This window comes from Sebastes fasciatus, chromosome 6, assembly GCF_043250625.1.
Source record: "Sebastes fasciatus isolate fSebFas1 chromosome 6, fSebFas1.pri, whole genome shotgun sequence".
NCBI classification, from domain to species: domain Eukaryota; kingdom Metazoa; phylum Chordata; class Actinopteri; order Perciformes; family Sebastidae; genus Sebastes; species Sebastes fasciatus.
The window spans coordinates 18287037-18430838 of record NC_133800.1 but is presented as its reverse complement, the minus strand read 5'-3'; the positions used below and the strand labels follow the sequence as shown (position 1 = coordinate 18430838).

The 143802-nt window shown below is 41.7% G+C and overlaps 7 protein-coding genes across 11 annotated transcripts; 2 read left to right on the top strand and 5 right to left on the bottom strand.

Moving 5' to 3' along the window:
• The first annotated feature begins 12889 nt into the window (after positions 1-12889).
• LOC141769297 (hyaluronan and proteoglycan link protein 1-like) lies at positions 12890-21258 on the top strand. The gene is made up of 4 exons (XM_074638224.1): positions 12890-13126; positions 17828-18172; positions 19015-19314; positions 19652-21258. The coding sequence occupies exons 1-4, from the start codon at positions 13036-13038 to the stop codon at positions 19939-19941; spliced, it is 1026 nt and encodes a 341-aa protein (XP_074494325.1). The 5' UTR covers positions 12890-13035; the 3' UTR covers positions 19942-21258.
• Positions 21259-24909: 3651 nt separating this feature from the next.
• On the bottom strand, positions 24910-42206 carry LOC141769296 (uncharacterized). The gene is made up of 8 exons (XM_074638223.1): positions 32317-42206; positions 32102-32215; positions 31850-31963; positions 30258-30416; positions 29959-30041; positions 27372-27516; positions 27069-27251; positions 24910-26979 (listed from the first exon to the last, which is right to left on the bottom strand). The coding sequence occupies exons 1-8, from the start codon at positions 42068-42070 to the stop codon at positions 26822-26824; spliced, it is 10710 nt and encodes a 3569-aa protein (XP_074494324.1). The 5' UTR covers positions 42071-42206; the 3' UTR covers positions 24910-26821.
• Positions 42207-42536: 330 nt separating this feature from the next.
• On the bottom strand, positions 42537-44788 carry LOC141770144 (uncharacterized). Its single transcript, XM_074639804.1, has 4 exons — positions 44761-44788; positions 43330-44415; positions 42897-42984; positions 42537-42570 (listed from the first exon to the last, which is right to left on the bottom strand). Exons 1-4 carry the CDS (start codon positions 44786-44788, stop codon positions 42537-42539), a joined length of 1236 nt encoding a protein of 411 aa, XP_074495905.1.
• A 4660-nt stretch (positions 44789-49448) lies between these two features.
• On the bottom strand, positions 49449-56563 carry LOC141770143 (uncharacterized). The gene is made up of 7 exons (XM_074639803.1): positions 55723-56563; positions 55114-55503; positions 54531-54894; positions 54145-54314; positions 50242-53940; positions 49593-50022; positions 49449-49482 (listed from the first exon to the last, which is right to left on the bottom strand). The coding sequence occupies exons 1-7, from the start codon at positions 56504-56506 to the stop codon at positions 49449-49451; spliced, it is 5871 nt and encodes a 1956-aa protein (XP_074495904.1). The 5' UTR covers positions 56507-56563.
• A 4669-nt stretch (positions 56564-61232) lies between these two features.
• LOC141770142 (uncharacterized) lies at positions 61233-94949 on the bottom strand. Its single transcript, XM_074639802.1, has 31 exons — positions 94735-94949; positions 93157-93220; positions 90653-91036; positions 89351-89525; positions 89101-89228; positions 86589-86882; positions 82015-83211; positions 71983-75504; positions 70578-70941; positions 70192-70361; positions 69334-69987; positions 68974-69114; positions 68725-68769; positions 68116-68505; positions 67756-67896; positions 67507-67551; positions 66898-67287; positions 66538-66678; positions 66289-66333; positions 65680-66069; positions 65320-65460; positions 65071-65115; positions 64462-64851; positions 64102-64242; positions 63853-63897; positions 63244-63633; positions 62635-63024; positions 62275-62415; positions 62026-62070; positions 61536-61806; positions 61233-61266 (listed from the first exon to the last, which is right to left on the bottom strand). The coding sequence occupies exons 2-31, from the start codon at positions 93218-93220 to the stop codon at positions 61233-61235; spliced, it is 10713 nt and encodes a 3570-aa protein (XP_074495903.1). The 5' UTR covers positions 94735-94949.
• Positions 94950-97395: 2446 nt separating this feature from the next.
• Positions 97396-130677, bottom strand: LOC141769293 (DNA repair protein XRCC4-like). Of its 5 annotated transcripts, XR_012594279.1 has the most exons (9): positions 130551-130677; positions 125026-125167; positions 124012-124211; positions 113275-113441; positions 112562-112726; positions 111117-111217; positions 108037-108172; positions 106194-106300; positions 104896-105328 (listed from the first exon to the last, which is right to left on the bottom strand). XR_012594279.1 is itself a non-coding variant. In XM_074638220.1 (8 exons), exons 2-7 carry the CDS (start codon positions 125162-125164, stop codon positions 108054-108056), a joined length of 891 nt encoding a protein of 296 aa, XP_074494321.1. In that variant the 5' UTR covers positions 125165-125167; positions 130551-130677; the 3' UTR covers positions 97396-97414; positions 108037-108053. The 5 variants fall into 5 exon arrangements, 4 of the variants coding, with proteins under 4 accessions (XP_074494321.1, XP_074494318.1, XP_074494319.1 ...); XM_074638220.1 differs by lacking the exons at positions 104896-105328; positions 106194-106300 and adding an exon at positions 97396-97414; XM_074638217.1 differs by having other exon boundaries at positions 104896-106300.
• A 9-nt stretch (positions 130678-130686) lies between these two features.
• On the top strand, positions 130687-136105 carry tmem167a (transmembrane protein 167A). The gene is made up of 4 exons (XM_074638222.1): positions 130687-130826; positions 133348-133457; positions 135131-135165; positions 135286-136105. Exons 1-4 carry the CDS (start codon positions 130824-130826, stop codon positions 135354-135356), a joined length of 219 nt encoding a protein of 72 aa, XP_074494323.1. The 5' UTR covers positions 130687-130823; the 3' UTR covers positions 135357-136105.
• The last annotated feature ends 7697 nt before the right edge of the window (positions 136106-143802 follow it).

Below are 143802 nucleotides of genomic sequence, written 5' to 3'. Positions count from 1 at the left end.
GGCAGAGAAGAAAGGAGGTGTAAGGGGGCAAGGGTGAATGGGAAACAGACTGTGAGGAGCATAAAAGGGAATGGGCATGGAGAGAGCATTACACAGTCCTGCTATAAAAGAGAGCTGTTACTTTGCCCAGAACACACCAGTGTTGGGCAGCTATGGGCGGAAATCTGAACTTGCTTGGATCTGATTTGCAGAACAAATTTCTGTGCTTTATTTTTCATTGCACTTTGGGGAACATATCTTTTGTCAGAGGCTATCCTCAGCTTTGCACTGAATGATGCATCTGTTTATTTAAATTGGCAACATATACAGTTAATTCCAGTAGATGCATCATTTTAATTCGTTGCATTTTGTGGGGAAACAATGGGACATTATGCAGTAGGTTATGTCACTGCTGCAGAACACAGGAGAACACATAACAGTGACCCAAAACGTCTCTATTAAACCCACATGTTTCTTCAGTTGCAAATCTATGGGATCTCAGTGGAAAATAAGAACAGCTGGGCACTGTACTACAACACTGTCCCTGAACCCATCTGAGGATTGGGGGGGGTGGCCTTCCTGTCTATACAGAATTGTAGGGTGGTCCCGAAACCTCGACCCCCCTAACTCACCCCTGGTCCCTGCACTGGGACTGCTTAAAGGCACTTCTATTGTGTTTACATAGCAGCATGAACAGAAAAAAGGAGTGAGACATATCTCGTTCTGTAAGTGCGGAGATGGAAGGTTTATGGATACACCCGCACACTAAGGAAATTCAGGGGTTGATACCCACAAAAGATACTCCTTTCCGCTTCCTGTTTAGTCATTCGTTTGGGTGGGTGGGGTGCGTTAAGGCACCCTCGTAAAAGTCCAATAAATCTTTTGCTTCAAAACTGTTTATGAACATTTATAGTCTGTCGCGTTGTGTGAAATACGTCAAAGCATCTATGACTCATTGACCTTAAACCATCACACTTAACCTTGGAGAGTGATCACAGCTACACAAATACAACACTGCAGGCCATGTGTCTCCTAAGATGCTGGGAAGAGCTCCAGCATAAAACCAGTAATGAGAGAAAGATGGAGTACAAGATCAGTATGGAGTGGTTTTATTGTAATAATCTTTGGTGTTGAGCCTTTTCTTCTCTTTCTCATTAACGTGTTTTTTTTCCTGTGGTTTTGGATAATTGTTTAGCATGTTTCTTTCTGCCTTGTTCATGGAGAAAAGCACAGAGGTGCTAAATGATTTTGAGTAAAGAGGCCACAGCATGTGAAGCAGGTTGCCCTGCATGGGATTGTAAATCAATGTCTGACTGAAGGTGGAAAAAGAACAAGAGAGACAGAAAGAGACATGAGCTGTAATAACTACTCCAGCAACATTGAGGGATTAATAATAAGTTTACAAGCATCCCTCCATCCAAGGATGATTTACTGTCAGACAGGGGTCTGTTCAGCAGGATCAACAAGGGGAGAGGATGGAACAAACTCATCCCTCTCCCATTTCCTCTCCCTTTTCACACTGCTTCCTGTTACACAAAGGATCCTCTGTGAGAAGAGATGTTGGGTGGCAGGGGAGGGGGTGAGCAGGGAGTTGGGTCAGGGGAAATGGGGGGAACTGCGCTGGATGGTGTTGCTCTGTTGGCTAAAATACTCCCAGACAGATCTAACTCCAAGGATCAAAGTAGGAAACTCTGTGAGGCTGAACAGGGACTGCAGGCACACTGTTTTGGCTGTAATGTGTTTATTAAAAAACAAAATGGAGATACTGCAATTTGGGATTCATCGCAAATTAATCACACATTTTTTTATTTGTTCAAAATGTACCTTAAAGGGAGATTTATCAAGTATATCATACTCTTATCAACATGAGAGAGGGCAAATATGCATTCTTTATGCAAATGTAAGATATGTTATTATTGTAAATCAATTAACAACACAAAACAATGACAAATATTGTCCAGAAACCCTCACAGGTACTGCATTTAGCATAAAAAATATGCTCAAATCATAACATGGCAAACTGAAGCCCAACAGGCAACAACAGCTGTCAGTGTGTCAGTGTGCTGACTTGACTATGACATGCCCCAAAACTGCATGTGATTATCATAAAGTGGGCATGTCTGTAAAGGGGAGACTCGTGGGTACCCTTAGAACCTATTTCCATTCACATCTCTTGAGGTCAGAGGTCAAGGGACCCCTTTGAAAATGGCCATGCCAGTTTTTCCTTGCCAGTTTGGAGCGTTACTTAGCCACTTTTGTGACAAGTTAGTATGACATGGTTGGTACCAATGGATTTCTTAGGTTTCATATGATGCCAGTATCTTCACTTTAAAACTGAGCCCACTACAACCTCAGAAAGATCGATTACGTTAATGCGTTAATGAGATTAGTGGTGCTAAAACAAATTTTAGCATTAACTTTGACATTGTTTAATACTATGTTGTATATGATTAAATATTTGTGTATTTCTGGCAAGTCATTGCTGGCATGTGTATTTTGGCATTTATTTTGTTTGATATGACCTTTATGAGTGCTAATAAGTGAGAGACTTTTTAAAACATCTGCAGAAGCACTCTTCATCTGAACCGGGGCCTGTACTCATCAGTTTTTCCTTTGTGTTTGGCTCACTAAATGGCTTTTTTATAACTAATCATTTACAAATGAAGGAACTGCTCTCTGTTAAACATATGTCTTGAAAAAAATCATACAGTTTATCTTGAAGCCATTTTTTCTTCAAGTCCTCACCTTCAGCCTTCAACAACATATGGTATCTATGAGTTCACTGTACTACCGGCTTGGGGGAGATCTACACTGCTTTACTTGACTTGTCTCACATGCTTGTCCAGCTGTTCTGGGAAATGATTTCTCCATTGCTAGAGATTTTCTCGTTATCTGACAGTTTTCAGCTCCTTATATGTTAAGTGTGTCTGATTCCCTTAAGTTGGAATGGCTGTTTTGACATTTTTTTTTTAAGCATCTTATAGTTTTGATCGTGCTGCTCTTGTTTGGACACCATCTGTTTCCAATCTGCAAATGGATGCTAAAATCCCTCTTTCTTAGTTTGAAGTGAAATGTCAACAGTGTGCCGGAAAACTGACTGAAGCTGATGTCTGTCTTTTATTCACAATGCCAGGTGGCTGAGTGACCCCGCCCCTGTCCTTGGCCGGAGTTCCAGTTGAGACCCTGAAGTCTGCAAGGATTGTATGATTTTTTACTGCTCCTTAAATCAATCAGGAATGAAAAGCACATGTGGCTCTAGTGCTGCCACCTGTGTTATTCATTAAATTGGTCCGGGTGTAATAATTTATCATCAATCCACCTATCTATCTTCCTACACTCCAGCCCTTAATATCTCAATTGTCATTTGATGCTGAATTTTCCTCTCAACTAAAGCTGTTTTCATCCCCATTCTGGCGTCCAGCCTCACTGTGGCTCAACAACACATTTCAAAATTCAACGTTTCTGTTTTATTTCAACTCCAACCGTAGATCTTTTTAAATACAATAAATTGGGTGATAATGATTCCACAGTGATGAGAGGAAATTGAGTTAAGACAGAAGTTTTTCATTCATTCCTGCATGCATGATAAGATATTCTTCTTTTTAACCGCACAACTTTTACAGTATTTTTACAGTAATTCCAGACGTTACAACAGGTCTAACTTATAGTACAGGAAGGGTAGTTAAATGTACAGATGAGTAATATTGAAGAAAATAGCCTGCAGGAGCCAGTAAAGAGAGGGGAAGCCAGTAATCATTTAGACGGTGACACATTATAGGTCACACCCCTTACATGTTTGTTTTTTTCACTTTTACCAGAAGAAAACTGAATGCAGATTGCTTCCCATAAATGATGTATGTACACATTTCCCGGGGTAACTGTAAATTCTTGAACTGTGCCAATGTGGTCTGCAAATGCATCCCAGAAAACCTAAGAAGAAACGTGTGTGCTTTGACAACATACTGTAATTACATCTAGGTTTCCATGGCGCCTTTTTGTTTATCTTCACACAGCTCCATCAGTATGGAATTTACAGCTTTCCACTCAGAATATTTAAAGAGTAGCACTGTTATGGCTCTAAAGGACCATGCCAGTGGTTTTGCATCTTCCAACTTATTTTACTACAGATCATGTTACTGCTCAACTTTTGTTGTACTTTATAGATACATTAAAGCTGCAGTCGGTAACTTTGAGCAAAAAGTTATTCTTATAAAATGGTCACTATATCCTGGCAGTAGTGCACGAGACAGATAATATGTAAAAAAAAAAAATGTTCCTCTATGTCCTCCTGTGCTCCTAATGGCATTTGCAGGACTTCATTGTTCCCAAGGGAAAACAACCATTCAGAGCTGAGGAGTATCTAAAGTTATGAAACGCCAATCAAACTGTCAAACTAGGCAGCGTTGATCAAATATGAAACAGTATTCTGTTACTGTAATGCCTATTTCTTGCCTCAAATTTTTTTCAGAAACATATTTTGTGAAATTTTTAGCTGTAAAATGAGAAAGTTTGCTCCGACTGGTGGGCGGTGCTTGGTTTTGGCTCAACTGTTTTCAACATTACAACGTGTCACTTTCATGATTTTTTTCACAGATTATCTGTCTCTGAAATAGAGACAGTTTTATAAAAATAACTTTTTTATCACATTTGCTCAAAGTTACCAACTGCAGCTTTAATTTGAGTACAGTATCAAAATCTACTTAAACAGCCTTGAACTTGCTTGAGATAGCTACTACTACTCCCAGTCACAACCATGTTTTGACAACATTATGTGTAGGTTAATTGTCAGTTTGCTGAAAAGAATAACTCTTAAATTATTAATAGTGTGGTTTTGATGGATACCATTGTCCCACAATGCTCTGCACAATGGTTGTGGTGAATCCATATGACTGGAAGAAATGTGAAAAATCGCAAATGGTGATGCAAAAAATAAAAAATACATACAGCACAAAAATTAATCCGTGTGTCTTTTGTGGTAATATGTTTCCACTTGGTAAGTTTGTGTATGAGCTGATGGATTTTAAATGTCTGCACTATGATACCACAGAACAATATTGCAAGTTTGCGGATAAAAGCAGACATAATTTTCAAAGTGATGTAGTAGCTGTCTCAAGCAAGTTTCACTGTTGGAAACCACTGTCTGGGATGTTGAAAAAATAGAATTACCGCCTTGCGGTTGTATGCCTCTGTCAATCAGTCAATGTCTGACCAAAATGTCATCACTTCATTATTTCATCCTATTAAACATTTGTGTGAAATTGTAATAATTCTAATAATAATTAGCATATAAATTATTGAGTTATGGTCAAAAATGTGTTGTGTGAGGTCACAGTGACCTTTGACCTTTGACCACCAAACTAGAATCAGTTCATCCTTGAGTCCAAGTAGACCTTTGTGCCAAATTTGAAGAAATTCCCTCCAGGCGTTCCTTATGCCTCTGGCCACGGCTCTCGCTGGCATGGAGGCGTAAAAATCTAATTTAAAAATCAAAACCATTTATGGTTTGGAACCAGTAGTGATCCAGGGAACTAGTAGATCGAGGGTTTAAGGATAAAGGATGTCATATATGCTGTATTGTGAAGCCCTTTGAGGAAAATTGGTAATTCCGGGCTATATAAATAGATAGATAACATTGACTGTCAGTCAAATCTTGAGGAACACACATTATCACACTGAGGCATCTCTTATGTGCACTTTTGATGACTACCTTCTCAACTTTTCCTCTTTCCTGAATCTTGTTAATGATGGAGACTGTGTGCCAATATTAGACTCGGTCTGACTGGAGCATGGCAATCACCATGTTTTACTCGCTGTGTTATGGCTACCCAGACTCCATTAGCTCACCTCAAACAGGTCAAATGAATCCAGTTGCAGCTCCCAGTTGATCCTCACTATGCGTAAAGACCATGGGCCATTTGTTTTGAGGTGTGACTCAGATATACGCATGCTGCTCTGAGTCATGTGTGTGTGTGTGTGTGTGCGTGTGTGTGTGTGTGTGTGTGTGTGTGTGTGTGTGTGTGTGTGTGTGTGTGTGTGTGTTTGTGTGTTCCAATCACACTGCTGCAAACTCTCACTTGTTAAGTTTATACAACAGATGACGTTTTAAGAAAAGCTCAAACTAATTATTTCCATTACAAGCTATCTGCATCTTCACCGATAAGTTACAGGTTTTCAAATGTCAGTGGTTTCATGATGGAAATCATCACATTGTGGTTTCCATAGTGATCATATTGATACAATAGATTTAATTTATCAACTCTGTCAAAAACTTGAGGTTGCTGACAGTAAACCCCCCTGCCAATATCCTGGCACCCAATGGTGAACAACCACTGTGGACTACATGATTTAATATTGAGAGCTGACATAACTGGCGTTACATTGTGTAACTGCATTGACTCTCCCACAGTACTCTGCAGCTGCGGCTAACATGGAGCCGTACACCCACATGCCCTCCCGGGGAGAGCTTGGCAGCCAAGTGAAAGAAGAAGGCAACCATCTGATGGAAAGAGGAGGAAAAGGAAACAGAGAGAGAAGCAGAAACAAATGGCTACTCGTGACACAGCAGTATTTAAATACTGAAACAATTACCTTGTGATCTAAACAAATCCAATATGTGTCCTACTGTACATGTTTATATAAATCACACAGGTTTTATGTGATTCATCAATCTGATTGACGCTTGGCTTGTTCTCATGACAGATATGAGACAGATATAACACTCTTTGGAAAAAGTTTTTTATCGGTTCCGAGTGAGGAGTGATTCAGAGTTGGCCTCCTTTCTATCATTTAGAAGCCAAAAAAGAGACAATGCTCAGTCTGAATGTTTTTGCAAGTTGAATATCAAGTGAAAAGCCATCTGAAAAATAATTGGATAAAGACCATATTGCAAGAGGTATTAAGATATCTTACTTTTGCTTATATTTACTACTATATAGCAAATAGCTGGTGAACATATAGTGGAGCTTTCAGCAGCCACAGAGCCAGATATTTCCTTCAGGAGTTGGTGGAGACGAAAAACTGAGCTAAAAGAAAATGCATATTTGATTCTTCAGATATTTTTCAGAGACTTCAGATGCAAAACTCCAATTAATGCTATGTTACTCCATAACTGGATGTGTAGATAAGCAGCTGTTTGCCATATCAACCTACAATACTATGTCAATGTTGCATTCACAACTTGTTTCCACTGCCCCAAAGTGGCCAAACAAATCTGTTATTGCAGATTTAGGTAAAAGATCATTTAATACTTGTAAAAACACTCCATTGCAAGTAAAAGATCCATATTCATACTTTTACTTAAGTAGACATACAGAATTATTAGCAGCAAAATGTGTCTGCAGTATCAAAAGTAAAAGTACTTTTACTTTTGATACTTTTGATGGCTCCTTTCAGAGTGTTATCTTTATTGGATTACACTACTGCACGACCGTGTAAGCAGCATTGTAATGCTGTAGGTGGAAGAAGTGAAACTCATTTTAACTACTTATATTGCTTTATAGTTTCATCTGTAACAGTCAGTGGACAACATCCGCTTCTGAAAAATGAAGCCATTGCAGAAGTGCCTTAAACTTGCATTATTTCTAATATCCAGCAGGGGGCGACTCCTCTGGTTGCAAAAAGAAGTCTGATTGTATAGAAGTCTATGAGAAAATGACCCTACTTCTCACTTGATTTATTACCTCAGTAAACATTGTAAACATGAGTTTATGGTCTCAATCGCTAGATTCAAGTCTGCTTCAATACAGCATGATGTTCATTTATTAAATTATGGTCTGATATACAGTAAAATAGACGATAAAGCAAGGTATGCTTTGAGGCGTGGCTACTTTGTGACTGACAGGTCACTACCACGACGTTGTCCAGTCTGGTTATCTGTTATCCTTGTTTTCGTCTTACAACTTTAACCCTTTCACAGTGTGTTTTTAGTTTATGAAAGGGAAATGCCGAACTCGAGGCTTCAAAACGGCAGTCCACAAACCAATGGTCAACTTCTTATATACAGTCGATGATAATGATAAAGTCTAAAAAATCTAATGATAACAGTGGATCATTTTTATTAGATGATCTTGTGCTTTATGAATGTAAAATCTCCAGCTGGGAAAAAGTATATTACTACGGAAATGTAATGGATTAGAAGTACAAAGTAGCGGGTGCACTCAAGTAAAGTGTAAGTACCTCAAATTACTACAGTGGTACAGTACTAAAGCAAATGTATATAATTACGTTCCACCACTGGCAGTGATATGTGCGATGGTAGGACACCAGAGACAAAAGAGAAACAAAATCAAAGATAACCAATATCAGACATCCATCACAAGTTAGATCAAATAAATGTCAATGTGCATTTCAGTGGTTTTTGATCATTTGATCCACTTGGCTGTGAAGAATCATTTGAACCTCTTGGGTTTCTTAACCGCTGTATTGTGACTTGTATGTTTCTGCCAGCAGATTGATGACATGTCCTAACAACACTCAAGCACAGTTCTACTACGCTGCCGACCCTGGCCACCATTCAGTCACTGCACACAGATGGCACACAGAACGGCCAGAGAAGCCAAGTGAAGGGCGGCCACCATGTGTGGAACCATCCCTGCTCAGGACCTGATGACAGAGAATATCCATTACAGAACCAAACATGCTCTTTTTGTTCCTCCCTGATCAGATATGGAGGAGATGAGGCTGTGACACACCGGCTTTGTGGCGTCAGAACTGCTCTGCTCACGTACATACCCGTTAAGCTTTCTGATCCCACCCAGACCTTTTAGAGCCCCAGTCGCTCACGTCATTGTTTCATCGTTGCCTTACCAGAAGCGAACAGCGTATTGTCTCAGAAATGTTTCCAAGTCTAATCACGTGTTGTACTAGTGCAGATAATGAGGACCACATGTTTGCCGATGGCTAATGTGAATGACGCTAACATGGGACAACCCATGCTTGTTCAGCTTTCACCTTTTCCTGTCCGGCCTTATGGAAAGTTTTATATAAGAGACTCCCAAAAGTGCTGATTGTCACTTTTTCGGACGCCATCCTGTTCTCATGCCTCTGATGGCCGGGGCCCCGGAGAGCTGCTATATGTTAACAGAAATCATACCACCCATCCAAGCGCTGGGAGCTCAGGCTGCAGAGAACCAGCTGTGAATGCGCTCATGGCCCTGAGACTTGGCTCGGACACAGCAGAAGGAGTCTCTGGGTGGGACTCCTCTCAGCCACAAGACATCCAATATACGTCTATACAGGCCAGTACATTCTGTACTCCCAAATGTGCACATATGCAGACGCATAGAATTATACAGTATTAAGAAATATGCATCTTACTAATGTGAGATGATAGACTTACTAGCTCAACACTATTGCCAATACTGGAAAAATACTATTCATGAAGATGCCAATACTAATCTCCAGGGCTGCTTTTTATGCAACAGAGACTTTCAAGTATACTGCATGTTTGAGGTTCGGCCTAGGTCTACGTATTGATAAATGTCTTTTGAAATTTTGAAACACTCAGTTCTTAAATGCAGGGATTCAAATATGTTCCCTGTTGGACTTTTTAGTTTCAGTAGCTGCGTTTCCATCCACCAGCTTCTTATGCACATTTTCAATTTGCACGTTTTACATTTGGCTGAGGTGGAAAAGTTGGTGTATCAATGAAAACTAAATAAGAGAAAATGCAATGAAACAGACTTGGTGAGGTAATCATGACATACATAAAGCATGTGACTTCAACATCCACTGAAGTTTCCACTCCATGCCGTCAAAATGCCGGCAGACAAAAACATCAGACTCCTCAAATTAATACATGGAACAAACCTAAATGCCATATTTCCATCACATTGTCTACATTTTAGGTTTGAGTGCCGCTCTTTCAATTACATCATCTTGTTACGCCCCCGTTTTCTGCAATGGTATGATAGCCAAGCCCCCAGAAAGTGTGCCAGGCTTTAAAGCAAATTTTACATAGTGGCCAAGCGGTGGTACTACAACTTCCATGTCTGTCACTTGATGCCATTGGGCCCAAAAATACTTTTTCCCATAGACTTACATTGGGAAAGAGACGTCTGTAACTCAGCGGAAAATTAGTTTTTAGGTATATCAACTTCCCAGTATGAACACTTGAACAGCCCTTATTTAAATCATTAGGCCCTAAAAGTTGTAAAATGCACTAACAGCCAAATCCAGAGTTATTTCCTTCCTCCATTCATGTGAATGAGACCCAGACCGAGGCTCAACCAAGGGTTTGGAATCGGGGTTAAAGAAAACACTACTGCGCTTGCTCTATGGATGAGGAAGATCGCCAGAAGATACGGGTATTTTATCACTCGGCAGTTGAGCCGTTTTGGCTTCACGCGCCACTGAGCAGCTTTCATAGGAATGAACGGGTGCCCGCCTCCAACGCTGTATCCAGTTCTCTTTATACATCCATGGTAATAGCACCTGACTGGAGAGTTAGCGCCACCCTTATCGATAAACCAAATCCTAATATTCGCAAAACAGTAGTGGATGGAAACGTGCATGAATTTGCATTTTTCTTTTGCAGATTATCTTGAAATTCTGTTAAAATTTGCATTGTATTTGGAGGGAATCATGGCTATAGGATATAGGTCTCCGTCTGGACAAGTCATCAGAAATGAAGTTCTACAGACATAAAGATCTACTACCATTACATGTTTCAAGACATGTCATGGTCATCAATCATCAATCTTTTACTTGGTTCCTGTAGATGAGCATGACATGCAGATGGAAGAACAGTAAATTAAAACAGAATCTATTTATCTATCTATTTATCTATCTATCTATCTATCTATCTATCTATCTATCTATCTATCTATCTATCTATCTATCTATCTATCTATCTATCTATCTATCTATCTATCATTACCTCTTATGAATCAGTCATATCATTGTTAGTACTGTAAGTGCTTCCCTTTATGCAACTGGTAATTACAGCAATTATGTAACATCTCATAAGTCACGTTCCATCAGCAGAGAACAGAAAACCCACAACGAGAACAAACCTTGCAGTTTCTCCAAACCCAGAGTTGCACTATGAACTGCCAAGCTCTTTCAAAAACAATTATTTTGACCTACCAAATATTTACAGTTTCACAATATGGCTTAGATATATGTTGATGGAAAGGCAACACGTGTTAAGCCACGTAACTATTTTTGCTGATTGTACTGCTTTCTTTTATGCATGCACACGGTATCTATCCTGCGCGAGCACTGCCAACTCTGCTGCAACCTATTCTTCTGTGAATTCTTTTGTCAAGCAGGACTGAATGGGAATATTGGAACACAAAAAAAGTAATTTTTTTCCAACCACATGTTCACACATTATGTTCTCACAAATGATTGGTTGCCGTGGGGGAAGGAAGTGCTCGCTTTTAAGCAGTAATCTTGCCGTTAACAGTAAAATTGCGATAATTGGGGACTTACATTGGCTTTGATATTCTCAACAGATGCTGCCATAGGTGATTGCAGCTCTGGTTCAAACTCGCAGCCTGTGTCAGGAGCCTCTGTGCCCTCACACTGGGGCCATATATGTTTATAATTTCACTCTGTGTGCTGGGGCCTATAGCCGTCTTATGTAACAGTTCCTCAGATCTCCAGAGGATTGGAGGCAGGGGCAGAGAGGATGTGCCCAGGGTAAGCCGGGACTTTAGAGTATACAACAGAGGCCCACCATGTTCTCTGTTGACATCTCTGCAGGGTTTGAAGGATTGGCAGACAGGGCAGAGGAGACAAAGAGAAAGAAAACAGCTTGAGTTGTCCCAGCTGTAATAACTCCAGTGATGGAGAGGTCCAGAACAGCATCTGCAGCGCGTCGCTCCACTCCCAGCCTTGCCATCTTTCAAAGACACTCCGGACGGCTGAGAAAACGTTTAGGAGGAGACCACACAGCCTCCCTGTGCTCATGGCTGGTCGCAAATGTATGTCCTATCTCCCAAGAGCTGCTCTGCTGACTCTGCTCCGCTACAGCAGCAGAAGAAACTGAGAGAAACATGCTCAGACAATTTACAGCAACCGCGGAAGTGTCCAACTGTGGGGAGGGTGCCAGCTGACTTAGTTACAGATGTTTGTAACACGACTTTAAACACTTTCAAAAAATATAGCCATGAATGTGTACAGAATAAATGCTATAGGGAAAAGAAAGAAAGCGAAGAGGAGAGTAATAAATAAAAGAAGCGAAGGCGAATAAGGTAAAGTATGACTTATAGGCAGGCCTCATTTTTATGGCCCTTTTACATTTAATGGTCTTGCATCAATTGTACATTTAAGCCAACAAGGCTGTAAAGTGACTAGACATCGCTTTTTGGACAGAGGAAAGAGCACAGGCCATTTGCACAGTTGTGCATGTCGACAATATTTAACTTATGAACATTAACTTGGATTTGTGTAATTGAAGCCTGATAAAGAGACCATAAAACAGGCATAATTAAATGGGGTGTAAGCCAGAACGAATGAGAGCTAATAGAGCGAAATCATAGTAAGGCTGCAAGCCATGAGACAAAGGATGTGGTGCAAAAATATTTTCATATTTTAAGAATGAGAACAAATATCTGATCAGTTTTAAAGGGTTTTACCTAAGTTGTGTAATCTTTACTGTATTGCATTCCTCATATAGGAGTCATTATAGTTCCCCTTCTATTTAATATACAGTTATTCTGGATAATAATCTGCAGGTTAATTGTCTGGAGCTTTGCTGCATCCCTCATGCTCCCAAGGGAGAGGAGGGAGTTTTTCCTAAATGATGTGGTGAAGGGGAGCCAGTATAGAGCTGTGCATGGTAATGGGCTGAGGGGTGGGGGAGTGGTCTCGACCATGTAAGGCTACAATAAAAGGCACTTGTCTAGACCTCTGAGGAGCCCAAACTTTCCAGTAGCACCACCGGCGGCTGCTGCACAAAGACAGACAGGAAGAGGGACAGCTAGATGAATCAAAATTAAAACAGAAGAAAAGTTGTTAATTTGGCTCTAAAGCTTTCCTCAACATTACTATTGAGTTTTATATTCATATTTTTATTGGACAGGGCCCTTTGTGTGAAAAAAAAGAGAGAAAATGACGAGTCTGCTGTTCATCACCATAATCTCCCTGACCCTGGCTGGCAGTGGGTTCAGTCAGCCGACGGACTTTCCCCTACAAGTAACAGGTAAGATAAAAAAAAATCACATAAAAAAGTTTGATATATAAGTGTAGGTGATTATCTGTTACCACCTTTTGTGAATGCATGTGTGTGTTTTGTGTGTGTGTGCGTGTGTGCGTGTGTGTGTGCGTGTGTGTGTGTGTGTGTGTGTGCAAAAATGTTACTGTGCATGAAAAAAAAAGAAGAACTTGAGGATGAGCTGTGGGAGCAAAGTGGTACCACAGCTCAGGCTTTATGTAACAACAGGGTCTTTGTAGCAGTAGGTAAAAGAGGCGTCTCCGGGGTAAATCACACACACACATACACACACGCACACACGCACACACACACACACACAGTGTGACTCACCATTGACTTGCTGCATACAGGCCACCACAGCATGAACTGGCTGGTGAAAACTGTAAATCAGCCTTCCATTGACACAGAGGCTCACTGCCCGGGCTACTGAATGAAAACCACACCACTAATACTATTGGTTGCACTCTTAAAATGGGTCACATGCCTCAGTGGCTGAAACTGGGCTAGTAGTGCAGGTCCCCTTTTGGATGTAAATTCTCACTAGAGTGCAAAAATAGTCAGGAATTTCCCACAGTAAAAGTCTTGACCTTTTGTCATGTTGTCTGTCTTCTTCTTCCTGTAGCAGACAGAAAATGAAAACTCATAGAAAGACGTCTTATCAGAGAGCACCTGCACTCCATCGTGAGGCTGTTATAATTCAAATTCACACTGGATGACAGACTGCAATACCACAAATAGATCTACCACTCTGTGTGAAAGAAAAAGCAGCAGAAGCTCTCATGTTATATGAGTGATATTTAATGCACTTTCAGCAGCTGTGCACGCTGACTCAGGAGATGTCAGATTATGAGTGTCTCAGCTCTCTCTCGTCCAAGACGGGAGGAAATGGTTTGTCTGCGGGGAGAATAGTTTCACTCTGGGAGGAGATGATGCTGTTTTATCCAAACATTGGGATTGCTCCCACTAGCCGGTGATGTCACAGGAGAGTGTCTTTACAGTGTATGTTTATAAATGACCTCACTGTCTGCATGACGTAAAAGCATTGGCTAGGCTCAGGCCAGCATAATCATCGTTCCATACAGCATAGCTTTTATTGGCCATATGAGACGTGTATTCTCTGTGTGTTCACGGGGCGTTGCCCGTCCTTATACCTACTGACTCACTCTGGCACTGGGAGCTTTTGGAAATCCGCCACTGTAACAGGCAGCCTGACAGAAGCCAAGTTAAGATTAATGACCCGCAGCTAAACGTATAGAGCCCCGTGCTGAGCAGCAGCCAAATGACTCTGTCTTTCCCTGTGAGGTAATAGTCTGTTAAGTCTAATGCTCACTGTAGTTGTTGGTTACTGAGGCTTGGCCCCGTTGCTAGGGCTGGGTGGGAAAAAAGGAGCTAGGCTGGAAATGGGGCTGGAGCTGGGGGCTGCGTTGAAAATGCACTTATAGATGAGATGATGGAGCCATGTTTGGTGCTTTTGCATTTGTGTTAATACAAAATGGCATATGTGTGATACCCATGTGAGCGATGCACACCCACACTGTTTTTTTTGCTTGTTTCTGCATGACAGAGAGCAGTTTATTGGAATTAGTGTGTAGGAGTTGGCCCTGCTGCGTTTGTCCCAGCTGTGCTTGTTAATTCTTTCTCCATATTGACACTAGCGAGCCAGAAGAGAATAAAGCCGTGGGATATTGCGAAGCATCTCATATCTATCTGCTCTGTCAGAGGGTGTGGCACATTGTGGCACACACTGATAGAAACATGCAGTGACCGCCTTCATAGAGGAGAAGGGGATTTGAGCCTATTAAACATTTTGTTCTCCCAATAATGGAAATTACGCTTAGGGGTTTAACAGCATAATTACACTGTTGTACTTTCAGAATATATAGGTCACTGAGCAGACTTGGACCACTGTAACATTGTTGTTAATTTACAGCTCGGTGTTAAGACGAAGCAGATGGCTCCAATCACTTGCTATTACAACCTTTAACAGAGTCGGGGAGAATTGTGCTCGGTAATAAATTGGCAGTGGGTCTTGGCTGCAGCTGTGGGGCTTTTTTATTGTCATGCACACATATTCGTTTACTTACTTTGCTGTCTTTTAATTCCCAGCAGCAATCCACAAAGATTTCAGATACCGTTTAGAATTATTTGACGAGCCATTTCGATGTTAAATGTGACAATTTGGCGCCACCTTTGACCTCAGAGAGCCTTATATAAATAGGATGTGGGTGAGGTGCGACAAAAAGCAGAAAGGCTTCCTTCTCTTCCTGAAAGGCTAAGAACACACAACAGGCTGTTGCTTTATGAGCGTAGTGTGCCCCACATGGTCGGGGCCACATTCTCCCGTGGGAGAATGTCTGCTGGTAACTGCAGGAGCAGGAAAGACTGTGGAATTACTTTAAACATGCCTGCCTCTCTGTCGGCTGCTACTGTCTCGCAGGGACCATTACTTTCAAGGTTGCTCCAGAATATATGATACGTCTAAGAGACAGAGTTCTATACTGTGCTTTCATTTAGTGATCTATCAGGTTAGTATGCATACAGTCATTCATTCCAAGCTTTTCTCTGCATTATGTTGGCACTGTGATGTTCAATCAACCCCCTCCTTCGATCTCACATTTCGGGATTACAAACCACATCCAGCAGTTGGTTTTTGTCTCAACAATGTTTCCATAAGACAGCACAATGAACCCCTTTATTCGATCTACTCTAATTTCCTTAGTAAGATTTAGAAATTTGGGAATTTTTTAGGGTATACATGTTAGCTGGCATCACATCTGGGGAGCTGGTGCTGACGACACTAGCGGCTTCACCTTGGCCGCGGCTTTCGATGAGCACCACAGGTTTCAATTGCACTTCATGCAACTAATACCCATGCAGAGAGTTTATGAGGCACGGCGAAGCTGTGAGTCATTCCTCGCTGACAGAACGGGCAAAGAGGACTCTTGTCCAGACTGCTTTTAAACTTCCAAAGAATATGAGTAATTAGCAGCGGTGAAAAGGGTGTTTCCCAGCTTGTAAAATACCTGGCATCTCGTTGACCAGTCGAGAGGCAAGTGAGGCTCCTGGGTGTGGTGAGTCTCTGACATACTGTATATATGAGAAGGTTTGCAGACTAATGAAACAAATTTAAAAAATGTAGGGAAAAGTGGCACAAGGATGGACTGAAAGGTAGATTAGGTCTGTCAGCAGTGATTCTGCTAATAAAATCCTTCTGCAGGAGAGCTCAATACTAATGATCTGAGCACCACTGAACAGAGTCCAGACACGCGTCTACTGTGTGGTTAGAATGGAGGATTGGGGCAGTTTGGCATGATGTTGATTAGAAATCGTTTCAGTGTCACTGCTTTGTGTGTGTGTGTGTGTGTGTGTGTGTGTGTGTGTGTGTGTGTGTGTGTGTGTGTGTGTGTTGGGGGGGATGGGTTTATCCGTGCAGAAGGCAGCAAAGCCAGTAGCTCCTATTATTTCCCGTATTGCCCATGTGGGAAACGTTTTCCTTTTTTGGGGATCCAGTGACACAGAGAGTCATGGCTCTAGTGTTGCTGCTCAAAGTGAGGCCACTCAATATCCCCAAATCTGAAAGTAGAGACAGACTGGTTTATACACAGTTCTTTCATATTGAGTTAAGTGGGAAGGAAATAAATCAGAAACAGAGCAAGGATTTTTTTTAGTGAATACTAGACATGGCAATGGCATTGAACCAGGATCCAGCCTGCAGACTACTTAAAGCTAAAACTACAGTTGATTTACTCAGTTATAATTACCATATTATCTTACAGGTTCTGTGCATTGCAGAGTTTGACTCCACTTACAAGGCTGATTGTTCCAAGGCTGTACCTGTGGTGGGGGTCAAAGGTCGTGCACATCCATCCATCTGGTGCTTATTATTGCCTGGCACAGGCCGCCCCCTTGCTGGTTCGGGTCCTCTTAACTAAGCAAGCCCTGTGAGGTCTAAACATGGAGGTCAGGGAGATTGTGGGAACCCATGGTGAGACACAAATGACCTGCCATTGGGGGTTAAAGGGTGGCCTAGTTTGGACAGGAGTGAACAGAGGAAATGCACGTAAGAAAAAATAATGATGACAGCTGGATTTTGTATAGCATAAACTATATTATCTGCTTACTTCTCTTGTAATTCATTTGGTGCCTGATAAACTTTACACAAATCAGATGGAACGGATGAAAGATAAGTACTTCATTTTGAGGATTTAATGCTGCCAAAGGTTTATAAGTGCCAGGACTGACAGGAACAGGAAGGAGACTGAAGGAGGACGATTGGCTCCAGGGGCTGAAGACTGGCTGCTGTCCAACACTGTATCTAATAAACCAAATAGGATACACCCAGACTCTTTGATAGTTTTGTGTGAGAGAAAGCTTTTGTGTGTGTGCCCGTGTTGTACAATACAGTACACACATGCCAAAACATGCCGTTGAACAATTATGTTCAAAAAGAAAGACCAATAAAAAGGGGGAAAAGCAGTTTTGGTGATATTTTTTTCCCTTTTTTGGTGTTTTCACAAACAGACTGCAACAGTTTGATTCCAAGCACGAACATTTCTGCAATCAATGTGTAAATTTATAGTTCTAATGTATGTAAACATTACATCATATTTTCCAGTATAAATCCAAGTATCATAAACCTAATCCCCACCACCAAACCCAAATAAGGTTATATTATGTTCTCTTTTCCAGTTATGGTTATTGCTGAAATGGGCGTTAACGTCACCCTGCCCTGCCGGCTGCTGTCCAAAGACGCCATGTCCTTTGGTAGCGTCGGCATCCGAGTCAAATGGACCAAGGTGGCAGATGATGAGGCGCTGAATGAGGATGTGCTGCTCTCAATGGGGTTCCACAAGAAGACCTACGGAAGCTTCGAGGAGCGTGTCTTCTTGGAGGAACACGACAATGAAGACGCCTCCTTAGTAATAACTGACGTCTCCATGGACGACGCGGGAAAATACCGCTGTGAGATCATCAACGGGGTTGAAGACACCGTTCAAGAGATTCACTTGGATGTGCAAGGTGTTGTCCTTGATGGTAAATCCTGTTTTTTTAATATCTTTTTAGAAATTTAGCTTAGGGATGGGCCGTTAATATACCAGCTGTGATAACATTGGGAGCTCTTTCGCCAGTCATTTGATGTGTCCTTTCCTCAATTAATCATATTTCTCAACAATGTTTTTGTTTCTAGTTATTGAAAACATCCACATTTCGTCAGATTTTATAATCACTAAATTGTCTTCTTTTTAAAAATGTGCCATACAGAGACTGCTTTTCATGCAAGTTATGGTTATCAACATATTAATACATGGATCCCTAAGCTAAATCATTGCAGTGTGTTAGAGCTCCTCCGCACCAAAGGGCGGCTCCCACCCACCGTTTGTTGATAGTTTCTCACATGTGTGAGGGATTAATCTGGGTGGAGGCTGGACACGCACATGCAATTTGAGAAAAAATATTAACACTTTGCTTCTTTGATACAGCTGTTCAAATCTGCAAAAATCTTTTGGTAATCACGAAATACTTTTGATAATGTATTGAGGTAAAACTTGGCATAAGGAAGGCAACATGATGAGTCACTGTCAGAGCATTTCTGCAATTAAGTCAGCCTTCATATTTCTTTTGAATTGGATTGCACTGATGCGTAGATTCACTTTTGAATCATTATTTTACTACTTCTTGTTGGATCCATGCGGTTAAAGCAGTTTAGAGTACTTTGCTTTGATGTTTAATGCAGCAGAACTGAGTTAGCAAAGTCTGGCCTCTGGAGACAACTGCCGACATTTTACGAGCTGTTGGACATTCACTAACATAACACTAAACACAGACTGATGGCTGACCTATTATCATATTCATTTCATCTTTTCTACCTCGCCCAGGTGTTGTGTTCCCATACTTCTCCCCTGTGGGCCGCTACAACCTGAACTTCGACGACGCTGTGCAGGCCTGTCTGGAACAGAACGCTTCTGTCGCCACCGTGGATCAACTGACTCAGGCCTGGAGGGGCGGCCTGGACTGGTGCAATGCTGGTTGGCTGAGTGACGGCACAGTGCATTATCCCGTCGTCAGACCCAGAGGGCCTTGCGGTGGCAACAACGGGCCTGGCCTCATAAGCTATGGTAGCCGTGACAAACTGAACAGCCGCTATGACGTCTTCTGCTTTGCTTCTGCACTCAAGGGTGAGTTTCTTTCATTTGTTTATCCATTTTCTTGAATATTTTTTTCCCTGTGTTTGTTGGACCCATCCACCTCCCCTCATGCACACCATAAGCAGTCTTTCTCACTTTGTAGTCTACATCACTAGCTCTGAGCGTAACATATCTACGCAGATGCGTTTGCATTGCACTCAGTACAGACTACATGGCGTATACATGACACGCCAAAAGCAACAAAGGCATTGTTATTGCACACAAAATGACTTACAAATTACCGTGTCATTCATACGCCACTTGGTGCGACTGGGCTGAGAAAAGAGTTCCTCCCCCTGACCATCTGTTTTGCTCTCTCTGCTGTCAGGACGTTTCTATTGGCTGGTCCAGCCCGACAGGCTGACCTTTGACGAGGCTGTGGAGGCATGCTTAGACGACGGTGCAGAGATTGCCAAGGTCGGCCACATGTACTCCGCCTGGAAGCTTGAAGGCTACGACCGCTGCGATGCCGGCTGGTTGGCTGACGGAAGTGTCCGCTACCCCATCTCCAGGCCCCGCAAGAACTGCAGTCCCAACGAAGCTGCGGTGCGCTTTATGGGATACCTAGACAAGCTGCAAAAGTCGTACGGCGTCTACTGCTTCAAGGATGAGCAGTGATGCGGTACTTAGGAGTAGGGAAGCCATAACCACCAAAGAGCAGCAACAACCACAACCAATAAAAACCAACAATAATGCAGATAAGCTTTGGATCTTAACTAGCATGAGCTCAATACCTTTCTGAAACTGTGATAATCCTCTTTAACTCCTAAAAAAATACTGTACTGCCATATGCAACGAATGACAACATACTTTGTAGCCATTCAGTTTTGTTTTTCTCAAACTGTGCATCCATTAATATTACAGACTGTTGGGGAAGAGGCAACAGTGTTAATATATGAGTGATGTGACAGAGACAAGAACTTGATGGTTGTGAAACGTGATCTAAGTTTAGTTTGTCTTCCACAGAATGATTAGACGTGATGATTTAGAGCACATACGCTCACGTGCAGATGATATTTGCTACTTTAAAATGTATGTAAAGAATGGAACAATGTAATAGGTTATGCATTCATCAAGTATCACATCAGTGAAAGACCTTAGACTGATTACAGAGTCATGAACATAACTACCACTGTCGCGCCATATACGTACATGTTATATTGCAGTAAGTATTCAACTGGACCCCTCTCTAATCTCTAATAAGAGTTGAAGCTCTTTTTTCCACATCTTGAACTGCAGGAGTTGTGATCAAATTAACTGTTTAACAAGAAAATGAATGTAAATGATGGACTGTGACCTATTCTGCATTGATAGCTCCCATTAGATCTCCCAATTACAATTTGAAAGACAGTTTTGTTATTGTAACCTTATGCGGTATTTTTGTTTTAAGTACAGATCTTCCCCTTTTGCCCCGAACACAACCTTTACCAAAACATACTACAAGTACGACTAACAAATGTGTTGCTGAAATCCACAATCTCACTGAGGTTATGAGCTGTAAAAGGTAAATTTCCTCTAGCACTCTATTGTTTTAAAAACCTGGGTAATACTGACGACCACTCTTTAATAAGGATTAATTGATAGTCATGCTGTAGTGACTGGATCTGGATAAATGTTTGGGAATAAAGAATCAAAACCAACAAAAACCACCACAGTGAGCATGTTTTGGACATACAGAGCTGGTAGTCTACAGGTGGGCCACACCCAGATGATAGCACCCTTACAGTTACAAAATTATTTGATATTTTGTGTTTTACTTTTTCTAACCCTGGGCACTGACATATGGTACTTACTGCAGGCTACATGTGCTGAAATGGTGATGCATTGTGAAAGCAAAACTTTAAAATGTCTCACACTTGTGCATGAAAAAAGTTCCTATCGCCATGTACCTTTTTCAACAAAGCAGTTTGAAATAAAGAATACGTCTTTTAAATATTTTTTTGAAACTGTCCCTTTTTCAACAATGAACATTTCATTTCCACTGGAACCAAATCAACATGCATTACGTGAACATACAGAGGTTTCAGCAGAGATTTAAACAGTATTGTTTAAGCTGCCAAATTAGGGGCCATGTATCTGGCATGAACCCATGTCGTTGAGAAGACTTAAGATTAGACTCCCCTCACATTTATTTATTCTTTGGCATTTATTTTATTCAGTGTCAGGCTGCCAGCTCACCACTTAGTTAGACAAAGGGAACAGTAACACAGTGCTTAAGAGTGCTTGTGGGAATGCATGGGAATGGGGTCAGATTTAGGTTGATACAGAAGGGAAATGTAAATGTGTGTGATGGTAAAAAAAAAACTAAAAAAAAACACTAAACCAAGCTTTTTGTTCTGTGGACGCTGCAGCAGATAGCAACAGAAGAAACAGAGATTTTGCAGAACTTTTCACACTTTTTTTAGCATAGAAAAGTCTAATAATGATGCTGAAATACAATCTGAGTAAACTATACTATTACACACTTGAAGTAAATGCACAGAACATTTGTTTCTGCACTCTGGCATAAAGTGAGCTTTACTTTGTCTTTGGGTTTGTTTATGCTGGAAGCAGACAGTTAAATTGATGAGCAATTGTGAATTGCGGCTCTTGTGGACAACCACCGTCTGATTGCTGATGATTTTGCAGGAGTAACGCCGAGCATTTCATTTTGTTCGCTTCTGTGGTTTCAACCAATGAAATGTTGCAAGTCTAATAATGCTACATCACAAACCGTATCCAGATTAAGCAACAGGAAAAGACCATTCAACATCATTTACAGTATGATGGACACTCTGTATCGGACTCGGACTGAAACGCCAGACAAACCCAAGGAATCAGGAGGAGCTAGGGTGGGTTTTCTTTCCAAAACAAACCAAGAAAGCTTGTTAAATCCCAGAGAGAACTGGGCTGAGAGGGCCAGGTTTCTTTCTGCTGATCACCCATGAGACATCTGTATTTCATGAAGCAACCATATAAGTTTTACTCTTGCTGGGGCACCCAGGAGCAGCCTTTAATCACGAGTCAAGTCTACTCTAATGACAGAGTGGGCAGTCACAGCGAAAACCACAGCAGCCCAAACTTACACAAAGATTACATCGACCAGCTTGATGTTATTACCCTGGTAACGGTGCTTTGTGCTATTCGGCAGTGTCAATGTCGACTTCAAGTCACCGCTGTGTTAGGAGGCGCTCTGGGAATAGTGGTGCATTGTAATGTACTCAAAAAGCTTCTGTTGTTACACCAAGGGAATTCATCTGCTTTCTTTATGCACCGCAATGTAGACAGAAGAAATATTTGACATTCAAGAGGAGCCACCTACAGCCATGCTGTTGACTAAAAAAAGCTGTAGTGTGATATACTTATGCAGGTCCACAGTTCTGCAGTATCAGCCATTTCAGAGTAAGTGTTCACTTTTCCCTAATCCAGTTCTTCCTCCATATGTTTGCTATAATTCACATTGCCACTTCCTATCTGCTCCCCCTGAATGCACCGTCTGTCTACCGAGAGGCTTGTAGAGCATGTCTGATGGGGTTTTCAAAAGTGTTTGATGTATGTGCAAGACACTGCAACACTTTGGAAATGGGACACTGGTATGATGATGTCCTACAGAGCGTGATTGTGGTTCACAGAATTCAGTGTAAATTCCTTATATTATGTTTAGAGTTGAGTTGTGTGGGTGCTTTACAGAAGGAAAGGAAATATCTACCCTTTTCCATGGTATTGGGCTGACAAAAGCTCAGGTTTATGGCTTAGTCTGATAGCACTACCTGCTGGTGAAACCGCTGCACTGCTTACTCCATACAAAATTTACCTCATTCCCCCCTTTGGAGGAAGAAAAAAATCATAATAATGGGAAGAAAATGCCTCTTCAATAATAAACAAATGCCTCTTTGATAGGGAAATTTGTATAAAGGAAGATTCAATGAAAATAAACCAATAAACACAATAAACCCTGTGGGTGTTAGGGGTTAGGCAAGCACAAACTCTTGCACAAATAGCACTAAGCTGTGCCCTGATGTAGGTAATCTAGTGGAAAGGTGTTCTCAACGGCGGGAGACACATCATTTTTTGATACCGTTTGAATTGTGCAATGAATCACACGTTTGTCAATGTAAAAGATAATTTTGCAAGTCAAGAAAGCCGCAGTTTGTCGTAAAACTGTTGAAGTATCAGACTGTGAAAATAAGTAATTAGAAAGACTACACATACAAAGTGACGTATCTCTCTTGTTGAAACTACGATGCCTGTGTGTTTCGTACTGGGATGTACTCACAGGAGCAACAGGTCTTGCTCGTTCTTTTGCTTCCCGGCTGATAAAAAGACCAGGAGTCGCTGGATAAAACACATTAGGTAAGACAATGTTACATTTGTGCATAAGTTAATCAGCTAGCCAGTGTTGGTGACGTATATTGTGCGAAACGAGAGACTTCAACGACAAACCTATGATAAATTGTGACTTTCTTGACTTGCAAAATTATATTTTAAATTGACAAATATCATATGTGTAATTCCTGCCACAATTCAAACATTATCACTGTTTTTTTGTCCCTCACCGTTGACTATTTTTTTCTAAAATAAGATCCCATGGGGGACACCGGAAGGGGAGGGACTTCTGCTTTCTATTGTGAAAGCATGAGTTGTTTACTGTTCCGCCATGAAAAAGATTCCGACGTCAAAATATTAGTTCCGTCAAAACACTTTCCAGCCCGTTCTCATTGCAGGCCGTAAAATACAGACGCTTTGTCACACCCCTCAGCATGTGATACTAATGCACAAGGCACCCTTTAGCGCCTGTATGAGACACACCGGGCTTTCAAATAACTACAACGTAAACCCATCCGTTGCAATATTAAACGCTCAGAGAAAGAGCTCCGGGAGTGTGGTGACGTATTATAAAGAGTGAAAAGACGCACACTGGGCCGGTGGGAGGGGAGGTGGATTTGTCCAACAAACACAAGGCTTTCATCCACGAGACCGCTGTTCAGGTCCCGTGCATCACATTACAATCAACTGTTCGTTCATCCACGTAGTTTTTTCCTAACCCTACCTAAGTGTTTTTTGTTGCCTAAAACTAAAGTGACGCCCAGGGGTGTGACAAATCAGCCGTATGTGACGAGTTGAGATGAGATAACTACCGTACATATTTTTTCCGAAATAAGGTCCCATGGTGGTCCACTGGAAGGGGAGGAACTTTGCCTCTCTTTTGTGAAAGCACAAGTTGTTTACTGTTCCACCGAGAAAAAGATTCATATGTCAAAACATACGTCAAACACTATTCCGCGTCACATTTCCCCCCCCCGGTCACGCACGCCCCACCTGTCATGCCGCTCCACACACTTTGAGAACTACTGGTGTGAGGGGACCCAACATTTCCATTCAATCATCCTGCCTATTCCAATACTGAATTCAGACAGTGTTAAAAGGTCGCTACTCCATAACGGTGCTACAAATCAGAAAGACTATTTGGACAATTTAGACTCTCTATTCCACCAAATCTGCATGTCTTTGGAAACCATAACATCTGGAGAAAAGCTACACAAACACAAGATCACTTTAACAACATACAGTGTTCCTAATAAATATCCTTAAAAAGTCCAAATTAAATGTGATTAGTATATAATATTCATATATATTTTATTTCTTTGGTGATTTAAAGCAGGAAAAAAACAGTTTGATCTCTTAAAAAAAATCCACAAACATCCCGGACATTCACATTGTAAAATAAAAACAAACAGTTATAAATATAAAATGATATTATATGCACATTAAGGCACATTCACAGGCAGACAAAACAAACATATTTTTCCATTGAAAAATGTGGAGACACATTTACAATATTTTGTTAACGTTACAGAACATTATTGCAGCCGATGGGGCCCTCCATATTCTTTGGTCCACTGCTGGCATTAAAGATGTAAAAAGTGAATAAATCCATTGTATTGTTAAGTAACTTTTCATCTTCACTGCATTTCCATTTAGACAGTCTGTGATTGTGGCTGGTCTCCTGTTGAACATACAATGCAAATACATGAAGAGCACTGCTGGGACAGGTCACAGCATCGTATTTTACCTGTGATTATAGAACAAGTAAGGAGATCAAGAGCAGCTTGGAAATAAATTATATGCATCTGTGCCTAAACAGCCGTTATGTTCAAGTCTTTTTGAGTGTTTCACAAAATACATTCTCTCAAAGGCTGGTTTCAGTTGACCACAATAACAGAAAAGTTAAGTGTCAGGAAGAAAAGCATTACCTAGAAAACCATCACAGGCTACAGCACAACAGCAACAGATGAGAGCAAGACTCTTTGGTGTGTAATTATGAACAGCATTGCAATTATTGTAAACATGCTGTAGCAACTAATTGTAAGTTATGCACTGAACACACATGAGCAGAAAATACAGGCTACGTGAGCCACACCTCCCTTCTTTCATTTGAAAATAGGTGATGGACATCGATTTCCATCAGTGGGCAAAGGCTTTGTCGGTAAGTACTTAGAGAGCAATCTCTCATATTAAATTGCAAAAAAATCACACAAAAAAATATCAATACGCTTTTAAAAATCCTCTGTATAGAAATCCATAAACATTCATCTTGACAAGACATCGATGACATCCAATGACGGCTGTAGCTAATGAAAGGTGGTAATTTGGTACTTTGAAAGCTGCCACCACAAAGAAGGTCTCCAGTACTTAACTGAATTTGGTGAAATTCCCCCAGACATGGGTAAATTGTAAATCTGAAACCTAAATAACTACTACTAGCAAAGCTAAGAAACTTTGCCGATTAGGTTTGAAGACTGGAGAAAGATTCTTTACAAAGGTTCAACAGTTCTTTAACTATTTGATATAATATTCTGCTAATGTAAACTATGAATCCTTTGCATGATCAATCATTGCCACTGATGCTTCCATTCATGTTCTGAGAACTTGGATGTCTTGACACAGAATAGTTAAGAATTTGAGGACTTCAATGTATATGCTTTATGCATGCATGCTCATTAAAATGAAGTCCAGCTTAAAACAGCACGACAACATAATGGATTCCTTTACATAACATAAGCGCTATAATTTCACAACAGCTTTTTTTTTTTTCTATGAATAAGGAACACTTGTGGTGATTTTAAATAGCACAGTCGGTGTGTACAAAGGTATTAGACAACAGTCATGAATGTAATATTTGATAAGGAGAAAGGAAAAACTTCCGCAGTTTAAAAAAAAGAATGGTGAGTGTTCTTTTTGCTTTTCCAGTAGCCAGCTGAAAGTATTTTATCCACATCGACATTGTTATAAAACAGTGCCCCTTGATGAGAAAAGTCATGTATCGACATCTTTTTTAAAAGGCACTTCGTTGGATTCCATCGTCATCCAAAATGCAAGAAAACTGCAGATTATCCTCTTGGTTTCTTTGATGAGTTTTCTCTTGTGCTTTTCCTCAGAGAATCCTTTTTCCTCTTTCCACACAAGCGATCAGCCATGTGTTCTCGTCTCAGGGAAGCTGTGCCATGTTACATGGCGATTACTTTCTCTTCCGCTTATGTTCAGTTCTGTCTCTCCTCCCCCGGTAGAGCTGATGGTGAAAGCGGTAGGCCTCGTCCGGCCGTCTCTGGAAGTTATTAATGCTGTAAAGGTGATTGTGCTGATGTCTTCTGATAGAAGTCCTCTGATAGTTTGATGCTGTTTGAGAAAAATGACATTTTATTATAATCCTATACAGTGAGAGACACCCAGAACAATCTGTTGAGCGCAATACTTGTTGTACTTACGGTTCATGCAGCTGATTTTAGGGCTATCCCAATGTCCATCCCCACGACAACGGATAGTTGGGACGTGCCTCTGAATGAAGCCAGTCCTGCACTGGTACCTCACCAGCGAGTTGATCTCATACCTCTCACGCTGCTTACCAAAGGTACGAGCATTCTCCACCAGAGGGGGCTGGTTACAGGCCACTGAGAAGCAGAGGTGACGACAGAGTTAAAGTGAGGAAGTTTACAGTAACTGAAGACTCTCTAAACCCGTGCATTCAGTAAAGTAAGAGATGATGTGTGCAAATACATAAGTCTTTTTACCTGTGCCCTTTTTGCAAGTGAAGGTGAGGTGGTAGTTGCAAGGAACATCGTTCCACTGGCCGTCCTCGTGCCATATCATCACAACACAGTCCTCGCCAGAAGAGAAGAAGCTGTCGGGCTGGTTGGGCCTCCAGTTTTCATATTGCTGAAATTAGAGCAGAGAATAAAGAGTTATGATGATTATGATGGTTTTGTGTCCTTTAGATTAATGTTTCCCAAACTTCTTTTCTGGGGACCCACTTTTTAGAAATGACAAACCATCAAGACACAATAGGCCGTATCTATAAATCGTGAGCACTTTGCATACATGAGCGTTTATTTTTACTCCCATTTCTGCATCACCTCATATTATCTTGAATAGGTAAACCAGACATTTTAAAGACATATATGTTTGATAAATCTAAACTTTTTTTTATGCATGACATATACACATGTCAAATACTTTATAAATGAGACCAAATAATTGCATTTAGGCAAAGTTAACAGCCTCTTGTTTTTTTCCTCTCATCAGTAAAACAAACAATGTACGCTAGCCTTTCATATTAGATTCAATGTTATATGTAGGCTACACTTATCAGAACAATATCGAAGCTTTCAGGCTCCCTCATGTGGCAAAAAGGTATTCTGCAGATATAAATCTTACTCAAACTTAAACAAGCAAACAAAAAACACAAAGATGCTTTAGATGATTTTAGTATTTTATACATCATTAAACCTATCTTAGGAGCAGCCGTTATCTATTATACTGTATATTTATATTGAGTCCACTTGATAAAGAGCATGACATCCCACTGAAGACACCAGTAGTGGGGGAAAGGTTACTGAATCAGCATATGTATTGTTACAACCACTTAACTCCTTTTAAAGAAGTGATCCAAAAAACTAGAGATCCAGCGCTGTTTTTGGCAGCAGTTTTAATTCATGGCCACAAGAGAGAATAACTGTAGTTTCTAGGAACCTCAACTCAGTAAACTAGTGACCTCATCATAGTTCAGCTCTGCAAGCAACGCTTGCAAAGTCTGTATAACTAACACAAGGTACAGAAACAAACACATTTATAAAATGGGCTTGTAAACTATGTTCGATCAATCTCACACTAAACCACAGAACGATCAGCCATAATAGTGTTTTGTTTTTTTAAACATGTTTCTAAAAGTCAGTGTCCCTTGCACTTTTACGAGAATTATGAATGAGCAACAACACACTAACATGTCACTTCATATCCGAGACATGATCGATATCCAGTAGACGCTACAGGTAGTGGACTACAGAGGGCTCCATCATCAGGGAAAACTAGAAGTGTTATGTCATTATATCACACCGGCTGCATGCCTAGCATTGCATCCACACAAACACGGATATACATTTACACATTAGTACAGTATACACACAGCTGTAGTGCTGTGGGGCATTCAACCAGGAGTGGATGCTACCTGCAGTCTTTCAGCACATTCTAGTTTCAAACAGCCTCTTCAAAGCCCCTCCAATCATGTCCCGAGGCTCTGCTACTCTGTCATTATGGCTAAAAAACACACACAGACTTCCTGCTCCGCTCACTTCAACTTAACAAATGGGTGACCCATCAACTGCACAGCAGGCCTGTGTCCTCCTCGAAATAATCAAATAAACTTTGATCACCAACACACACACACACACAACCAAAGATACACCAACGTTAGTGTTTCAGGGCCCTGATATTAATCAATTTTCTTGAAATGTTTCCAAATATAGATATATTACAGTTATTTAACTGTAGTCTTATGTATTATACTTAAATCCACTGGAGGTGACCACCCACCCAGACCCCCTGGATTGCTTTTATCCACCGTTTCTCTTTCTGCAGCTGAGCACAGGTGCTATCCATCTGTGTGTCTGCCTGCCTGGTGGCCCTTCCCCCGGGTGGCTGGCCGGACTTTCTGATGCGTGTGGGGGTTGAAGTGGGACCATACCTGTCTATGCCTGCCAAACTCCCCTCTACACAGTGTCACTCACACCCTCATCAGCCCTCAATCTCTCAGCTGAGCAAGGGTCTCCATAGGCGGCCTGTGCTTATATTTGTATCCCCAGGGCCCTATCTCTGGTCCTGGAGGATTATCTTTGAAGTGAGGACATCTATCTGTACGACACCGATACACATAGTAATTAGCCACTTTTCCTGTCTAGTGAGGGGGATCTTCAGCAGCTACAGTCACTACACCAAAACACGCTCCCACTTGTGTGCTGTTTTATAAACACTGACTTTATGAACAATGTTTATTTAACCCCCTTACCTACTCTGTTACATTGGATTGTCATCTTCTTGCATTGTTGCAGCTATTAGGTTTTATTGCATTGGACTCACACTGACTAAAAGGTGGTGGCCTGACAGGATGTGCTACATCAGATTTATTACCAGAGCTGTCACCCGCCAGGGTGTAGCGATGTGAGACAGAGGAGAGTACGTCATGAGAAAATCACCGCAGCCCCTGAAGAGAAACGACTCCCCCTAGATGACTGTGTCTGTCACCGGCGTCTTTTCCAAATATTTACACTGTCTGTGTGCTACGTTTGTTGAGACAAAAATATGTGAGAAAGCAACCTATCTTACCACATGGCGGCCGTCAGTCCAGCGGAAGTCACTGTCAAACATCTTATCATTCAGGCCAATCCACTGGTAGTCCTGTCCAAGACCTGCCATACAGGGTAGAGGGAAACACAGCAGATTACGTTTCTCTGTTGCCATTTTCAATACTTTTCCTGCATTTAGTGTACAGCTACATATGTGTATTTGATGTGGCTTTGCAGGAGATGTATTGTTTCACTCTTATCATGTAGGATTCATAAATTAGGACTTGAACTGAGATTGCTGTATTTATCGATTATCTACAACTGTGATCTTTTACTTACGGTTGACAAACTGTTGTTCCTCGTGTGTGATGATGCTGGTGAGATGAGCACCCTGTATGCGACACTCTCTCTCTGCTGTGTCCCAGTTTCTTCTGTGGGGGAAGTACTTGTAGCAGTGGCCCTGGAATTTATGCCAACCGGACTCACATGTTTCTGTATCTGATGGGAAAGAGAGCGAGAGAGAATGAGGTATGCAGGAAAACAGATTTGCAATAGATCCATGCATCTATACTCATATTCAGACCTGGTGTTATCTCTGACTACTGTCTGTAATCAAGATGAAAGAGGAACAACATGATGAATTAGTTGCTACACTCCCTAACATCAGCACTATAACGACGTAGAAACAAAACAAGAATTAAGTGCCAATTACTGCTAAAAGGTGTGATAATGATGGTAAAGCAGATGGTTCTTTTCAGAGTACTTCACACATATTCATAGATGCAAAACCAAATCAGATAATTAAGATTCCAAATTACAGTGAGGTAAATCAATGGAGCAAGAGCTATGCAGTTGCAAACAGGTCAAATTTATGTCAAAACCAGAAACTTGATGAGAGGGAAGATTTTAAATGGGTTTGGGATAAGGCGAGGGTTTTAAAATAGGTAGAGATTTTCATATTATTTTACCAAAGATTAGATATTTTCTCCGTCACACCTTGATATCACCCTCATTTTGACCCTACCGATGGTATGTGTCCCAACATATACAACTGCTGTCCCTCCCTGCCCTCCTCAATCCAGCTTCCAAACATTAACAGACGGAGGCAGAATCTTTCTCTGGGTTGTTCCTCTTTCTAAGTTACTTTTCTCTCTTTCTCCTGCCAAAACTTTTTAACAGCAGCTGTGTTTGAGTACAGTGACTGGGTGTGATTCACCGATGAGTGATCCCGACAAAATTTAGGGTGTAGACTTTCTAGACTTGGGATGAAAGTGGGGCGCAACTGGGAAACTAAAGAGATATGGGAATTTGGGAATAAATTAATCTACTATTTTCCATAAATGTATTGTGTAGCTTGGTTACCCAGAGTGTAGGCCTACCCTACCCTCTAGTCATCTTGGCCTAGATGGAAATATCAAGAAGTGACTTGATGTCTAGCATACCTGCAGTGTAGTGTACACTGAAAATATTTCAACTGTCTGTGTGTCTGAAACTTGTTATCAGACATTACAGACCTTCAGGCAATACTAAAAACACACTGTAAAAAGTGATTAAGATGATGAGATAAATATGGTGTCTATGACTCAGATAATGCCCTGGAGAAACCTAAGACAATAATATTTAATTGTATTTCTGTGGTGTAGCTGAAATTTGAATGACTCATAATTTGTTATGGTTTATTTCCCAGAGACTCAGGTGAGTGATTGCGCTAATGTCTAAACACATTACCAAATGCTAGACCTGCCTTTGAGGTTACAATTGTTTATTCTATCATGTCATTTGAAAATAGTTTTTAAGCTGAGTCTAGACAGTTTAGATGGATGGTTGGGACCATTTACAACACTAATGAAGTGAAAAGCTTTTGTTCATCTGAAACAGAATACTTAGAAAGAAGTCACAGAGAGAATCCATCACATTAACCCCAAACTTACCCTCCTCACAATACAGTCCAGAGTAGCTTGGGAGGCACACACATGTGAAGCAAGCCAGCCCGTCAACACATGTACCTCCGTTGCGGCAAGGGTTTGACTGGCACTCGTCAAAATCTACATAAGAAACAAACATAATGAATAACAAAAAACAGCCAAAACAACTCCTAGCCAGTTTTAGGATTAAATTGATGCTTCCTGAGTGAAAGTTAGGGCAGTGAGATATTGTGAGAGGAATTCTTGATAGTATCCTACCTGTTTCACAGCGATCACCACTGTAACCTGGAACACAGCTACATGTATAAATGCTGCCACGCTTGAAGCAAGTTCCTCCATTTAGACAAATATTTTCCGTACATGAGTAAACTTCTGTTAAGAGATAAAAAAAAAAGCAAGAGTATTAAAATGAAATTTACTGTGAGTTTACGCATTTTGTTGTACTCCAATGAAAGTCTTTTGAAGAAACATACCTGGAATTTCAACAGTCTCGCCCTCAACAGTGTGCCCCAAATCGAGTCCTGTGTCAGCTGTCGCAGTTGTTTCTCCTCCAATGAGTGGTATTTCACTGTCCTCCTCAGAGAAAGATGATGGAGTGGTGGCTACAGATGCCACTAAATCTGGCTGGCTTTGTGCATGAGTTGGTGTAATTGTTGTGAAATCTGTATGGGTCTTCGTGGGTATTTCAGTGTGAGGAGTGACAACTTCCTCCTCCCCAGAGGTGCTATCAACACTAGCGGACTCCATCTTTGAAGCTGTGGTAGCATCTACCTTGAATACAGTCTGGATTTCATCTGGGGACAGAGACTGTTGCTCCATACCGGTGATCTTTGGTTTCTTTGTAGTCGTCATCTCACCAGACACACTTTCAGAACTGACAGATGCACTCTCTGACGAACTGACGGACCCACTTTCTGCCCCAGTGCTAACGGTGAAGGGTGACTTGGTTGAGGACATGCTTTCTTCTGAGCTGCTGGTGCTTTCTGAACCACTCTCAGAACTAGAGGAGGAGGAGGAGGAGGATGCACTGACGGGAGCTGAGGCAGAAGGCAAGAGAGTAACATCTGCTACTTCTTTTGGTACTTTAGCTTCATTGTCTCCTGGAACTGCATGAACAGAGCTGTAGTTTGGTCCATCATAATCTGGGGCCTTATCCTCATAGTCCTCTGAAAGAGTTGTTATTTCGACATCTGTATCTGGATCAATCTTTGCACCACTTGAAACCCGATCAACAGCTGGTTCAACTGTCCCATCTTCCACCGAAGCAGATACAGCTTCAGACACTGAGGAGGAGGCAGCAGGCACTGTTATTGATTCTATAATCGTTCTTGCTTCATGACTTGTGACATATTGGACAGTAACATCAGGCTGTGATGGTGCTGATGCTGCAGTAGGTTCAAAGGAAATGCGTTCAAAGGAAATGCGTTCAGCTGGCGTTGTGGTGACCGCTACTTTAGTCTCTGAGCTTGTAGAGATTTCTGAAACACGTGTAACACCAGTGGATTGATGTGTACTTCTTAGGTCTGCATCTTGTGTAACCTCGCTTTCAGAGCCCATTGATCTTGACTCAAGAGAAGTTGATGTCTTTGGTGACTCTGCAGTGCTGGTCACAGCGGGGTATTGTGTTGTGTAAGCTTCAGTGATGAAGGTCTTGGGTGACTTCTGGCCTGAGGTTTGTTCATATGTAGATGATTCTGGCTTATCTGTTTGGGTGTTTGTCATCTCAGATGATGAAGTGCTGGTGATAATATCTGACTCAACAGTACTAGACAGGGATGAAACAGCTGGAGTGATGATACTGATTGTCTCATCACCTGAACCTTCCGCTTCAGTTGAAATCCTGATGCTTGTTTCTGTTGATTCGGGGATCTCCTCACTCTCTGATGATGTTGTTTCATAACTTGAACCTTCTTTATCTGTTGAAGTGTCTGTCTCAAGTGACACTTCAGTTGATTTCTCAGTGGCAGAGGGGGAAGTGGTAGGCTGCTCACTCTCTCCCATTTTGGGCGATGTCATTGATGACTCTTCAGAGGCCACTTCATCAGTAACATCTGAAATGGAAGCGACCAATGGAGTCTCAGTGCTGAACAGTGAAGACACACTTGGAGACGGCATCTTTTCTGTTTGCATTGAAAGTGAAGAAGCTGTTGCCTCTGGAGTTTGTTCACTTGAACTCTCTGCAGATGTCTCCGCTGAGCTTGAGTCTGTAGAAGATGCAGTCTCAACAGCTGTAGTTTCTTCTTCAGGTTTTGCAGATCTGTCAGTTGCAAGTTTAGGAGTTGTGTATTCAACCCCAGTAGACTCTGTCCCTGTAGAATCTACTGTTTCATCTGTAGGACGTGAAGTTATTGCAGCATCAGTAGATGTTTCCTGGATTTCACTACCTTGTGTGCTACCTTCGGCATTAGTTGAAACTTCTTTGGTTGTAGGTGCTCGGCTTGGTGCTTCAGCTGTCTTATCTTCTAGTGACACGGCTGTCTGATCACTCACTCCTGTCACCATTTTGGGCGATGTTGTTGATGACTCTTCGGAGGCCAATTGATCAGTAACATCTGAAATGGAAGCCACCAATGGAGTCTCAGTGCTGAACAGTGAAGACACACTTGGAGACGGCATCTTTTCTGTTTGCATTGAAAGTGAAGAAGCTGTTGCCTCCAGAGTTTGTTCACTTGAACTCTCTGCAGATGTTTCCGCTGAGCTTGAGTCTGTAGAAGATGCAGTTTCAACAGCTGTAGTTTCTTCTTCGGGTTTCGCAGATCTGTCAGTTGAAAGTTTTGGTGTTGTATATTGAACACTAGCAGGCTCTGTCCCTTTAGAATCTGCTGTTTCATCTGTAGGACGTGAAGTTATTGCAGCATCAGTAGATGTTTCCTGGATTTCACTACCTTGTGTGCTACCTTCAGCATCAGTTGAAACTTCTTTGGTTGTAGTTGCTCGGCTTGATGCTTCAGCTGTCTTATCTTCTAGTGACACGGCTGACTGTTCACTCGCTCCTGTCACCATTTTGGGCGATGTTGTTGATGACTCTTCGGAGGCCACTTGATCAGTAACATCTGAAATGGAAGCCACCAATGGAGTCTCAGTGCTGAACAGTGAAGACACAGTTCGAGACGGCATATTTTCTGTTTGCATTGAAAGTGAAGAAGCTGTTGCCTCTGGAGTTTGTTCACTTGAACTCTCTGCAGATGTTTCCGCTGAGCTTGAGTCTGTAGAAGATGCAGTCTCAACAGCTGTAGTTTCTTCTTCGGGTTTCGCAGATCTGTCAGTTGAAAGTTTTGGTGTTGTATATTGAACACTAGCAGGCTCTGTCCCTTTAGAATCTGCTGTTTCATCTGTAGTACGTGAAGTTATTGCAGCATCAGCAGATGTTTCCTGGATTTCACTACCTTGTGTGTTACAGGCATGAGTTGAAACTTCTTTGGTTGTAAGTGCTCGGCTTGATGCTTCAGCTGTCTTATCTTCTAGTGACACGGGTGTCTGTTCACTCGCTCCTGTCACCATTTTGGGCGATGTTATTGATGACTCTTCGGAGGCCACTTGATCAGTAACATCTGAAGTGCTGAACAGTGAAGACACACTTGGAGACGGCATCTTTTCTGTTTGCATTGAAAGCGAAGAAGCTGTTGCCTCTGGAGTTTGTTCACTTGAACTCTCTGCAGATGTTTCCGCTGAGCTTGAGTCTGTAGAAGATGCAGTCTCAACAGCTGTAGTTTCTTCTGCAGGTTTTGCAGAGCTGTCAGTTGAAAGTTTTGGTGTTGTATATTGAACACTAGCAGGCTCTGTCCCTTTAGAATCTGCTGTTTTATCTGTAGTATCTGAAGTTATTGCAGCATCAGTAGATGTTTCCTGGATTTCACTACCTTGTGTGCTACCTTCGGCATTAGTTGAAACTTCTTTGGTTGTAGGTGCTTCAGCTGTCTTATCTTCTAGTGACACGGCTATCTGATCACTCGCTCCTGTCACCATTTTGGGCGACGTTGTTGATGACTCTTCGGAGGCCACTTCATCAGTAACATCTGAAATGGAAGCGACCAATGGAGTCTCAGTGCTGAACAGTGAAGACACACTTGGAGACGGCATCTTTTCTGTTTGAATTGAAAGTGAAGAAGCTGTTGCCTCTGGAGTTTGTTCACTTGAACTCTCTGCCGATGTCTCCGCTGAGCTTGAGTCTGTAGAAGATGCAGTCTCAACAGCTGTAGTTTCTTCTTCAGGTTTTGCAGATCTGTCAGTTGCAAGTTTAGGAGTTGTGTATTCAACCCCAGTAGACTCTGTCCCTGTAGAATCTACTGTTTCATCTGTAGGACGTGAAGTTATTGCAGCATCAGTAGATGTTTCCTGGATTTCACTACCTTGTGTGCTACCTTCGGCATTAGTTGAAACTTCTTTGGTTGTAGGTGCTCGGCTTGGTGCTTCAGCTGTCTTATCTTCTAGTGACACGGCTGTCTGATCACTCACTCCTGTCACCATTTTGGGCGATGTTGTTGATGACTCTTCGGAGGCCAATTGATCAGTAACATCTGAAATGGAAGCCACCAATGGAGTCTCAGTGCTGAACAGTGAAGACACACTTGGAGACGGCATCTTTTCTGTTTGCATTGAAAGTGAAGAAGCTGTTGCCTCCAGAGTTTGTTCACTTGAACTCTCTGCAGATGTTTCCGCTGAGCTTGAGTCTGTAGAAGATGCAGTTTCAACAGCTGTAGTTTCTTCTTCGGGTTTCGCAGATCTGTCAGTTGAAAGTTTTGGTGTTGTATATTGAACACTAGCAGGCTCTGTCCCTTTAGAATCTGCTGTTTCATCTGTAGGACGTGAAGTTATTGCAGCATCAGTAGATGTTTCCTGGATTTCACTACCTTGTGTGCTACCTTCAGCATCAGTTGAAACTTCTTTGGTTGTAGTTGCTCGGCTTGATGCTTCAGCTGTCTTATCTTCTAGTGACACGGCTGACTGTTCACTCGCTCCTGTCACCATTTTGGGCGATGTTGTTGATGACTCTTCGGAGGCCACTTGATCAGTAACATCTGAAATGGAAGCCACCAATGGAGTCTCAGTGCTGAACAGTGAAGACACAGTTCGAGACGGCATATTTTCTGTTTGCATTGAAAGTGAAGAAGCTGTTGCCTCTGGAGTTTGTTCACTTGAACTCTCTGCAGATGTTTCCGCTGAGCTTGAGTCTGTAGAAGATGCAGTCTCAACAGCTGTAGTTTCTTCTTCGGGTTTCGCAGATCTGTCAGTTGAAAGTTTTGGTGTTGTATATTGAACACTAGCAGGCTCTGTCCCTTTAGAATCTGCTGTTTCATCTGTAGTACGTGAAGTTATTGCAGCATCAGTAGATGTTTCCTGGATTTCACTACCTTGTGTGTTACAGGCATGAGTTGAAACTTCTTTGGTTGTAAGTGCTCGGCTTGATGCTTCAGCTGTCTTATCTTCTAGTGACACGGGTGTCTGTTCACTCGCTCCTGTCACCATTTTGGGCGATGTTATTGATGACTCTTCGGAGGCCACTTGATCAGTAACATCTGAAGTGCTGAACAGTGAAGACACACTTGGAGACGGCATCTTTTCTGTTTGCATTGAAAGCGAAGAAGCTGTTGCCTCTGGAGTTTGTTCACTTGAACTCTCTGCAGATGTTTCCGCTGAGCTTGAGTCTGTAGAAGATGCAGTCTCAACAGCTGTAGTTTCTTCTGCAGGTTTTGCAGAGCTGTCAGTTGAAAGTTTTGGTGTTGTATATTGAACACTAGCAGGCTCTGTCCCTTTAGAATCTGCTGTTTTATCTGTAGTATCTGAAGTTATTGCAGCATCAGTAGATGTTTCCTGGATTTCACTACCTTGTGTGCTACCTTCGGCATTAGTTGAAACTTCTTTGGTTGTAGGTGCTTCAGCTGTCTTATCTTCTAGTGACACGGCTATCTGATCACTCGCTCCTGTCACCATTTTGGGCGACGTTGTTGATGACTCTTCGGAGGCCACTTCATCAGTAACATCTGAAATGGAAGCGACCAATGGAGTCTCAGTGCTGAACAGTGAAGACACACTTGGAGACGGCATCTTTTCTGTTTGAATTGAAAGTGAAGAAGCTGTTGCCTCTGGAGTTTGTTCACTTGAACTCTCTGCCGATGTCTCCGCTGAGCTTGAGTCTGTAGAAGATGCAGTCTCAACAGCTGTAGTTTCTTCTTCAGGTTTTGCAGATCTGTCAGTTGCAAGTCTAGGAGTTGTGTATTCAACCCCAGTAGACTCTGTCCCTGTAGAATCTACTGTTTCATCTGTAGGACGTGAAGTTATTGCAGCATCAGTAGACGTTTCCTGGATTTCACTACCTTGTGTGCTACCTTCGGCATCAGTTGAAACTTCTTTGGTTGTAGGTGCTTGGCTTGGTGCTTCAGCTGTCTTATCTTCTAGTGACACGGCTGTCTGATCACTCACTCCTGTCACCATTTTGGGCGATGTTGTTGATGATTCTTCGGAGGCCACTTGATCAGTAACATCTGAAATGGAAGCCACCAATGGAGTCTCAGTGCTGAACAGTGAAGACACAGTTGGAGACGGCATCTTTTCTGTTTGCATTGAAAGTGAAGAAGCTGTTGCCTCCAGAGTTTGTTCACTTGAACTCTCTGCAGATGTTTCCGCTGAGCTTGAGTCTGTAGAAGATGCAGTTTCAACAGCTGTAGTTTCTTCTTCGGGTTTCGCAGATCTGTCAGTTGAAAGTTTTGGTGTTGTATATTGAACACTTGCAGGCTCTGTCCCTTTAGAATCTGCTGTTTTATCTGTAGGACGTGGAGATATTGCAGTATCAGTAGATGTTTCCTGGATTTCACTACCTTGTGTGCTACCTTCAGCATCAGTTGAAACTTCTTTGGTTGTAGGTGCTCGGCTTGATGCTTCAGCTGTCTTATCTTCTAGTGACACGGCTGTCTGTTCACTCGCTCCTGTCACCATTTTGGGCGATGTTGTTGATGACTCTTCGGAGGCCATTTGATCAGTAACATCTGAAGTGCTGAACAGTGAAGACACACTTGGAGACGGCATCTTTTCTGTTTGCATTGAAAGGGAAGAAGCTGTTGCCTCCAGAGTTTGTTCACTTGAACTCTCTGCCGATGTCTCCGCTGAGCTTGAGTCTGTAGAAGATGCAGTCTCAACAGCTGTAGTTTCTTCTTCAGGTTTTGCAGATCTGTCATTTGCAAGTTTAGGAGTTGTGTATTCAACCCCAGTAGACTCTGTCCCTGTAGAATCTACTGTTTCATCTGTAGGACGTGAAGTTATTGCAGCATCAGTAGATGTTTCCTGGATTTCACTACCTTGTGTGCTACCTTCAGCAACAGTTGAAACTTCTTTGGTTGTAGGTGCTTCAGCTGTCTTATCTTCCAGTGACATGGCTGTAACTCCAGTAAGGGGAGTCACATCACTAGGTTCAACGTGGTGGCTTGTCTCACTTGGCAACATTGGTCTGGTTGTGGCTAACACAGAGTTCTCAGAGGAGACGTCAATGTGGGGATGATGAGTGAACGTGATCTCAGACCTGGCCTGTTGAAAGGTCACCTCAGGTGGTGTCACATGTGGATCTGGTACAAAAGTGGAGCCAAACTGAACCATCACAACAGGCTTTGATGTGCTTTGTAGAGAAGTTGTAGAGTCTGTTGTAGATATAGAGGTCATGTGGTCCCTTGTGCTCTCTTCATGTGCTGGGGTTGATGTTGCACCACCGGTAGGGGGTGAAACTGTTTCTGACAATGATGCTTTCTCTACTTCTGTGGTACTTCTTTGAGTTTCATCCTCTGGGGTCATTGTGGTGGGTTTCTCTGTGCTGAACTGAGGGGAGACTGGAGTGGCTACGGTCTTTTCACTCTCAGATGTCTTAGGTGATGCAGTTGTGGCTGTGGGTGAGGAAGCCATGGGTTTTTCTTTTTCAACTGTGCTGATCATATACTCCTCACTGGACACCTGAGTGACCGAGCTTGTGTCTGTTGTTTCAGTTGTAGTTTGAGAAGGCAAAGATGAGGAAGCTGCGATCTCAGTGATAGACACTGTGACATTATCCTTGCCTGATAAATCCTCCTCTACCAACTCTGTAACTGGTTTGGTATGAGTCTCAATAGGGACAACTGTATGTGGCGTAGTTAAAGCATATGTTTCTTCAGAGCTTGACTGTGTGGACAGAGTAGTAGCTGGGGTGGCCTGTGGTGCGAATGTAACCGTCTCTTCACTGGATGTCTCCATACTAAGCACACCTTCCACAGTTGGTAATTTTGAAGTGGGCGGTAAATATTCAGAAGATGTCGAGGCTACTGACGATTCAGTGGATGAGGTTGCATGTAAAGTTACTGGTTCAGGAGTAAAGAAGGTGATACTACTATCAGTCCCTGAACCCTCTGATTCTTTTGTTACCTCCAACATTTGTGTGATTGTAACTGGTGTGACACCTCCAGCTTCCTCTGTCTGGATGGTTGGGTAAAATGAAGAAAAGGGAACTATGGAGATAGTATCTGCATCAATGATATTATTGTCTTTGGTGATAAGCTCAGGAGTGGGTGTGCTTATACTATCTGTGACCGCAGAGAACAGGTCATCTTCATCTGTTGCATCCTCTGTGAATATGATGGTTGTGCTGGCTGATGGTTTAGACACATGCAGGACCATGGTAGGTGTTTGTTCAGTTAGGTCAGTCTGGGCTTGGCTGCTACTGGGAGTAATGATCAGGACCTGTTGATCTGTAATACTATGATATGTAATGGAGGGGATAGGGGTTGACAGCGGTGTGAATCCGTCATGTTCACTGCTAGAGCTCACTGTGTTGAAGTCAACTGTAGCCTGATCACTAACTGAAGCTCCAGTTGTAAGGGGGGACATAGTTGTATAGGAGGATTGTGTTATTTGCTCAGCTACAGTAACTTCATTTTTCCCAGTGCTCGAAACAGGAGGCTCTGTCGCTTCAGAAGAGATGGAGCTTTCTGTATCTGGAGTAATTTCACCCTCCTGTGAGGAAACCTGCTCATCACAGGTTGGTGTGACCGACACAAAGGCTTCGGTTTCACCTGTTGCTTCTCCAAATGTGACACTCTCTATCTCTGATGGCTTCAAAGTGAACACTGTTGTTATGTTTGGCTTCTCAGAGCTGTAGAGAGAAGAAGTGGCAGTTACAGCAGATTTTGGAATATCAGATGGTCCACTTTCATCTGACGTAGTTGTTGTTTTAGGTTTCTCTGTGCTGAACAGGGAAGAGGTTGTACTCTTTATCTCTTTATCTTCAATATCCAATGAAACTGAAGATGTAACCGAAGAGACAGCAGGAGACTCTGTGTTATAAATATTTGAGGATGGTGTCTGAGATGGTGTCATATCTTCTGAGCTTTCCTGAACTGTTGAAGTGTGCATTTCAGGAGAGATTGCTGTTGGATTCTCAGTGCTGTAAGGAGAAAAAGCGGCGGTGCCAGTAGGTTTTTGTGTAATAACATCGTCAGTGGAACCATCTGGTGTTTGGTCAGTTGAGCTCTCCTCAGTGACATCAACAGCACTAGATGACAATGTGATTCCTTTTATAGCTGCTATGGCAGTGGACATCATAGGAGAATTTGTGACTGGTACAAATGTAGTTGATCCGCTGAAAGGGTCAGCACCTGAACTCTCAGAATCATCTGTGAAGCCCCCACTGCTCTGCTCAGTGATGTAAATCTCAGTGCTTGTCATGTGTGGTGATTGGGTTGATGATATAAATTCCCTGGTAATCTGTGTACTGGAGTGAGTCGAGGATGCAGCACTCAACGTGTCAGATGTGATCTTAATGTCATCTAATTCTGTCTCATCTGTGGTCACAGTAAATTCATCCTTGGGTTTTCTGGTAGTCTCAATGGGTACCTCTGCACCTGATCCGTCTGGACCTGACTCCGAATCATCCTCGACAGTTGAGCGACCAGAGCTCTCCATGTCAATGAAAGTAGAACTTTCCTTTGAGGTATACCCAGTGACACTGGGGATTGCCATTGGTTGAGAGATTTCAAATGTATAGGGACTTGTTGTGACTGTTGTAAATTCTCTACCGCTAGAACTTTCTTCCTCAACAAATGTGGAATTAATTGATGGTCTAAATGAGGTTATTGCTAAGGTTGTTTGTTCCACTGAGGATCGATCGGATGCTGTTGGTGGTTGTAAGGGAGTTTTATCTGTAGATGTGTCATCTCCTGAGCCGTCTACTTCAGTAAAATCACCACTTTCTGAATCAGACACTGACGCTGTCATTGCTTCAATTGTGGTAGAGAAATGGGTAGCATCTGTAGACTTTTCTGTCAGGAACTGTGGTGAGGTTTGGGTTGATGATTCAACACCAGGCTGTGCTTCATCTGCTGGAGTGACAATGGTACTTTGCTCTGTCTTATCAGTAACAGCAGATACTGAGGACTTCTCTGTCTGAGATGTCACAGCACTGTCTTGGTCTTCAACTGGAAGTACTGTTGACTTTTCAGTGCTAAACAGCGAAGAAGCTGTAGGACCTGTAGTGTCTTTGCTGGAAATCTCGGTAGTCTGCTCACCTGAGCTCTCTTCATCTGTTGTTGACAAAAAAGAACTTGACTCTGGTGTTACTGATGCTTTCTCAGTCTGACTTGTGGTTACAGTCTCTTTTGTTCCAGGTGACACTGATGTGGGTTTCTCAGTACTGTAGAGTGATGAAGCTGCAGTAACAGCTGTTTTTGAAGTATCACTTGTTTCAGTTCCACGCGATGCTGCGACTGATGGTGACTCTGTACTCAACATTGAAGAGACATCAGAGATTGGAGAAACCGATGGTTCTCCTGTAAGTGATGGCAGTTTTGTCTTATCTGTTTCAAGACTTTCTGATGTTCCAAGTGACATTGCTGTTGGTGTTTCAGTACTGTGGAGAGATGATGTACCTGTGACAGAAGAGGTCGTAGTGAACATGTTTGTGGTTTGGTCACCTGAGCCATCTTCATCTGCTAGAGTGCCAATGGTACTTTGCTCTGTCTTATCAGTAACAGCAGATACTGAGGACTTCTCTGTCTGAGATGTCACAGCACTGTCTTGGTCTTCAACTGGAAGTACTGTTGACTTTTCAGTGCTAAACAGCGAAGAAGCTGTAGGACCTGTAGTGTCTTTGCTGGAAATCTCGGTAGTCTGCTCACCTGAGCTCTCTTCATCTGTTGTTGACAAAAAAGAACTTGACTCTGGTGTTACTGATGCTTTCTCAGTCTGACTTGTGGTTACAGTCTCTTTTGTTCCAGGTGACACTGATGTGGGTTTCTCAGTACTGTAGAGTGATGAAGCTGCAGTAACAGCTGTTTTTGAAGTATCACTTGTTTCAGTTCCACGCGATGCTGCGACTGATGGTGACTCTGTACTCAACATTGAAGAGACATCAGAGATTGGAGAAACCGATGGTTCTCCTGTAAGTGATGGCAGTTTTGTCTTATCTGTTTCAAGACTTTCTGATGTTCCAAGTGACATTGTTGTTGGTGTTTCAGTACTGTGGAGAGATGATGTACCTGTGACAGAAGATGTCGGAGTGAACATGTTCGTGGTTTGGTCACCTGAGCCAACGAGATCTGCTGGATTGAGAATGACCGGAGGAGTAGAGGTGGCCACAGGTGAGGATTTTGGATCTACTGAAGTCTCCTCATCTGTGACACTAATGGCAGTTTCCTCAGGTAATTCAGTCTTCAATGATGTACTCTGTGTAGAGTACTGACTGAAATATTCATTGAAAGAGGCCATTGTTGTCTTGATCATTTCAATAGCACTATATAAGGGGGAAGCAGTGGTTGAAATGGATTCATGAGAGGGAGGAGTTTTTGTCTCATCATGCATAGTTGTGGGTGTTGACATTTGAACTGTGACAGCACTGTCTTGGTCTTCAACTGGAAGTACTGTTGACTTCTCAGTGCTAAAAAGCAAAGAAGCTGTAGGACCTGTAGTGTCTTTGCTGGACATCTCAGCAGTCTGCTCACTTGAGCTCTCTTCATCTGTTGTTTGCAAAGTAGAACTTGAATCTGCTGTTACTGATGCTTTCTCAGTCTGACTTGTGGTTACAGTCTCTTTTGTTCCAGGTGACACTGATGTGGGTTTCTCAGTACTGTAGAGTGATGAAGCTGCAGTAACAGCTGTTTTTGAAGTATCACTTGTTTCAGTTCCACGCGATGCTGCGACTGATGGTGACTCTGTACTCAACATTGAAGAGACATCAGAGATTGGAGAAACCGATGGTTCTCCTGTAAGTGATGGCAGTTTTGTCTTATCTGTTTCAAGACTTTCTGATGTTCCAAGTGACATTGCTGTTGGTGTTTCAGTACTGTGGAGAGATGATGTACCTGTGACAGAAGAGGTCGTAGTGAACATGTTTGTGGTTTGGTCACCTGAGCCATCTTCATCTGCTAGAGTGCCAATGGTACTTTGCTCTGTCTTATCAGTAACAGCAGATACTGAGGACTTCTCTGTCTGAGATGTCACAGCACTGTCTTGGTCTTCAACTGGAAGTACTGTTGACTTTTCAGTGCTAAACAGCGAAGAAGCTGTAGGACCTGTAGTGTCTTTGCTGGAAATCTCGGTAGTCTGCTCACCTGAGCTCTCTTCATCTGTTGTTGACAAAAAAGAACTTGACTCTGGTGTTACTGATGCTTTCTCAGTCTGACTTGTGGTTACAGTCTCTTTTGTTCCAGGTGACACTGATGTGGGTTTCTCAGTACTGTAGAGTGATGAAGCTGCAGTAACAGCTGTTTTTGAAGTATCACTTGTTTCAGTTCCACGCGATGCTGCGACTGATGGTGACTCTGTACTCAACATTGAAGAGACATCAGAGATTGGAGAAACCGATGGTTCTCCTGTAAGTGATGGCAGTTTTGTCTTATCTGTTTCAAGACTTTCTGATGTTCCAAGTGACATTGCTGTTGGTGTTTCAGTACTGTGGAGAGATGATGTACCTGTGACAGAAGAGGTCGTAGTGAACATGTTTGTGGTTTGGTCACCTGAGCCATCTTCATCTGCTAGAGTGCCAATGGTACTTTGCTCTGTCTTATCAGTAACAGCAGATACTGAGGACTTCTCTGTCTGAGATGTCACAGCACTGTCTTGGTCTTCAACTGGAAGTACTGTTGACTTTTCAGTGCTAAACAGCGAAGAAGCTGTAGGACCTGTAGTGTCTTTGCTGGAAATCTCGGTAGTCTGCTCACCTGAGCTCTCTTCATCTGTTGTTGACAAAAAAGAACTTGACTCTGGTGTTACTGATGCTTTCTCAGTCTGACTTGTGGTTACAGTCTCTTTTGTTCCAGGTGACACTGATGTGGGTTTCTCAGTACTGTAGAGTGATGAAGCTGCAGTAACAGCTGTTTTTGAAGTATCACTTGTTTCAGTTCCACGCGATGCTGCGACTGATGGTGACTCTGTACTCAACATTGAAGAGACATCAGAGATTGGAGAAACCGATGGTTCTCCTGTAAGTGATGGCAGTTTTGTCTTATCTGTTTCAAGACTTTCTGATGTTCCAAGTGACATTGCTGTTGGTGTTTCAGTACTGTGGAGAGATGATGTACCTGTGACAGAAGAGGTCGTAGTGAACATGTTTGTGGTTTGGTCACCTGAGCCATCTTCATCTGCTAGAGTGCCAATGGTACTTTGCTCTGTCTTATCAGTAACAGCAGATACTGAGGACTTCTCTGTCTGAGATGTCACAGCACTGTCTTGGTCTTCAACTGGAAGTACTGTTGACTTTTCAGTGCTAAACAGCGAAGAAGCTGTAGGACCTGTAGTGTCTTTGCTGGAAATCTCGGTAGTCTGCTCACCTGAGCTCTCTTCATCTGTTGTTGACAAAAAAGAACTTGACTCTGGTGTTACTGATGCTTTCTCAGTCTGACTTGTGGTTACAGTCTCTTTTGTTCCAGGTGACACTGATGTGGGTTTCTCAGTACTGTAGAGTGATGAAGCTGCAGTAACAGCTGTTTTTGAAGTATCACTTGTTTCAGTTCCACGCGATGCTGTGACTGATGGTGACTCTGTACTCAACATTGAAGAGACATCAGAGATTGGAGAAACCGATGGTTCTCCTGTAAGTGATGGCAGTTTTGTCTTATCTGTTTCAAGACTTTCTGATGTTCCAAGTGACATTGCTGTTGGTGTTTCAGTACTGTGGAGAGATGATGTACCTGTGACAGAAGAGGTCGTAGTGAACATGTTTGTGGTTTGGTCACCTGAGCCATCTTCATCTGCTAGAGTGCCAATGGTACTTTGCTCTGTCTTATCAGTAACAGCAGATACTGAGGACTTCTCTGTCTGAGATGTCACAGCACTGTCTTGGTCTTCAACTGGAAGTACTGTTGACTTTTCAGTGCTAAACAGCGAAGAAGCTGTAGGACCTGTAGTGTCTTTGCTGGAAATCTCGGTAGTCTGCTCACCTGAGCTCTCTTCATCTGTTGTTGACAAAAAAGAACTTGACTCTGGTGTTACTGATGCTTTCTCAGTCTGACTTGTGGTTACAGTCTCTTTTGTTCCAGGTGACACTGATGTGGGTTTCTCAGTACTGTAGAGTGATGAAGCTGCAGTAACAGCTGTTTTTGAAGTATCACTTGTTTCAGTTCCACGCGATGCTGCGACTGATGGTGACTCTGTACTCAACATTGAAGAGACATCAGAGATTGGAGAAACCGATGGTTCTCCTGTAAGTGATGGCAGTTTTGTCTTATCTGTTTCAAGACTTTCTGATGTTCCAAGTGACATTGCTGTTGGTGTTTCAGTACTGTGGAGAGATGATGTACCTGTGACAGAAGAGGTCGTAGTGAACATGTTTGTGGTTTGGTCACCTGAGCCATCTTCATCTGCTAGAGTGCCAATGGTACTTTGCTCTGTCTTATCAGTAACAGCAGATACTGAGGACTTCTCTGTCTGAGATGTCACAGCACTGTCTTGGTCTTCAACTGGAAGTACTGTTGACTTTTCAGTGCTAAACAGCGAAGAAGCTGTAGGACCTGTAGTGTCTTTGCTGGAAATCTCGGTAGTCTGCTCACCTGAGCTCTCTTCATCTGTTGTTGACAAAAAAGAACTTGACTCTGGTGTTACTGATGCTTTCTCAGTCTGACTTGTGGTTACAGTCTCTTTTGTTCCAGGTGACACTGATGTGGGTTTCTCAGTACTGTAGAGTGATGAAGCTGCAGTAACAGCTGTTTTTGAAGTATCACTTGTTTCAGTTCCACGCGATGCTGTGACTGATGGTGACTCTGTACTCAACATTGAAGAGACATCAGAGATTGGAGAAACCGATGGTTCTCCTGTAAGTGATGGCAGTTTTGTCTTATCTGTTTCAAGACTTTCTGATGTTCCAAGTGACATTGCTGTTGGTGTTTCAGTACTGTGGAGAGATGATGTACCTGTGACAGAAGAGGTCGTAGTGAACATGTTTGTGGTTTGGTCACCTGAGCCATCTTCATCTGCTAGAGTGCCAATGGTACTTTGCTCTGTCTTATCAGTAACAGCAGATACTGAGGACTTCTCTGTCTGAGATGTCACAGCACTGTCTTGGTCTTCAACTGGAAGTACTGTTGACTTTTCAGTGCTAAACAGCGAAGAAGCTGTAGGACCTGTAGTGTCTTTGCTGGAAATCTCGGTAGTCTGCTCACCTGAGCTCTCTTCATCTGTTGTTGACAAAAAAGAACTTGACTCTGGTGTTACTGATGCTTTCTCAGTCTGACTTGTGGTTACAGTCTCTTTTGTTCCAGGTGACACTGATGTGGGTTTCTCAGTACTGTAGAGTGATGAAGCTGCAGTAACAGCTGTTTTTGAAGTATCACTTGTTTCAGTTCCACGCGATGCTGTGACTGATGGTGACTCTGTACTCAACATTGAAGAGACATCAGAGATTGGAGAAACCGATGGTTCTCCTGTAAGTGATGGCAGTTTTGTCTTATCTGTTTCAAGACTTTCTGATGTTCCAAGTGACATTGCTGTTGGTGTTTCAGTACTGTGGAGAGATGATGTACCTGTGACAGAAGAGGTCGTAGTGAACATGTTTGTGGTTTGGTCACCTGAGCCATCTTCATCTGCTAGAGTGCCAATGGTACTTTGCTCTGTCTTATCAGTAACAGCAGATACTGAGGACTTCTCTGTCTGAGATGTCACAGCACTGTCTTGGTCTTCAACTGGAAGTACTGTTGACTTTTCAGTGCTAAACAGCGAAGAAGCTGTAGGACCTGTAGTGTCTTTGCTGGAAATCTCGGTAGTCTGCTCACCTGAGCTCTCTTCATCTGTTGTTGACAAAAAAGAACTTGACTCTGGTGTTACTGATGCTTTCTCAGTCTGACTTGTGGTTACAGTCTCTTTTGTTCCAGGTGACACTGATGTGGGTTTCTCAGTACTGTAGAGTGATGAAGCTGCAGTAACAGCTGTTTTTGAAGTATCACTTGTTTCAGTTCCACGCGATGCTGCGACTGATGGTGACTCTGTACTCAACATTGAAGAGACATCAGAGATTGGAGAAACCGATGGTTCTCCTGTAAGTGATGGCAGTTTTGTCTTATCTGTTTCAAGACTTTCTGATGTTCCAAGTGACATTGCTGTTGGTGTTTCAGTACTGTGGAGAGATGATGTACCTGTGACAGAAGAGGTCGTAGTGAACATGTTTGTGGTTTGGTCACCTGAGCCATCTTCATCTGCTAGAGTGCCAATGGTACTTTGCTCTGTCTTATCAGTAACAGCAGATACTGAGGACTTCTCTGTCTGAGATGTCACAGCACTGTCTTGGTCTTCAACTGGAAGTACTGTTGACTTTTCAGTGCTAAACAGCGAAGAAGCTGTAGGACCTGTAGTGTCTTTGCTGGAAATCTCGGTAGTCTGCTCACCTGAGCTCTCTTCATCTGTTGTTGACAAAAAAGAACTTGACTCTGGTGTTACTGATGCTTTCTCAGTCTGACTTGTGGTTACAGTCTCTTTTGTTCCAGGTGACACTGATGTGGGTTTCTCAGTACTGTAGAGTGATGAAGCTGCAGTAACAGCTGTTTTTGAAGTATCACTTGTTTCAGTTCCACGCGATGCTGCGACTGATGGTGACTCTGTACTCAACATTGAAGAGACATCAGAGATTGGAGAAACCGATGGTTCTCCTGTAAGTGATGGCAGTTTTGTCTTATCTGTTTCAAGACTTTCTGATGTTCCAAGTGACATTGCTGTTGGTGTTTCAGTACTGTGGAGAGATGATGTACCTGTGACAGAAGAGGTCGTAGTGAACATGTTTGTGGTTTGGTCACCTGAGCCATCTTCATCTGCTAGAGTGCCAATGGTACTTTGCTCTGTCTTATCAGTAACAGCAGATACTGAGGACTTCTCTGTCTGAGATGTCACAGCACTGTCTTGGTCTTCAACTGGAAGTACTGTTGACTTTTCAGTGCTAAACAGCGAAGAAGCTGTAGGACCTGTAGTGTCTTTGCTGGAAATCTCGGTAGTCTGCTCACCTGAGCTCTCTTCATCTGTTGTTGACAAAAAAGAACTTGACTCTGGTGTTACTGATGCTTTCTCAGTCTGACTTGTGGTTACAGTCTCTTTTGTTCCAGGTGACACTGATGTGGGTTTCTCAGTACTGTAGAGTGATGAAGCTGCAGTAACAGCTGTTTTTGAAGTATCACTTGTTTCAGTTCCACGCGATGCTGCGACTGATGGTGACTCTGTACTCAACATTGAAGAGACATCAGAGATTGGAGAAACCGATGGTTCTCCTGTAAGTGATGGCAGTTTTGTCTTATCTGTTTCAAGACTTTCTGATGTTCCAAGTGACATTGCTGTTGGTGTTTCAGTACTGTGGAGAGATGATGTACCTGTGACAGAAGAGGTCGTAGTGAACATGTTTGTGGTTTGGTCACCTGAGCCATCTTCATCTGCTAGAGTGCCAATGGTACTTTGCTCTGTCTTATCAGTAACAGCAGATACTGAGGACTTCTCTGTCTGAGATGTCACAGCACTGTCTTGGTCTTCAACTGGAAGTACTGTTGACTTTTCAGTGCTAAACAGCGAAGAAGCTGTAGGACCTGTAGTGTCTTTGCTGGAAATCTCGGTAGTCTGCTCACCTGAGCTCTCTTCATCTGTTGTTGACAAAAAAGAACTTGACTCTGGTGTTACTGATGCTTTCTCAGTCTGACTTGTGGTTACAGTCTCTTTTGTTCCAGGTGACACTGATGTGGGTTTCTCAGTACTGTAGAGTGATGAAGCTGCAGTAACAGCTGTTTTTGAAGTATCACTTGTTTCAGTTCCACGCGATGCTGCGACTGATGGTGACTCTGTACTCAACATTGAAGAGACATCAGAGATTGGAGAAACCGATGGTTCTCCTGTAAGTGATGGCAGTTTTGTCTTATCTGTTTCAAGACTTTCTGATGTTCCAAGTGACATTGCTGTTGGTGTTTCAGTACTGTGGAGAGATGATGTACCTGTGACAGAAGAGGTCGTAGTGAACATGTTTGTGGTTTGGTCACCTGAGCCATCTTCATCTGCTAGAGTGCCAATGGTACTTTGCTCTGTCTTATCAGTAACAGCAGATACTGAGGACTTCTCTGTCTGAGATGTCACAGCACTGTCTTGGTCTTCAACTGGAAGTACTGTTGACTTTTCAGTGCTAAACAGCGAAGAAGCTGTAGGACCTGTAGTGTCTTTGCTGGAAATCTCGGTAGTCTGCTCACCTGAGCTCTCTTCATCTGTTGTTGACAAAAAAGAACTTGACTCTGGTGTTACTGATGCTTTCTCAGTCTGACTTGTGGTTACAGTCTCTTTTGTTCCAGGTGACACTGATGTGGGTTTCTCAGTACTGTAGAGTGATGAAGCTGCAGTAACAGCTGTTTTTGAAGTATCACTTGTTTCAGTTCCACGCGATGCTGCGACTGATGGTGACTCTGTACTCAACATTGAAGAGACATCAGAGATTGGAGAAACCGATGGTTCTCCTGTAAGTGATGGCAGTTTTGTCTTATCTGTTTCAAGACTTTCTGATGTTCCAAGTGACATTGCTGTTGGTGTTTCAGTACTGTGGAGAGATGATGTACCTGTGACAGAAGAGGTCGTAGTGAACATGTTTGTGGTTTGGTCACCTGAGCCATCTTCATCTGCTAGAGTGCCAATGGTACTTTGCTCTGTCTTATCAGTAACAGCAGATACTGAGGACTTCTCTGTCTGAGATGTCACAGCACTGTCTTGGTCTTCAACTGGAAGTACTGTTGACTTTTCAGTGCTAAACAGCGAAGAAGCTGTAGGACCTGTAGTGTCTTTGCTGGAAATCTCGGTAGTCTGCTCACCTGAGCTCTCTTCATCTGTTGTTGACAAAAAAGAACTTGACTCTGGTGTTACTGATGCTTTCTCAGTCTGACTTGTGGTTACAGTCTCTTTTGTTCCAGGTGACACTGATGTGGGTTTCTCAGTACTGTAGAGTGATGAAGCTGCAGTAACAGCTGTTTTTGAAGTATCACTTGTTTCAGTTCCACGCGATGCTGCGACTGATGGTGACTCTGTACTCAACATTGAAGAGACATCAGAGATTGGAGAAACCGATGGTTCTCCTGTAAGTGATGGCAGTTTTGTCTTATCTGTTTCAAGACTTTCTGATGTTCCAAGTGACATTGCTGTTGGTGTTTCAGTACTGTGGAGAGATGATGTACCTGTGACAGAAGAGGTCGTAGTGAACATGTTTGTGGTTTGGTCACCTGAGCCATCTTCATCTGCTAGAGTGCCAATGGTACTTTGCTCTGTCTTATCAGTAACAGCAGATACTGAGGACTTCTCTGTCTGAGATGTCACAGCACTGTCTTGGTCTTCAACTGGAAGTACTGTTGACTTTTCAGTGCTAAACAGCGAAGAAGCTGTAGGACCTGTAGTGTCTTTGCTGGAAATCTCGGTAGTCTGCTCACCTGAGCTCTCTTCATCTGTTGTTGACAAAAAAGAACTTGACTCTGGTGTTACTGATGCTTTCTCAGTCTGACTTGTGGTTACAGTCTCTTTTGTTCCAGGTGACACTGATGTGGGTTTCTCAGTACTGTAGAGTGATGAAGCTGCAGTAACAGCTGTTTTTGAAGTATCACTTGTTTCAGTTCCACGCGATGCTGCGACTGATGGTGACTCTGTACTCAACATTGAAGAGACATCAGAGATTGGAGAAACCGATGGTTCTCCTGTAAGTGATGGCAGTTTTGTCTTATCTGTTTCAAGACTTTCTGATGTTCCAAGTGACATTGCTGTTGGTGTTTCAGTACTGTGGAGAGATGATGTACCTGTGACAGAAGAGGTCGTAGTGAACATGTTTGTGGTTTGGTCACCTGAGCCATCTTCATCTGCTAGAGTGCCAATGGTACTTTGCTCTGTCTTATCAGTAACAGCAGATACTGAGGACTTCTCTGTCTGAGATGTCACAGCACTGTCTTGGTCTTCAACTGGAAGTACTGTTGACTTTTCAGTGCTAAACAGCGAAGAAGCTGTAGGACCTGTAGTGTCTTTGCTGGAAATCTCGGTAGTCTGCTCACCTGAGCTCTCTTCATCTGTTGTTGACAAAAAAGAACTTGACTCTGGTGTTACTGATGCTTTCTCAGTCTGACTTGTGGTTACAGTCTCTTTTGTTCCAGGTGACACTGATGTGGGTTTCTCAGTACTGTAGAGTGATGAAGCTGCAGTAACAGCTGTTTTTGAAGTATCACTTGTTTCAGTTCCACGCGATGCTGCGACTGATGGTGACTCTGTACTCAACATTGAAGAGACATCAGAGATTGGAGAAACCGATGGTTCTCCTGTAAGTGATGGCAGTTTTGTCTTATCTGTTTCAAGACTTTCTGATGTTCCAAGTGACATTGCTGTTGGTGTTTCAGTACTGTGGAGAGATGATGTACCTGTGACAGAAGAGGTCGTAGTGAACATGTTTGTGGTTTGGTCACCTGAGCCATCTTCATCTGCTAGAGTGCCAATGGTACTTTGCTCTGTCTTATCAGTAACAGCAGATACTGAGGACTTCTCTGTCTGAGATGTCACAGCACTGTCTTGGTCTTCAACTGGAAGTACTGTTGACTTTTCAGTGCTAAACAGCGAAGAAGCTGTAGGACCTGTAGTGTCTTTGCTGGAAATCTCGGTAGTCTGCTCACCTGAGCTCTCTTCATCTGTTGTTGACAAAAAAGAACTTGACTCTGGTGTTACTGATGCTTTCTCAGTCTGACTTGTGGTTACAGTCTCTTTTGTTCCAGGTGACACTGATGTGGGTTTCTCAGTACTGTAGAGTGATGAAGCTGCAGTAACAGCTGTTTTTGAAGTATCACTTGTTTCAGTTCCACGCGATGCTGCGACTGATGGTGACTCTGTACTCAACATTGAAGAGACATCAGAGATTGGAGAAACCGATGGTTCTCCTGTAAGTGATGGCAGTTTTGTCTTATCTGTTTCAAGACTTTCTGATGTTCCAAGTGACATTGCTGTTGGTGTTTCAGTACTGTGGAGAGATGATGTACCTGTGACAGAAGAGGTCGTAGTGAACATGTTTGTGGTTTGGTCACCTGAGCCATCTTCATCTGCTAGAGTGCCAATGGTACTTTGCTCTGTCTTATCAGTAACAGCAGATACTGAGGACTTCTCTGTCTGAGATGTCACAGCACTGTCTTGGTCTTCAACTGGAAGTACTGTTGACTTTTCAGTGCTAAACAGCGAAGAAGCTGTAGGACCTGTAGTGTCTTTGCTGGAAATCTCGGTAGTCTGCTCACCTGAGCTCTCTTCATCTGTTGTTGACAAAAAAGAACTTGACTCTGGTGTTACTGATGCTTTCTCAGTCTGACTTGTGGTTACAGTCTCTTTTGTTCCAGGTGACACTGATGTGGGTTTCTCAGTACTGTAGAGTGATGAAGCTGCAGTAACAGCTGTTTTTGAAGTATCACTTGTTTCAGTTCCACGCGATGCTGCGACTGATGGTGACTCTGTACTCAACATTGAAGAGACATCAGAGATTGGAGAAACCGATGGTTCTCCTGTAAGTGATGGCAGTTTTGTCTTATCTGTTTCAAGACTTTCTGATGTTCCAAGTGACATTGCTGTTGGTGTTTCAGTACTGTGGAGAGATGATGTACCTGTGACAGAAGAGGTCGTAGTGAACATGTTTGTGGTTTGGTCACCTGAGCCATCTTCATCTGCTAGAGTGCCAATGGTACTTTGCTCTGTCTTATCAGTAACAGCAGATACTGAGGACTTCTCTGTCTGAGATGTCACAGCACTGTCTTGGTCTTCAACTGGAAGTACTGTTGACTTTTCAGTGCTAAACAGCGAAGAAGCTGTAGGACCTGTAGTGTCTTTGCTGGAAATCTCGGTAGTCTGCTCACCTGAGCTCTCTTCATCTGTTGTTGACAAAAAAGAACTTGACTCTGGTGTTACTGATGCTTTCTCAGTCTGACTTGTGGTTACAGTCTCTTTTGTTCCAGGTGACACTGATGTGGGTTTCTCAGTACTGTAGAGTGATGAAGCTGCAGTAACAGCTGTTTTTGAAGTATCACTTGTTTCAGTTCCACGCGATGCTGCGACTGATGGTGACTCTGTACTCAACATTGAAGAGACATCAGAGATTGGAGAAACCGATGGTTCTCCTGTAAGTGATGGCAGTTTTGTCTTATCTGTTTCAAGACTTTCTGATGTTCCAAGTGACATTGCTGTTGGTGTTTCAGTACTGTGGAGAGATGATGTACCTGTGACAGAAGAGGTCGTAGTGAACATGTTTGTGGTTTGGTCACCTGAGCCATCTTCATCTGCTAGAGTGCCAATGGTACTTTGCTCTGTCTTATCAGTAACAGCAGATACTGAGGACTTCTCTGTCTGAGATGTCACAGCACTGTCTTGGTCTTCAACTGGAAGTACTGTTGACTTTTCAGTGCTAAACAGCGAAGAAGCTGTAGGACCTGTAGTGTCTTTGCTGGAAATCTCGGTAGTCTGCTCACCTGAGCTCTCTTCATCTGTTGTTGACAAAAAAGAACTTGACTCTGGTGTTACTGATGCTTTCTCAGTCTGACTTGTGGTTACAGTCTCTTTTGTTCCAGGTGACACTGATGTGGGTTTCTCAGTACTGTAGAGTGATGAAGCTGCAGTAACAGCTGTTTTTGAAGTATCACTTGTTTCAGTTCCACGCGATGCTGCGACTGATGGTGACTCTGTACTCAACATTGAAGAGACATCAGAGATTGGAGAAACCGATGGTTCTCCTGTAAGTGATGGCAGTTTTGTCTTATCTGTTTCAAGACTTTCTGATGTTCCAAGTGACATTGCTGTTGGTGTTTCAGTACTGTGGAGAGATGATGTACCTGTGACAGAAGAGGTCGTAGTGAACATGTTTGTGGTTTGGTCACCTGAGCCATCTTCATCTGCTAGAGTGCCAATGGTACTTTGCTCTGTCTTATCAGTAACAGCAGATACTGAGGACTTCTCTGTCTGAGATGTCACAGCACTGTCTTGGTCTTCAACTGGAAGTACTGTTGACTTTTCAGTGCTAAACAGCGAAGAAGCTGTAGGACCTGTAGTGTCTTTGCTGGAAATCTCGGTAGTCTGCTCACCTGAGCTCTCTTCATCTGTTGTTGACAAAAAAGAACTTGACTCTGGTGTTACTGATGCTTTCTCAGTCTGACTTGTGGTTACAGTCTCTTTTGTTCCAGGTGACACTGATGTGGGTTTCTCAGTACTGTAGAGTGATGAAGCTGCAGTAACAGCTGTTTTTGAAGTATCACTTGTTTCAGTTCCACGCGATGCTGCGACTGATAGTGACTCTGTACTCAACATTGAAGAGATATCAGAGAGTGGAGAAACCGATGGTTCTCCTGTAAGTGATGGCAGTTTTGTCTTATCTGTTTCAAGACTTTCTGATGTTCCAAGTGACATTGTTGTTGGTGTTTCAGTACTGTGGAGAGATGATGTACCTGTGACAGAAGAGGTCGTAGTGAACATGTTCGTGGTTTGGTCACCTGAGCCAACGAGATCTGCTGGATTGAGAATGACCGGAGGAGTAGAGGTGGCCACAGGTGAGGATTTTGGATCTACTGAAGTCTCCTCATCTGTGACACTAATGGCAGTTTCCTCAGGTAATTCAGTCTTCAATGATGTACTCTGTGTAGAGTACTGACTGAAATATTCATTGAAAGAGGCCATTGTTGTCTTGATCATTTCAATAGCACTATATAAGGGGGAAGCAGTGGTTGAAATGGATTCATGAGAGGGAGGAGTTTTTGTCTCATCATGCATAGTTGTGGGTGTTGACATTTGAACTGTGACAGCACTGGCTTGGTCTTCAACTGGAAGTACTGTTGACTTCTCAGTGCTAAAAAGCAAAGAAGCTGTAGGACCTGTAGTGTCTTTGCTGGACATCTCAGCAGTCTGCTCACTTGAGCTCTCTTCATCTGTTGTTTGCAAAGTAGAACTTGAATCTGCTGTTACTGATGCTTTCTCAGTCTGACTTGTGGTTACAGTCTCTTTTGTTCCAGGTGACACTGATGTGGGTTTCTCAGCACTGTAGTGTGATGAAGCTGCAGTAACAGCTGTTTTTGAAGTATCACTTGTTTCAGTTCCACGCGATGCTGCGACTGATGTTGACTCTGTACTCAACATTGAAGAGACATCAGAGATTGGAGAAACCAATGGTTCTCCTGTAAGTGATGGCAGTTTTGTCTTATCTGTTTCAAGACTTTCTGATGTTCCAAGTGACATTGCTGTTGGTGTTTCAGTACTGTGGAGAGATGATGTACCTGTGACAGAAGAGGTCGTAGTGAACATGTTTGTGGTTTGGTCACCTGAGCCATCTTCATCTGCTAGAGTGCCAATGGTACTTTGCTCTGTCTTATCAGTAACAGCAGATACTGAGGACTTCTCTGTCTGAGATGTCACAGCACTGTCTTGGTCTTCAACTGGAAGTACTGTTGACTTTTCAGTGCTAAACAGCGAAGAAGCTGTAGGACCTGTAGTGTCTTTGCTGGAAATCTCGGTAGTCTGCTCACCTGAGCTCTCTTCATCTGTTGTTGACAAAAAAGAACTTGACTCTGGTGTTACTGATGCTTTCTCAGTCTGACTTGTGGTTACAGTCTCTTTTGTTCCAGGTGACACTGATGTGGGTTTCTCAGTACTGTAGAGTGATGAAGCTGCAGTAACAGCTGTTTTTGAAGTATCACTTGTTTCAGTTCCACGCGATGCTGCGACTGATGGTGACTCTGTACTCAACATTGAAGAGACATCAGAGATTGGAGAAACCGATGGTTCTCCTGTAAGTGATGGCAGTTTTGTCTTATCTGTTTCAAGACTTTCTGATGTTCCAAGTGACATTGCTGTTGGTGTTTCAGTACTGTGGAGAGATGATGTACCTGTGACAGAAGAGGTCGTAGTGAACATGTTTGTGGTTTGGTCACCTGAGCCATCTTCATCTGCTAGAGTGCCAATGGTACTTTGCTCTGTCTTATCAGTAACAGCAGATACTGAGGACTTCTCTGTCTGAGATGTCACAGCACTGTCTTGGTCTTCAACTGGAAGTACTGTTGACTTTTCAGTGCTAAACAGCGAAGAAGCTGTAGGACCTGTAGTGTCTTTGCTGGAAATCTCGGTAGTCTGCTCACCTGAGCTCTCTTCATCTGTTGTTGACAAAAAAGAACTTGACTCTGGTGTTACTGATGCTTTCTCAGTCTGACTTGTGGTTACAGTCTCTTTTGTTCCAGGTGACACTGATGTGGGTTTCTCAGTACTGTAGAGTGATGAAGCTGCAGTAACAGCTGTTTTTGAAGTATCACTTGTTTCAGTTCTACGCGATGCTGCGACTGATGGTGACTCTGTACTCAACATTGAAGAGACATCAGAGATTGGAGAAACTGATGGTTCTCCTGTAAGTGATGGCAGTTTTGTCTTATCTGTTTCAAGACTTTCTGATGTTCCAAAGAACATTGTTGTTGGTGTTTCAGTACTGTGGAGAGATGATGTACCTGTGACAGAAGAGGTCGTAGTGAACATGTTTGTGGTTTGGTCACCTGAGCCATCTTCATCTGCTAGAGTGCCAATGGTACTTTGCTCTGTCTTATCAGTAACAGCAGATACTGAGGACTTCTCTGTCTGAGATGTCACAGCACTGTCTTGGTCTTCAACTGGAAGTACTGTTGACTTTTCAGTGCTAAACAGCGAAGAAGCTGTAGGACCTGTAGTGTCTTTGCTGGAAATCTCGGTAGTCTGCTCACCTGAGCTCTCTTCATCTGTTGTTGACAAAAAAGAACTTGACTCTGGTGTTACTGATGCTTTCTCAGTCTGACTTGTGGTTACAGTCTCTTTTGTTCCAGGTGACACTGATGTGGGTTTCTCAGTACTGTAGAGTGATGAAGCTGCAGTAACAGCTGTTTTTGAAGTATCACTTGTTTCAGTTCCACGCGATGCTGCGACTGATGGTGACTCTGTACTCAACATTGAAGAGACATCAGAGATTGGAGAAACCGATGGTTCTCCTGTAAGTGATGGCAGTTTTGTCTTATCTGTTTCAAGACTTTCTGATGTTCCAAGTGACATTGCTGTTGGTGTTTCAGTACTGTGGAGAGATGATGTACCTGTGACAGAAGAGGTCGTAGTGAACATGTTTGTGGTTTGGTCACCTGAGCCATCTTCATCTGCTAGAGTGCCAATGGTACTTTGCTCTGTCTTATCAGTAACAGCAGATACTGAGGACTTCTCTGTCTGAGATGTCACAGCACTGTCTTGGTCTTCAACTGGAAGTACTGTTGACTTTTCAGTGCTAAACAGCGAAGAAGCTGTAGGACCTGTAGTGTCTTTGCTGGAAATCTCGGTAGTCTGCTCACCTGAGCTCTCTTCATCTGTTGTTGACAAAAAAGAACTTGACTCTGGTGTTACTGATGCTTTCTCAGTCTGACTTGTGGTTACAGTCTCTTTTGTTCCAGGTGACACTGATGTGGGTTTCTCAGTACTGTAGAGTGATGAAGCTGCAGTAACAGCTGTTTTTGAAGTATCACTTGTTTCAGTTCCACGCGATGCTGCGACTGATGGTGACTCTGTACTCAACATTGAAGAGACATCAGAGATTGGAGAAACTGATGGTTCTCCTGTAAGTGATGGCAGTTTTGTCTTATCTGTTTCAAGACTTTCTGATGTTCCAAAGAACATTGTTGTTGGTGTTTCAGTACTGTGGAGAGATGATGTACCTGTGACAGAAGAGGTCGTAGTGAACATGTTTGTGGTTTGGTCACCTGAGCCATCTTCATCTGCTAGAGTGCCAATGGTACTTTGCTCTGTCTTATCAGTAACAGCAGATACTGAGGACTTCTCTGTCTGAGATGTCACAGCACTGTCTTGGTCTTCAACTGGAAGTACTGTTGACTTTTCAGTGCTAAACAGCGAAGAAGCTGTAGGACCTGTAGTGTCTTTGCTGGAAATCTCGGTAGTCTGCTCACCTGAGCTCTCTTCATCTGTTGTTGACAAAAAAGAACTTGACTCTGGTGTTACTGATGCTTTCTCAGTCTGACTTGTGGTTACAGTCTCTTTTGTTCCAGGTGACACTGATGTGGGTTTCTCAGTACTGTAGAGTGATGAAGCTGCAGTAACAGCTGTTTTTGAAGTATCACTTGTTTCAGTTCCACGCGATGCTGCGACTGATGGTGACTCTGTACTCAACATTGAAGAGACATCAGAGATTGGAGAAACCGATGGTTCTCCTGTAAGTGATGGCAGTTTTGTCTTATCTGTTTCAAGACTTTCTGATGTTCCAAGTGACATTGCTGTTGGTGTTTCAGTACTGTGGAGAGATGATGTACCTGTGACAGAAGAGGTCGTAGTGAACATGTTTGTGGTTTGGTCACCTGAGCCATCTTCATCTGCTAGAGTGCCAATGGTACTTTGCTCTGTCTTATCAGTAACAGCAGATACTGAGGACTTCTCTGTCTGAGATGTCACAGCACTGTCTTGGTCTTCAACTGGAAGTACTGTTGACTTTTCAGTGCTAAACAGCGAAGAAGCTGTAGGACCTGTAGTGTCTTTGCTGGAAATCTCGGTAGTCTGCTCACCTGAGCTCTCTTCATCTGTTGTTGACAAAAAAGAACTTGACTCTGGTGTTACTGATGCTTTCTCAGTCTGACTTGTGGTTACAGTCTCTTTTGTTCCAGGTGACACTGATGTGGGTTTCTCAGTACTGTAGAGTGATGAAGCTGCAGTAACAGCTGTTTTTGAAGTATCACTTGTTTCAGTTCCACGCGATGCTGCGACTGATGGTGACTCTGTACTCAACATTGAAGAGACATCAGAGATTGGAGAAACCGATGGTTCTCCTGTAAGTGATGGCAGTTTTGTCTTATCTGTTTCAAGACTTTCTGATGTTCCAAGTGACATTGCTGTTGGTGTTTCAGTACTGTGGAGAGATGATGTACCTGTGACAGAAGAGGTCGTAGTGAACATGTTTGTGGTTTGGTCACCTGAGCCATCTTCATCTGCTAGAGTGCCAATGGTACTTTGCTCTGTCTTATCAGTTACAGCAGATACTGAGGACTTCTCTGTCTGAGATGTCACAGCACTGTCTTGGTCTTCAACTGGAAGTACTGTTGACTTTTCAGTACTAAACAGCGAAGAAGCTGTAGGACCTGTAGTGTCTTTGCTGGAAATCTCGGTAGTCTGCTCACCTGAGCTCTCTTCATCTGTTGTTGACAAAAAGGAACTTGACTCTGGTGTTACTGATGCTTTCTCAGTCTGACTTGTGGTTACAGTCTCTTTTGTTCCAGGTGACACTGATGTGGGTTTCTCAGTACTGTAGAGTGATGAAGCTGCAGTAACAGCTGTTTTTGAAGTATCACTTGTTTCAGTTCCACGCGATGCTGCGACTGATGGTGACTCTGTACTCAACATTGAAGAGACATCAGAGATTGGAGAAACCGATGGTTCTCCTGTAAGTGATGGCAGTTTTGTCTTATCTGTTTCAAGACTTTCTGATGTTCCAAGTGACATTGCTGTTGGTGTTTCAGTACTGTGGAGAGATGATGTACCTGTGACAGAAGAGGTCGTAGTGAACATGTTTGTGGTTTGGTCACCTGAGCCATCTTCATCTGCTAGAGTGCCAATGGTACTTTGCTCTGTCTTATCAGTAACAGCAGATACTGAGGACTTCTCTGTCTGAGATGTCACAGCACTGTCTTGGTCTTCAACTGGAAGTACTGTTGACTTTTCAGTGCTAAACAGCGAAGAAGCTGTAGGACCTGTAGTGTCTTTGCTGGAAATCTCGGTAGTCTGCTCACCTGAGCTCTCTTCATCTGTTGTTGACAAAAAAGAACTTGACTCTGGTGTTACTGATGCTTTCTCAGTCTGACTTGTGGTTACAGTCTCTTTTGTTCCAGGTGACACTGATGTGGGTTTCTCAGTACTGTAGAGTGATGAAGCTGCAGTAACAGCTGTTTTTGAAGTATCACTTGTTTCAGTTCCACGCGATGCTGCGACTGATGGTGACTCTGTACTCAACATTGAAGAGACATCAGAGATTGGAGAAACCGATGGTTCTCCTGTAAGTGATGGCAGTTTTGTCTTATCTGTTTCAAGACTTTCTGATGTTCCAAGTGACATTGCTGTTGGTGTTTCAGTACTGTGGAGAGATGATGTACCTGTGACAGAAGAGGTCGTAGTGAACATGTTTGTGGTTTGGTCACCTGAGCCATCTTCATCTGCTAGAGTGCCAATGGTACTTTGCTCTGTCTTATCAGTAACAGCAGATACTGAGGACTTCTCTGTCTGAGATGTCACAGCACTGTCTTGGTCTTCAACTGGAAGTACTGTTGACTTTTCAGTGCTAAACAGCGAAGAAGCTGTAGGACCTGTAGTGTCTTTGCTGGAAATCTCGGTAGTCTGCTCACCTGAGCTCTCTTCATCTGTTGTTGACAAAAAAGAACTTGACTCTGGTGTTACTGATGCTTTCTCAGTCTGACTTGTGGTTACAGTCTCTTTTGTTCCAGGTGACACTGATGTGGGTTTCTCAGTACTGTAGAGTGATGAAGCTGCAGTAACAGCTGTTTTTGAAGTATCACTTGTTTCAGTTCCACGCGATGCTGCGACTGATGGTGACTCTGTACTCAACATTGAAGAGACATCAGAGATTGGAGAAACCGATGGTTCTCCTGTAAGTGATGGCAGTTTTGTCTTATCTGTTTCAAGACTTTCTGATGTTCCAAGTGACATTGCTGTTGGTGTTTCAGTACTGTGGAGAGATGATGTACCTGTGACAGAAGAGGTCGTAGTGAACATGTTTGTGGTTTGGTCACCTGAGCCATCTTCATCTGCTAGAGTGCCAATGGTACTTTGCTCTGTCTTATCAGTTACAGCAGATACTGAGGACTTCTCTGTCTGAGATGTCACAGCACTGTCTTGGTCTTCAACTGGAAGTACTGTTGACTTTTCAGTACTAAACAGCGAAGAAGCTGTAGGACCTGTAGTGTCTTTGCTGGAAATCTCGGTAGTCTGCTCACCTGAGCTCTCTTCATCTGTTGTTGACAAAAAGGAACTTGACTCTGGTGTTACTGATGCTTTCTCAGTCTGACTTGTGGTTACAGTCTCTTTTGTTCCAGGTGACACTGATGTGGGTTTCTCAGTACTGTAGAGTGATGAAGCTGCAGTAACAGCTGTTTTTGAAGTATCACTTGTTTCAGTTCCACGCGATGCTGCGACTGATGGTGACTCTGTACTCAACATTGAAGAGACATCAGAGATTGGAGAAACCGATGGTTCTCCTGTAAGTGATGGCAGTTTTGTCTTATCTGTTTCAAGACTTTCTGATGTTCCAAGTGACATTGCTGTTGGTGTTTCAGTACTGTGGAGAGATGATGTACCTGTGACAGAAGAGGTCGTAGTGAACATGTTTGTGGTTTGGTCACCTGAGCCATCTTCATCTGCTAGAGTGCCAATGGTACTTTGCTCTGTCTTATCAGTAACAGCAGATACTGAGGACTTCTCTGTCTGAGATGTCACAGCACTGTCTTGGTCTTCAACTGGAAGTACTGTTGACTTTTCAGTGCTAAACAGCGAAGAAGCTGTAGGACCTGTAGTGTCTTTGCTGGAAATCTCGGTAGTCTGCTCACCTGAGCTCTCTTCATCTGTTGTTGACAAAAAAGAACTTGACTCTGGTGTTACTGATGCTTTCTCAGTCTGACTTGTGGTTACAGTCTCTTTTGTTCCAGGTGACACTGATGTGGGTTTCTCAGTACTGTAGAGTGATGAAGCTGCAGTAACAGCTGTTTTTGAAGTATCACTTGTTTCAGTTCCACGCGATGCTGCGACTGATGGTGACTCTGTACTCAACATTGAAGAGACATCAGAGATTGGAGAAACCGATGGTTCTCCTGTAAGTGATGGCAGTTTTGTCTTATCTGTTTCAAGACTTTCTGATGTTCCAAGTGACATTGCTGTTGGTGTTTCAGTACTGTGGAGAGATGATGTACCTGTGACAGAAGAGGTCGTAGTGAACATGTTTGTGGTTTGGTCACCTGAGCCATCTTCATCTGCTAGAGTGCCAATGGTACTTTGCTCTGTCTTATCAGTAACAGCAGATACTGAGGACTTCTCTGTCTGAGATGTCACAGCACTGTCTTGGTCTTCAACTGGAAGTACTGTTGACTTTTCAGTGCTAAACAGCGAAGAAGCTGTAGGACCTGTAGTGTCTTTGCTGGAAATCTCGGTAGTCTGCTCACCTGAGCTCTCTTCATCTGTTGTTGACAAAAAAGAACTTGACTCTGGTGTTACTGATGCTTTCTCAGTCTGACTTGTGGTTACAGTCTCTTTTGTTCCAGGTGACACTGATGTGGGTTTCTCAGTACTGTAGAGTGATGAAGCTGCAGTAACAGCTGTTTTTGAAGTATCACTTGTTTCAGTTCCACGCGATGCTGCGACTGATGGTGACTCTGTACTCAACATTGAAGAGACATCAGAGATTGGAGAAACCGATGGTTCTCCTGTAAGTGATGGCAGTTTTGTCTTATCTGTTTCAAGACTTTCTGATGTTCCAAGTGACATTGCTGTTGGTGTTTCAGTACTGTGGAGAGATGATGTACCTGTGACAGAAGAGGTCGTAGTGAACATGTTTGTGGTTTGGTCACCTGAGCCATCTTCATCTGCTAGAGTGCCAATGGTACTTTGCTCTGTCTTATCAGTAACAGCAGATACTGAGGACTTCTCTGTCTGAGATGTCACAGCACTGTCTTGGTCTTCAACTGGAAGTACTGTTGACTTTTCAGTGCTAAACAGCGAAGAAGCTGTAGGACCTGTAGTGTCTTTGCTGGAAATCTCGGTAGTCTGCTCACCTGAGCTCTCTTCATCTGTTGTTGACAAAAAAGAACTTGACTCTGGTGTTACTGATGCTTTCTCAGTCTGACTTGTGGTTACAGTCTCTTTTGTTCCAGGTGACACTGATGTGGGTTTCTCAGTACTGTAGAGTGATGAAGCTGCAGTAACAGCTGTTTTTGAAGTATCACTTGTTTCAGTTCCACGCGATGCTGCGACTGATGGTGACTCTGTACTCAACATTGAAGAGACATCAGAGATTGGAGAAACCGATGGTTCTCCTGTAAGTGATGGCAGTTTTGTCTTATCTGTTTCAAGACTTTCTGATGTTCCAAGTGACATTGCTGTTGGTGTTTCAGTACTGTGGAGAGATGATGTACCTGTGACAGAAGAGGTCGTAGTGAACATGTTTGTGGTTTGGTCACCTGAGCCATCTTCATCTGCTAGAGTGCCAATGGTACTTTGCTCTGTCTTATCAGTAACAGCAGATACTGAGGACTTCTCTGTCTGAGATGTCACAGCACTGTCTTGGTCTTCAACTGGAAGTACTGTTGACTTTTCAGTGCTAAACAGCGAAGAAGCTGTAGGACCTGTAGTGTCTTTGCTGGAAATCTCGGTAGTCTGCTCACCTGAGCTCTCTTCATCTGTTGTTGACAAAAAAGAACTTGACTCTGGTGTTACTGATGCTTTCTCAGTCTGACTTGTGGTTACAGTCTCTTTTGTTCCAGGTGACACTGATGTGGGTTTCTCAGTACTGTAGAGTGATGAAGCTGCAGTAACAGCTGTTTTTGAAGTATCACTTGTTTCAGTTCCACGCGATGCTGCGACTGATGGTGACTCTGTACTCAACATTGAAGAGACATCAGAGATTGGAGAAACCGATGGTTCTCCTGTAAGTGATGGCAGTTTTGTCTTATCTGTTTCAAGACTTTCTGATGTTCCAAGTGACATTGCTGTTGGTGTTTCAGTACTGTGGAGAGATGATGTACCTGTGACAGAAGAGGTCGTAGTGAACATGTTTGTGGTTTGGTCACCTGAGCCATCTTCATCTGCTAGAGTGCCAATGGTACTTTGCTCTGTCTTATCAGTAACAGCAGATACTGAGGACTTCTCTGTCTGAGATGTCACAGCACTGTCTTGGTCTTCAACTGGAAGTACTGTTGACTTTTCAGTGCTAAACAGCGAAGAAGCTGTAGGACCTGTAGTGTCTTTGCTGGAAATCTCGGTAGTCTGCTCACCTGAGCTCTCTTCATCTGTTGTTGACAAAAAAGAACTTGACTCTGGTGTTACTGATGCTTTCTCAGTCTGACTTGTGGTTACAGTCTCTTTTGTTCCAGGTGACACTGATGTGGGTTTCTCAGTACTGTAGAGTGATGAAGCTGCAGTAACAGCTGTTTTTGAAGTATCACTTGTTTCAGTTCCACGCGATGCTGCGACTGATGGTGACTCTGTACTCAACATTGAAGAGACATCAGAGATTGGAGAAACCGATGGTTCTCCTTTAAGTGATGGCAGTTTTGTCTTATCTGTTTCAAGACTTTCTGATGTTCCAAGTGACATTGCTGTTGGTGTTTCAGTACTGTGGAGAGATGATGTACCTGTGACAGAAGAGGTCGTAGTGAACATGTTTGTGGTTTGGTCACCTGAGCCATCTTCATCTGCTAGAGTGCCAATGGTACTTTGCTCTGTCTTATCAGTAACAGCAGATACTGAGGACTTCTCTGTCTGAGATGTCACAGCACTGTCTTGGTCTTCAACTGGAAGTACTGTTGACTTTTCAGTGCTAAACAGCGAAGAAGCTGTAGGACCTGTAGTGTCTTTGCTGGAAATCTCGGTAGTCTGCTCACCTGAGCTCTCTTCATCTGTTGTTGACAAAAAAGAACTTGACTCTGGTGTTACTGATGCTTTCTCAGTCTGACTTGTGGTTACAGTCTCTTTTGTTCCAGGTGACACTGATGTGGGTTTCTCAGTACTGTAGAGTGATGAAGCTGCAGTAACAGCTGTTTTTGAAGTATCACTTGTTTCAGTTCCACGCGATGCTGCGACTGATGGTGACTCTGTACTCAACATTGAAGAGACATCAGAGATTGGAGAAACCGATGGTTCTCCTGTAAGTGATGGCAGTTTTGTCTTATCTGTTTCAAGACTTTCTGATGTTCCAAGTGACATTGCTGTTGGTGTTTCAGTACTGTGGAGAGATGATGTACCTGTGACAGAAGAGGTCGTAGTGAACATGTTTGTGGTTTGGTCACCTGAGCCATCTTCATCTGCTAGAGTGCCAATGGTACTTTGCTCTGTCTTATCAGTAACAGCAGATACTGAGGACTTCTCTGTCTGAGATGTCACAGCACTGTCTTGGTCTTCAACTGGAAGTACTGTTGACTTTTCAGTGCTAAACAGCGAAGAAGCTGTAGGACCTGTAGTGTCTTTGCTGGAAATCTCGGTAGTCTGCTCACCTGAGCTCTCTTCATCTGTTGTTGGCAAAAAAGAACTTGACTCTGGTGTTACTGATGCTTTCTCAGTCTGACTTGTGGTTACAGTCTCTTTTGTTCCAGGTGACACTGATGTGGGTTTCTCAGTACTGTAGAGTGATGAAGCTGCAGTAACAGCTGTTTTTGAAGTATCACTTGTTTCAGTTCCACGCGATGCTGCGACTGATGGTGACTCTGTACTCAACATTGAAGAGACATCAGAGATTGGAGAAACCGATGGTTCTCCTGTAAGTGATGGCAGTTTTGTCTTATCTGTTTCAAGACTTTCTGATGTTCCAAGTGACATTGCTGTTGGTGTTTCAGTACTGTGGAGAGATGATGTACCTGTGACAGAAGAGGTCGTAGTGAACATGTTTGTGGTTTGGTCACCTGAGCCATCTTCATCTGCTAGAGTGCCAATGGTACTTTGCTCTGTCTTATCAGTAACAGCAGATACTGAGGACTTCTCTGTCTGAGATGTCACAGCACTGTCTTGGTCTTCAACTGGAAGTACTGTTGACTTTTCAGTGCTAAACAGCGAAGAAGCTGTAGGACCTGTAGTGTCTTTGCTGGAAATCTCGGTAGTCTGCTCACCTGAGCTCTCTTCATCTGTTGTTGACAAAAAAGAACTTGACTCTGGTGTTACTGATGCTTTCTCAGTCTGACTTGTGGTTACAGTCTCTTTTGTTCCAGGTGACACTGATGTGGGTTTCTCAGTACTGTAGAGTGATGAAGCTGCAGTAACAGCTGTTTTTGAAGTATCACTTGTTTCAGTTCCACGCGATGCTGCGACTGATGGTGATTCTGTACTCAACATTGAAGAGACATCAGAGATTGGAGAAACCGATGGTTCTCCTGTAAGTGATGGCAGTTTTGTCTTATCTGTTTCAAGACTTTCTGATGTTCCAAGTGACATTGCTGTTGGTGTTTCAGTACTGTGGAGAGATGATGTACCTGTGACAGAAGAGGTCGTAGTGAACATGTTTGTGGTTTGGTCACCTGAGCCATCTTCATCTGCTAGAGTGCCAATGGTACTTTGCTCTGTCTTATCAGTAACAGCAGATACTGAGGACTTCTCTGTCTGAGATGTCACAGCACTGTCTTGGTCTTCAACTGGAAGTACTGTTGACTTTTCAGTGCTAAACAGCGAAGAAGCTGTAGGACCTGTAGTGTCTTTGCTGGAAATCTCGGTAGTCTGCTCACCTGAGCTCTCTTCATCTGTTGTTGACAAAAAAGAACTTGACTCTGGTGTTACTGATGCTTTCTCAGTCTGACTTGTGGTTACAGTCTCTTTTGTTCCAGGTGACACTGATGTGGGTTTCTCAGTACTGTAGAGTGATGAAGCTGCAGTAACAGCTGTTTTTGAAGTATCACTTGTTTCAGTTCCACGCGATGCTGCGACTGATGGTGACTCTGTACTCAACATTGAAGAGACATCAGAGATTGGAGAAACCGATGGTTCTCCTGTAAGTGATGGCAGTTTTGTCTTATCTGTTTCAAGACTTTCTGATGTTCCAAGTGACATTGCTGTTGGTGTTTCAGTACTGTGGAGAGATGATGTACCTGTGACAGAAGAGGTCGTAGTGAACATGTTTGTGGTTTGGTCACCTGAGCCATCTTCATCTGCTAGAGTGCCAATGGTACTTTGCTCTGTCTTATCAGTAACAGCAGATACTGAGGACTTCTCTGTCTGAGATGTCACAGCACTGTCTTGGTCTTCAACTGGAAGTACTGTTGACTTTTCAGTGCTAAACAGCGAAGAAGCTGTAGGACCTGTAGTGTCTTTGCTGGAAATCTCGGTAGTCTGCTCACCTGAGCTCTCTTCATCTGTTGTTGACAAAAAAGAACTTGACTCTGGTGTTACTGATGCTTTCTCAGTCTGACTTGTGGTTACAGTCTCTTTTGTTCCAGGTGACACTGATGTGGGTTTCTCAGTACTGTAGAGTGATGAAGCTGCAGTAACAGCTGTTTTTGAAGTATCACTTGTTTCAGTACCACGCGATGCTGCGACTGATGGTGATTCTGTACTCAACATTGAAGAGACATCAGAGATTGGAGAAACCGATGGTTCTCCTGTAAGTGATGGCAGTTTTGTCTTATCTGTTTCAAGACTTTCTGATGTTCCAAGTGACATTGCTGTTGGTGTTTCAGTACTGTGGAGAGATGATGTACCTGTGACAGAAGAGGTCGTAGTGAACATGTTTGTGGTTTGGTCACCTGAGCCATCTTCATCTGCTAGAGTGCCAATGGTACTTTGCTCTGTCTTATCAGTAACAGCAGATACTGAGGACTTCTCTGTCTGAGATGTCACAGCACTGTCTTGGTCTTCAACTGGAAGTACTGTTGACTTTTCAGTGCTAAACAGCGAAGAAGCTGTAGGACCTGTAGTGTCTTTGCTGGAAATCTCGGTAGTCTGCTCACCTGAGCTCTCTTCATCTGTTGTTGACAAAAAAGAACTTGACTCTGGTGTTACTGATGCTTTCTCAGTCTGACTTGTGGTTACAGTCTCTTTTGTTCCAGGTGACACTGATGTGGGTTTCTCAGTACTGTAGAGTGATGAAGCTGCAGTAACAGCTGTTTTTGAAGTATCACTTGTTTCAGTTCCACGCGATGCTGCGACTGATGGTGACTCTGTACTCAACATTGAAGAGACATCAGAGATTGGAGAAACCGATGGTTCTCCTGTAAGTGATGGCAGTTTTGTCTTATCTGTTTCAAGACTTTCTGATGTTCCAAGTGACATTGCTGTTGGTGTTTCAGTACTGTGGAGAGATGATGTACCTGTGACAGAAGAGGTCGTAGTGAACATGTTTGTGGTTTGGTCACCTGAGCCATCTTCATCTGCTAGAGTGCCAATGGTACTTAGCTCTGTCTTATCAGTAACAGCAGATACTGAGGACTTCTCTGTCTGAGATGTCACAGCACTGTCTTGGTCTTCAACTGGAAGTACTGTTGACTTTTCAGTGCTAAACAGCGAAGAAGCTGTAGGACCTGTAGTGTCTTTGCTGGAAATCTCGGTAGTCTGCTCACCTGAGCTCTCTTCATCTGTTGTTGACAAAAAAGAACTTGACTCTGGTGTTACTGATGCTTTCTCAGTCTGACTTGTGGTTACAGTCTCTTTTGTTCCAGGTGACACTGATGTGGGTTTCTCAGTACTGTAGAGTGATGAAGCTGCAGTAACAGCTGTTTTTGAAGTATCACTTGTTTCAGTTCCACGCGATGCTGTGACTGATGGTGACTCTGTACTCAACATTGAAGAGACATCAGAGATTGGAGAAACCGATGGTTCTCCTGTAAGTGATGGCAGTTTTGTCTTATCTGTTTCAAGACTTTCTGATGTTCCAAGTGACATTGCTGTTGGTGTTTCAGTACTGTGGAGAGATGATGTACCTGTGACAGAAGAGGTCGTAGTGAACATGTTTGTGGTTTGGTCACCTGAGCCATCTTCATCTGCTAGAGTGCCAATGGTACTTTGCTCTGTCTTATCAGTAACAGCAGATACTGAGGACTTCTCTGTCTGAGATGTCACAGTACTGTCTTGGTCTTCAACTGGAAGTACTGTTGACTTTTCAGTGCTAAACAGCGAAGAAGCTGTAGGACCTGTAGTGTCTTTGCTGGAAATCTCGGTAGTCTGCTCACCTGAGCTCTCTTCATCTGTTGTTGACAAAAAAGAACTTGACTCTGGTGTTACTGATGCTTTCTCAGTCTGACTTGTGGTTACAGTCTCTTTTGTTCCAGGTGACACTGATGTGGGTTTCTCAGTACTGTAGAGTGATGAAGCTGCAGTAACAGCTGTTTTTGAAGTATCACTTGTTTCAGTTCCACGCGATGCTGCGACTGATGGTGACTCTGTACTCAACATTGAAGAGATATCAGATATTGGAGAAACCGATGGTTCTCCTGTAAGTGATGGCAGTTTTGTCTTATCTGTTTCAAGACTTTCTGATGTTCCAAGTGACATTGCTGTTGGTGTTTCAGTACTGTGGAGAGATGATGTACCTGTGACAGAAGAGGTCGTAGTGAACATGTTTGTGGTTTGGTCACCTGAGCCATCTTCATCTGCTAGAGTGCCAATGGTACTTTGCTCTGTCTTATCAGTAACAGCAGATACTGAGGACTTCTCTGTCTGAGATGTCACAGCACTGTCTTGGTCTTCAACTGGAAGTACTGTTGACTTTTCAGTGCTAAACAGCGAAGAAGCTGTAGGACCTGTAGTGTCTTTGCTGGACATCTCAGTTGTCTGCTCATCTGAGCTCTCTTCATCTGTTGTTGGCAAAGTAGAACTTGACTCTGGTGTTACTGATGCTTTCTCAGTCTGACTTGTGGTTACAGTCTCTTTTGTTCCAGGTGACACTGATGTGGGTTTCTCAGTACTGTAGAGTGATGAAGCTGCAGTAACAGCTGTTTTTGAAGTATCACTTGTTTCAGTTCCACGCGATGCTGTGACTGATGGTGACTCTGTACTCAACATTGAAGAGACATCAGAGATTGGAGAAACCGATGGTTCTCCTGTAAGTGATGGCAGTTTTGTCTTATCTGTTTCAAGACTTTCTGATGTTCCAAGTGACATTGCTGTTGGTGTTTCAGTACTGTGGAGAGATGATGTACCTGTGACAGAAGATGTCGGAGTGAACATGTTCGTGGTTTGGTCACCTGAGCCAACTAGATCTGCTGGATTGAGAATGACCGGAGGAGTAGAGGTGGCCACAGGTGAGGATGTTGGATCTACTGAAGTCTCCTCATCTGTGACACTAATGGCAGTTTCCTCAGGTAATTCAGTCTTCAATGATGTACTCTGTGTAGAGTACTGACTGAAATATTCATTGAAAGAGGCCATTGTTGTCTTGATCATTTCAATAGCACTATATAAGGGGGAAGCAGTGGTTGAAATGGATTCATGAGAGGGAGGAGTTTTTGTCTCATCATGCATAGTTGTGGGTGTTGACATTTGAACTGTGACAGCACTGTCTTGGTCTTCAACTGGAAGTACTGTTGACTTCTCAGTGCTAAAAAGCAAAGAAGCTGTAGGACCTGTAGTGTCTTTGCTGGACATCTCAGCAGTCTGCTCACTTGAGCTCTCTTCATCTGTTGTTTGCAAAGTAGAGCTTGAATCTGCTGTTACTGATGCTTTCTCAGTCTGACTTGTGGTTACAGTCTCTTTTGTTCCAGGTGACACTGATGTGGGTTTCTCAGTACTGTAGTGTGATGAAGCTGCAGTAACAGCTGTTTTTGAAGTATCACTTGTTTCAGTTCCACGCGATGCTGCGACTGATGGTGACTCTGTACTCAACATTGAAGAGACATCAGAGATTGGAGAAACCGATGGTTCTCCTGTAAGTGATGGCAGTTTTGTCTTATCTGTTTCAAGACTTTCTGATGTTCCAAGTGACATTGCTGTTGGTGTTTCAGTACTGTGGAGAGATGATGTACCTGTGACAGAAGAGGTCGTAGTGAACATGTTTGTGGTTTGGTCACCTGAGCCATCTTCATCTGCTAGAGTGCCAATGGTACTTTGCTCTGTCTTATCAGTAACAGCAGATACTGAGGACTTCTCTGTCTGAGATGTCACAGCACTGTCTTGGTCTTCAACTGGAAGTACTGTTGACTTCTCAGTGCTAAACAGCGAAGAAGCTGTAGGAAATGTAGTGTCTTTGCTGGACATCTCAGTTGTCTGCTCACCTGAGCTCTCTTCATCTGTTGTTGGCAAAGTAGAACTTGACTCTGGTGTTACTGATGCTTTCTCAGTCTGACTTGTGGTTACAGTCTCTTTTGTTCCAGTCGACACTGATGTGGGTTTATCAGTACTGTAGAGTGATGAAGCTGCAGTAACAGCTGTTTTTGAAGTATCACTTGTTTCAGTCTCACGGGATGCTGCGACTGATGTTGACTCTGTACTCAACATTGAAGAGACATCAGAGATTGGAGAAACCGATGGTTGTCCTGTAAATGTTGGCAGTATTGTCTTAGATGTTTCAAGACTTTCTGATGTTCCAAGTGACATTGCTGTTGGTGTTTCAGTACTGTAGAGAAAAGATGTACCTGTGACAGAAGAGGTAGGAGTGGAAATGTTCGTGGTTTGGTCACCTGAGCCATCTTCATCTGCTGGAGTGAGAATGGTACTTTGCTCTGTCTTATCAGTAATGGGAGAGATCGAGGACTTTTCTGTGTGAGCCGTGACAACACTGTCTTGTTCCCCAACTGGAAGTACTGTTGACTTCTCAATACTAAACAATGAGGAGGCTGAGCTCTTGTCATCTGTTGTTGGCAAAGTAGAACTTGTCTCTGGTGTTACTGATGCTTTCTCAGTCTGATTTGTTGTTACAGTCTCCTGTATTTCAGTTGACTCTGGTGTTGGTTTTGCAGTGCTATACAGGGAAATGGTTATAACAGTGACCTTGTCCTTGGTGGAGATATCAGTGGAACTCTTATCATCTGTTGTTGGGAAAGTAGAACTTGTTTTTGGTGTTACTGATGCTTTCTCACTCTGATTTGTGGTTACAGTCTCTTTTGTTTCAGAAGAAGATGTAGTTGTTTGACTTCCAGAGCTCACCTCTGCTGTTGAAGTGGGAAGTGTGCTGGTAACTATGTCAGTGCTGCCACTAACTGCTGGTTCCTGTGAACTGTATGGTTTTTCTGTTTTGTTCCTAGTCACGTCACTGCCTGTGCTAAATGTAGAGGAGGGAGTTGGGATCCTACTGATGTCAGAAGAAACAGTAGTCCTTAATGTTACCTCTGATTCTGATGATTTTACTGTTATTTCTGTAATTCCACTCTTTGATGATTCAGGTGATGTTGTCTGGCCCTCAGAGCTCACCTCATCTGTGCGTGTGAGAATGGAGCTAACGTCAGAAGTAACTGATATCCTTTCCGTGGCTGTGATTTCAGACATCTCTTGTGATATTGATGTTTGTATCTCAGTGCTGAAAGAAGAAGGAGCTACAATGCCAGCTGTGGTTGAACCATGAGCTGTTTCATATTGTGTTGTTCCTATAAGGGATTTCTCTGTACTGAGCATGGTAGCTGCTGTGCTAGCTTCTGTTGATGTTGTACCAGAAGTTTGGTCATCTGTAATTTGTTCAACAGTGCTAGGATGTGATGAGCTTGTCTCCGTAATGCCACTTACTGAGGTCACTGTTAGAGTGTGTGTCTGTTTTGTGTCCTCAGTTACACTTGAGTCTTCCACTGTTGAAGCTGTGGTTGAAATAGACTCATCTGGTTTGACTGTGCTAATGACTGGATTAGAGGTGGCCACAGATGAGGAAGTTTGATCTACTGAAGTCTCCTTATCTGTTACACTAGTGGCAGTTTCCTCAGGTAATTCAGTCTTCAATGATGTACTCTGTGTAGAGTACTGACTGAAAGATTCAGTGAAAGAGGCCACTGTTGTCTTGATAACTTCAACAGCACTGTATAAGGGGGAAGCAGTGGTTGAAATGGATTCATGAGAGGGAGGAGTTGTTGTCTCATCATGCATAGTGGTGGGTGTTGACGCTTTTTCCGACTCACCAGTGGCAGGAATGGATGTTTTATCTATGCCTGCTGTTTCTATTGTTTGTGGTGTTACTTCACTCTCCCATGTAGCTTGATCTGTTGTATGTGTAGCACTTAAACTTGAAGATGATATTGCGGTCCCCGCAGAGGTATGTGATGGTGGCCTGGTTGTAAACATGTTTACTGTTTGAACCAATGAAGCCTCCTCTGGTTTAGACATTGCATCATCAACTTTCTCAGTAGGTGAGACGGAAGGCATTTGGCTGGCTGTACTCCCTCCCTGACTTATGACTGTAGCCTCTGAAGTTTCAGCCAGGGTAGGTGCTACAGATGCTGATGATTCAGTGCTGCCTGCATCTATAGCTGGTGTTATCTCACTCTTGGCTGTCTGTTCAAGAGAGGCTGAACTACTAGATACTGAAGGAGCTGTTGTGCCAAATTCTTTTGGGGTTTGGGTCTCTTTCCCTCCTTCCAGATCTTGAGCAGAGCTCTGTGAGTCACTAGTTGTTGATGCTGGTGTTTTCCCATCAGCGTCATCAGAGGAGGGAGTGTACACAGTCTGTAACGTAGACTGAGTGCTGTCTTCAGCAGCTGGAGCGGCAGATGTGCTCTTTGTGTCCTCTGTGGTTTCTGCTTTATCTCTGCCTGTGTACAGTTCGGTTGAAGAAGTAACAGGGGATCGGTCCTTAGCCTTCTCTGTAGGAGTCACTTCTGAGTCACTTATCACATACGTGGGAGTTCTCCCTGTCTCGCCTACCTCTTCTTGTGAAGATGTGGTGATGACAGAGGTGGTTTCCTTATCAGCCTCCGTGGTTTGGGTTTCTTTAGTTGCTTTGGTGATTTGTGGCTCAGCTGGTGTTACTGTAGGAACAACGTCAGCAGAGGTAGCTGTGACATCACTCATCCCCTCTGTGGCATCTGTGACAGTTGGGAAAGCTTCAGTTTTTTGTGTACTTCTCGATTCCGTGTCCTCCACTGTTGAGCCTGGAACAGAGGCTGTGTCTCTCTGTGTGGGGCCTTTTGTGGTCAGCTCATCCACTTCAGGGAGTATGTGAGGAGGTATTGATTCGACTATTGAGATTGTATAAGGGTCATACTCATCCTCATCACCATCTGGGATCTCTGTAGAGGTCAGTATTGCTGTCGGTTCCTCTGTAGGTTCAGTATAGTTATCATCAGGGAGATCGGTCCAATCAAACACCGTTATTTCTTCGCTTGCTCCCAGAGCCGTCCCGTTTGTCGAAATCTGGGTACCTTTGGCCTCTTTGTCTTCTGGGCTCTGGGGCTCCAGTGTGATCTCATGTTTACCATTTATAAAGCTAACAGTTGGAGTAATGGTTGCAGCAGCTTGGGAGGAAAGATCTGGGTCTCCAGTTTGCAGGATGGGCTCCCCATCGGCTACGGAAGGGGTGGGATGGTCAGGCACAACTGGTATGGCGGGAGACTGAGAATCTTGGTCAACTGGGAAGAAAATACATGAAAATAAGGGCAGATTGTGACAGTTGATTGCAAAGCAACTTAAAGAATAACTAAGTAACAACATTAACATTTTATTTTTAAAATCCCGGGAGTGGTAGGTATGGCATTGTTTTATCTATAGTCACACTATCACACATAAGAGGATAAGAGGTTCTGTTTTCATCGTCAGTGGAAAAACACCAAAGCACATCACTTCATGAAAAAGAAGACTTTACAGCTTTGGAAAAGGCTCCTTTAAAGATTAATTTTATGGGGGAACTCCACCATTTTCACATAAAATCTTTACCACTGCATGACTTTGGTGGCTCTGGAGGGAGCTTTCTCAAGTCTAATAACCCTAGTGATGTCGCCAGGGTTATCTCGGCTTGGACTAGGAGACAACATATTTTTAACAAAAACCCAGTGTTACAGACATCTAAAAGACATGGACGTTTCCCAGGCAGAGGGGGGTCCAACGAAAAAAAAGCATCAGTTGAGTGTCCAAACACTTGCAAAACAAACCGTACGAACTACTTCTTTTTATGCTGCTTCTGCTAGCGAGCAATACATTGTAATTTATAATGAAAAAGCTTTCATAGTAACAAAGCATTCACAGCTCTTACGAGTATTCACACAAAACCATTCTTTTAAAAATGTTTCTAAATAAACAAAGATTGCAAAACACTGCAAATAAATCTCTCCAACATATTTGTGTCTGGACTTCATCCAAACCATAATTCAAAGATTTATATTCTAAATTGATGTGAAAAGAAAATATTATCAAGAGGCCACTTGAACATTGACATCGCCAAGTCCTTCAACAATGTTAACAAAGTCTCGATCAGCTGATTTACTGAAGGTACTACTAATATTATTCAATATTACTATTTATTATTTCGGTCCTGTCTTCACTGAAAAAGGATAGCATGTTCAACACAGAAAATATAAATCATAACAGTCTACCAACAACGTTCTTATATATGTAAGATTTAAAACATAAACCCCATATCATATAATACAACCCTAAACAACATCATCACAATCTATTGCTAAACATGTTTGAGGAGAGTTGAATCAAAACATTTATGTCCAATTCCTAATACAAATCCCCAAATCATAACCTTCACAAAGGTCATCTTTATAGTAGGACTGTTGATTTGGATAACATTATATTGTAGAAGTATCCATGTTATTGTGTCCACTCCCTGTATATTATCTAATTAGAGGTCCACAGACATAAGTGATTTCAGATGTCAGAAGCTGTCTGCACTTAATTTTACACAGAAACAGCGTTCAATTCCCTTTACAGCATGCAATATTACAATTTGATCATCATCCACCTATGCTATATTGCCTCAAATGGGTCTATGTATTTATATCAATAAACAAGATGTTGTCTGGCTGGAAATAATCCACCTCCTCTAAAAGATAATTGCCTTAAATCACTACACAAAACCAAGATAAATATATAATATATATATAAAATCAAGAACAAGGCTAGGTGGAAACTTAGTATATGACTGGATCGTGTATGGTCAATGTGCTAAATTGTAGCCAAATTGTTACAGGGCTAGTCAGCAGCAGTGTCTATAATGTGAATTCCTGGATAATGAATGTTCATCTGCAATTTTCTGTAGTGGTCCCAGTAATATTTGTCACCGTCACTCTCTCTCTTGCTCGACCATACACTGGCTACGCCCACATTACCCTGCTCTTATAACATAAGCATTAAACACCCTACAAATATATGATTGAAACACCACGTTTCAAAGCCATATACAGGGTAACAAACAAAACGTGCAGCAACAATTCTCTGCCTGTTGAGGAAATGGATCAGATGATTGATCGTGGGGGAAAAAGACATCAACAGCGGAAACACTGTTGCGTCTATCCATTTTGAAAGAGCAATGGCCAATGGGGGAAGTCCAACTTGACTAACCAATAGCGTAACTTCTTCACTTATTCCCTCAATGACAGACTTTTGCGTTTATCGGGCTGGCCCCTACTTTGCTGCGGGCCAGGCAAAAGTAAGAATTGGTGTGAGGAAAAAACCCTGATGACACCAACTGAATGTCCACATGACATGTCTGTTGAAAGGAACAAGTCACATATGAAGACTGGCCCAAACAACAGCCTCTGACTAACTTGGCTATCCTCCCTATAAACTTCCAGTTTTGCTTTGCATGTCCTTAAGTAATGAAAAAGCCTTGAGAGTGAGCCAGTGTCAAGTTTTTGACGAATTCGATAATATGCATAGAGCAGGTGGCAAAAAAAACAGAGCCATGGTTGATCCTAAAAGGAAGAGTTTGATCCTGTTGGGCCTGAATTGTTTACCAGTGTTTGCATAATGTAGTACAAGCAAACGAGAGGAAAAGATTATTCACACATAACAACATATAATCCTTTGGTATACAAACTTGACCTTTCTCTCTCTCTCTCTCTCTTGTCCCCTAACTCTGTTTCCCACAAATGGTGATTCAGAAAGATTACTGGTTGCAAACAAGAACACCTGCACAAGCTCAGCGCTCCAGAAAGACACCTGTTTCAAACCCGGGCCAGGCCTGGGAACTCAGTCAATGGAGCCACCTGACTGACCCATACAGACTTCATACTCACACACCACATTTCTCTCTCCCTTCCCTCGAGTCAGCTGGCTGTGCTGAAGCTCCCAAAGCCACATTAAACATAAATGTCCAAATCAAAGTAGACCACAGTAGCACTGGCCACCCTAGTTTTCATAGTGGGGTTTGGCACAAACACAGCTGTATAAGACAAATAAATACCTCAGCTAACAATCAGCTTCAAGTGGTTAATTATTAGCATAGCTTAGCATAAAGACTGGAAACAGGAGAAATTGCTAGCTTGGCCCTTTCCAACGGTTACAACAAACAAACAACAATTCACGGGGGTTACGTGCCAAATTATTTCTTGGGCCGGACCAGTTGCCAGGCAACTAGCAGAAACACCTGGAAGTCATTGCTCCTAAAATGGTGAATAATTGTATATCCTAAAATGTCGAACTGTTGCTTTAAGGGTCAATTTAGCAAGCCTTAGTGAATTGAATGTCCGCCGAGTGCCTAAAACCCCCTTAGCTGTTGCAAAATCACTGTAAACCACAGCCTCTTCTGGCTTATTACTTTTATAAAACTACATATACCTGGCATGTTTCATAAAATAAATGCGCAGCAACAAGAAATGCAATAAAAATGCAATAATTTATTGATAATAAATAATCATTCTTTTGCCAAAGAAATGTAGTTCTTCAGCAACCTTTGGCAGAATAGTTGCCAAGCAACACACAGACACAGTTAGTGGAAAGCATGTTCATTCATTGAATGACAGCGATGCGCGCTTCTGACCGCTCCCGTCCTGGCAGCTAATGAAATGCTCGGCTTTCAGTTGGCGGTTGCCCTCTTTAGGTGACTAAATGGCGCAGTAATACTGAAGAAATGTGGTCACAGCTGCGTGTTTATAGAGTATTTTATAACAGCTAGAAACGTGGCTCATCCAATCATGATCAGGGACCGGAACTCTCCGTTTTATAATAGATGTGTTATCACAGTAAGCAAGTACTGTTAGTGGTTCTGTGCGTTGTTTTGTGACATTTGTGGTTGGCACGCCTCAAAGGATCATCATATAAACACTTGGTAAACAGTGAATTTCATTGTCTTCAATTAATCAAAACCATATGGGCACTGTTCACATGACAATAACACTGACAGATTTTGGGCAACACTGAATATTCATTCATTGATATTATTGTGCACTTTGTTGCCATGCAGCCAGACAACACACGTCTCCCTATGCCACAATATTTTCCACAAGCTTTTCCCACACAAACTGGGAGGGCAGAGAGAGTCCTCGAGTGCCTCAGCTGAGCCACATCATCACATGATGTAGCAGTGAAAGTAGCTGTAATCACTCGTTTTGGTAAGGCAGCTTCCAGCTGTCCTCATAGAGAGGGGAGGCTTTGCGTTAGCGATGACATCACCTCTTGAGGTGGTGTCCAGTCTGTGCCGAATACAGGCATCTGTGCTTACTCAGGTACACTGCCAGCACAACTCTGTTATTGCCAGGCTGGCTGTCAGTAAGCTGGTGCACGCACACAGAAGGAGAGAAATACTGCAAATGCATAGTGATTTGCAGTACAAATACACACAAGGCATAAAGATACACAGACAGATTTTGTATCTCTCTCATACTGCACATACCAAACACAAACATTATGTAATGTATACTCTTGGCAACTAAACTGACCACACTACATATACACAGTGCTGATGAACACGGCAGCAGTTTAGAGTAAGTATAACCTGGAGTACAGATTTCTGCTCTCTCGGGCACCTATACCACGAATCCAGACCAAATTCTAAAAACCGCCACATGACCAAATGCATTCACTTGTGTCCTTTCCAATTCAACAGATCCCTCTCCTCCAACAAGAGCTGCTCTTCAGGGGCAAGGAATGAGTCACCACGGCCAGGTTTGCAGCTCACATGGAGAGCAAATTAAAAGCGTAAAAAAATTATGCAGCTGCTGTTTGCATGTGAGCTCATGCGCTGTTGACCTGAAAGTCATGGCCTAAATATGTATTTCAAAATTATAAATTTGCTATCATTAAATATATTCAAGTCATGTCTACGATAACTTAATTGACATAGCTCAAATAGGAACATTTTAGTCATCCCTGTATCGCCACAAATAAGCAGAAATATAGATTATAACATTAGAATTATAATAATAGATTATAACAATCTTAATAATTGTTATATATTAAGTTTTAAAACTTGAATCTTTTAAATGTTTTATGCTTGATATGATGCTAATCTCTCTCTCTCTCTCTCTCTCTCTTTCTCTCTCTCTCTCTCTCTCTCTCTTTCTCTCTCTCTGTCTCTCTCTGTACTTCCTGTCTCCTAATTGATTCGTTCTTTCTTTCTTTCTTTCTTTCTCTCTCTCTCTCTCTTTCCCATCTTCTCTCACTTGTCTATGTCACAATAATTATCAGGACATCTGCTCAGCTGGAATGACTAGGGAGGTCCTAAGGCTAAGCAGTCTTTCAGCAGCAGTCCACACTGAGAACACACACAAACATGAGCCCGGGGGAACCGGATAACAAAACACTTCAACTTGGTTAATTGCGGAAAAACTTACATGCAAAGAATTGACTCACCATGCAAACATGAGTACCAGCACGCTGTAACTGCTTGTGTATTACTGTATATGTAGATTACCACTAAATGTTACAGTAATTTGGAGAGCAAGTCACTGAACCTTATATGGGAATAATAGTACACTGTAAAAAAAAAACTTTTTTTTACAGTTTTTTTCAAGTAATTTTACATTTTTTGTCTGTTTTTCAAAATGACAGAATTCTTTTTTAAAAATGACATGTTTCATTTGTGATTTATATGTAAATAGTCTTAGATTTACATTTTTGTAATCACAATCGCAATTACATGTATTTTACTTTTCTTTATCATTTTTAAAGATAATTATTCTGTTTTTTAGAGGTTTAAGACTCTATTTTAACAATTAATTTATGTTAGAAGAAAAGGATTTCATGGAATTCTAAAAATATTTCTTGTAAAAATACAGATTTTTTTGCAAAACTTCTGAGTTAATGTAAATCTGGGCTTTTGCAATGTAAAATTACATGTTTCATTTGTGATTTATATGTAAATGGTCTTAGATTTACGGTGTATGACTATTCTAACAATAAATATATGTCAAAAGTAAAATATTTCTTGTAAAATTACAGTAATAAAGGCTAATTGTATAAAGATAACTACCGTTTTTTTTACAGTTTATTTATGTTAATTAATGGACAATATTTTTCCGTTTTTTAACAGACATTTTCTGGCGCCCCTGCTGCCGGAAAATGTCCGTTATTTCACACTTTTTTTTTTACAGTGTACAGGAAGTCATACAGGAAAAAGGGACAATAGCAGTATTTGTTTGAGCCTTAATTTGAGCTGGCTGGGTTAAATAACAAGCTGCAGAGGCCCTATGCATTGCCTATGCTGTGTTTACATTACATCAGCTTACTGCTACCACTATACATTTCACTGGTAGTCAAAATCAAACTCTCTCTCTACTTCAGCACCCTGGACAGCACAGACTCCTCCAACTTCCAGCTACTATACAATGCAACATTATGATAAAGAATGCAGAAAAGGGTATTCAGCAGCGCAACAACTGGTAACAAATAGCAAAACCAAAGAAAGCAACAAATAAAACAAATTATTATCTCCCTCCAGTAAAATGGACACAGTATTTGAGGATAGACCAAATTGCAGAGCTTCAGTTAATTACAGGCCAGCCTATAATAATGCTGGGGAAAGCTTTAACTATTTAGTCAGAGCCTCCTCCATTTTTATACCATTTCATTATAGTGGTAAATAAAGATCAAGTAATGCCATTTCTTCCAAATCTGAACTACATTTAAATTAGAACCATTTGCATTGAGTACAAAGTAGCCAAATGAAAATCTGAAGGTTAAATGTATTGTCTTACCTGATACATTCTGCATGGCAGTGGTCACTTGGATGGACTGTTCTTCGGCGACCACTGTACCTGGAGTGGTGGTCGCATCAGCCACAGCTGAAGCCATGGGAGCGGATGTAAAGAACTCTCTGCCCATCTCCGTTGCTGTGTAGTCCTCTGTCAGGGAGTCACCGCTGTGATCTGGCACCAGAGTGGTGGACTCATCAAAGACTTGTACACTTGTTGGCGATGTCACATCTTCAGCTGAGGTCCCAAAATCAGATGCAGACGTTGTCTCTTCCTTGTAGACGACAGCCGGTGTCTCTACATCCTTCGTTTGAGGTGTGGTTTGTGTGGCAGCGCTGGTAGTCTTTGGGGGTCCTGTGGTGGTGATCTCCGCCTCACTGCCATGTTGGGTGTTACACATAAAGGTGGTGTGGGGAAGAAAACTACTGCTTTCTGGTGGGCTGGATGAGAGGTCCTGTTGGGGTGGCTGAGTAGGTGGCAGTGCCTGTACAGCAAATTGAGTCTCAATCTCATCATAGTAGTCTAGGAATGGAGTTGTTGAATGAAGCCCAGTGGTTGAGGGTGATTCTGATGAGCTGAGCACTTCCTCGCTGGTCAGTTCAGCTGATTCTGTTGTGTCGGTGAGGTCAGAATCTGGAATGGTTTCCTCAGTCTTCCCCTTTGCAAACATGGGCTCTGTGCTGAGAGAACCATCTGGTATGGGGACATCAGGTTGGATTGTGCTGATCTCAATTACTGACTGATCATCAGGCTCATCAAAGGGTTCGGTCACTGACTCTGTGGTATCGGTGCTCTCTGTTGTGTGCTGGGGTTCTGGGAATGTGTCACCACGTTGTTGGAAGGACTCCACATAGGTTATATTTTCACTTACAAAGTCACCAACATTAAAGTCTGGCGTGGTTGTTAAATCATCTTCTTGTTCCTCTCTGATGGTGGGTGCAACTGTGGTGATTAACTCTTCTTCTTGGCCTGTTGGAGGGGGGCGAGGTGGAGTCATACTGGTAGAGAACATAGATGGAGGAGCTGCAGAGTCTGGAGACTCTTCTGCCTCTGATACACTTTCAGATGTCGGGGTAGTGGTAGTAGTAGTGCTACTCTCCAGTAAAGGGATGGAGGTGGTGGAGCTGATGGTGGTGGTGGTGATGATTTCAACCACAGACACATCCACAAAGGAAGTCTGGTTGATCACCTTAGTCTTTCCTAAGAAACACACATAAGCACATCAATTAAAAAAACAAAATGATTAAAATCATCTGCCAAAAAGTATTTTAAATATAAAGCAGAATTGTTTAGAATACTTTAAGGACACAAAAGAACACAAAGATCCAGCAGTCATATTGGCAATCATCTCACATGCATAATGAGTAAAACAGACACAATCCTTATAAAATATACATTTTGTATACCTTGTAAGTGTGTGAAGCAGGCTGTCTGTGAGACAAGCCTTATGAGTCAAATAGCAGTCAAAGAGCAAAATGCCACAGCTACAATAACAGTGTGACACTTAACATTAAAGTACCCCGAGTTTCCTAGAAACCTTAGAGCAAAGGACTTCCTCTTTTAACTCCTAATGTTTGTTTGTAACCTGCACTAACATTAGTTAATGCAATGTTCTCAAAGAAACAGTGGAACCGAGGCTAAGTTATGGAGCAAAGTTTTTTCTGCACCACAATTGTTGGCAAATAACCTCAATTCTGTTAAGGTATCAGCGGGGCCAATATTATCAAGCTGATTTTCCATTTAACAGGCTGCCTCTTGTACCAGATGAAATTGGATAGTTTGTCGTCAGCTCATGGCAGATGAGGTCGTTTTCAAAGTGTTCTATTGTCTGTGAAAAACTAAGTGCACTTTGGATGTTTCTTTAAACATTTCCGGATCTGCCTGAAAGGATTCACATGACTGTAACAGAGGAATTAAACAGCATATAAACTTTAAGGACTCTAGTGTTGTGGTTTTGTTAGTTACCCTGACTATTTTTGTCCTGTCTCGTATCCTGGGCACTGTCTCTTCTCCAACAGTGCATTGGTTGAATGTTTACTTGTAGTTTGTGCTGTCATTCAAGATTCAATAATTTATTGCCATATCGACCACAGTTGATTAGGAATTTGTTTTGGTGTGCTCAACAACAAAACACATAATCGCATAGCTTACACAGCAAAAACATACTGCCACTCACTACCACAATTGCAATACAGTAACCATACAATAAATACACTAGTGCAACCAGATGGCTCTTGCCCTTAAAGTGACATGTGCTTCTTTAAACAACCAGTGAAGCATTTAGGATGTGGATTGCATCAGGATAAGTGCTATTGTGGAAGCGAGATGTTCTAGAGTTAATAGTGCATAGTCTTTTACCCAAAGGTAGAAGACTGAATAGAGGGTTTGCAAGATGTGATGACTCCTTTAAAAATGCTCAAACCTTTCCGCTGGATGTGGTATAGCTCAGAAATGATGGGGAGTACACAGCCAATCGCCATACTATACAGTTATTGCGAAGGTGTGCACACTTTCTATTACCACTCTGTAGAACTGTAACATTGAAACCTTTGACACAGCAACTTTTTTAAGCTGTAAAGAATAGTCTTTTGTGAGCTTTCTTGTGGATGATGGTGAAGTTGTATTCCCATTTAAAGGAGGAGGAGATTATAGTCCCAAAGAATTAGAGCAGCAGTCTAACTTTTTGACTCCTTTATGTTTCCCCCTGCCCCTCTGTCCTTGCATGCTCTCTCATTTACCCATAAACAGAAACTTAGAAAGCTTTCCTTTCTGGCCCAGACAGACTGCGTAAAGCCAGCTGTTGACCATTACGTACTAGCCCTCTTTCTTCATGAAACTATCTCTGATGTAAGGTGTGAGACACGATTTTCCCTAACAGGAAAAATAGGGCCTGCACTCTGAGTGCATTATCTCACCGACGCTGTTACTGAGGCCTTTGTTTTCTTCAGGCCAATGCAGAGACCAATCAGAGACCAATCATCCCACTTTTTCCTCTGCACCAACCTCCTTTCTCTGTCTCTCTGTGTAGTCTAACTGACATAGGTTTACATTTTTTTTTTTTTTTAGAAATCATTGAGTGTGAGTGGGAAGTGAGTGAGTCCAACCAAATAAGGGTACTTGAATAGCACTTATACAACATGACTGAGAGAGCTGACATGGAATACACAGAGCAGGAGGTGAGGGTGGCCTGTTTGTGTGCCCTCTGAACTCCATGGGGACTTATCACCATGAGAGCTAGCATAGCTCAGGGGCAGTAAATGGCCAGGCAGGGGACGGCTTATCTGTCCAACCTCTCATTTGTAAAGATGGAAAGGCCAGGTCAGGGGTCACCGAGGATGACTGGATTTAGAAGTCCAGCAGTAGCTTTGTCCATTATCCAAACGTCTGCTCTGATAAGTAAAAGTGAGAATGACAGAGGGCAAACTCTGACAGCGGAAACAAGATGAGAAAGGCGAAAAGGGAGTTAGATAGTGAGACTAAAAAGGCTGACAGGTGAGGTATTAGTTACTTTTGCTGCTTCTCTAGATGGTGTACTATCATCTGTCATTTGGTTTTACCCTGGGGATACTGATTAGTTAAGAACACTCTTATTTGAGGAGGGATTAGCATTATTAGGCTAACTTCCAGTGAACCATGACGTGTCACTATTTATAAGGATCCATAGCTATATTCTCCTGTCTTCCCATGGCCTTTAATCACCGTGGTTTGCAACAATGCATATCTAAATGTGTCCTACAAGCAAGTTCACAGAAAACGAAAAGAGTTTACAGAATGCCCAATTGATGAATTTCCACATCCCCACTTCATATTTATTTAGACTTTGTTATGATTGGAATAACAATTAATTTGGCTTTTGGCCTTCTATAAATTCGACAATATTATCTCAAATGAAACATTTGAATATTTTGAACAGCGTAAACAAGTTTGTTTCACATCATCAGTGAGGTTGTATGAGGATAAAGCTTAAGGAGCCTTGATTGGCCCAGCTGGAAATAATAAAGATTAAAAAAAAAAAACACAGACAGATACTGACAGACTATTGGTCATTAATCCCCCCCCCCCCCCCCTCCCCCCGCCCCCCCCCCATTAGAACAAGAACTGCCTTGTCCATTGCTTTAACATCAACCAAGTTTACTCTCCTCTCGGCTAATTTTTGTTGCCACGGAAATGGGCGGGGAACTAAAATGTGAGACAGTGAGGTCGTCTGGACACTGCGATCTGTAAGACGATAGTCTGGCGTAACATGCAGTGCTCATATAAAAAAATCATTCCTCCAGAACAATGGACAAAAGATGAGACAGGTTATAAACATTTCAAAGTGTTGGTCTGGTTCAGATGTGGGAATGTGTGTACAGTGGTGCAAAGAGGCAGAAACTCAAAGGGTGGAGGAGCAGAGGGGAATAAGAGATGAGATCATAACTCCTCATAGTCCAGGCCTGGTTTTGACAGGGAATGGTTTGTGCCTTTCTATCACTGTCACTGTCTAAACCAAAATATACATATATACAACCCATCATATGCTGGTAACCCTTTAAATATACTAGATACTAACAACAAGACCCTGTGAGTGAGTTTACCTTTAAAACAGTAAGCTCCAAGCTTCTTAGTTGGTTCTGGGAAGCCAGTCTGGTTTCTGTACCGGTACATGGTCCTGACGCCGATCAGGCCTCCCCCGCACTGCACTCTGGGTACTGCAACAGGGTGTCGTACACTGCCATCGGCGAGCCAGCCATAGTCACATTTGTCCAGACCCTGTCGCCAGGCAGCGTGGAGCTGGCCAGTGGTTGCCAGGACAGCATTCCTCTTCTTACACTCTGCGCTGGCCTCATCAAAAGTCATTTTACGGGTCACAGGAGCATAGTACACTTCACCTGAAATAAAGATGGCAAAATGCAAGGAATAGTTAACAAAAAGCATTAACTCAAAGGCAACATGGCAACAAACAATCAGTGATCATGGCAATAAAATCGGATTACTCTAAGTAAGCAGACACCCAGAGCAGAGGATTCAATTCACTGTTCAACCGATTCCGCAAACATTGGCATGAATCAGTGCTGTATCACCAACAGATGGGCAGTCATTCTGTATTTCATTTAAAATTATTTGAACTGAAAACAGAGCTAAAAAGCATATAATTTGGAGTTATCTCAAGCTACAGACTTTTATGATCATTTTGACCTTTCAGAAGAGACATAGCCCAAAAACAGCTGACAAAAGTCACAGCTGTGCAGGGCACAGACCCAAAACATCTCCCACCGATCAAATTTAGGACAACAGTAGTTCATTCATGATATTAATCTGAGGTGGGATAACAATGCAGACAATGTGCCTTGCCTGTCAATGAATGTGTCTGTACTTCAGGACATTAGGTTTCCCCTCGGGGTGAGTGAACACCTTCTATGTTTCCTTCCCTCATGCTGTTCATGTAAGGGTCTTACCTTCAGAAAGGTCACTGCACTATGGCAATTATGAACATTTCTCTTTGCCTACAGGATAATATAAATGAAAGACTACAGAAAGGCAAGATGTTAATTGTAACCAAACAACACAAAAAGAGAGGATGACTGACTGACTACATGTTTTCAGTTAGTCTTGGGCGTAACGTTTCAAATATCCCATGTTGGTTTCATCCCACTGATTTAAAATGGCATTGAGATTAGGAGATGCTTTCCACCCAAACATATCATCCCTCTTAAAAGCAGACAAGAAACATGCAATCATCCACAAACAGTCACTTTCAACAAGCAAATTTCACTATTTTACATCATTGAACATTTTCTGCCCTTTAAAATATATTGATACCAGTAAGCTTTATATATGTTTCATCTACTGTATATCTATATTTAACTCTCCCAGACTACGTGACACATTTTAACACAGCATGCTTCTTAAAGCTGCTATAGATTTAAATTCTTATGGGTCACTTAAGCATTTTCCATTTCCATTCAACTTCAAAGCATGTCTGACCACATCAGCAAAACATGTCTGTTTTCCTGGAACATATAAAAGGGCAAAAACTGAGCTGATATTAATTAACATTATCATACTAATGAATATCCAGGGCATTGTGGTGTGCCAACAGTGTAAGACACATACCAATGTAACCACAATGTCGCCAGTTCAGTTCCAGTGGAAGACCTTTGTCTCTCCCTCTCTCTCTCTCTCTCTCTGCCATGTTTTGGGTCTCTACTTTAAACTATCAAATGAAGGCAAAAATGCCATACAAAATTTGTATTATGCAACTTTATGTCACAAATTAATACACATAATAATGAACGAACTCAGCAAATCAAAGCAATTGGCTCTTAAGTAGAATGTTTTGATGTATGTGTTTGAAGCACAGCTTAATAAGAACACACCAACTCGTCACGTACAACCCAGAATACAGTGAGGTCAAAGATGCATGAACTGAGAACAGAGCGCTAAGTGGAAGATGTATGTGCTTGCCCCTGGTGGCTGTGGTGCGGGGAGACGTTTCCTGGCTGACACCATTGACTACATCTGTTCATAACACTAACAATATAAATGTCACAATACTGACTGATGGCTTCATATTGACAACTAATTGATCTGCACTGTATGAATCCCAGATAAGAAGAGCAACTAGGCTGACTGGAGACTAAGATGTGTCGCTCATAAAACGCTCTGAGTGGAGTTGAGTCCATCAGCAGTAACAAGCTGGATAATGAACAGACAAAGACTGCTGGCTGAGAAGTGAGGACTTCCCATAAGCAGTGCCAAAGACATTTAAAGCCTCAATTATCACATTTTGGTTGCCAACTTTTTAAAAACCCATTATGGTGAAGAATGAATTTGGATTCCTGCTTTAGAGTTAAATTATTGGGAGCTAACTCCCTTTCTACAACACGTGAAATAGTTTGGCGCAGCAAAATATATCAAATATCACACACTGTCACCAATGCAGTATTCAAACCAAACAGATCAGTGTATTTCCACAGCTTCAGCTATAAAAGTAATTTGCTTTGGCACTGTGATCATTTGGAGGTTTCATCATTTCAGAGGGTGTGTCAGTGCCTCGACACCTCGTTGCTTAGAACTTAAAAAAGCTTACTTTTGTGGTTGACTCACCATCAAGTCTGTCTACGTAACAGTATACATCATAGGTGTCCGTGGGTTTCCTGGTCCCATATGTCCTAACACCAGGTTTAGTCAGTAGGTTGCCAAAGCAGCCCTTCCTTGGTCTTGTAATTGGGTATCTGTGCAGATAGAAAAACAAAGAGCCATTATAACACATAGGTCACATCTTACCTTTGAACAAAAGCATCAGAATATGTTAAAATATCAGTTAATAGCAATGTCTTTATGGCAGATAACTAACCTCACTGTCTGGTCAGCAATCCAGCCGGCATCACATTGATCAAAGCCATCCTCATAAGCTGCTTTCAGTTGGTCACCTGTAGCAATGGTTGCTCCAATATTTTGGCAAGTTTGGATGGCCTTCTGGTAGTCCAAAGTGTACCTGCTGGTGCTTGCCCGGTAGTGAAACACAACACCTGGCAACAAATAGAAGAAAACACTGACCATCCAGAAACGAAACTTAATGAAGTGTTGTATAAAAACATGAACATAGTGATCTGGAATTCATCAGCGTAATTTCAGTGCTATAAATTACATCAAATGTCTTATAAAGCACACACCACGGGGGAAATAATTGAGTCTCCCAGCTTCTTTGGAAAGGAGGATCTTTGCAATAAACTAAGAGGATAAGCGAAATACTCTACAGTACACCACAAATGAACAAGATAACTGCAGATGATGCCACGGCCCTGAAATCCCCATATTTGTGGACAGTAAAATGACGCAGAAGATATGATTGATAGGCCTAATTAACATTGCAGATAGTTGGAAAAGGGGCTGTGCAGATTGTAAATGAGTGAAAACCAAAACTATCTTAGTGTCCCCCCACCCCACCCATGTTTTCTACATCCCGAAAACATGAGTTATATCTCCCAGAGTACTTATAAAGTGACACGTAGGGTGCACATAATGACACTAGGTAAGGACTGGTAATCCCCCCCAAGGAGAGTACTACACAAATGTTGCATCATCATATACATAATTTAACACTTGTGTAAATTTGAGGAGGGATATTGGGGAATACTGTTATTACTCAGTTGAGGGCAAAGTAAAAAGGCTTGGTAACACCCACTGAGTGCCCCACCAAGAGAAAAGCCCACGTACAGGGTGGCACCCAAGATGACAGGGATGGGTGAGGTTATAACATAGCTTTTGTTCTGCCAACATGTGGAATACCCTCCATGTTTGGGCTCTAATGGCTTATTGGGTTAGATGGCTGAACACTGGAATTAAAACATTACAGTACTTGGTATGGACAGGGACCCAAAGTCTCATATCTTTTTAAGAGGGCATCGCCTCTAAAAAAAGAACTGAAAACTGTGGTTACTCTGTGTAACTACTGGGTAGCTGCTGCTATCAAAGTAAGCAGAAGGGCGCCCATAGTTCTCTCATATCGTTTACATTTCTATCATCACTTGTATTGCATTTCACTATTATTAAACCCTTGCAGCAGCCCCCCTCTGCGTTCAGAGAGTATCTGGGGAAGCAATTTTAGTCTTTTAGTCTTTTGTATGACGTGGGAAGGATATTACAAATCTCTTACCGTTGACATCAAGGTTCACTGTATCCTGGGTGTCCTCAATGCCGTACATGACCTCGCATCGATAAGTGCCCGCATCACTGGCACGCAGCTTGACCATTGTCAATGAGGCGTCACCTACATCCTCAGGGTGACTGGGCACTGATACACGGTTCCTGTAGATGGAGCCTATTTTGATGACGCCATTCTGTGCCACCAGCACTGTGGATTCCACTTCTCCATCTATTTTGGTCCATTTGATCCGTAAGTAATCTCTGCCATAAATGACAGTTCCATTGGGACTGATCACTGGTGCTGAGGTTGGGATGTTGGAGAAGTAGCAGGGAAGATTTACCTTCCCTGAGAGGAACCCACTGACTGGTTTGATTATCGTTAACGCGTTGGAGGCTGAAAGGCAAAAAGCAAAAGGGTTAAATGCATTTCCAAATCATATTCTTTACTGTATTATTTGTTTATTTTTTGCTGCTCTTTGTTTTATTCAAATTTTCTTCCATACAAATACACGTCTCTTCTGTTTACTGTCATTCTGACAGATGCAAGTAGACCCTATAAACTGTCCGACTCATTTACATTGACGGGGTGTGACAGCTACACCCAGCCTCATAACAGAAAAACACGCATCATGGCCTGAAAATGGCTCTTGGAAAGTCAAACTCATCCTAAAATGCTGGGTGTGGGAGCACATTCAACATTGACTGCAGTGTATGTACAGCATGTTTGTAGGAAGTTAAAGATAATTGGTTAAACAGTGGAGTCATGGTTACGTCAGTTCATGATAGGCCACTGCTGAGTTCTGGGTTTTCCTTCTCAAATAATTCCTGCTTAACCTACATGATGATGACAGCTAGACCCACATGAAAAGAAGTGAAATATGTCATCAGCGTCAGCCCTCCTCGTGACCTCCCACTCTATTCTCAGCTGAAAACGTGCTACTGATGTCGCACACCTACATTGCAGCACTTGGTAAGGATATTTAATTTAACGTTTTGACTTCAAACAATAAAGACTTACATTACTGCTAAGACAGACCAGGTTAATTGTCACTATATCCTGACAGTAGTGCATGAGACAGATAATCTGTCCTCCTGTGCTCCTAATGGTATTTGCAAAATTTCACCACGCCTGAAGGAACACAACCAATCAGAGCCGAGCAGTCTCTAAAGCAACTGTCAATCACTGCTCGTGGAATTTGCGAACTCCGATCAAACTGTCAAAATAGGCAGCGCTGATCAAATATTAATCAATATTCCGTTACTGTAATGCCTATTTCTCACCTCAAAATGTTTTCAGAAACATATTTTAGTGTACTGTTTAGCTGTTAAATGAGAAAGTTTGTAACCCGGCCGCTATGTTGAGAACATTCGAGCCAAAACAGCACCACCCAATGGCCAGAGGAAACTTTTTCATTTTACAGCTTTTTTATTAAAATAATTTATGTTTATAAAAACATTTGTGGCGAGAAAAAGAATATTGATTCAAGCCTAGCTTGACAGTTTGATCGGAGTTCACCAGTTTCGCGAGCAGTGATTGACAGCTGCTCAGAGACTGCTCGGCTCTGATTGGTTGTTTTCCTGTGAAGTCTTGCAAATGACATTAGGAGCACCGTAGGAGACAGAGGAACATTTTTTTCTACAGATTATCTGTCTCATGCACTACTGTCAGGAATCAGTGACACGTTTTACAAAAATAAAATTTTATTTGCTCAAAGTTACCGACTGCAGTTTTAGCCTCCCCTCCCCTCTGAGGTCTGTCCACAGTTAAAGCTGCTGACTGTATCTCTCTGTCTGTCTCACTCCACATATATGTAATGAGGTAAACCATCACCAGACAGGATACCAGACAAAGAAATGGCAACATGCTGAATCACGCTTAGCCCCGTGGAGAAGAAGAACATTCTCTTTTTTTTGTGTTTTTTCGGTGGGGGTCACAGGGAACAATGTGGGGAATGCTCTGGTAACAGTGGCGGGACAACCCCAGAGGCATGAGTGTGTGTGTGTGCTTTAACATAGGGCCTTATTAGGATGAGGGGTGAAACCAGCTGTTCCAGACTGGGAGCCAAGTCTAATTGAAAGGTGTCCATCCATACCCAGAGACTGGAGGGCCAGGAGAGCCAGGGGGGCCACCGGGGCCTGAGATGCAAAACCTCAGTGGCCAACACTGTCACCTTCGCAATTGAGTAAAGTCTCCAGGTTTCACCGGAAGAAGACTGGAAGGGGTTCTTATCGCAGTCTGCTACTTTAAGAACAGAGTGAAACCTCAAAGCTGTGAAGCAGCGCTGTCACATCAGTCAGTTCGCTGCAGATAAGCTGTAGAGTACGGACGCCAGCTGAATGTGACCATGTCAAATGACTTTACATTTGGTGAAGGGAAAGAGTGAGGGGAAGGGACAGAGGGAGGAAGATAAAGAAAAGAAGAGAGAGAGAGGGGGTGGGGATTGGGGGGGAGAAAGGAGTGCCAGAGAAAGATAGAGAGATAGAGGGAGAAGCATTCACTCCTTCAAAACTTACCTGTTGCAGTCGCAGCTTCACAGAGACAATATAACCACAGGATATGCTTTATATATAGTAACATCTGTTGGAAAAAAAAAAAAAAAAAGGTGAATTAGGAAACAACTCATACAAGGTCTTACATTTTACATTGTTTCTTTTAGTTTTTTTAAGTTTGTGCATCCACATTGGGAGACATGCATTTGTTGCGTAATAACTGATAAGTCTGCTTAAGATATTTCCTACCATCTATAGGCTTCAGAGGAATTAATCCATTGTGTAAACTGTAAATTGTGTAATCATATATTCCTCATCTAAAAATAAAAAACATATATATATCATCTAAAATCCTTTTTAACAAATAAATGCTCAATCACATGATCTAAACTTTAACCAATATAAATAAACTTTCATAATGCATTTTTTTCTAAATAATAACAGATTTATCTCTTAAAAATATGTTGACACTTTAAAAAAAAAACTTTGGAAATAAGGGGCATCACATTTATCTGACATATCACATTAGCTGGCAGAATATTTCCATTTGTTCCTATTAGAAATAGGTGAATAAAGCTTCTTGTGGGGTCGAAATGCATCGTTTTTGGAGACAGGAGGACAGGAGCAGTGAGCAGCCTGTCCTCATTTCCACCCCACTGTATAAACACAAGTGGTGGGTCGCAGTGGGAGCAGCAAACTGCTATACTCTATAAAAACGAGACACTCACTATAATAAAGGTAATGGCATCAACTAAAATATCTCAGGGTGGCTATTATTGGGACTTAACTGAACTTATTAATGGAAACTAAATGAAATGAAAACTTTTGGGGAGACAAATAGATCTAATAACGTTACATATCCCATATTTGGTACCGATTAATGTAAAGAAAGTAATAATATGTATAGAATGATGCGCGTAAACTGCAGGCAGTCGCAGATGGCTTTCTAGGAAATCGAAAAAAAAGTTATTCAAAGAAAGAGCAGCACTTAACGCATCCCATCGGGCGCACTGGATAATTGGTAGCAGATTTTTGGGGAAACAGTGGTCCTTTACAGAATAATGTGCAGCTCGGAGATGCTCCACATATAAAACAAAAAAGACCTGCTATACCGGGAACTACAAATACTGATATTGTCATCCAGGAATGAGTTGATCAAAATCTTTGACTTCTGGTTTTGATGATTCTACTTTTTCTTTTTCCTTCACGAAACACCTGCTGTTGGTCAACAGAAATATAAATATGCACGGTAGACCTATTCATTATTCTCATTTCAGATTGTGAGAAGTGTGAATTCACTACACAAACTGAGGAGTGAGCTCCAGACTGGAGAGGCTGACTTTGCCTCAGTCAGCAGCGGGACAACAGTGGAGGTTATCTGAGGACAACTCGGCATCACTGGGTGCGCCTGTGTTAAACACGAGTGAGAAGTTTACTGAAATAGGTTTATTTGTTGTGAACATTTGCCCCCATAACATAATAAAATGTCGGCATATACAAGTTGAGAAAACAATAAGGGAAAAATGACATGAATTGACAATTATCTGGTTTAAAGCAATAGATAAAAATTCATAGTTCATTTCAAACAAAAAAAATACTTACGTTTAAAGGTGTTTTATTCCATTAAATACACAAATAATCGATGTATATGTCCTTAAATCCAGTTAGTCCCAGTGCGTAACAAGGTGCCCAAAAAGGTCCACTCCAAATCGGCGCAATAGCACTTATCTCCTCGGTGCGCCTTGCTTCCTTCCTCTCCTCCTGGATGCTCCTGGATCTGAACGAAGCGACAGGAACCGTGAAGTGCTGGCAAGCAACAAGTTCAATTTTGACTAACGCACACTGTTATTTCGTCAGGGTAAAGAGAGGAGGGGCAGAGTGCCCATCTGAAAAGTGAATGAGACACCTTAAGGGAGGAGGAGGGGGGAGAAAAAACTTAATTTGGCCCAGTGTCTGAGAGGTGCCTTCTCATCCAATCAGACTGCTCCTATTTGTGCAGGTGACACATCTGTCATTTCATAGAGTGAGTGCATCTTCACATTCAGACCACTTCCAAATAATGATGTTTTTCATGACATTAAAGCAGTCAAATCAGTAATGAACTCTGCCAAAACACAGACCTTTTACTGTGGGTGGGGTCATGTTTTATATCTCTTTCTGGATATAATCAACAACCTTTGATGATTAAGTCTCAAGTTGATGCCCTCCCTGCATGAGCAGAGCAAAACCAGTCATGAATATCCCAGGGTGCGCAATGGAAACGGGGTGGTGCAGACATGTCTCTGGTTGAATTTGAGTCACAGCCTTCTGTTTGTTCCAACAACACATTTTTGTCAATATGATGAGGGTTGTTCTTCACATCCACCCTATTGAGCCTCTTTAGACAGTTTTTTGGGATTTCGAAGTGCGCATAGGAAAAAAATATATCAATAAAGTTGATCTTAAGAATAAGTTGTTTCATTTTAGACACACATTTTGATTGGAATGTGGTTGTGTGTTTACATTAGGACATGTGTTTAATAGACTTCATCTACATGAATGGACCATCTGCACATGCACTATCTACCTTTAAACATGCACTATCTACCTTTAAACATGCACTATCTACCTTTTAACATGCACTATCTGCAACCATCTTGGACTCTAACCACTGGCGCACTTTACACTTACCTTACACTATACATCCTATATACCACTTTATAGACTGCACATATTACATTTATTTATTGCACATACTACATTTATTTATTGACGGACTGCACACATTATGTTCACCAATTCACTCTGTATCTTTTATATCTCTATTATTGTTTTTTAAATTTTTGTATACCTTTACCTCTCCTGTGTTTCACTCGTTTCACTCTCCTTGCTTATTAACAGGATTAATAAAGGTTCATCTTATCTTATCTTATCTTATCTCAAATGGAAATGTAATAATTATCTCTGACTAACACCACTATAGTGACTGGGGAGTCAGCAGACAGTGGTGACCTGTTAACCTTTGTGCTTGGCTTTTCCACACGGGGGAGAGGCCAGACCACAGTTTATCAACTCCTGCCTAATAATCACCACGATTGGCTACTGCTAGATAGGTAGGAGGGCTCAGCTGAGTGAGCTATGTGTGTGTGTGTGTGTGTGTGTGTGTGTGTGTGTGTGTGTGTGTGCGTGTGTGTGTGTGTGTGTGTGTGTGTGTGTGTGTGTGTGTGTGTGTGTGTGTGTGTGTGTGTGTGTGTGTGTGTGTGTGTGTGTGTGTGTGTGTGTGTGTGTGTGTGTGTGTGTGTGTGTGTGTGTGTGTGCGTGTGTGTGGTAGGTAATCTTCTGTCTGGCAGTGATTATAACTCCCAGTGTGGGAGAAGACGTGTCTCTTCCGGTTTGCCTTAAAAGAACAGCAAATAATTTGAATAGGTCTGATTCAGAGTTAGACTAAACAGTCTACGAGTCTACATTCTTAGTGTTACAAGAAAAAAGAACACAGAATAATCCAATTTGTGGTTTACCATGTGGTAAAACCAGACATGGTGTTCAATGCAAACATACATTTATCATGTATCACGTTAAATGGTTTTAGCGTGCAGTCTGAATGACCTTAGTATCCTGGGATAATAGCTAGCTCCAGGATTGTAATTTGGATCCAATGAAAATCCACTTTATTTACCTTATTAGAAAACTATTCAAAAGTAGACTTATCCATGTTTGAATACTATATATTTAGTGATCTCTGTCAGACTTTAAGAGTGAAGAGTGATTGTTTAGTAAGACTGCATAGCAAAAGGCACTTGCAGCTTATCAATGTGAGCATTAATGACTTTATCAATTTTGTTCGGTGTATAAACTAATCAACACAGCGCAGCTTTAAGAGTGACAGAAAAATGTTTTTCCTCCAACATACTTGACAATTCATTTCAACTGTTCAACATCATGAATGAGTTCAGCAGAAGGTCACACAATGTTTATAGTGTTCCTTAATGTCAGCCTGGGAGACATATAGGCTTCTGCATGTGAATCAAACTGATGGGTAGGTCTGGTTGCTGACTCTAATGGCTGCACTAATTGTTCAAAATCATGGTCTTACCATCTGAAGGCGCTCACACCAGCTGAGAGCCGGAGCAGAGGTGATGAGCCTCTAACAGAAGATTGCCCTCGAAGCCCGAGGGCCCTTGTAAAAAGTCGTATAGGTGCCTTTTCCATACCTGCGTGCACTGTAATCATCTCAGAGCGCCGCACCATTTACCCACAGCGCATCTCTCTTCTGCAAGGCTGGACTGGTCTGGACAGCTGTACTCTGAGAAAGAGACGAGACGAGAGAAGCGCTGGGTGAGACAGAAAGGGAAGGCCGGAGTTAACAGGATGTCAATTTTGACTAATTTCCTATCTGACATGTACAACCTGCCACTTACTGTGGCATTAAGTCTCCATTAGACAGTTAGTAAATTACACTTCTTCAACAGTAGCGGTTTGAGACATGTTAGAACTGTGAGCATGCAAAAGAAAACAAAGGTGCATGCCCCACACTTAGTAATAGACTGTGACAAAGACAGATAGCATTTGCATGTCAAAGTTCAAGGAAGCTGGTTTCAGACTTTAACTAAACAACTTGACAAAAAAGCTCAAACTGACCTGATTTCGGCTGGAATTTGCCACCTGATCCCGGCATAATTAACGACTACTCAGTGTTAGAGTTATGAGAATCATTTAATTATTTTACTACTTCACCTTCTTAACCGAGTCATCGTTAAGGTAAAAGTTGCAAGTCACTTACTGCCGTGTAAAACATCTCTACTGTAACCGTGGAACTGCTGTTACCTTAGTACCCATAAATCAATGAGTCAAAGAGCCAATCAAAGAGTGTTTGATCCTGGTGATCCGCTGTGCGGGCCCCAAGATGACCCACATATCACATGACCTATAAAGGTGGTCTACCTCCGGCCCCATGCCACCTCAGACAGCATAAAAGGGGCGTCAAATTTCTCTGAGCCCAAGGGATCTGTCCGACTGAAACTCACAAATTTGAAGAAAGCTGCTGGGATTTTAATGCGTTTTGTCGATTTCATGCCGTACAGTTTCCCCTCAGATCAGGATTTCTTTTGTGATTCTGTAAAAGGAACTTATTCAATATCTATAAGCCTGATATGCTTGACAGTATGTTTGCTCCTGTATAAATAAATACAAATGAATAAATAACAGTATGAAACAAGATGTTCAAATTAAGTGTCAAACAAAAGCCAAACCTGTGACACAGAGAGAGTAAAGGCAGCTTGCTGTGATTTCCCAAAGTACAGGGAAACAAGCTTGTGTGTGCGTGTGTGTGTTTTGTGAGTGAACCCCCTGTTTAGAGCACAAAATGTGGGAAAATGAAGTTGCCTCTGGACAGACATGAACCTTGATCCTTCGGAGCCAAATGTGGAGGCCCAGACCACCGAAGCTGATCCCTTCAGCTTTAGCGAGAGGCCATGCGGGGTAAGCGACAACACAGGAACTGATTTTAATCATCTTCAGACCAAAATCATGTTTTGCTTGTTATATTTTGCGATATTGTCTAAGGAAAAAATACCCAAAGGAAGCTTGATGAAAAAGTTAATTGTGCATACAAGCTAGATCCTGACTAATATGGGATTTTTGAGGTCGACACTGATATTGGTATTTGAGAGTCACACGGATAACAATATCATCAGATATTCATTTCTGGCATTGAGCCCTCAAATTTGGTTATTATAGAATTGTGACAAAGACATACACACAGTTTAACAATAAACTATAATAAACATGATATTAGCAGTAAGATAAGTGTAAGTCTTTAACGGTAAACCAATACTCATAAGTTAAAACACAAATAAAGATTCAAAAAGGGTCAAATACTTAAAACTGCACACTATAAAAGATTATCATACTGCAATTTGTATTCATATATGGGCTCCAGAAATCAGTAGTCATATTGGCATGTTTATATATCAGTCAGGTTCTATTACAGGCTATTACTGTCTTAGTTGTCTATGAAATCGTATCTAAAATGTTGCTTTATTTCTTATTCTAAAATGTTGGACACATCTGCACAAAACAGCTAGCAACTAACCTTGCAGGAGAAGTCTAACATGTTTTATTATTATTACAAGTATTTTACACATGGCAATGTTACAGTAAACTATGAATTGTTTTGATAGAAACACAACCAGACAGCAGCAGCTAAATGCCACACCCACTTGTTTCTATGACTTCTAAACAACATGGAAATAATTGAAAGGAAAAAAAAAGAAAAGAGAAAAAACGCTGCACACTGCTATTGTGACAACAACTGTACAGGGGGCACATCTGTCTGGAGTCCTCGGTACCAGGTGTCAATCAACAGGCAGTTGTCAGTCATGGCGGTGACAGCTGGTGGACTGTCAGTCGGTCTGACGGCTGTTACAGAGATAGGTTTGCCCCGCTGTCCACTAATTGGTGCCTCCAGTGAGAGCCATCAATCTGCTCTGCCTTTTATTTCTTTATTCATCTGGTGCTCCATTTCTTTCCTCCACACTTCCTGTTTTTACAATTTTACATCTCTGTACTCTTCAGTCATGTGGTGTTGGCAAACTCAAAATGCTACAAGACCAGATTAAGTCTCCATTTTATAAAATGGGATGTGTTTCCTACTGAAGAAACAGTAGGTTGCATCCCAGTGGGGATCAGCTTGCAGGTTGACAAATGTCTCCCTCTGTCTCTCCAAGTCAATTCAATCAGCACAGGTAGGCACGATAAAATGTAACACAGATCTTTTTTTTTTTTTTTTTCACAATATTTTTATTATGCTTTTAAACACAAACACCGACAAAACCAACAATAAATCAGCACATATTGGTCACAATAACTAAACACCAGATTTAGATCCCTAACACACAGTATACATAGCACCTAATATACTCAAAGAGATGATTTTACACAATCACATATGTATTTGAAAAATCAAAGCATCTATGTATGTATATAAATAACACAGATCTTTTTAAAGAGGACCTATTATGCTTATTTTCAGGAGCATACTTGTATTTTGGGTTTTTATTACATGTTTATATTAAAAAAAAATTTTACTTTTCTCAACAAAAAAAAAGCCCACTCTGCTCTGATTGGTCAGCTGGCTCACGGTTGTGATTGGTCAACCAAACCAAACTCTTTGGACTCCACTCCAGCTCTGCTCTAGTTTTGTATGAGGGCGTGCCAAACTAGCCACTAGGCAGGTATTATGCAAATGTGTTACTTGGTGACATCACCACGTTACCGAAGAAAAGGCGGGACTTCAAGCAAGGCGTTTCAGGCAGTTCAGGAGCAGTGTTTCTGTGGAGGAAAGTAATTCCCTTTGGCGTGGGCTTTGTAACTTTGCAGTTCTTTTACATGCACAAAACAACTATATAACACACTAAAGGAAAAAACATAATAGGTCCTCTTTAAACTACATAAATTATCAACTGAGAAGTGAGAGGTAAAACCACTGCATAGGTGCTGTGGTGAGGCTGAATCACTAAGACAATAAGGCCTTTCTGTAATTCTAAATGTAACAGATATTATCTAATTTTCCGTGAAACTCAAATGCAAATGTGTCCCCATTGATTACAATATTTCATCCGATTGTGATTCAAGCACACAACCCAGACCTCAGCGTCAAAGTGAAAGGATCATGTTGTGATGGTGACTGAGGCGCAGCAGACTTGAACTTCATGAAACACTGCATCTGACACCTTCTGGCAAACCACTTTAACCTGATAGGATGGCAAAGGAACAAAGACAGAGGAAGAGAGAGAGAGATGGTGGAGGTGGAGGGAGTTTGATAACCAGAACCAGACCGTTCCAACGTCACAGATCTGTCTCAATTGCAGTTAGCACAGTGCAGCACTGTGGGAACCATTTAATTCTCTAACCTCATCCCTTCTGCTGTAATCACCCTATACGTGACGACACAGGATTACAATATTTCAAATTAAATTTGAGTCATTTGACAACTTAGCACCAATGCATTGAAAAATGTGTTATCTATGACAGTTGCGCAAGTCCCTGTGGTAAAATTTCCCAGAGGAGTCATGCTTCTCACTGTACTTCTTCAACCACAGAAAAAATGGGTGTGTGAGACAGTCGGTTATTAAGCCAGGCAGCAATTAGGCCTACACGAGAGAAGGCAATGTGGATAGCCCGTCGATCCTTTGGTCTCTGACCAAGGGGAAGTCAAGATAATAACATAATGCATTCCTAGCCATGAGAGAAAATCAAGTCAACTGTACAGAGTCATTTTGGTTTCTTTGGTTCCAATTACCATTTTAAAGAATGTTTTGGTAAAACTAATAAAAATCAGTTTCGGTTTACCATTAAAATTCTTGGGTGGCATGCACTGACATTTGAAACTGCTTAGTGGTAGCTATTACTGGGCACTACTAAGTAGCACTCTCACATACAAAAACATGAAAATGTGATGGTGACACACACTTATAAACATCTCAATTCATCTTGACAAGTAAAGATGTGAATCACATGTCAACCTTCTTATACTTAAAAGGTAATAAAATAAGCGGTAAACGTTGTTGTTAAGGCTTGGTTGTATAGTTTTATCTATGCATGAGTAACTAAAGAAGACAAATTGTATTACAAACTGCTTCACAATGTGGAAAAAAAAGAGAAAGTCTCCCTTGAGCCCACTCTGTGACGGGCTGTCATTATCACACACTCAATGTTCAACTACCATCCTCTTTAAACCTACAGAACATTTGGTTTAATTCAAATAATGAGGCCAATCAGTTCACAACAGCATCTCAAAGAGAAAACCACTCGTTATCTGTAACGATCAAAAGGCAGTTTTAATGACAGAGTTGAAACAAAGCGGATACTCTTTGCCTCTGGCAAAACTTGTAGACCAGTGCAGAAAAGACTTCACGACTGGAGGACGAGTCAGCACTAAATGTGGAGTGCAGATTCCTGTTTGGTTTAGCTGCTGAGTAAAGTTTTACATGTAACACACACACAGTATATGACTGCAATATATGTGGCTTTCAAAAGCAACAATATGCACCTCATTTTCCACATCATCAATGGATATTCAACATGTGGAAAGTTGTTGCATATGTTGACTATAATGGTGTTTCTGTTATACTAAAGATAAAGGCCCTGCTTGACGTCAAATAGCTCTTTGGTCTCACACAGAATTAACACACAGTGCAGAAGCTTACACATTCAACTCAAAGTGCCCCAGCAGGAAGGCTCACTGCTGGTTTTGTATTGCCCTGAAATATATTCCCTCAGTTTTAAACAGCCTGCCCACTGCTTTACTTCCATATGTGTGCCGCCCCCAACAGACACAGCGGTATACTGCCCGCTGTGAGCAAAAGGAGTAACACATAATGCAGTCTGACACGTTTGTCACAATAAAACCACTTCAATTTGTGAGTTAGAAAAAGAAATCAACAAATGAAGTAGCATTTAAAATTAGTTTATTGCGCCAGTGATTTTATTGAATCACAAAATGTGGTTGATTCACGCAGCAAGCGGGCTGTAGGGCAATAATCAAAAGTGGAAGCTTTCACCAATTGGTCCAACATGTCTGAAGGGTGAGTAAACGTACTCATAACAGAGTATTGGATTATACATTCATCTTCAGTTTTCAAACATTGCTTGTGTAAGGCCAAGTTGTTTCAGACATTACGGTGTTAAGGCGGTGCGGAGCAGTGAGAGCACAGCACAGCCTGACAGCAGACAAAGACCACTCTGTCTCACTGCAGCTCCGTGACGGGAAAGCAGGAAGACTCCTGTCATTTCCCTGGATGATGGGAAACCTACAGGTGCACGCAGTAAGTGAATGACGATGATAAGCAAGTGACTGAACGTTTAATTTCAGCCCCGGCAGAGCTATCATCGCTCTCTCACAAACAGTGTTAACCCTTTCAGCTGAATGGGCTGCTGTATAGCCCAGCTGATCTATAGACTGCCCTTGCTAGAAGGCCATGTGGTTATAACTTCACGGTTTTATTCCAAAATGCTATCAAATGTGAAGAAAGTTGATAGACTAACAGTCAACTCAAGTCAGTTTATTTGTATAGCACTTTTAAAAACAACAGGACTTGACCTAAAGTGCTTTCCAATAGAGGCGGATGGGTTAGGATCTGCCTCATTACAGGTATACATATAGTTAAAGACATAGAAAGGTGCATAAAAGGCAAATAATACATAATGTAATACAATAAAACAATACAAAGAAAGGCAAAAATGGAAGTTAGGAGAAATACAATAACACCAACAACAGATTGAAAAGCAGTAAGAGGACGTTAGAAATAAGTTAAGAGGGGACTTGACAAAGGCCAGCAGCATCAGACGGAACTAAAAGCCAGGGAAAAAAAGTGGGTCTTTAAATTGGGTTTAAAATTTCCAAAGCTGGAACAGGGCTTAACTTGGGATGGGCTATTAGCCTGGGAGCAGCAACACCAACATTTAAACGTACATGTCGATTGGTTGCAATTTAATTGAAGCTAGTATGGCAAGCCTGGAAATCCATCTGAGCCTTATACTATTGGAAATTAAAGTGCATTTATTTTATGGCTCCAATGCAACAGAAACGTGTTCTGCTTAATAGTCTGTCACTTTTCCTCATTAGATTATCTGCTCAAAAAGGAACCTGTGGAAGATACACTGACTTTACTGTATGTATGTTATACATTTGGTTTTACACACAGGCCACCATGTAGCGCTGCTGCAGCTCATGCAAGATACGATTTTTTGTTAGATCTCATTCCTTTTACTTTCTTATCAATAGAAAGGCAAATTGACATTTGGAATGAAATACTTTCATTCATAATTATTACATAGTTTTATACTTATTAGGATCAATACACTTCAGTCTAACAACATCTCCTCAATAATAAAGGCTTAATTAGTGTAAACAACTAAATTAAAACATCTTCATAGTGTTGATTTTCACTGACATTTCATGTTATCACTGCACAGTATAAAACCTCTCATGACAGAAACGTGTCACGTGTAAAATCAATGACACATCATGGTTTTCATCGTAAGTTACTCTTAATTAATCACAAAATGGATTTTCCTCATAGCTGCACGCTGTTTGTCTCTTGGGCAACAACATTTAGAAAATATTGAAAAGGCAAAAACATTGCAAAGTAAAATGTTTATTCAAGTCAGGTTGAAATTAACATGCCTTGTCTTGTGAGACGATTCACAACATATTTTAACTCAGTAGACGTTTCAAAAACATTTACAACATTTCACATATTAAATTATAACTCTATCCTTCATGTATTTGTAATACATTTCCAGGGAACATTTGTTATATCTAAAATAAAATAAAAATATATATTTGTGAATCAACTGATTGAAACATTTAGAATGTCTTTAATATAATACAATTGTATCATCAGGTTCAATTCAAAATCAAGGAACATATAAAGTAAGGGTCATTACATCATTGTGACATTCAAATATTGCAAGTATCGGTATAAAGGTCCAGATTTATAGAGGCATTTGCAATTTGACAATTACTGCTACCGCCTGACAATAATATAAAACATTATTATTAAGAGAGCTGGCTAACCTTAGCCCTTCTGAATATAGTCAACAGTTTGATGGTTGGTTAGTTATTGATAACAAAGATGCTCTATTACAATCAAATACATGTTGAATACTACCAGCTTGGCACCAATGTGAATTCAGTGATGCAATGACCCTTTCTTTTTTTATATGTTCCTTTTCTTCAAAATAAGGAAAGAACACAAATAGGCCTGTTTTACAATATTCTGCATTCAATAACTCAGCATGCTATTGTAATATTTTTTTATGAAACCACTGACTGAAACATTCAGTACAGTTTCCTAATCTTTCACACTTTGTCTCATCCTCATCGCGAGTTGTTATGCACTCACTCATCTGTAAATGATCTTCAGAAACTGATCTGGGCCTCCCTTTATAAAATGCCTCATCTATGGGATGTGTAGAGGAGAAAGTGTGACATTCCTGTGGGGATTACTAAACCAGCAAGCGCGTGTTGTGGGATTATCCAGGCGTCGGCCACCCGTGGTCTTCAGCAGACATTTAGGTATCATCAAAACCGTAAAAGACAGCATGAAGGTCCAGAAGTCAAAGGTAGAATGTTCAGATAAAGTCCCTGAATGGGTCTCCGTAGGTTCATTACTGTCAGTGTGAAGACACACTGTGATGACCTCAGGACCTAAAGCTGGTAGCAGAGGTAAAGGAAGAGGTGAAGAGGTGAAGACAGAGAAAGAACACAACCCTATTAACCCTCTGCCAAAACACCCCTCAGGTAGTTTGGGCCACAGAACATCTAGAGAATAAAAGGGCAGATGAAAACGAGAAACAAGGGGGAGGTCAAATTATTGTTCGCAAAATGCTAGTTTAGAAAGTGGAAATGAAAGAGATGGCGCATGGTTTATGTTCATAATGAAAAGAGGGAGGAAAACATCAGCGAGACATGATGAATAAGCAGCAACAAAGCAGCTTCGGCTGGTTGTTGGTGACACCCTGTTTTCTGGGTGTAACCTGTTGTCCCTCAGTAGTTGTTACGCTTGCTCCGGTCTCACACAGAGCCAAGGTCGAGGGGCTTGGCAGCCAAATTCGAGCTCAGGGCGAAGTCAAACTCTTGAGAAATTGCTTCCATACTCCTGCTCCAGATTCTCTACCATGTTCTTTAAGTCATTAGCAGCGCTAGCAGTTCCAGAGGAAGCACTGGAGGGCGTTAAGTGCCTGTTATCACATGACCGCTAACGCATCTAGGCAAAGTCTTGATGGCAGTTCCGAATGGAGCACGCAGTCTGGAGTGTTTGGAAAAAAGATAGCGTCATTAATTGTTCGTCTTTTGATTTATTGAAGACGAGAGACAAACAAAAAGTCTCTCCTGAGAGCTGTGGCAGGTAATTGTCACAGCTAAAGCAAACCAGATGGCAGTGACATGCTCTGGCTTTCTGAGAACTGCTTTCTCAATCTGGGACAAAATCTGGCATCAACTCTGGGGATACCTCCAGGACGCTGTTGCCTGGTTGTCACTGTTTTGGTTGTGAGTATGGAGGTGAGGGTTGACTAACCGAAAGTAGCTTGCCAGTAGCTGGAGAGGGATCAAGAAAATCTGTTCATCAGGAAAAACCTTAGATTTAGGGCTTTAATCATGTTCATGATGAGTCCTGGATATCATCTATTTATTGGGGTGGACGGAGGAGACAAGACAGAGAGAAAGAAAGGCAAAGACAGAAGGGAATAGAGAGTAAAGAGAGGGAAAAAGTTAGAGGTTGTGCATGATTTGCACTAATAAAAACAAGCTTCAAATTTCAAATTTAATATTTCATCCCTCAATATGGAGATGTACTTTGGGAAATACAGTTCAATATCTTGACATGAGCCAAGGCTGAATAATATTTCCATGTATGCCCAAGAAGTTCATGAAAAAAGATGTGTGCAACAAATGAAATCTGATGGAAAGCAAAGGCGAGAATGAGAGAAAAAGAAGTGCATGTTTTCACTGGAACTCAAAAGCCACTGCTGTCGGTGCTTAGTTGGACCAAGCGACACTACACACTGCAGTAATTTTCACTTTTGTTTATTTGCCAGCCAACATCCAGATGTAAGCCGTGGGAGGATGTTATGAGGTTTTTAGATTTAAAAGAAGTGTCACTACAACAACTGTAGGAGAGGTGATCAACTTACTAAATGTACCACATATTGACTGACAACATGATAACAATCTGGACATGTTAAAGTTATTGTTGTGTTAAAAACACTGACAATTTGTGCATTTTCTGAATATAGATAGTGGGATAAATGTTGCATTTTAGACTCTTTTCTTGCAGCAGTAACATGCAAACAAGATAAAATGTTAGTCTGAGCCCATGTGTAGTCCTAAAAGGCAGCAGTCCAAGAACCTCTGGTCATTGTATTGCAGTGCGTCAGTATGAGAAAACGTGCAGATGTTGAATGTGGAAAGACCTCACAACATTGTATGTATGAGCCGGATGTTCAGGAGACACCTCTGAAAACCCAAACATTAACAGATGCTGATTAATATCTTAAATCCTGTCAGACCCACCACACTGAGTCCATCTTTCTAAAACCATGTTTGTAAGATGTTCACACCCATGAAAATGTATTCAACTCACGATCCCAAAGGAAAATCAAACAAGTTTAAGACGTTAAATGGCATAGATGGAATATGAAAAATATTTTGTTGCTAAGTACATTTTGTGTGACCTATTTATTATGAGGAGACGGCGACTATTCTTTAGCATTTGAAGACCGGCTCCACATCGCAGCAGGACTCTATCTCCTTAATGAGTAATGCAATCAACACTATAAGGTGTATGATGAAGAAAACCAGATAATTATGCAGAAATGTGCAGGGCCCCTCAGCTGACACTGTTGGATGCTGGGAAGTGTGCATGTGTGGGTTTTTCTGTAACACCAATGATGACGAGTAAATGATGATTCAACCTCCTTTAAGTGGAGGAGTGGAAGGAAAGGGGGATAAAAATTCAGTAGGGCACCCCACATCAGTAACTGTGGTGGTTTTTCAGAAGTTTGTCTGAGTGCAGAAAATGAAAATTTTGGGAAATGAGAAAAATGTTTCAAAGGGCCATGAAACAAAGCTTGAAATGATTTCCTGGCCACATGGAACAGCTTATTCTTTAACTGAAAGAAGACATGAGACAATGTGTATCATGTTGACACTATCTTAATATAACCTACTTGAAAATCTGCAACATCCCATCTAAACTCCTCCAATGATGGAGGAAGTTATGTACTGCTACTGTATGTGAAGAGAGGCTCCACAAAACAGCTATGAACTAAAACATGTAAGTAACCCAGCGGAAGCAGTGGCAAGAACAACTATGATACCACATGTGGTGATAGACCGGTTGCATTGGTGATCTGACTAACCTGCAGTTTTATTCCTTTTATTCAGAAGGTTCCGGGCTCGGGGTGTGACACAATCTACGCTTCCGGCTCGGTTGTTCATCTTCATCATCAGAAAAGGTCCGGTCCAGAGTGATGCCCTGGCACACCAGATTACAACCTGCATACAACATATACAGCACACACAAACGTAGAACTGTCTTACCATCTCATTACTTTCTACGCATCTTGTCACTAATATACACAAACCATCAAAGCAGTTCATTTGAAAAATCATGTTTACTGTAAATCAAAGCTACTAGATGCTAATAACATTTCTTCACAATGACCTCTGACTGTTGGACTGCAAGTTCCTCAAATTACTCTAAAAAAAATGCCTCTAAATTCCTGCTTGTTGATGTCTTATCTTGTTCCAAATTTTTGGGATTTCCGAAGCCCAAATTCTCCGTCTTCATTGCTTGAACAGATTCTCAATTAGCGTCATTTTCTGGCAGTCTCAGGGCATACTGCCTCAGATAACCTCTGTTAACCCTGGATAACTCCACACCTGAAGTCCTGTGACCTTTAATCGGGAATAGAGATCTGGCATTCCACACAAGCCCGGTCATACAATTGTTTATATACGGAGAGACACACAAACACACCTGTGTGCCCTTTAACATTGCTGCTAGCCCATTTAAATTGAAGGATTGAGCAGTTGTGTTAGATAAAAAGAAATATGTAGAAGACTCGATTAGCTGTCTGATTAGGAGATAACACTTGCAATGTAGAACGGGGGAATTAATGCTACTGTTGATATTCACAGTAAAAAGAATGAAGAGCGAATCAAGTCTGGCATTTCGGTTCATTTGTCTGTTAAAAAGGCCCCATCCATCATTTTTATCCATTTTTTTCTTCCCTGTCAGACACTTTCTCATCCCTTAAGTAACACTACGTCCCTCCTCTCCTTTCATTCCCCTTCTTCCATCTCTATCTTTTCTATCTCCAGTCACCCCGTTGTGAGTGATATGTTTCCAAAGTTGTCACTATCAGATGCAAAACTGGAGGGAACAGGTCAAAGAGAGAGTTTCTTCTTTTGTCTCCGTCTCCGTTTCCGTCCTGTCATTACTCTCTCTTATCTGGCCTCAGCAATATGAAAACACAGCCCAAGGCACAAGGGTTAACTGGGGCCAAGCATGTCAAAGGGGAATTGTGTAGCCCACTGTGACGGTAAAGTTTGGGTAGATTTCTAGATGCACATAAAGCAGTAATGTTGTGCACACAGTTTCTGATCTGGGTCAAATGGGTGGGGACTCAAATTGAATGAATTACAGTGAGGTCACAAATTCACCAAAGTTTGGTTACTTACTGTATGCGTTTACTAAATTTGCAAACACAAAAGACTGTCGTGGCTCCTACGTATGTTTCATGTCCTCAGATGACTATGAAAATGGCTGTGAATTGATTGGTTGCTGGGGTTACCAGACTGAGGTTGCACAACATAAACAAGAAAGAATAACAATGCATTAGGTATCCATTAGCATATTGTAACAACTATTGACATGAATTTATGGCGTGTTTCCACTACGATCAAGTGATGGCCAAGAGAGAAACGCCTAGAGACGGATTTGTTGGACAGCTGCAGAATTAGTGTAAATACTACAACAATTTTGGAAACACACCAATAATGTTAAAAAGCTCTAAACGTGGAGGGAATACGAGAGCAAATTCATCAAGACTAGAAGATAAGACATAAGTGCTTTACTGAGTTCACTGACAAGCAGAAAACACTAGAAAGCATTGTAAAACCCTTCTGGACTGCAAACAACAACGTGTGTGAGCCAAGACCCATACTGCGCAATCTACAACCTCCATCCATCTTCACTGAAGGGGAGGGTGTGTGTGCTGAAAATCAGAGCCAAACAACAGAATCAGCTGAAAGCATCAATGTATTTTGCAACTGTATTAGTCTCTTGGTTGGTTGGGGGTGGGGGGGGTCTTGAGTTTGGCGCTGAACACAAACACAGTCATTGAGGGAGCGATCAGTAGGTTATCCCAGCAGATTGCAACTTGTAGTACGGGGGGGTATGACTCAGCAGATGTGACATCGCGCCTGCTCTGCGTGACGCAGGAAGGGGAAGACCACCTCACGGCTGGGCCGTGTTGAAGCAATCACAGCAGACTTCGCTGGGTGGGTTTATGACTCACTGACAAGTGCTTCCCAGAACCCGGCTACCCGGGGGTATATTCTCTGCTTGTGTGTGCTTTTAAGTTTACGTTAAAACCCCCTGCTTACATGATCAATTACATTCAACTGTCAAGTTTATGAGACAGTAAAATCAGTTCGAGGAAAGCAAAAATTCAAGAGTTTCACTTAAGTGTCTGCATCAATACTGAGTCACATTGTGACCTATGACATAAGGCGTAGCGGGAATGGGCGAAAAAATTGCCACCCTGCTCCACCAAAAAATGGGTGCATGTACTTGGAGCACAATGTGTTGATGGTGTGTCATTGCAACAGTAAATCTCTATAAAGATGACCTATGAGAAGGTCAAATGAGGACTCTGTCTAAAGTTTTAAATTAGTTTCTGAATCATCCTGAAGTGCATTTAGCTTATATGGCCCCATCTTCTACCCTCTCTAACTGATACATGTGTTATCTGCCAGGTTTCTGCGTATAATCTTTAATATGCAGCACTGAATCATAATTCTTTCACCTGAACCCAAATGATACTTCGGTTTACACTGCGATCAAACTCACACACATTTGGGCTCGTTAGCTCACATACGAGCTACCTGCCAATTCTCATCATGTTAGGGATTGCATTGTTAGGCTCTGCCTTAGCCCTAGAGAAAAGTCTTTGTTATTGAGTAATTAGAGGGCAAGGAGATGTTTCGGTCTGGTTATTATCATTGATATTGCTGTTGCAACACATTCTGACGCAGGCAAGAAATTGAAAACAATTGATTTTTTCTTTTTAATGTTATTTATTGGTATTACCCAATTATTCATTCTCAGTTGGCAGAGAAACGTTTATAAAATTGGCTTAGGAGCAGTTTTCCCTCTGAAAAGTAAAAAAAAAAAAAGCTACACTCTTAATGCTACACAAACACGCACACCCACCTGTGATGAGAATAGTTGGTTCCTGAGATGGATGGATGCTCTGACCTGTCTCCTCTCTTCTGTCCTGACTGTCGTCTTCATCGTGAGTTGAGTCATTGTCACTAAAGAAAGTGGCACAAGTTTGAGAGAAGATGAGAAAATGTTTTATGTAGAAAAATCAGTTTGTGTGTGAGGACGAATGTGGAAAAACAAAGACCAAAAATTGAGTTAAGGGTTGAATATGCTCTAGAAAATACAGAATCTCACTTTAATATGCTGGCAAAACCTTTGGGTAATCGTCTTTCAATATTTTATATTATTGATCACAAGGGACGGCAGCAAAGCCAGGTACGTAAGCAGTGATTATGAGTAAAATCTTCCATCCATACTTCGTGGCCTGCAATGATGAAGATATAATAATAACAGAGGCTTGTAATGAAACAAATTAGCCACCGTCTGTGTTCTGCAAAAGCCAAAGGTGTGGCAAACACATACGCAGATCTGACACGACTGTGCTGACCTGTTTGGAATCAAAACTTGCAAGTGTGCAACTAAAGCAATGACCTGAATATGTTGAATTACCCTTTATACAAACTGCTAAGTGCTAAACAGAAAATGAGCTAAATTGATTGCCACAATACAAAGTGTTTCTCATCAAATAGTCGATCCACAGAAAATGAATAGGCACCTTTTTTGTTGATTGATTTATGTCAGTTTTCCCAAAAACATTTGATGGTTCCAGCTTATTGAATGTGAGAATGAACTGATTTTTCTTGCCTAACATTCAAGTAAATTGAAGAACAAGAACTGAAAACACACTGTGAAAGGATTAAAGTTCTGAAATGAAAACACAGACATCTCCCAGACCGGATAACACTGTGGTAGCGACCTGTCAATCAAAAGGTAGCTGCACCCTAAGCATACCCTGCTTTATGGCCTATTTGACTCTAAATGGAGCCACTAAATGAACATCATGCGGTATTGAAGAAGACTTGAAACTAGAGATTGAGACCATAAACTGTTATAAATATAAATAATATGTTTATAATGTTTACTGAGGTAATAAATCAAGTGAGAAGTAGGGTCATTTTCTCATAGACTTCTAAACAATCAGACTTCCTTTTACAACCAGAGGAGTCGCCCCCTGCTGGCTATTACAAAGAATGCAAGTTTTAGGCACTTCCGCATTGGCTTCACTTCTCAGACCCGGAGTTTGCCCAGTGGTTGCAGCCTTATCCATTGACTTTGTTGCTTTGATTTTGATTTTCTTTTAAGGTAAAAGGTTTCTCTAGGAAAAATTTCTTTTTGGGATTGAAATGTTAATTCATCAAATACAATGTGCCTTGTATTTGACATAAATCCCCCTATGCAATAGACAAATCAGTACTGTATATCTGTACTTCAAGGTAACACCTTCAAGGGTTCTTGTAATGACCACATAAGCCATGCAAAATCAGTCTTCTGACCTTTGTCTCCCTTCCTCATCTCTCTGCTGGCCATCAGTCTGTTGGAGCTGGCGGAGAGCATCCTGCAGGCCTCTGATCTTGGCCTTCTTCTCATTCAGTACCATGACAAAACGTGAGTACAGCTTCTCCTCTAACATCTCCTTATCGTCAACCTGCTGCTCCAGCCTGGTGAGAAAAACACACCACAAATACATGTTTTAAAAGCTTGTTTGCCTTTTGACAGTAATTTGCTTAGAGGAATGATGCCGATGCCTCCACCCTGTGCAGACATAAGTCACCAACATCCTCCGTCTCTGGCAATGCTCCATTCACACGCCAAGGGATTAACAAGTAGATAAACAATTACACAAAAATTGCTATTCGAAACTAAGTCATATATGAAATGAAAGTGAATCATTTGAACTAAGTTCCCAGAAATCACAAGCCCAGTTTGCAACACTGGGTGGAACCCTTAATACTCTCAAAAGGGGCGACCAGTGATGATATCATACTGGGTGATTGCTGTGCATATAAACAGCTGGCAGTAGGACTTAAAAAGCAAGAGAGCTTGCATGCAAACAAGACAACCAACAAACAAATACCAGCGCTGAACATCTTCTGGGGTATTTTCCATTTCGAACTTGACATTTGCTCTACATCACATATTCTCTCACAAACACACATTTAAATCCATCAGCCCAAAACACAGGGCTGCTTTCCCCCCTCATCCTTACTCTCTGAGTATTCTCTGGTGCTCCTGTTTCAGTCTACAGTTCTCCTTCAACAGCTGGCAGTTTTTTGACTCCAGATCTGTTCTGCGCTTTAGGGACTGGCCAATCATCTCCCGGTTCAGCTCCAGAGGGTCCGGAGCTGGCTGGAGCTCTACGGAACCCAAGTGCACCTGAAGAAAGGAGGGAAAGAAGAATAGAAAAAGAAGAAGGAAAAAGAGAGAGCAAGATCAAATGAGCCTATAAAGTGTATGAGCATCGGCATTCATATCTAAAGGCGATAAACTTTTCTCTGCAGGTTGGCAGGCTTCATAATTCATGAACAGTTGAGGAGTTTAGCAATGTGGGATGACCAAAGTACTCAACCTGCATTGACAGGTGACAGTTAAGATAGTTCAAGGCACATGGTAAGGATAACCTCTGGGTGCCTCCCTTTGAGCTTGACCGACTGGGAGGAGACCACAGGACAGATTTAAGACTACATCTCCCAGCTGCCCTGGGAGTACAAGGGGATCCTCTAGGAGAAGCTGGGGGAAGGTACCTGAGAAAAGCACATCTGGCACTACAGTCGGATGCATAGATTAATGGATTAACGCAATAATCTCACATCTAAAGCAGCGGAAAAATGAGTAAGCATTTACACCATAACGTCATCCCAAGAGGCTCTGCAAAATACTGTAGAGGTACAACAAACCATTACATCACATTTTCTTTGAGGTGGGAGACTTTTTAAGATGTTGAGGTGTTTTCTTCTGTCTGGGAAGGAATACAGGATGAATTCATTGGTGACCAGTAAACTATGCAAGTGAGCACACAGTTTCCTCTCGTCTCTGGAATCACAGACAGGCTTCAGATGTAATAAAAAATTCCTCATTTGGTTTGCATTTTGGCACTATGTCACAGAGCGGTGCTGAGGCATTGCAGCGGGCAACATAAAAATGCGGAAGTTTTCAAACATTTAGTTGATGTGTCAAATTTTCAAGATTCCACCGTAATGCTTTGATTTTAAATAGGTAAAATAGAACTAAATCTACAGCAAACAGCTGCAATTTAATACAAAATACCCCGAGGCACAGAAACACCGTTCGACCTGGAGAGTGCACATCAAAGCTGCCACACCGAACATACGTTCAAATAGCCGCACAATCTTTGTTTGCTCGTTGCCTTGGAGATTCTCCCATGCACACACGCACACACGGTGCTCATGATGCACTGGGAAACCAGAAGGTGACGAGGTGCTAAATCTTCACTAGGCTGTGTCGAGGTCGCAGACCCACTATAATAAAGCCGCCATCTTCAAAAGGTCTCATAAAATACTTGTCATTTTTGTCCCGGGCCGATGCTGTCCTGGCAGGCCACACAGCTGTTTTCCCCTCCACTGGTGAACCTGAGTATGCTGAGTGGACATTCGCTTCACATCGCTGCCACAGCTTCACTGCGTTAGCCTTATCTGCTTTTCTCTTTCTCTCAATGTCAGATTTTCTTCTCTCCCTTCTTCTCCTCAATGTTTTCTCCCTCTCACTTTATCTCGAAACAATACAAACTTCTCTGTAATGTTTTGTGCATGAAATACTCTATTATTAAATGAAACCAATAGCAATATCATCTATATTACTATGTATTTTCTGCCAAATCCTTTTGGGCACCTGCATCATTTTTATTCGATAATCACTTGGAACAATTCGATCGTTCTTCGAAGATCAAAAAATCATGACCCACCCTTATTATTTTAGCCATGATACTGTTGAAAATCCTAATAACTAATTAACAAATAACTTTGGAGATCCCCTGATTTTTCTTTTAAAGCCGCACCAGCAGATCAAATTGTCAACTTATCCAGTGAAACGTCTAAACATATACTAATGTAGAGACCGTGTATCCTAATGACATTGTTGATCCCCTGACTTTTCTTTAAGCGCCACCGTCAGGTCCGAATTTTAATTTGCCATTTATAGTGATAATTAGCTGATTTTAGCATGCTAACACGCTAAACTAAGATGGTGAACATGTTAAACATTACACCTGCTAACCATCAGCATGTTAGTATTGTCACTGTGAGCATATAGCATGCATAAGCTTGCATTTAGCTCAAAGCACCCCTGTTCCTACATACAGTCTCACAGAGCCGCTAGCGTGCCTGTAGACTCTCAATCTTGTTTAAATATTCTTCTTGTGTTCTTTGACGGGCTTGAACGCCACCAACCTTCAATACACTACCACCCTCTGCAATAAGAAAAATGCCTGCCATGAGCACATGTGCATCCTCACATGCTTTTTGTGCATGAGATAAGAAAGAAAATCAGGGATTGCTAGTGAACAAAAACTCTGCTCAGTGAATTTATAGATTACTGACTCCATTCGGTATCACTCCTACAATCAATATAGATTAAGAGATACTTCTGCAAACAAATCTTTTTGAATAGGGACACACAGTGCTGCCAGTCTGATCAAAACAAGGAAATCAGTGAGGTAACAAAAACTGGATCAACTTAATAGGATCAGGACACAGTGGAGACCACCCAGGATCTAAGGAGGATGAGGTTCCCAAGAACTCATAAAAATCTAGAACAAAATCAGGATGTCACAGTGATACAGTGATACAGTGCACGCTCCTCTCAACGATTTAAAGGAAATGTGGGTGACACTGAGCTTCATAAGTGATCAGTGGGTTGACATAGTGACTCAGTGTTTGTGCAAGACTGCCCATCATTAGTAAGACATGGTGAAACTGGTGTAGGAGGAGGCCCAGTAAGAAGAATGGCTGACGCTGGCTCAGTCGTGAATGGTGTTTAAGTCATTATGTCCAACTTGCACATTACCGTAGGCTACACATTACTATCTATATGCACACATAGGAGGTCGTAACTACTGTCAAAGCTTTGATCTTAACCCAAACCTCCCTTCCATCTTCTCCTCGAACCCCTCTCCCTTTTACTACCCGTGCCTAAATCTCCGCTGTGCTTCCACAGGAAAGTCATTTGGCAATAAATCAGCCACACAAGAAAGGATAATGTGAAGGCTTTGGAGTCTGACATGCTGAGTACACTAATATTTCTACACTTTAAAGAGCGTTGTCCTACATTTACTGTACAAGTATCGCTCCATTATAATGTCAAATGTCAAAATTTGTCATCAAAGTTGTACCCACTGACACCGTTCAAGACCATAATCTTCCTCGCCAGCGTGTTATCACCAGTTTAAGAAACCAGATACGGAGATCTAAACTACTGGAAGCACAACCCTTAATAAAAAAGCTGCTGTTTATTTCTTCTGCTCCTTTCCTTTAAATACCAAAGGTTGTGTGTTTCACTGTCTTTACTTTCAGGGTTCCTGCAGTAAACAAGTGAATTCCAGATCACCAAAAGTTTATCTTTAGCTTACTGTGCAGCATGCAAAGAGGAAGGATGCACTAAACAAAACATAAATCTGGAAATATAGGCAAGCAGCATGCTAAGTTTAACAAACCAGTGATAGATAGTAATGAATGTTTTTTTTTATAATTCCTGTTAATTCCTTGTTGAAAGACAGAAAAAGGCTAAAAAGCTCTCTTTATTTTCTTGAGCTTCTGTTTTTCTCCTGAGACAGAGATAAAGTTAAAGGTCAGGCGGCACACTGTTGCCAGCCGCCGCCACGGTGTGGGAGGTCAGACTGTTTGTCTGTAATCCACGACCCACTGCCACATTTTTCTACTGTGTTACTAAATCAACAAAATAAGTAAATTGTTTGTAGTTATTTCTGCCTCTAACAGCATTAAACATATTACATTTGTGGCAATTAAAAGATCAATGCAGCTAACATGACAGGGCAAGACCGACAGAAAAGGAAAAGACCTCTAAAATGAGATGTGATTTTTCCTCCAACATCTCTCTGAGATAAATGCAAACCCTGAAAAAATGTTTTGGGATGAGACATTCTGTATATAACATCATCAAAAGAGACAAAAAAGATTTAGCAAAATATGTGAATGTAAAATCTTCAGGTTTCACGATAGGTTTGTTTGACAATACAACACAGTCTGATGTGTGTATGTGTGTGGTCTAACTGTTTGTTTGTGTGTGTATCTCCAGGCAGCTAGCCGGACCATAAGGTCAAACCCGTGGAGAAGGGGAGACGTAGGTGTGGAGGACAAAGCCAAAAGAACACAGTCCCAGTGAAAAAGATACCATAACACACTGTGGGCACAGAGGACACAAAGCTTTCCTTATCACACGGTCCAACACATTGCTAGAGACCAAACCCACCATTTATTCCCATGGATCAGAGGACAATAACCACTGTTAATCAATAACTAGTAATCAATAACATGACAGTGAGTTAGCATCATCGGATTTCAAAGATTAAAGATCTCTGGCATATCAATTTATCTCATTTGCTGACAAAAAGTACAGCTCATAATGTGAGGGAAAAAATATAGTGAACATGTCTTCTTTTTTTCTATTTCAAAATATTGATTGTGTCCAAGGGAACCGGGAGGTGAGTGGGTGAGCAGCGCTGTGTGCATGATGACAAAGAGACAGTGTTCAAGGTTGGGCAAGGGTGCTCAGTATGGGAAGTGTGGGCATGGAGCGGAGATCAGCTTGTCCCATCAGCTCCCTCGTCCGCTGTGCAGAGGCGTGAGGCCAGATAAAGAGCAGGAAGTGAGGGGCGACGGCACTCAGTCCGTCCCCCGATTACACGAATGTTCCCATAAACACAGGGCATGCTATGGCACAGTACCAGAGCAGATAGCATTCACATATACAATAAGATTCACTCTCATCCAGTGAGATGGAATACAACTCAGGGAAAACTACTTTGATGACTGCAGGAGAGATGCGTCGGTGGATCAGACTCTGCGTTCAGGACAAAAACCTGGCTTTCAGTTCTACCACAATTTCCCACACACTAAAAGCAGAACAAAAACTGAACTACAACTGTGAAAGCCAAACCGTGTAAACGTGGATGATTGCAGAATTTATTCAATTTTTTTCCTAAACCCCAATAAAAGCATTTTGGCCGCTTCATGGGATTGAAAATTTCCCTCGCCAACAATGGGTTTAGTGGGCATTTGTGTTTGGGCCGATCAAAACATGGCCTCTGTTAACATGAACTAATGTGATTAAAAAGATCAGCCTCCACATGTAGGCAGGTGGTGCTCATAACAATCACAATGATACAGTGAAAAATCATAGGGGAGGCCCCATGTTACAATGGTTCCTTCCATTGTAGGTAAAGTAATTAATTAGCTGCTTAAAAGAACATCCATCAAAAACTATTTTGATAATCGATTAATCATTTGAGTCATTTATTAAGCAAAATAAATGCCAAACATTTGCTGGTTTCAGCTTCCTATCAGGATATGCTGTTTTTTTCAGATTTATTTCATTGTAAAGTGTTTATCTTTGGGGGTTTTCACTGTTGGTCAGACAAAACAAACAATTAGAAGACATAACCTTTGGCTCTGTTTCAATACAGCAATGAGTAGCTTCACATTTGATTGAGAATCAAAGGCTGAACATCATTACACTGGGAATACTTGTTTTGTAAAACCAGAAGGAAACCGTGATGAAGGGATCCCTTATCCTGTCATTTATCTCCAGTTTGCAGTTTCTAGTTCTATTTGTTTTCCAACATATTATTATGGCAAATTATATGCACAGTGAACTAGACTTTTGCATTTAAAAACTGCCGAGGTTTGCTATCAGATACAAGGCTTGAGGATGTTTGGTATAGGACAAAAAAAATAAAGAAAGAAACAATTTAAATAAGACAGCTTTGAGATCTGCCACCAAGCAGCGTGGAAAAGCTGCAAAATATAAAAAGAGAGAAAAAAGACACCAAACAGACGAGAACATCAACACAGCGTACAAATCTACTTACATGAAGACAGGGAGGAGAAAAACAAGCCAATGAATGATCACATTAAAGATGCTAAAAAAGTGGCTAGGACAGAATTAGGTCACCTATTAATGTATTGTCATCATGTTATCTGTTTAATAAGTTTTTGCTTTCGGCCTTTACTAAAAAATGACCAGGCGCATGATTTACAAATATTAATGTTTGTAAATAATGTTGACAAACACGTGCTGTGAATGTACAAACTATAGACTGTATATAAAGATGGACGACATGACAGCTCCCCAAAAGTGAAGCCAAAACATCTCGATTGCCCCCTGGTGGCTGGTTGCAGTATAGGTCATAAAGCCCACCTCCTCCATGTTAGTGGATGGGACATGGGCCAAAATAAAAAGTCAAAGTACACGTCAAATACATTTTCTCCAAAGATGGTTTCTGTCATTTTAGGTAGTTCTCATAATGCTGATGTACATTCAAGTGTCAATTTTTCTGATAAGTTTGGTTTTAATTAGTTATTTGATGCTATAAAAAGGGGGTGAGTGTTGTGAGTCTTGCTGACAAGCTGTGGCCACGCTCGGCTTGCAGTTGGTTCGGGTGGGTGACCTCGATATTGCGGCTCCACCGCCCGATCACTACTGCGCAGACTCTGGCTCCAGATGACATCAAAATCTTAAGATGGCAGTTCCCGTATCCAGGATATTTTGGCTTCACTTCTGTGCAGTGGGAGGAAGTGGTTATGCGCCGTCCATCTTTATATAGTCTATGGTACAAACACACTCAATATGTAGAAGTATAATGTATCATTTCACATTTCAGAATTTGGGATAATTCAATCAGAATAAGAAAAACATGGACTATTGTCATCATGCTACACAGCTGGAATCCCTAGTGAACTACAACACAAGCTCTATTGGACAAACATAAAACATCGACAATCAGTGTCACATGCTTCCACACAGACTCATCCAGGATCCTGTGGCTTCAGTCACCACAACTGTCAAGCATTAGAGTCTCAACGTCCCTGGATCGAAAGCTGGTCTGAAGTAAGAACTGTGTAGCTCAGTGTACTCAAAGACAGAGCGATTTTGACAGAAAATTACAGGAATCCTCTGGATAACTGATTTAATATTTGGGACCATCATGCTGCTTGTCACAGCGCTACATCATGTATTCCAAAAGATTTGTCACTTTTCATTAAACAAAGAGAGAGGTAACACAACTGACTGATATCAAATAAACACTAAACTGAAAAAATATGTATTCAGAAGTTGTTTGGAAGCCAAATCAAGGCAGTCCTAAACAGACATGCAATTCCACTTAAATGCTCCAAAGTCCTTAGAAGATTAAGTGTCTTCATAAGCAGGTGTCAGAAGTAGAATATTTATTTTTCTACCATTGAGTTATTGGTACTTAAACAGACATTAAGGAGGAGATAATATCTGACTTAGCCATGTAAAACACCTGCTTAGTAGCAGTTTAACTGCAAACACCCAAATTACATTCATCATTACAACTTGTAAGGTCATATTCATAAAATATTAATGTCAGGCTAAGTTCGCCACCTGTTTTGTCTCGGGCCTCCTTTCTTCTAGTCCTTCTAGGAAACATGCCTCATTTTTGGTCATTCCTGCAACCTGAAATTATCTGGCTGGGAAAATATGCTCCACTTTTTAACCTCTGACGTGTTGAAAGAAAAGGGCAAATAAGGGAGAGCAAGAAAAAAAAAGGAGAAGAAAAGAAGCAGGTGTTAGACAAGAGTGGTAGTTAGCACTTAATGCAAATAGTCCCCCAGGATTCTTAGATCTGTGTCTACCACACACGTACTGCACACAGTGATGATTACTGTCAGCAACAATGTGAGCGTGGATTACAGTTTTAAAAAGCACACTTGGGGCTAAACAGATTTGGGCCAGTGTCAATCATTTTGTGTGGTCTAGTTGCTCCTTTTGGCAATAGCTTTTCCCTGTGCAAAAAAAGACAAAAAGAAACTTCCACCTACACAAATGACAGAATCCATTAATGTCATGTCAAAACCAGTGAAATAGCTTCATTTGGATAAATAAAAGTCAGATGATGAATGCTGTTTATTTGTTTGTCTCTCTTGCGGTTCACTCCCTGCTGATGACATGCATTTGGAATAAGTTTCAGTCATTTGATGGAGTGCACTGAGGTACAAAGAGTTACCATAATCAGGGCATCAGACACGCATTGCTAATTAATGTCAATATCAATGATCTATTATCCCATTAAAAAAAGCCGTGATCAACAAATGTTACCACTAGGAATGCCCCCAGTAATATCCCTACTACATTCATTACATTTTATTTTTGCATTAACATTTGAAAGGGACTGTTTATAACTTCTTACTCGTATAAATCAATCCGGGTCGGTGTCCCATGTGCGCTCGCATGTGGCTACGCTGTTCAGAATCAGACTCCAACACAAACTACATGGAAGCACCAAAACCGCAAAGTTATATCTAGTGAAGCCCGTCTTGCAAAACAGTGTTGGCCGCGGTCGGAGGACGCGAGGGAGACCGCAGCTTTGGTCTCCAGGTCAGGAGTCTCTGCAGTTCTCTGCTCCGCTGCCTACCTGCTTGCCTTTGCTTACACAACGCGCTCGTTCTCGCTCAGCTCGCCCTCCAGCCGCGGTCGGGAGGCTGAGGCAGGAAAAGCCAACACTGTGATCAGCACTGATTCATGGAGCTAACATTACTGCCAAGCAGGTGAACTATAGAGTGATATTAAGGTTCTAGTTGATGTGTGTCGCCTCACTGGTTTGACGGATGCTCGCTCACATTCGAGTAGCGCATGCGCGAGGGCGAGCAACAGGACGCTGACTTTCGTTGACTTAGCGGCCACAGGTGAGGCTGTTACAACCAATTTCTTATTCTTACAAACAGGCCCTTTAAGCTGAGCTACATTTGGGAAATCTTGTATGAATGTGTTCCTGAGTCTAAAGAGAGAGCATCCATAAAAACAAAACAAAAAAGTGTGTTGGTTAAAATATCCATTCCTTCTAATCTTGATATCATAATTTCATTATTGAAATATGAGATAGTTACATGAGACAAAGTCCCATAGAGTAAACATAACCACTTTGTCAAGTATGTCAAAGGCCAAAAGCCTGGCCAGCTCATCTAAAACTAACAGTATGTCTGCACATGTCCGGACACAGACACATTAGCACACTTGTATACACGACACACACTCATAGACAAAAAGAAAGCCAGGGGCGAGTTGGAGAAAGAAAAGAAAAGGCTCTAATCAACTGTTGTTTAACATTGCTAGATGCGGATGGCCCTGTCCATAAATCAGGGTTTTATGGTCTTTACAGTGTTCCTAACCCCTCTGGTCTCTTCTACCTGCACAGCGGTCCCAGGACCCCAAGTGACCTGCTCCCTGGAGGCAACAACATCCTTTCACAGTTTGGAAGAATAACACCAAAATCCACTGAAAGCACCGTGACCTGTACTCCATCAAACCTGTCACTAACTTTGAACTAAGAATAAGAAACGCCTTGGCACAGTATGTAATAATAAATTATAAATTATAAAAAGAGATGTGCCTGTGTGTGGGGAACAGGCTGTTCACATTAATGCAAGTTTGCTCCACCAAACCTTCAATCAGCAAAACTTTTCCCCAAACGTTTATGAGCTGTGGCCGTTAGACAACTGCCTTATATTGTTGCTATTGGATGACTGAGTGATTCCTATCTCTGGCTTTTACCTCAGTGGCCTGAAGGCAGCCAAGCCATTCTAATTCTGCTTTAATGTGGGGACACTATAAACCTTATCTTTAACAGCCCGCTGTAAAAAATAAGACTTCCTTTCTATTTTGTTGTATGTCGTTAGATGCATCTATCCTCAGGGAACAGTGACAAGGCAGAATTTTATGATGTGAGATTCAAGGGTAAACTACAGATAGATCTAAAATTGTACTTCAACAGATTCCTCAAAACTCGGGTATCTAAATACCCACTTTAGTTCATTTAAGTTTGCTATAACTCTTTTGGTTCATTTCCATGTGTGTGATGTGTCCCTGAACAGTGATGTAAAGCACCAAAGTTAGCATTTCATTTATCTTTCGTCACAACGGTCACAAAGTAAAGCAAATGCAGTCTACCAGAAATGTGCGTTTGCACGTATTTGCTTGGACAACATGCCAGACGATGATGCATTGCATTGCAGCAAAAGTTGAGCCAGCTTCGACTTTTTTTCCAGGCAACCCTGCATTGTCAGCTACACCATACTGGTAACAGTCGGGGGTGAATTCACAAAAGGATTGCGTGGCTTTTGCGGCTGCTTAGCCTGCACAAATAAGACAAAAAGAAATAAGTAATAAGTAAATAAGTAATTCTCAAAGCACCCGCAAAAGGCACCCCTAACTGCGCTACCAAGCAAATATCATGGCGGTCCTTCAATGTGGCCCAGGACGTCTTGGGTGCATTCACCCCTGTACTTAGAGCTGTCCACTTGTGATCGGATCACCCAAGACACATGTTAATGTCAGGTCTGAACGGGTCATGTTTAAATTCCTTGCCGGAATATTTGAGGAATGACAGTCGATGACTTGTCAGTCAGGACCTCTTTTTCTTTTTCTCTCTGCCATTGTTCTGCCTACTATGTTCTTAGTGCAAAGGCAACATTTATACTTTGCCACGTGGATAATTGCAATCGGACGCAAAAAAGTAAAGGAAAATTGCAATCACATGTAAAACTTTGTGGGCTATGTGTTTCCGCTGTAACATCATTAGCGCAATATCTTTTGTGAATCGGACCTTGAGACGGGCAGATAGCAGTTGCATGTGATGCACAATTCATGGTGCTATCAGCGGCCGTGACCCATTCTTTGTGAATTCACCCCTCAAGAGTATAATAATAAAAAACTCAACAAAGCTTTAGCTCACCGAGATGTCATTACAGATCTTCTGATATGAGAGATGATCTGTACTGAAGTGAAAAGAATACACCTCCTTGTCGCCTCCGCTCCTTCCTCCTCCTCCTCTTCCTCCTTCACCTCCTGTTAGCGCTTGAAGAAGATCCTCAACATATCTTTCTCTTGTGGCTCCCGTATCGTTGGCCTCTTTTGTCACCTCGTCTTCTGAAACTGGACACAAAAGAAGGCATTTTTCTCATTTTTTTGCATCGTTTTAAATTGTACAGTTGAGAGAAGGGCAAAGAGGTGATGGCAGACTGCAGGGCAAAACTGTAAACATTAATTATGTAGCAATGCATGGATGCATGTGAAAGCAGATTTAAAAGGGAAGCATGCAGAGAAACCAAGGGGAATGTCGTCAGCTGTTGCACAGCTGCTCACACTGGGCTGAGGGTCCCAATTAACACATCAAACACAGAAACACTGACGACCCAGAAGCCCACACATAGCTGTCACAACCCCATCTCTGCCTGTCAACTCTGCAGATGGACAGCAATAGAAAACTAGGGAGCAGTTATGTTCCAGGTGTCCTTCCAGGGAAAATGTACTCAAGTGCATATGTAACCACCAACACACACACACACACACACACACACACACACACACACACACTGAACACTGAACACTGACTTGCACATACAAAGACAAGCTTTGTAGAGTTTAATCTACTTTCTACACCTGTAAGCTGCAGCACAGGAGTGAAGATGGATGATGAAACAAGGTCACTGCTGTCCCTCTGGTTAAAGGACCAACAGTTACAATATTGTGAGACGGGGTCAGCCAGGTGCCTACACAGTTTGGACGGTCTGATGAATGGTAAACCTGGTAACAACCCAGTCTAGTGGTCTAATGGTCAAAAGATTTAAGATTTTATTTGTAGAACTTAGTTCAATCACAACAAAACATGATCCTGAGACTGTTGGGTTGTGAATAATTTGAGTAGTCCCTGATTCTTAATGTGTTTTTGCATATCTGAAGTCTTTACCTTCTCCGATCCATGCCGAGTTGCCATCAGTGAGAGCTAAAGTGAACCCAGCACCCAGGTCTATTGCCCAGTCCACTCGCAGGAAGTAAGGGAGGTCTGGATCAGTAGCTACAGTGATCTGTCGGACTGTACCACTCATGACCTGCAGAAAATCAAGAACAGGACATAAGAAAATGCCATTATGATACATTTTTCACTGCATTGCGTTCAGGATATTTTGTAGGCCTACTGTTAATATTTAGTCCTAGGAAGAAAGCCCTCCTATCAATCCATTTTGATGTTGCAAAGTTGTGCTAATCTTCCAGTTGCATCAATGAGCCTCATTGTTTTACTTCTTGGGAGTTGGTAATAAATGTCCCTGGGTGTGTCTTTAACGGGGGTCTCTCTGAGTCAGTGGAACCACACAGAGATTTTGGCAGGTTTTTGTGTGTGAGTGTGGGCTTTCTGACCACCAGCACAGTAATTACACGCTGTTAAAGATAAATAGAAGAATATTACTGAAGAGACCCAGTTGTTGTCTGATTTTAGTCGGTGTGTACATTTATCAAACGATCTACAGTACATATACTTCTTAAAGTGAGTCTGAATATCCACGCCTCACACAGCCAAACTACATCTCATGATTTAAGTCTGGAAACTTAATGGCTTTGTAACAACCATTAAAACTACACATTACACTGTAGATGAAATTAACCATGAATCTGCAGCTGCATGAACTATTACTCACCTCAGACTTATTTAGATCTTGGTGGATAGTTTGGGAAAAATATGACATTTCCAGAAGAGCCATTGTGTTTGAAAATATGAAGCAGAGACCAATGCATGTCATGCCTTCAATCACATAGGGATTGCTATTTCTACACATCTCAAGCTAATCCATCCATGGCCATGCCGGAGCACAATTCTCTTAAGAGTTGCTTTATACCGTGAAACTAAATCATTATTTGCCAATGCAACACAGCTCAGTGAGAGTGCTGAGCAGGCTTGTTTGTTAATGTCACCTTGCCCTCGGGCTAATGCCTTGGCCAACTGAGTCACTGATGCAGTTAAAGTTAAGTCTCCTGCCAGAAGCAGCCGATGTTCAACAGATCAGTTATAAACAATGTTGATCAAAGGATTATAATATGGTCCACGAGATTGTTCCTGACATGACCTTTTGGTTTACAGGCTACAAATCTAATCATCTTTTTTTTTCTCCTCAGAGAGCTTGAGAAACTTTTACTTGATTACAGATGTCCAGGCCAGAACATGTGATTACTGCTTCCATGTGAAGTGAGAGGTGAGTTGGAAATCTTCCCTGCTTAACTACAGAGCAAAGTGTGCGGAGATGGAGGGAAAAGGACAGCTAAATTGGCAGTTAGCCAAGCTGGACATGTTCGAAAAAATGAAAATGAGCGCCTTTGGACACTTATGCTGTAAGTTAGGACGTGACAGCACGCTGTCTTTCTTTGCATCCTGCACCATATATGCTGACAGAGCAGGTGGTCAAGGTGATTCAAAATGAGACATATAGCTGAGATCTGACACAGACACACACACACACACACACACACACACACACACACACACGAAGAACCTTGCAACAGATTAAAGTTGACTCTTTGTGCTTTAAGAAGGGGTGTGGCTGGACGAAAGGGGATGAACAAGATGAGGGTACTGAAGGGTTCAACTTTAACCTCATAAAGTGAGCCCAGCTACTCATTAGTTACTGTAACATCTGTCGTGCAGGGACGATGACCCTGTGGTAATGACAGAAGGACACTCCAATTAAATAAACAGTGCTGTCTGTCAGGAATGGAGAGCTGTGCGAAACCTTCAAAGTCAATCCCCGAAGTCTTCCTGTTCAGTTACTCGATCGGCGGACACAATCACTGGAATGCTTGAATCATCAACCCTACAGCTCCCCTACAGCTTTGACACACGGCCTTTATCCTCTTCTCTTACTCCATCTGTAATTTCTTTACTCAACCTTTTCATTGTCATTTCTTTAGCATTGCTGCATATGAAAACAACAAGACATAACTGTGCAGGAAGTACTAGGCAAATGAGTCAAAGAGAGAGCCCCTAATTATGCATCTTGTGTCTTAAATGAGGAGTTCAAACGGAGTAGAAAAAGCCAAGGCAGTTACGGACAATTAAGATAGTCCTCTCACTGTCCTTTCACTGGACTTTCCCCTCATGCTGCTTCCAATTCAATGGTTTTAAAATGAAAAGGAGAACTCTTTGGCTAGTCCACTGATATCATTCAGTCAGGGATTAAAGCAGTGCTGTTCTAAACAGCAGCAGACTGCCATAGCCTTTTATTCACTTAAGCCACTTGACAAATAAAAACAGTAAAAGCAAATAGCCTATAACACGCACTACAATAAATCACAGCCTAAAGGCTGAAGCATGAGTGTGACCAGAAATTGGCCGATACATACCTCAACATAAAGACCAGGTTTGAAAAACTACTGTAATTTAACCATGGACACTTTTACTACTTGTATCGTTGCTGCTTGCAGAGGAGGCTGTGATGTAGTGGTGATGGGTCATCATGGTCATGCTCCATCTCATGCTGTATGACAGGATGTGCCTTCTCTTACATGCAGAACTCCTTATAGATATAAGGTAGCAAAAGCATTTGAGATTGGTGACAACAAGTTTCATACTTATATCCAACATCATTGGCAATGTGTCTTCTTAGGGGATTATGTGGTCAAAACAGCACTACTACAACGCATGTGTCTCTCTACTCCTCAGAGTAAGCATATTCCCTTGACATAATCTGGAAAAATAATTGTAACTCTATTGATAGCTGTGGTGACCCTTAAAAAACTGGGTGAAGAATGATGCGAGAACAGCAGCTGAACAACGAAAGCACTACTGCTGGCAGCATAATTTAACTGAAGTTCTACAGTCCTGCAAGTCAACCTAATCCTTGTTTGCAGAAAATGCATGCTGGATAGGCTAGTGCAATAACTCATACATTTCCATAATCAAAATTCCACTGAAATCCCATGAAAAATAAATATTACTTCAGTCAATAACACATTTCACAATTAAAAAAAATTACCACTGGTTGTTTGCAAAGAAATCTGCAATCTACTGGTACAAACAGGAGCGAGCCACAGACGAACAGCGATCACACCAACGTCAGCTCTCCATTTAAACCCTAGAAGAAATGACTAATTTCAAAAAGAGGCCAATCCTTTTAAACAAACATACTGTACAATGCTAGCCTGCAAGGGTTGCCCTCCTGATCTTTGCTTTTCCGTACGTTGTGTAACATCTTACTAATCCTGGATTCAGACGCACAATAACAGGTCATTTTCACATCTCCAATATTCACATAGGAATAAGTTACAGTTGTGAAAAGCCCTGATCTGTCACACATGTAAGGCAACTCTCAGTGAAGATTATGGTTGAGCAAAAGTATAGAGACCTAGGCACAATACAACCTGTGACAGCACAACATTGGTGGTGTAATTAGCCAAACGTTCATTCCAATCCGCTCTAAAGTTTGCTTACTTTCTTTGAGGGTCAAAACTGCAAAGAATCCATGTGACCATTGTCACTGCAGTACTTCCAGTATCACTTTCCCTACAATCACAACTCAAATCGAACATCTACCAATGCTTAATGAAAGTTTAACTCTAGGCATCCAATTATGAATGTTATTCTGAAGAGTTTGACCTGATGTTCTCTCTAATACAAATATAAGATTGCACATACTAAGGCTACATCAAGCCTTGATTTGACTGCAGTAACCAGGCATGCATGTACTGTTCTGTAATCTAAATTGGCCAGTGCACTATACACTATAAAACCTAATCACATTAAGAGGAATGTGAGTCTGTTTAAAGTACACTTGTTCACCTCTTGCTCTCAGAAACCAGACTCTCCATTCGAAGACTTTTTTTTTTTTTTCGAAGTCTCTTTTTACACAACGTTTTTATCCACACTCTTGTAGTAAAAAAAGCAAAACATTATTTATGTGTGGTTTACAATCTGACAGATTTCCTCTTACACTCCCCAGGAGTGTCTGTGAACGAAGGGTTGAGGGGGATTTATGAAACATAATTTCTATGCAATCAAGATGCTGCCATGGCTGGTTGGAGGGAGGGGACTTCAATGTAAAAAACTGGGAGGGAAAAGTGGACCACAAAAATGTCACGTCTTACGTCACCAAGAAAGAGATTAGGATCTACTATCAGTTTTGTTCAGCATTATCTTATGATACATATGTTCACTCCCTTCTCTTTCCCATAATACCTGGGAAATTGTATTGTGGACCCTTTTCACAGCAGCCATTTTGACATGTCATGCCAGTGAGCCAGCATGCACAATACCAGGGCCCTGGCCCACCTAAATGGAGCAGGGTCATAATTAAAGGTCCCATATTGTAAAAAGTGAGATTTTCAGGTCTTTTACATTATAAAGCAGGTTTAAGTGCGATATAAATATTGTTAAACTATCGAAACGCTCAATATGCGGAGAAATACACACAGCCCGTATTCAGTAAATACGTTAATTGCGCGTTTGAAACAAGCCGTTTGTGATGTCACAAATATACAATATTTAGACCATTACATGGTTTTAAATGTAAACATTCTAAATGTGTCCCAGTTTATTTCCTGGTTGCAGTGTATGTAAACAATAACATCAGCTGACAGGAAGTAAACATGGACCCAAACTGTTGCCTAGCAACGCAATTCCGTTGCAATTCCGTTGCAATGCACTTAAACGGAGCGTTTCAGACAAGATGGTGAATACAGGTATATTCAGGCAGACAGTACGAGGAAAATAAAGTGTTTTTTTTAACATTACAGCATGTAAACATGTTCTAGTAGAAACACAAAATACAAGTATGAACCTGGAAATGAGCATGATATGGGACCTTTAATGTTATTAATTAGCTACACCTGTGTTCACAATACAATGATGTCATGCCAGTGAGCCAGCGTGCACAATAGCAGGGCCCTGGCCCACCTAAATGGAGCAGGGCCATAATGAATGTGATTAATTAGCTACACCTGTGTTCACAATACAATGACATGTCAACATGGCTGCTGTGAAAAGGGTCTACTATTCACAGCCTAATTACACTAATAACAAAAGTCAAAAGTCACAAAAGTCTAATGTTCAACATTTTATTTTGGCCTATGTTTTTATGTTTTTATTCTGTATTGTTTTTATCTTAATTTTTGCACTATTTTAACTTATGTAAAGCACTTTGTAACTATGTTTTGAAAGGTGCTATACAAATAAAGTGTATTATTATTTGTATTTTTATTATTATTATTATTAATATAATGTTATAACAACATCTGGGTTGTGTAATCGCTGTCTAACTATCTTACTACTATCTTTACCACCAGTGCACCATGTTAGAAGAAAGCATGGTAATATTATATTTACAGATAATACGCCTTTAACTGTAAGGCGTTGAGTTTTTAACTTCCTGCAGGAACCAGGGACTCAAATGCACTGTAATTTCGTTGTGGGTAAAACACTTAATGCACATATTTCCTCAAAAGACTTACGGTATTGTATGGGCTAACTACAGCGAAGTCCAAACGAAGGCATTTATGTATGAAACTGAAAACAATGCTGTTCTCTGTTGACAGTTTTTGACAGAAAGAAATTTCAACCTTCACCTCCTGTGTGTGATCAGCCAATCAGCACACGAGGTTTGACGACGCAGTGCGTGGTGACGTACATCCCGTGGACGTAACCACGTAAAACATCTTTGGTTACGTTACGTTACGTTGCAGACAGCAGCAGGAAGTGTGATGTGGCTTTGACTCACAACAAAAATGGTAAGCTTGTTTTTTATTAATCAAGCGCTTCTGCTCGTTTACAAAACATGTTAAGCAGAATCTACAACACACATTAGAGATCTAATCTGTGTCGGAAAAACACTGTGACAACAACTAATGCTTATATTCGGTGTAAAGCAGGACGTATAGGAAATAGCATTAGCGAGCTAAACATGCTAAACGTTTAACCAGTCTGTCTATCACACGTGTGTTTCTGCTCTTTAATATCATTATAATACATCACATAGGTTGCAATCGTGTGTGAACGTGAGTGGTTTGATAATAAAGGTTTAAAGTATCACAGATTAATGATGAATGCATCGTAATGTTTTGAGGTGTGTTGCCACGTAGCTGCAGCAGAGTTCAGAGAGCATGCTTCTGTATCTGGCTCAGCTGCACTCTGTGGTTTGGCATTACCAGGTTGTTGTTGTTGTTTATAAGTTTGCAATAAGGGGAATATTTACTTTATTCTTGAGCAAAACATGGTGCAATAACAGACCTTGGAAGATGGAGAATCCCTGCAGACAGACAGACCTCATAATATGTACACATCACAATGTACAGAATTAAAGATGCTTACATTTCATTCAAAATGGTTAGCCTATAATATATTAACCTTGGCAACAATTATATCATAAGTATTTTTTTTTTGCTCAGTCTTTTATTGGTATTCTGTACAAAATCCAATAAATCACTGAAGTATTTGTATAAACAAATGATATCCCCCCATCCCTTTAACAATATTACTGCACCATTAAATAAGAAGAGTTAATTTCATAAAATCATTTCATTCAATCTGATAGAAAGATAAATTAAACATATACAAAAAAGGAAAAAGGAAAGGACCAAAAACACAAAACTATAAGTAAATTAAAAATAATAATAAATAAATAAACTAAGTATAAGTTGTGAATTATATGTAGTATGAGGTCAGCAGTTTAAAACTTCAATATCAGTGGTATCCATTTTTTCTATATAGATTAAAAAAAGGTCTCCATATAGCATAACATTTCTGAGCACACCCTCTTGTGGTAAAGCGAATCTTCTCCAATGCCAAATGATGTATGAGATCTTTAAACCACATCCTTAAGGTTGGAGGATACTTCTCCTTCCATTTAAGAAGTATAAGTCGTCTAGCTAAGAGAAATGCAAAAGCTATCATATTCTTTGCCTGGCGACTAAGATGCATATCTTGTGTAAGTAATTTTGCTGTGGCAGGAGTGTAATTAGTGCTGTGGGGACAAGACAACAAAATACACTTTATTTCTTTTAATGCATATTACTGTCAAATTATCCTAAAAGACATGACTATCACCATGTTGGGGATATATATACTATTTAAAAGGTCATTTCTGGATTTCTCTAGTTAAGGGCGTATAATGAGATCATCCAGAATTAGATAGATAGATAGATAGTCACTTTATTGATCCCAAGGGAAATTCAAGTGTCCAGCATCACAGTTCCATAGTGCAAAAACATGTTAGTAAAAAGGCAGTAAAAAAGTTAGTAGTGCAAAGTACAAAAAAATATACCAGATATAAAAATACAAGGAGATGAAGAAAACTGTTAAAACTGAATATAGTGCAGGGTAACAGCTGTGATACACGACTATTAAAAGAGTGAATATAGTGCAGAAGAGACTGTTAGAAAATGAGTATAGTGCAGAATTATACTACATGTACATGAACAGAGACTCTGTCTCTTAGTATTAATGTCAATATGTCTATTACAAAGCCCCCTGGTAGCTTTGGAGTTCCTACGCTAGTAGTTGATTAAATTTATGAGCATACTTGTCTGTGAGATGTGCAGTATTATTGGCCAACTTAAGTCTACTCCAGTGTAGATTTGGAGTTTAACTGCTTTTCTTACCTTTACATGACAGCCACTAATTTATTCTCAAACAGGGAAGTGATGACTTAGCCAATTCTGATTTCATTACAATCCTCATTTAGAATTGCCTACCATGTCAGGAGCATCAGCCGGCACACAGGTGATGAAAAGCTGGAAAATTATGCTTCTAATATACAAAGAAACAAACACTAAATCAGTTTGATGTGTTGTGAGTGTGATGAAGTCGGGTCCTACAGTTTGTTATAGCATATAACTAAGATACATAGCTTAAAGCCAGGCAGAGCAGTCTTTGGTCTCCATTTTTGCACATGGCAGTATGAGATTTAGATTTTTCTTAAGCCTCGGGACCTTTTAGGCAGGTGGTTGATCTTATAAATTAGTATATGTAGGATCATTTTGACTGGCAGTCTATGGAAAAAAACATGCTAGCTGTTCTCTAATAATCTGTTATTGCGTCTTTGACTCTAACTGGGTCTACACAGCCGGCCCACTTCTTGTCACACAGAATGAACAGCTGGTACAACAACATTCCTTGGGACAAGTAGCAGTGTTACAGAAAATGAACTAAAGTGAAGTCAGTGTTTCTGTAATTTGTGTGATTTATTACTGGTGAGCCGCACTAGATCATGTCTACTCTGTACTAAATATACCATTCTCTTTCATCTTGCAGTCGGCCATTTTCAACTTCCAGTCGCTGTTAACAGTGATTCTCCTCCTGATCTGTACCTGTGCCTACATCAGAGCGCTGGCTCCCAGCCTGATAGACAAGAACAAGACTGGGTATGATGATCACATACTATTTGAGATACTTAACAATGAAGCTGTCGCTGAAGTCTTCCCAGTGATTACTTTACCCCTCAAATACCTGCCTTTGTCTCTTTGAATGAGACACCGTGTTATATCAAACTGCATAACCAAATCATTGGAGTATTACTAATACACTTATCATCTAAGCCTCAGGGTGGAATAAGGACATTGAAATATGATCTCAGTCAATACTTGCTACTGTATAGCGGTACAGCAATCACTGACAATGCTAAGGCAAACATAAGACACACAAATTATTAGTGTTTCATGGATTGCTATACATTCTGCTTTGTCATTCAAGGTCTTGTCCAATTTCAACAGTTGATTCCACATAGTTCACTTCTGTATTTCAACTTATATTAGAGCCGTTTGTTTTCTTTCTGGTAGAAAACCCTAATTTTTACCAACAAGAAATGGTCTTTGATAAAGCTGATTCTGCTAAGTGTAGAATCAGGAGTTCTATGTTATATAAGCTGTAAAATTGTAACTGATCCATCCCTCTGTAACTCACTTTAGCTACGAAGGACACTTGCTTATTTTTCCATCTAATAAAAAGAAGCTCCTCATTGAGGCGTCTAAAGCAGCAGAAGGCTTAAATGTCCATCATCACTGGATCATTATTATTCTTGGATGTACAAACTCCATGATTCACTTCTAATAAGTCTGGCACAGCCCTGGAACAGCCAGACACACTCTCACACACTTTCTCACACACACACACACACACACACACACACTGCTCTCTCTTTCTCTCACACACACACACACACACACACACACACACACACACACACACACACACACTGCTCTCTTTCTCTCTCATACACACACACACACACACACACACTGCTCTCTTTCTCTCTCACACACACACACACACACACCTCCCATTGGAGCAGGGAGGGACATCCTCTTCAGACAAACACATGAGACTGAGAGTGGCAGATGGTATGATTTAATAGTTTTCCCTCTTGATTGATTCGTTGACTAAGGCATGAGCTGTTATTTGTGTTGATTTGGTGCCACACATTGTGCAAATAAGTCTTGTGTGGTAGGGATAAACCTAGAGAGTCAGAGGGGAAGAATTTGTTTTGTACAGAAAAACATTTGTACGTTATTAAAAAAAAAAAAATGATTTTCCAAAATTGTAGAAAATGAAACTTTAAAACCAGGGTTATCCGAAGTCAATAAAATAAATAGGAGATGCTGACACCATCTGGTCAGTTTGAAGAAAGTTGGCTTTTTAAACACGCACACTTGCACACACACACACACATTCTCACACAGGCTGACAAACGCACCAGAAAAGTGAAGGCCTGGAATGCCACATTCGCCTCAGCTGTCACTAGAGATAATAAGACGTGCCTGCTGTCCCCCTCTCTTCCAATGTGGACACACACACACCTTACATGGAGATGGACATCTGACGGCTGCCTGGGTTTTGAAGGAAGGGGATCGCAGTCCTCTTGTAAAGTTGTGACAGGAGTCTGGCTAGCAGCTACCACCTTGACATATCAACACAGAATCCAGCCTCTTTTTAATGTTTAATATACCCTCAAGAGTCCTTTATTTTTTATTACAGGACAATTGGCTTTTACAAGGCAATTATTTCTGCTTGTAATTTTTCTAATTATTTTATCTTCTAGGCTTCTAGGAATTTTCTGGAAGTGTGCCAGGATAGGTAAGCCCATGATTGCCCCATATCATTTTTACATTACGTCATATTTTCTTCCTCATATCAATGAAATGTTGCTGAATGATGTAGCCTTTGCTTGAACTTGTCATTATTTCTTTTCTCCAGGTGAGCGGAAGAGTCCCTGGGTGGCTTGCTGCTGTGTCGTCATGGCTTTTAGTATACTGTTTCTGCAGTAGCCGTCCAAAGAGAAAAACACGAATGGAGAAATGAACAGACAACAAGGCATGGACAGTATGATCCTAGAAGCACAACAGGACCTCCGGTGGTTGATAATGTAAAAGCGGAGAGCCGTCAGTCACCACTCACAGTGGCCACGGAGAGAGAAGATGCGTCTTGTGTAGGGGGGAGGGATGAGCTGATAGCCCCAGAGTGTGTCTAGATCCCTCCACGGACTTCCAGGTCTGATCTTACCAGTTTGCTTATGTGGAATGTTTACTCCGGATGTATGAGTGTGTGTGTGTGTGGGGGGCCAATGCTTTGTGTTATCTGCCATTTAGTTTAAAGAAACAGAAGTCACATTCTAGCATCATTGGTGGGATCAAAATGACACATCGTCTGTCCAAACATTTCAAACTGATTTTTTTTTCCCCCTTCAAGTTTGTCACAATTGCATCGACCAGTTTGAAATTCTCCACAACAAGGATCTTCATAAAATGTTCATACCTGTTATGCGATTCACACGGAGGCTTATATATTTGTAAACTGAGTTATAACGAGGGATGACTTTTTAATCATCTCAGCGCCCTCTTTGTAACCTCTGCCCTGTTTGTTGTATCTAGAAATGGTGATCATACTCCACAGCAGACACAATTATAGTTTAACTCTCCAGGTGGCTAATTGTTCTGCAGATTTGCCTCAAAAGAGCTCCTGATGTTTTTAAAGTCAGTCAGTTTTGCCGCTATTTATTAAAGAACCTTTTTGGAAATCCGGCTTGAGAAGGCTGATTTTTGTCATTTCTGCATCTGTTTATGTCTGTTGTGATAATGCCGCACTGTAACATGAAGTGTCATTAATAATGACTGCAGACGTGCAAAATACATGTTGATGATAACCTCTAAACTTTTGTCAATCTTGATTACACATACTGTACATGTAAGACAAATGTTTCTTATAAAGAGGAAACTAAGACCGTAAGTATTGCTGCTGCATCGGGTCACGTGAAGTGTAGTCCGCATGATGTGAGATGAACAGTGAAGAGTTTGCGATAACCTCTTCTATAACCTCGCAGTCGACACTCATCTTCACAAGGTTTTACTGCCAAGAGCTGTCAGCTGATTGTACCACACAACTAGATATCTGTCTAGTATTTAGTTCCAGATATGTAGTAGTGTAAGCTGCATTAGAATTGAAAGCAGAGGTTGCATTCATACCAAGAAGACCTTTGATGTAATTCCTTGAAGTATTAGATGGAAGTCAGTAGACTGTAGGGATATCCAGAATGTGTATGAAAAGTTAGAACCATGTGTAATTGAAAATTTAGATGACAAATCATCTTTTAACTGTGTGGACAACTGTGGCAGAGTAAAAGCAGAATTCCAGATGGTGTGACCTTATTCCAAATACCACATGTAACACGCTTAAATTATATTGTTCCTATGAAAGAATTGGGTCATGTTTTAACTTCAGAACCTATATCTGACTTGATTTATATCGTCGGCTACAAAATTTTATCAATTTAGCAAATCTGAAATGTCCTGTTTAAGGAAATACTACAATTACATCCATGGGTTTGTCATGAGAAATTGACAGAAAAATCATAGCCATTGTGGGTAAAAACAATCTCTCACACAGTTTCCCTCTTCTGTGTGGTTAAATAAAGGAGGTGACTTGTTGACACACTCACCTTTGATACTCTGATCACTGATGAGTGTTCACATCCCAACACTCCCACACGCAGTCCCTTGTTAGGGAACGTGGATCCCATGTTGGTGTGCATCCGTTTTGGCACCCCCAGGTTGAGATAAAGCATCAAGTGAAGGCTGCCAGTAAAGTCTGTATTATCAGTCAGTGACGCAGATATAGTAGACACAGAGGAGCAGGAAGCTCTCAGTCCTCTGCTTCTATCTAGGGAAGCAGAGATACTGGTGGAGGGTCACCACTGGGCCAATGAACCGAGCCAATGTACTGACAACAAATATGAGAAGTATATTGATAATAATATTGTCCTTTGTACTTGCAGTGGTAAAGAATAATCCAACAAAATGTTAAGAAAGTAAACAGATGGGTGGAAACTGCAGACTCCAGGGCCTGGCTTAAAGGCCGTTTGAGGACAAAGTCAAACTGACTAACTTCTTTCTTTTCTTTTTTTTAAATGATTGTTCCTAATCTCCGTTAAACTGTGGGCACATCAGCTGCAATGACAAAGAATATCTGGCGGTGACTCAGTGACTGGACGCCTGAAACAACATTTGGACTGTTTCTAAAGTGACTTTATGCCTGTCCTGATTTCTGTGTTTGAGTTGGCTGATCAGAATCAGAGTGGATGCCAAAAGGCTAAGAACACAAGAAAATAGACCCTTTTCTTTGGACTTCTGTTTTCTGTGTCGCTATTAGCTTCACCCTCTATAGTTTTGTTTCTTTCTTGTGGGGTTTTTGAAATGGTGTTTCACAATGAAAAAGTGCGATTTACACAGCAGATGTCAAACATTTTTAATTTTTGCCTCCGTTTAATTTATGGTTATTTCACATTTCACAATTAAAAAAGAACACTTTGTATTGTATTTTTATTTTTTTAGACTTTAATCTACATTTGACTGATTTATGCCAACGAATCATAAATCAATATAACACCCACCAGGACCGTATTCCTGTCAGTGTGAAGAAGGCTTTGAAACAGCATTTAGACCTTCAGTTAGGAAAATGACATTTCCACACAATATAATTAAACAGTTATGTTAAAAGCTTTCTGTGGTTGGGACTCATTACCTCAGTATGTCTAAAATCCAGAATATGTCCCTGTTACTTTTAATGCATATCATATGCAAAAAAGAAGTGTCATCTTTCAGAAATGAGGCCCACTTGACACTCACCAGAGAGCCATTCATTTCTTTTCATTTCATGTTTATTCGATAGGCACAAATACAATATACATAGAGAATTACACAACAATTAGCATTTATAGCTATTAATTTCCAATGCCTGTCCCTTTAAAATAACAAATATAAAACATGTTCAGAGACTACAAAGTTAAGTATGTGGTACATTTTGTTGACCTCATAGGAACAGCAGTACGACTTGCCTGCATGCTATATATACAGTATATACATACACATACAGACACTGATACAGACCTGCAGCAGTATTCCTAGTGGACAATCCAAAGGCGTGTAATGGCGACGCACCATGTCTCAGACAGCCTGAGGAGCCTGGCCATGTAAACACTTGCAGACAAGACATTTGGCATTTGCAAATGCAGTGTAGCATGTTGCAGCATGTTCAGGGTCATCCAGATGTGACAGTGGTGTGATCTTATTGGCCTTTTGTCCAATATTTTTATTGTACGACTGTTTTAACCTGTCTTTGGGTTTAGTCTGGTGAAGTTGCCTGCGACCATGAGGTAACTGAGGTGTGAGAAAATCTTTGAGTGCATATATGTTTTGGCTTTGACAGTCTCTGATTAGTCTAACTTTCTACAGATTGACTTTGCAGTTCTACTAATTGTTTTAACATGTGTTTGTCAAAATTTCAGATGAGGGTCCAATATTAGACTCATATTTGACCTCAGAAACTTGATTGATTGACTGAGTATGGACATTGTTTCTTTTTAATATTAAGTGTCAAACAGGAGTTCTCAAGCCAACGAGCTATATTGCTTCCAGCCGGTTTGAAGCAACAGCCCATAAACCCTTTTACCTTTTATTTTGAAGGGATTAAATGGCCAGCCAAAGATGTGACAGCATGAGGTGGCATGATATGTAGACAATCTAATCCAAAACACTTCATCTAATACAGTGTGGTGTTTCATGCATCATTAATTTACACAAATAATTATAACAAATCGTAAAGAGGCGCGTACGACTGATGCAGATAGTCTGTCATGTCGACCTCACTGATTGGTGCAATACTGAGCTCATTCACTTTCATTTCCACATGATTGCTTTTTCATTTTTTCCCGCAGTGATGATGGAAAATGATTCTCAGATGAGCGATAAGGACATTTACATCAAGGCTAAATCAAATGCTCCTGAATCGCTCACTGCATTTGCAAATTTTCCTTCAGCAGATAATTGGACATTTGTGATGTTCCTTGTGCAGCTCTACACTGTAAGATGTAATAATATCCCCAATAAATCATATCTAAAGTATTTATGCCGCGTACATCATCATCCGTGTAGCTGCCTCCGGCAGAAGAGCACATTACTCTGATTTCCTTGTCTCTTTCTTTCTCCCCTTTGATCAGGCAGGAGAGTTTCCTTCAGTCGTTTTGAGGACTTCAAAGGCAATCAGGCTAATAAAGTCTCTTCAATCTCCTGCTGAGCAGACCAGAAGTGTCCAAACAGACCTTGACCCTTTAAATGATCAGTGGAGCCTGTTTGAATTACAACACGTTTTAGTTGTTGGAGGGAATGACAGGAACACAGAAAAAGAGGAGAGAGAAATACATGAATAAAGTGGGTTAGTCTTTATTACAAACTGGCATATCTCAGTAAGCCAACGTCCAAATGACTCCATATTTTGCTCCTTGGTTATTTATTTATTAAAGCTTGCGGCTGTTTTAGCTTACTGATACCTAGGAGGGCAAGTCCTCTCTTGTGGCTGCTTCTGGTTTCAGCCACAACCCCAAACTCCTCTTTAGACATCGAGGATTACAAAGGCCACAGTATGATAGATTAAAAATGCTTGACATCACATAAAGCCTTTGTTCTGTCCTCACTTCCTCATTAGGAAAGTGCAACCTTTGTTTTCAGCCTTTGAGGGAACAAATGATGAGAATAATGTTGCCGGCTGAAAGACACCAATATCCTCCGTGTAGGGCAAGTATGGGTCGACAAGCCTGATGACAGTGTGTGTGTGTGTGTGTGTGTGTGTGTGTGTGTGTGTGTGTGTGTGTGTGTGTGTGTGTGTGTGTGTGTGTGTGTTTGGTTTAATAAACATGTACACTGTACATTAGCTTTATACAGTCTCACCCTGTATGAGACCGAGGCCTTCTAAGCTGCTCTAACTCCTTCCACATGCAATCTTTTACCAGAAATTTTATGGTAACAAGAGAAAATATTAAACTGGCAGACGGCTCCCTGTGGCCACAAAAACTGGGGCACTGCGTGTCTCCTTTGAAGGTGGCATTTGCAGTTTGTTCAGAGGACATCTCACTCCATGCTCATTAGCCCAAGGTGGGAGTTGCCTCTGCGTGACAAGGCAGTTCCACAAAGCTGGAGACATGAATGAAGTTACTGTGATCTGAATTAATGATGACCCGGAGTAAAAATGTAGACGCTTTGAAATGTGACTTCACACTTATGAGACAAAGCTTCATATTCCTGATGTGACGATTTGGCCTCGGATGTACCGGCGTGCTCTGGCTATCAGATGTCATCAATAATGCATAAACCATTGTCATTAAAGCCGTGTTGTGTTTGTACAGGTTCTTGTCTGCGAACACAGTCACAGTTTCTTGTTAACTGTTTGATGAGCTCAAACACGTAAATTCGTGTGAAAGTGGGGCAATATTAACAACTTGGTTTTAGTCATCGGTTTATCTTCCCATCATCTGATAATGTGTGCGATTTTCCAATGAAGGAACCTCAAAACCAGTTTTGGTCTCTGTGAAAGTCCTTAGTCTTACACAGAGACCATTTTAGGAATTTATTTAATGTTGATTCTTGTATTTAAAATGACATTACTCTGGATTATTGTTTTGCTTATTACCTATTATCTATAAATTGCGTTGGTATTTGCCATGTTAGGATTCTACTTTTTGACATCCATGTGTGAGTCTGTATATTGGGAAGTGTCCCTGAGTTTTAAGTTCCTCTATCACTTCCAGGAAGACCAAGGACTGTTTCCACTTTGGCAGCTCAGATGGCCACTCGAGTCCAGCAGGCAGGTTTCCAGTCATGAGCTGGGACGTGCACTCCTCTTCTTCATCTCTCTGCCGTAGGAACCGCGCTGTTGATGGAACAACAGTAACAGCTTGTGCTTGAACTGCGTGAAGCCTGCTGATGAAGAACAGTAATATCGACTTCAATAGTGAGCTCTTACTACAATTTACAGATATAGGTATGTGGTCAGCACAAACTCCCATGGCTGAAATGCTGCAGACTGCTGTAGATGGCTTAAGGCAATGACTCTAAAAAGACAACCAGGGAAATGATCAGCAACGTGTATTAACAGCATGTCAGCTGCTGGGCGGGGTAAGGGTTAATAATACCGTTTGCATATTTGCTTTTCCATCATAACAAAGCTTTAGGCTGTTAAATTACACTTTCTTAATACACAGCTCTCAAAATGTGAAACAATAATCTGACATGTCTGGTGTACTTCAATAAAATTCAGAACTCAAGATGTGTTTTCTAGCATTCCTGTCCTGAGAGCTTCAAATACAAACATGAAGAATTTATAAACTCATAGTTGCAGCTCTTAAATTCTGTACCACAGGGAAAGCGTCCTCAGACGTTCAGACATGCTCTGGCTATCAGATGTTATCAGCGATGAGTATAATCACTCACTGTCATGAAAGCCACACTGGTTTGTACAGGTCCTGTGCTCACAGTTTGTTTTAACTGTTTGATGATCAACCACATTTGGCACATAAATCCATGTGAAAGTGTGGCTTTAGTCATTGACTTACCATCATCTGATGACGTGTTTTTCCAATGAAAGTGTTTTAAAACCTCAAAACCGGTTTCGGCCTCTTTGTAAAAGTCTTACTCAGAGCACATTCTATTGTAATGCGTTTCCTTAAAATTACATACTTCTTTGTTATTATAGTGATTATTACCTGCAAGCAGGCCGGTTCCCAGAGCCGTGTAGTTGATGGAACAACACACATACTGTAACAGCTTGTGCTTGTACAGCAGATGAAGAACAGTAATATCAGTCTTCAACAGTGAGCATGTTGAGAACGAATGACGCTTCTCTTCCAGACTGCTTTATCAAGCCGTCAGTTCAACAGTCCTCATTGTTCCAAAGCACAAATGGACACATAATATTTCTGCAAGACACGTTTGTGGTAGTCAGTTCATCTAATTAGTTTAAATTACTTTTATAGCATTTTGCCTCTACTGGATAGCTGTCATGTCACAGCCCTTTATCACAGTCATGTGGTATCCTCTGTTAATCACTATTAATTTGCAACACATTTTCAGTCTAAAGGCTGTATAACATTGCAACAGAGTTTGCACAGCACAATGTGGAATATATATACAGTGCAATTAGCTTTCTTTCTTTCTCTGTAAACATGTTTGATTCATCACAACTCCCCCACAACTCCATTACTTTATTAGTCCATGATCCTCTTTGCAGGGACACACCTCTCTCCGGGCTGCTCGATCTTTAAATGGCTTGTAGTGTTTCATCTGTTTTACTGGTCTCCATATAAAAGCAGAGACGGTACAGTATTCTGGTTGGTGCTGGACTAATGTGTAGTGCACCCACAGTTGTAGACATCACCAGGCGCGCCCTGGCACAATAACACATATGACAGCAGTGGTGCTCACAGAGCTGCGGCGAGGCACATCTGGCCAACGTAAATATGCCAACTGGCTTGAAATCATTACTTTGAGAATTGTGTCAGATGCCCATCTTGGAGTCACACTCATGGGTGTAACCTCGAAATAAGAGAAATAATAACATGAATAATCAGTTATATCAGAGACTACCCACAATGCAGCGGGTCTGTGGGGATTTAGAGAGTAAACATCTTCATAAGACAGATGCAAGCTTTAACAGAAAGGAAATGTTTCTAATTAGTCTACAAGTGTATCATTCTCGATTTGATGTATTGGCCCTTCACATTTTGGCGCGTTAGTTCAATTGTTAGTTCATGTTCTTTGGCTGAATGACGGAAACAGCAGTGATGCAACAAAACAGTGACGTTGTACGGGGCCACACACGGACCATTTTTACACTCACCGCTTGGTGCGGTGCAATGAAAATAATACTCCTCTTTGTTGAGCAACAACACATCTGCTTTGCTGAGGTTGTTTGTTTTCTGTTGAACAATTGTGCAAAAATGATTGAGTAACACACTGCAGGTGATAGAGGAGCACTGTGTTCATACTCAATACGTGGTGGGTCTTCTTTTTTAAGATGTTATCCCTTATTTATACCAAGGTTGGTGCCATCAGCATGTTTATATATGAGCCAATAAGTCCTTCACTGACTTAGGGCAAAACTAAAATGCTTCCATGTATCGGCTGTATTGGTAATACAGATGAAACATACAGTGTGTGAAGTCTGAAGCATAAAGGGTTAAGAGGGCACCTTTTCCCATCTGTCTCATTACATGTCTGATGGAGTACACTGGAACTGTGTCATTAGGTCAAGATGAGGACGATGGTTGGATCTATAGGATGACTTTTGTCAGGGTGGAGCTTGGGGGGAGTGCAGACAATGAGTCGACTCACTGACTCACCACCTGCGAGTCACTGGCTGGCGCTGGGAAGTAGATTAAAATGAAATATT

Coding starts and splice junctions, on each gene's coding strand:
- LOC141769297 (XM_074638224.1), top strand. CDS start 13,036: ATGACGAGTCTGCTGTTCATCACCATAATCTCCCTGACCCTGGCTGGC. Junction 13,127..17,827: donor CTTTCCCCTACAAGTAACAG/GTAAGATAAAAA, acceptor TCTCTTTTCCAG/TTATGGTTATTGCTGAAATG. Junction 18,173..19,014: donor GCAAGGTGTTGTCCTTGATG/GTAAATCCTGTT, acceptor TACCTCGCCCAG/GTGTTGTGTTCCCATACTTC.
- LOC141769296 (XM_074638223.1), bottom strand. CDS start 42,070: ATGACAGCGTCAGTGTCTGATTCAGAAAGTGGTGATTTTACTGAAGTA. Junction 27,517..29,958: donor GGACTGACGGCCGCCATGTG/GTAAGATAGGTT, acceptor CTCTAATTTCAG/CAATATGAAAACTGGAGGCC. Junction 27,252..27,371: donor CACTTGCAAAAAGGGCACAG/GTAAAAAGACTT, acceptor TCTGCTTCTCAG/TGGCCTGTAACCAGCCCCCT.
- LOC141770144 (XM_074639804.1), bottom strand. CDS start 44,788: ATGTTCACTACGACCTCTTCTGTCACAG. Junction 44,416..44,760: donor TACGACCTCTTCTGTCACAG/GTACATCATCTC, acceptor TGTCAACAACAG/ATGAAGAGAGCTCAGGTGAG. Junction 42,571..42,896: donor TCGCTGTTTAGCACTGAAAA/GTCAACAGTACT, acceptor TGTTGAGTACAG/AGTCACCATCAGTCGCAGCA.
- LOC141770143 (XM_074639803.1), bottom strand. CDS start 56,506: ATGTCACTTGGAACATCAGAAAGTCTTGAAACAGATAAGACAAAACTG. Junction 50,023..50,241: donor TACGACCTCTTCTGTCACAG/GTACATCATCTC, acceptor CTGTTACTGCAG/CTTCATCACTCTACAGTACT. Junction 49,483..49,592: donor ACTGAAACACCAACAGCAAT/GTCACTTGGAAC, acceptor TGTTGAGTACAG/AGTCACCATCAGTCGCAGCA.
- LOC141770142 (XM_074639802.1), bottom strand. CDS start 93,220: ATGTTACTATATATAAAGCATATCCTGTGGTTATATTGTCTCTGTGAA. Junction 67,552..67,755: donor AACAGATGAAGAGAGCTCAG/GTGAGCAGACTA, acceptor AAGATGGCTCAG/GTGACCAAACCACAAACATG. Junction 64,852..65,070: donor TACGACCTCTTCTGTCACAG/GTACATCATCTC, acceptor CTGTTACTGCAG/CTTCATCACTCTACAGTACT.
- LOC141769293 (XM_074638220.1), bottom strand. CDS start 125,164: ATGAGTGGTACAGTCCGACAGATCACTGTAGCTACTGATCCAGACCTC. Junction 113,442..124,011: donor AGATCTGTAATGACATCTCG/GTGAGCTAAAGC, acceptor TCCTTTCTTCAG/GTGCACTTGGGTTCCGTAGA. Junction 111,218..112,561: donor GATGAGGAAGGGAGACAAAG/GTCAGAAGACTG, acceptor CACTTTCTTTAG/TGACAATGACTCAACTCACG.
- tmem167a (XM_074638222.1), top strand. Junction 133,458..135,130: donor ATAGACAAGAACAAGACTGG/GTATGATGATCA, acceptor TTTATCTTCTAG/GCTTCTAGGAATTTTCTGGA. Junction 135,166..135,285: donor CTGGAAGTGTGCCAGGATAG/GTAAGCCCATGA, acceptor TCTTTTCTCCAG/GTGAGCGGAAGAGTCCCTGG.